Here is a 131,807-nt window from a genome sequence, read left to right as displayed (position 1 = left end):
TTACCGAAAGAGACCAAAATCTCATACACACAGGTCTCTTTCGGGTGTTACTTCAAGCTGGAAAAACTGGGAGGGCAAGCATACTGAATTGAAGCAGGGTTGATAGCAAACACTTCAAAGAAAGTTGCCCCTGCCCAGGGTGTGGAGGAAACAGGGCGCAGAAAGGAGGAGAGAAGCCCCAAGGCGAAGAATGTAAATGTTTGTTCTCTGCACCTCCTGCCAGGTGTGTATCACAAACCTCCTCCACTGCTAAGAAAGAAAACAATTATGACTTGGTCATAAGAACCAAGTTATGAATGAAGAAGCTTTGGTTTCTGTGTGTGTCCTGCCAATTTACAAAAACAAGGAAGACACGATTGCCAAGATCTGTCCCAAGTCCTTGCTGAAAACAAACACATATTTAGCATAAAACCTCAAAGATTATATTGACTCATTTCACACGTATACTTCAGGCAAAATTCTTACTCTCCTTATATTTCCTCAAAGGAAGGTGACTAAGGAATGCTGAATGATTGTACCAAAATTTACTCAACAAACACCCTGTGCCCGCAACTCAGCATTAGGATGGTTTCTTCTACCCAGCCAGACACAGGTGCTGGGGGCCCACAATCCCTGGTCATTTCTGTTGCTCACGGCCAAACTCCATGAACTGGTTTTGGTTTGTTTTTGGGTTTTTCACTATTGTGGAAGAATTATTGTCTCACAACAGAATGGTAGAATGGTAATAACATTAATTTGTGGTCTTAGGTTGACTGCAGCACAGACAACTCTAAGTTTGAGCTTTTAGTCCTTCTGTACTTAAGCTTTCTCATCAGTAAAATGGACTCATTTTCGGGTCAGATGTGATTGTGAGTTTGAAACTATCTTGTTTAACAACAAAGCTCTCTGCAGAGATCAGAAGGCAAGTTGGTGCAAGTGCAAAAGCTCTCTATCTTTTTCTTGCCTAAAACACAGAAGAGCCAAGATAAGCCCACTTTTGCAAGTGATGAGGGAGAGGGAGAGGGAGGGGAGAGAGGGTGGGTGGTCCCAATGTTCCCTGCACTCACCTCACCTCCCCCCGTGTCCTGCAGCCCTTAAGGCTCTTTCAATTACGCCTAAGTAGGACCCTCCTTCCTTTCATGCACTTAGAACTCCCTGCACTTAACTCTATTAGCTTCCTAGGGCTACCTTGTAACAAATGACCACAGACTTAATGACTTAAAACAACAAAACTTTATTTTCTCAGTTCTGGAGATGAGAAGTCTGAAGTCGAGAAGTCGAGGTGCCTGCAGGGCCAAGCTCCTTCCAAAGGCTTGGGGGGTGGGGGAGAAATGACACACAATCTTCCCTTGCTTCCTCTTGCTTCTGGCGGCTCCCAGCATTCGCTGGCTTGTGGCAGCACCACTCCACTCATTGTCTCAGTCTTCCTAAGTCTCCTCTTCCCTTCTCTTCTCTGATAAAGACACGGTCATCCTGGATTTAGGACCCACCCTCATCCAGGGTGATCTCATCTTGAGATCCCTCACTTAATTATACTTAATCTTCAAAGAACTTTTTTTCCAAATAAGGTTACATTCACAGGTTAAGACTTGAGCATGTCTTTTGGAAGGCTACAGTTCAATCCTGTACACTTATCATCTCTGTAAACTGAGATAACAACACCCACTTGGAGCGGTTGCTATTGGGATTTGAGATTATATTTTAAAAATTAGCTGATAGGGGCGCCTGGGTGGCTCAGATGGTTAAGCGTCTGCCTTCGGCTCAGGTCATGATCCCAGGGTCCTGGGATCGAGCCCTTCATCGGGCTCCCTGCTCAGTGGGAAGCCTGCTTCTCCCTCTGCTTCTCTCTCTCTCTCCTCTTCTCTCTCATGAATAAATAAATAAATAAAAATCTTTAAAAAAAAAAGAACAACCTTATAAAAAAAAAATTAGCTGATAGTAAAATGCTCAATCATGAGGTTGTTTAGAACAATTCTGGTTTCCACCTTTTGTCCTGGCACATATTTTAATACTGCTTCCTTTCATTCTTGAAAATACCCTGGTTTGAGTGGTAAATCACATGGTTCCCTTCTGTTTACATAGTTCCTAAGATCCTTCCCAGTCCTAAAATACTAGATTCTTTGACAAAAATCAGTGTCAAGTCAAGGTGTGACCCCTTGTCAACACCTGAGGCCAAATGAAGATGTATTAGGGAATGAAGGAAAGGGAATAGCATCTAATTCACATCTTCTCAAGCTTCGATGTGGGTGAAACCCCTGGGGCTCTTGTTAAAATGCAGGTTCTTAGCAGGGCTGGGATGGGGCCTGAGATTCTGCATTTCAGCGAGATCCCAGGTGATGCTAATGTTGTTGGTCTAGGACACACTTGAGTAGCAAGCCCTTAGAGTATGGACAAACAGAGGAGTTTCACATTTAACTGATAACAAAAGAATGCGATGGTCCAGCTAAGTCTCTGGGAGCCAACGCAAAAAGAAGTGATTCCCAAGAGCTGGCAGCCCTTATCTGAGGACTCATTTTGCAATTTTGCATCCTCTTCGTACCCTTGCTTTGACAGCAGTCATGGGTAATGTGAACAGAGGGGTTTAGTTTAACAAACTTTGAGCAAATGTCAATACTCTCATGAATAGATGCCTATGGCAAATAAGATGCCATAGTTGAAGCCAAATGATGAATATTGATTTAACATAAGAAGTAGGGTAGAACTGAGAAATCTGGGGTGAAGCAGATTGCTGAAGCATCTGACTAAACAGACAAGTTTTGCAATTCTTGTCTCTAGTTTTGGTATGAGACCTCCCTTTTCTCTGATTTCGCACCTTTCTTGGGTCTTCATCATCTCCTGCCTTGATTCCTGTGTTTGCTTTACCATTCCACTGTAAACTGCTTACTATCAGGAATCTTTTCATTCATCTGTAACTCCCTGCCCATTATCCACTCCTCCACCAGCACAGAATTTTACTTCCTGCCACCCTGTTGTTCAAAGCCGGCAGTGTGACCCTAATGGTCACTAAATGAAGTCCAAATGTCTTGGGCTAGTTCTTGAAGCACTCCAATTTTAACTCCCATCACCTTCCAGCAAAACCTTTCTCACCTCCTTCTGGTTTCTGTAGGGTTTCTTTTTCTCTGGGTCTTTGATCACATCACAGTTCCCCCTCCCCATGCCCCCCAACATCCCCTCCAACACCCACACCATGGACCTGCGCTAAAACTCCATCATTCACCTGACCTCCATAAGCTTCTATTTTCACTGATAAACCAGAGTGACATTTTGGGTCTCTAGGAGTTAGTGTCAGTTCAGAAACAGCCACCAGTATTCCCGGAAAGTCTGATTATTTCCCTTTCTTCAATGCGCAGTCACCCTGATAAATGGCCTTAGGTCTTTTGGTGGAAGACCAGGAGATAGATTAACAGTATAACACTTTGGGCAGTTTTCAAGGGGACCCAGCCTCCCCTTCTTTCAAATGGCTCTGGGTCTGTAAACTGGCTCAAGTTTGGGAATCAATTGAGGAACCAAGACTATCTGTTTTGTGATTCAAAGTAAACTTCTGTTGACTAAACCTAGAAGTCTTCCACTTATACAAAATACAAGTGAGAATTTAATACACAGCCTATTTCTTTTGATCAACTGGTCAACACCAGAGGTTTCTTGGAGTCAACCTATTCTGGTTACTACTCTGATTCTGCTGTGCATTAGTCATCATACTCACCTTGTCTGTGGCAGTTAATTGCAGCCACTTGGCCCCTGTCTTCCTAGAGTCCCATTATCCCCATTACATTTAAAGGCCCCATTTCGATGGCAGTAGTTCCCACCATAAACTCTGACCTCCAGAAAAAAGCAACCAAAGAGCTCTTCAAGGATGCTGGGCTCCCTTTCACAAATTTATTTCTCACCATTGAAGGAAGAGATATGTCTTTGGATCTTCCTAAGATGAGTGGACAGGGGGCGCCTGGGTGACTCAGTCATTAAGCGTCTGCCTTCGGCTCAGGTCATGATCCCAGGGTTCTGGGATCGAGCCCCGCATCGGGATCCCTGCTCAGCGGGAAGCCTGCTTCTCCCTCTCCCACTCCCCCTGCTTGTGTTCCTTTTCTCACTGTCTCTCGGTCAAAAAAAAAAAAAAAATTTTTTTAAAAAGATGAGTGGTCAGGCCTTACATGAAAAATCCACTCTAACATTCCAATCTCCCTAAGCCTTTGGATACTTTCCTCTACAGTATTACCAAGGTAGTTCTGCCTTTTCAATTTCTTTCATGTACACCACCTTTGGATACATGTTTCAGACCACAAATCATACCATTTGAGTCCTTTTTGACTCCTGGAGCTGAAATACCAAATCTGGAATTTCTTCTTTAGTGGGCCCATCTCAATAGATTTCACCTGATTCAACTTTATATTCCTTCCACCATGTTCTCACACCCTTAATATCCATTTCCACATGTATCCTGCAGATTTGTGCCTGTACAAATTTTTAAAATCATGCTGTTCTTCTGGAGCATCGCAAACCTCCCCATGGGTTATACTTTGTATTTCACCTTTCAGGGCTTGCTAGGACTTGAGTTTAGTTACAGGTCTAGAAGCCAAGAGTGGTAGAGGAAGTCCTGAAGAGAGTCATCTTTGTCTTTCAAGGCAAGTGCCTCAGGGGAGGCCATTACAGGTTCTTCAGGCAAAGGAGGGCTAAGTTCTTCAGGCAGAGGTAGGAAGAGGCTTCCACAGGCAAAGATGACTCAGCAGAATGTAAGGGTTCTATGTCCCCTAGCTCTGTCAAGATTTGCCCTGATATCCTCTTGTCAGTTTCTTCCCAATCTATGCCATCATTTTGTGTTATAATTCAGTCACTCACAGGATGAGACTCTAGGCATGCTTTTCAGAAATATTGGCCCATGGCTATAGAAGATTAGGGTTTCTTTCAGGGCACATACAGAAGATTTCAGGTCATTTATTTGGAGTGTGACCCAAGAATTTGAAATCCTGAGCTCATCCTTTTCCTCCCCTACTATTAGAGTGCAGTTAGGAACAAAGAGTCAATCTCATTATATTCCTTAGTTTAACTATACTGATCTAAAATAACAAATATATGGTTACCCAGAATCTTGCCTTCTGTTAATATTGGTTAGGAATATCCAAATGGCCATATTTTACATGTCCCTTACTGTATCATGCTGTGGACTATCAGTGCTCTCCTTATATCACTGAAAATAGAACCATTGGTGCATTTAAATCTAATCAGATTAAAAAGACAACTCCAGAAAACTCATCCTTTAGATTCTGAATGAGTATGTATGAGAATAAAAGGCACAGTGTAGGAATATATTCAGATATTGCAATAGCCTTGTATGGTGACAGATGATAGTTATACTTGTGGTGAATATTGCATAATGTATAAACTTGTCAAATCACTATGGAACTGAAATCACATCTGAAACTAATATAACATTGTGTGTCAACTCTACTCAAATTTAAAAAATTTAAATACCATCAATCACACATGTGTGAGAATGAGGGGGAAAAAGGAAAAATAACATCTAACTATAAAAATAGTAAAAATAAAGTATTACTGTAAGAATAGTTGTGACTTCATGCACCCCTGAGAGGGTCTCAGGGACCTCCAGGAGTCCCTGGCTATATTTTGAATACCACTGACCTAAATAAAAGTATTTCTCCAACAAAAAAATAATAGTGCATGGAGACACATTATTTATGATGAAGTTGTCTAATACCTCATGCATCATATCTCATTTTAACTTATAGGAATTAAATTATATGACTAAAAAATGAAAAGAGCAAAAATGAAATAGTGGCCATTCCACTCAGGTAGCATTTTGAGATGGGGAACATAAATCTTCTTTTCCTTCTCAAGGTGTCAGTTCCTGGGGGGAGGGGGAGTCTCTCAAAGTGTGAACATTTCCCTTGCCAAGTATGATTCTAGTATTAAAAACTAGAGTGCATATTTTTAAACGGCTTAGCCCTAAAAGCCAAGCATTTGCTTCATCTGTGCTCAGTCCAAAAACGAATCTATTCCAATATTGGAAGGAAAAATGACATGGTAAGAGGTAGTCTATCGGTTTCCATGATGGAGCATTCCTAGGGAACTCTTCAAGGATGATTTTGACCACTCAACTACTTATTTATGGATAGACTAAGAAACTAATTCTTGGATCTAGAATGTGACCCCACAGGGGTGCCTGCGTGGTACAGTTGGTTGAGAGTCAGACTCTTGGTTTCTGTTCAGGTCATTATCTTGGGGGTCATGAGATTGAGGGAGGCTCCACACTCAGCCTGGAGTCTGCTTGGGCTTCTCTCCCCCTCTTCCCTCCTGCTTGTATGCTCTCTCTCTCTCTCAAAATAAATAAATAAATCTTTAAAAATAATAATAATGATGTGACCCCACAGATTCTAATCTACAGTCTGATTGGGAACCACTATCATAGGACCTAATAGCTGAACCTACTCTATCTAGTCTTCAAACGTAGGAATGAGAACTAGTAGTTAAAATTTTTCATACTGTATGATATAGCGATATACTCAACGCACATTTGCTGAATTGAACAGAATGTCCCAAAAGAGCAAGAATGCAGCTTCAAGGAGTATATACACAGGGAGAAGGGAAGCCTCTGACCAGAAAGTCCAAGCTCCCCTTTCCCCAGTCCATTTATTCACTGATTTTATGTAAATAAATCATAGGGCCCATCCAGTGTTTTTTAAGAAATTGGAATTGATTGCCCACATATTAAAATCTTCACACTAAAATTAGAATTTCCAGACTCTCTTATAATCAGGCAACACTGAGCTTGCTTCCTATAGGACAGAACCTCTCCATCTTCATCCCTCTCATGGTCTTTTGTCATCATTACAACACTGATGTATTTCTTATAGTAGAATAGAAATAAGAGGAAAATGACTTGTACTTTGTACCTGGGTACTTATCAACGTTTTTCTTAACCCCAGCTGACTTCATTTCATTACTTGCCCAGCCTCTTCCAGTAGGTATTTGAATTTCAATGTAGATAGATCTCAGCTAACCCAGTTAGCCAGAATTTCTTCCATAGAGAATTTTATTATCCATTACTACCAAAGCTTTAGAGTTTCAGTATTCCCAAGAGCTGGATATTATGAAGAAATGAGTTTCTTTTTTTCTTTCTTCCTCTCCTCCTTCTTTTTATTTATTTTTTATCTTTTTATTTTTAAATATTTTATGTATTTATTTGAGAGAGAGAGAGTGAGAGAGAGAGCCCAAGAGGGGGTAGGGTCAGAGGGAGAAGCAGACTCCTTGCTGAACAGGAAGCCCAATGCGGGCTCAATCCCAGGACGAGGGAGTTGCTTAACCAATTGAGCCACGCAGGTGCCCTCCTCCTTCTTTTTAATTTTTTTTGTTCGAAGACTAGAGATCTCCGTTCAAGATTAGAGAAGGAGTTTGATGGCCAAGTGCCCTGTGTCCCTAGGACAATACTAAAACAGAAGACCCCACTATAGAGTTTGGTATCTCTGGGGAAGGGGAGGGAGATGATGACAAAGGAGAATAAAATTGGGGAAACAATAAAAATGTTGACAAAAGTTTCCATTAAGAAACTGCTCACTTAGGGAAGGTCGTCTTCCTCAGGCAGCTGTAATCACTTTATCCCCAGTAATATCCACTTTTATATAATTTACCAATATTCCCAAAATCTTTCTCCAATTTTGGAAGAATCATTACATTATTATAATAACTAGTAAAACCTTTAACAGATTTTAAAAGTTGACTTCATATTCAAAATTTCTGGATAATAGCAACATTTTGCTCAGACGCTAATATTCTATCTAGCCTTCTGAACTTACCCGAGAGTGGATAAAATCCTCATCCCTCTGATGCAAGTGTTGTACCATATCTGCACACACACATGCACACACATAGTTGCTTGTATATAGGTCTTGGTGGTTTGATGATTCCAGGCATGATTTCATGATTTATCATTCTCTGATGATATAATCAATCATGCACTAAAATTCATTCATGATTGGAAAACTTGTCATAGAGATTGATTTTCTGTCTTTTGTCCTTAAAATAATCACATTTCAGGGAAAATAAAAAACTTTTAAAGATAAAAATTTTAAAAGACCAAATGCAACTCTGCATTATATATTTGGACAACTGGTAATAAATGGAAACTGGTATTTTAAATGTTTAGATGCATACCTTCCTTTTACTCAGTCAGAATAAAAATAAGTAGATTAATAGTTAAGGAGAACAGTCAAATTTATCCCAGGATTAGTCTTGGAGCCTTTCATTCTGCAAGTTCATGAGTTAAAAACGTTTTCAAATCATGAGAGTTGCCTTTAATTAATGGATTGCTGTCACCACCCTATAATACATAGTGCTAAAGTTCACTTCTGCATTTTGAGCAGAGAGCAACTGGCTGACAACAACAATTAAGAAAAAACTTGCTGACTAATTAGTAGCTTCAATGTACTCTGGCCTCTGTTAAAAATAAAATCTCTTCAACTATCACGATGACAGTTATAATGCACCACTGTTATTTATAATGCTTCACCCATTACTCTTTATTTGTCTCCCCGCTGAAGTTGGAGGAAAAACACTCCCCTCATCAAGCCAGAGTTTAAAATAGGTAGTGATACCAAGCACACTGCAGCGTGACTTCTATGCTTCAGTTGTTTCCACCATTCTTCTTGTTATTCTAACAAACGAAAACTTTATTATTTTACTTACTTTAAATCCATAAGGTATTATTTTCACTAGAAAATGACTAACAATGTTTTGGGCGGAACCTCAACATAAATGCAAGGAAAACTGGTTAACCCAACCTTGTCCATGAGTAAACAGGTGAAGGCAATTACCTCCTCAATGCTTCTCAAGATGGAGTTCCTGAAACCACAAGAAACACAGACATAATCGTGGGAGGTCCATAAGTCTTCTGTGAGTAAGTAGTGGCCATCTACTCTTTTTTTTAACTCAGTATTCCTTAAATTAGAGCGTACAAACATCTTAGAGATGTGAGAATTCTCTGGTTTGAGCCTCCCAGGAAGATGGTGATATGGTTCTGAATCTGGTGAACTTAAATCTGAAGGAAATGTTCTTTGGAACCAGGAAAATCCCAGCCTGTGAGTCTGTCATTAAAGACCTTAAAAATTAGATGGTTCAGGACACCTTGGGGGCTCAGTAGGTTAAGCGTCTGCCTTCGGCTCAGGTCATGATCCAAGGGTCCTGGGATTGAGTCCCACATTGGGCTCCTTGCTCAGCGGGGACCCTGCTTCTCCCTCTCCCTCTCTTGCTCTCTCTTTGTCTCTCATGAATAAATAAATAAAATCTTAAAAAAAAAAAAAGATGGTTCACTACACTGTATGTGTTAAATGAATTAAGGAAACATCACCTTGCTCACTGTTGACTAAAGTCTCAGCCTCAAACTTTCCTATTGACCTGCCCTTACAAAAAATTATATCAGGGGCATATTCTTTGCAACTCCTGTCTGGAAAATACCATGACCCAGTCTCCCTAGCGCTCCTAAAGCCAAATGCAAATGACTCCATAGCAGAGATTCTGCAAGATTGCCTGGAATGAGCTACCCTGATGAGGCAAGTTCTTATAAAATTCCTATTTCATAGGAATTTTAATAGGTAAATAGGGTTAGAGAGAGTGAGAGAGAACATCAAAAATGCAGACCCACCACTACCTCAGTGTGATCATCTCCATTTGAGATAGCTAAAATGGCCCTTGGTTTTAAAATCCAAAACTTGGTTGAGTCAAGCTTTTGTGGCCAGTTCATAACATCAAATTCACAAGAGACTGAGCTATGAATTAGAAAGCCTAGTGCGTATATATAGTGCTCTGTATATGTTTCTGGTGGCCAGAACATCTTCAAAATATAGTACCTCTTCCTTCACTGTATCAAAGGGTTGAAAGGCCAAATTTACAATCAAAAGAAATGAGAGTTACACCAAAACAAATTATGTAATATATGGTGACTAACATAACAATAAAAAATTTAAAAAAAAAAAAAGAAATGAGAGCAAGACAGCTATATAGTGTTAAGAGTTCTTTCATCCATGGCCAAGAGAAACCTGGAGCAGGATTGCTGCTGGGTGGCTAAAAGAGGAGTTGCCCCCTTCCAGTGCCTCTCCTGGCCATGTTATGTGATAATCACTCAAATCAGCCTCTCTGGTTGCTCTCCTTTTCCTGATTCTACTTGGACTCTCATCTTCCTTCCTTAAATAGGTTTCTCGATAGTTGGTGAAGTCATGGTTCCTTTCGTGTTCGTCATATTCTGGTCACTGTTCTGGGAAATTCACTCTGGTCACCTTCATGGATGTTCCTCACATCTCTTCTGCTACACATTTACCAGGTTTTCCTGATTTTTTTTTTTTTGCCACAAATAACTCATTATGCATAGTTTCATTCATCCTCTTAAATCATTTTTTGAAAAAAGTGAGAAGAGGGGCATCTGGATGGCTCAGCCGGTTAAGCATCCAACTCTTGAATTCGGCTCAGGTCATGATCTCAGGGTTGTGAGATCAAACCCCGTGTTGGGCTCTGTTTTGGGCTCTGCACTGAGTGTGAAGCCAGATTAAGATTCTCTCTCTCCCTCGCCCTCTGCCCCTTCTTTCTCTCTCTCCATCTCTCTCTATCTCCCTCCCTCTCAAGAAAAGAGAGAGAGAAAATTTAGAATAAGTAATTACTTCAGAAATAAAAAGTGATGAGCAATAAATGTATGTTATGTACATTTATATAAATGTATACATTATTTTCATTCTCAAAGGATGTTCTTATTTCCAAATTCTGGTGATCCAGGGATATCTTGTTCCATTCTCTCTATATTGACTTTTTTAGTAACTCCTAATGAAAAAGTCCATTCATTCAATAAGCAAATATGGAGGTCATACTATTTATAAGCCAGATATTATGATAAATCTTGGAGGTTTAAAGAAGAATAAAATGGTCCAGTGCATGTGAAGAAATTGACTAAGAAGGTCCATAAATACAGTATAACCTAGAATGGATCCACTTTTGCCCCTTCTAATCCATTTTTCACTATGCTATTGGAGCAGTCATTTTGAAAGAAAACATCAGCATATTTTAGCTTATTTGGTCTTATAGCCATGTGTAAGATATCAACAATCCAGCATAGACAGGGTTGCACCAAACCCAGTCCTATATACCTCATTATTGTCTCTTCTAGTAGAAGATTAAGACTCAGGGTCCTTGGCACTGATGCCAAAGCTCTAGATCTCCTGCAAGCAATTCTTGAATAAACTCACATCTGCCTCCCCAAGGGTAAGACTCCTTTGCTGTACCATGAGCTGTAAGTATAAATAAAGTCAAGAAACATTTCCTACCACAGAAGCAACTGAGTCCCAGTGTAGTAAATCAAGGGAAAATTAATAAAGGAAACCTCACTAAAATGGAGTCAGGAGGCCAGAAGGGGGAGCTCTCACCCCGTGACACTCAACATCGATTACAGCAAGAATTGTCAATTAATTATAGACCCCGACAGAAGAACGGTCAACAGGAAAAAAATCAATAGTCATAGGTCCCAACAGGAAAAGATGTACACTGCATCGCCTACATAAGAAATTAACTACCACAGCCACTCAGCCAGATGAGAAACCATCATCCTGAACTCTTGCTTTTCTCCAATGGACTTTCATTCAAAACAACTCCTCCCAACATCCTCCTTCTCCATGAAATAACATTCCTCTCATTTGTTTGCTGGATTTGCCTATGGTTTTTGCTGTAGCTTGTTTGTCCCAAATTGCAATCCTCTACTATTCTCAAATAAACCCACTTTTTGCTGGTAAAATAACTGTTTTATTTTTAAGTCAACAAGCTACATATGACTATTTATAGTCCAAACATTTTAAGACTCATGTCTAAAACAGCTACATTCCTGTTTTTCTTTCAGGTTTCACTAGAAACAAAGAGTTAAGTCTTTCCTTTACATTTGTGTAATTAGAGTCTGTTTACAGTTGACTCAAAATGAGATTCCAAAATATATTTTAGTTCTCTCTCTCTCAGCTCAGGTAACCCTCCCCCAAGTTTTAGTCAGAACTTCTACACCTGATGTTCCTTTTGGCTTGGCACTGGCTCTCTCGCCACCTCTTTTCCTCCCTATTTAGGTCCTTAAGAAGACGTTCCCTGACCTAACGCTGGGTGGGTGAGTGGGTGGGTGTGTTGGGGGGGTCGGTACCTTAATCATTCTTGCTTCTAGCTTTCTATCTCTTTCCTACAAAGTGTTTATCAGAATTGTGTAATTATATTATCATATAAGCGATTATGTCTTTAATGGTTTTGTCTCAAATTAGATTATAAATTCCATTAGGGCAGACACTAACCTGACTTAAAATAGATATTCAATAGTTGTGAATTCATGAATATGAGGAGAATATAAAGCAGGATTCGTACTCTCCAAGAATTTAGAATCTTATTAAGGAAAGAAAAAAATCCAAGAAATATTTACTATGCCCGGCCATCAAAAATTAAGAATCAGGGGTGCCTGGGTGGCTCAGTCAGTTAAGCATCCGCCTTCGGCGCAGGTCATGATCTCAGGGTCCTGGGATCAAGTCCTGCATCAGGGTCCCTGCTCAACGGGGAGTCTGCTTCTCCCTCTCCCTCTGCTTTGTCCTCCCTGCTCAAGTTCTGTCTGTCTTTCTCAAATAAATAAAATCTTTTTTAAAAAATTAAGAACCAAAATTTATTCATTCCACAAATATTTATTGAGTGCCAACTTTGATTTCGACACTATTCCAGGGATTAAAAATAAAGTAGGGGTGGGAACAGATAAATAATCTCTACTTGTATGAAGCTCACATTCTAGCAAAATAATTGATTTTGATTAGGAAAATTCTATGGGAATAAAAATACCTTTCTACAATGGAGAAGGATTGAAAAAGAAACTGGAACTCAAACAGGTGGGATGAGGATTTGTACAGAAGAGAGAAAGGGATTGTTATGGTCTCAATGTTTGTGTCTCCCCACTCACCCCCCAGAATTCATATTTTTAAACCCTAACCCCCAGGTAATGGTTTAAAGAAGTGAGGCCTTTGGACACTGATTAAGTCATGAGAGCAAAGCTCTCGAGATTGGACTTTGCATCCTTACAAAAAAGACCCCAGAAAGCCAACTGTCGTACGGTTACCATGAGAAGAAGCCTTCATCAAACACTCAATCTGCCAGCACCAAGGTCTTGGACTTCCTAGCCTCCAGAACTGGGAGAAATAAATGTTTATTGTGAATAAGCCATCTAGTTTATGGCATTTTTGTTAGAACAACCCAAAGAGACTAAGACAGGAATATAAGAATGTAAAGTTCGGGGGAGATGAACCATGAGAGCCTATGGACTCTGAGAAACAAACTGAGGGTTCTAGAGGGGAGGGGGGTGGGGGGATGGGTTAGCCTGGTGATGGGTATTAAGGAGGGCACATACTGCGTGGAGCACTGGGTGTTATACACAAACAATGAATCGTGGAACACTACATCAAAAACTAACGATGTAATGTATGGTGACTAACATAATAAAATAAAATTTTTTAAAAAAAGAATGCAAAGTTCGGTAGAGAAAGCATGATCTTGGTGGGGAGTGGAGAAAAGACAGTGGAAGATCAGGTGGATTAGACGGAGATTTAGCAGCAAAGCAATCAGCTATTTTAGGAAATACGTTCATTTGCTCGGGCTGCCTTAACAGAGTACCCCAAACTGGGGGGGTTAAACAACAGAAATTCATTGTCTCACAGTTCTGGAGGCTAAAGTCCAAACTCAGCAGAGTAGGAAGACTTCCTTCTGAGAGCTGGGAGGGAGAATCTGTTCCTCTCCTCTCTCCTAGCTTCTGGTGGTTTTCCTGCAATCTGGCATTCCTTGGCTTGTAGACACATCACAACATCTCTGCCTTCATGTTCACGTGGCACTGTCCCTGTGTGCATATCTGCATATCTGTCTCTTTACATGGCATTCTTCTTACAAGAACACCAGTCATACTGGAATAGGGGCCCACCCTATGAGGTAAGCTGGATAATAAAAGGTGGATAATAAAAGTACTTGTAATCTCCTGTAAAGCAGTGGTTTACAACTCTAATGGCTATCAGAACTACATTTTTTAGAAATGACAATACCTGGGCCCTTCCTAGCATTTCAGAGGATTTCCCAAAGCCTAAGGGCCTTATGTATGAGGCTACTTCTCTTTCAATCACCTGTTTATTCCTTTTAGTCTAGTAAACACTGGGAGACAGGACCGCAGAGTTCTGGTTCTGACTTTGCTTCAAATTAGTATTTACAGTTTATCACAGCATGATTCACGATAGTCAAGTTATGGAAATAATCGAACTGTCCATCAAAGGGTGGCTGCATAAAGAAAATGTGAAATGTATAAGAATATTATTCACCTTTTTAGAAAGGAGGAAATCCTGTCATTTCTGACAACATGGATGAAACTGGTGGACATGATGGCAAGTGAAATAAACTAGGCATAGAAAGACAAATACTGGATTATCTAAATACTTGTAATCATAGAAGCACAGAGTAGAATGGTGATTGACAGGGCCTGGGGAGTGGAGAAAATGGGGAGATGTTGGTCAAAGCTTATAGTTATGCAAGGTAAGTACCACAGATCTAATATATAGCATGGTGACTATAGTTAACAATACCGTATTGTATACTTCAAAATTGGCCAAGAAGGTAAATCTTAAGTATTCTCACCACACACACAGAAGGTAACTATGTAAGGTGATAGACATGTTAACCAGCTTGATTGTGGTGATCATTTCACAATGCACACGTGTATCAAAACCTCAAGTTTTACTTCAATAAATACATTTATTTGTCAATTGCCCTGGTAAAGCTAAAGAAGAAGAAAAAAAAAAGGATGAAGCTAAATAAATATTAACTGTATTAAATACTTTGTAGAAAATAACTATTTATAAATTTGGATGGCTTAATTGCTCTGAGCTTTTAGTTTTTGCATCAGTAAGATGAGAAGGGCCTAAATAATCTCTAAAGTTCCCTTCAATTCTTGTATTATTTGATGCCTGCAACCAAGGAGAATGTTTAGTAAATCTGCTCTTGGCATAAAAAAATTAAGGTGAACTGCTTTAGAACATGCCACCCGAAAATATACTGCTTTGGCATATTGATTACGTTGAGCTGAAGACATTTGAAAAACAACAAAGGCAGAAAAGAGCACTCCGGCCTACTCTTTCTTTCTTTCTTTTTTTTTTTTTTAAAGATTTTATTTATTTATTTGTCAGAGAGAGAGAGAGAGCGCACGCGCAAGCAGGCAAAGGGAGAAGCAGGATCCCTGCTGAGCAAGGAGCCCCATGCAGAACTTGATCCGAGGACCCTGATATCATGACCTGAGCCGAAGGCAGACGCTTAACCAACTGAGCCACCCAGGCGCCCCTGACCTACTCTTTCTACCAAAAAGCAGGTCATAAAATTTCTCATGAGAAAGATGGCCTGCCTGACCAGGAAGAGAACCAAGTTTTAGTTTCACTGATTTTTCTCCATTGTTTTTCTATTTTCTATTTCATTTGTCTCTCCTTTAGTCTTTATTATTTCATTCTTTCTACTAGTTTTGGGTTTGGTGTGTTCTTCTTTCTCTAGTTCCTTAAGTTGTAAGTTAGGTTGTTGATTTCAGATCTTTCTCATTTTTTAATGTAAGTATTTATAGCTATGAATTTCCCCCTTAGCACTATTTTATAGTTATGTTATCATTTTCATTCCTCTCTAAGTATTTTCTAATTTCTCTTGTGATTTCTTCTTTGACTCACTGATTGTTTAAAAGTGTGTAGTTTAATTTCCACAATGTTGTGAATTTTCTAGTTTTCCTTCTGTTATTGATTTCCCTAACTGCATCCCATTGTGGTAGGAGAAGATACTGTATATGATAAAGTACCTCTTTTTAAATCTGCTGAGACTTCAGTGTGGCCTAACACATGGTCTTTCCTGGAAAATGTCCCGTGTGCACTTGAGAAGAATGTGCACACTATTATTGCTGGGCGAAGTATTCTGTACCTGTCTGTTAGAACTACTTGGTTTATTGTGTTAAGTCCTCTCTTCCCTCAGTTATCTTTTGTCCGGTTGTTTCATCCATAATTGTGAGAGGGGTATTGAAGTCTCCAACTCTCATTGTAGAGCTGTCTATTTCTCCCTTCAACTCTTGCCAGTTTTTGCTTCATGTGTTTTGCTGGTCTGTCATTAGGTATGTAAATGTTTCTAATTGTTATATCTTCTTGCTGTGGTGAATTTCGATTAATATACAGGATCCTTCCTTGACTCTTGGAAACTTTTTTGATTTAAAGTCTATTTTGTCTGGACATGGGTTGGAAAATGGCGTCTCCCACAGACGGGACAGATCTGGAAGCATCTTTGCTAAGTTTTGAGAAACTTGACTGTGCCTCACCAGACCTTTGGCCAGAACAATTACCAGGTGTCGCTGAATTTGCAGCCTATTACTAGTTCTCCACCCAAACGTATGGCTGAAATAGAACATGATGACATTGACATGTTGAAAGAACTGGGGAGCCTCCACAGCTAATTTGATGGAGAAGGTATAAGGCCTACAGAACTTGGCCTATCAGCTGGGACTGGATGAGTATTATTCATCTACTCTAGGGGTTGACATTTACTTGACACCCTAATCTGGTTTCGATGTCTCAATCCTCTTTCCTGCATCAATTGAGAGATGACATGGATGAAAAATAAGCAATAGGAACCGATGAATCCCCAAGGACCAGTGATCTTGTTTTCATGCAAATATCTGCACTGATAAAGATGATGGAAAGAAAAGAAATGCCAAAAATATTTGTCCTCAAAACTTGATTGTCTGTCACTTCCCTAGAGCATTGTTCTATGTTAGTACAGAAATAATCCTTCTAGAGCTGATAGTAACTAGACTGTGTCTTTTGGAAGATGAACCATGCCCTTTGATTTGGTACGTGATTATGTCTCAGATAACCCTTTTGGGTTTTTGGAGTGCAGTAATTTTTTGTATAGGCGTTTAAAGCTTGTCATGATTGGGGACCCTTGGTTTGATTTAAGCAGTTAATCAATATGAAATTCTCATGAAATACATGGAAATATGAAAAATTGTAAACTGCCTTACCATATAAAGAATTTCATTTTTATAACTTCAATAAATAAATAAATAAATAAATAAGTCTATTTTGTCTGATATTTGTATAGCCATCCTGTCTCTTTTGGTAACCATTTGCATGGGTATCTTTTTCCATCCTAGCTCCTGCAAGCTGTGTGCAAGCTGCTCTAGAACATGTGTATCTGGCTGCTACGGGGCTGGAAACGGGGCCGGGAGCGGGGCCGGGAGCGGGGCCGGGAGCGGGGCCGGGTAGCTGCTACTGTGCTAGGAGCTGAAATTGACCAATTACTCCAGGTAGATGGTATCCGAACTGAATTGAATTGTAGGAAACCGACTGGTATCAGAGAATTGACTGATGTACGGAAAAACCCACACATCTGGTGACAATTGTGTAGCAAAAAAAAAAACAAACAAAAAACAAAACACAGAGAGGATGAGTGTGTTTTGTCCATACATGTGAGTGTTATGGATTGAATGATGTCCCCCAAATTCATCTGTTGAAGTCCTAACCTCCAGCACCTCAGAATGTGACTGTATTTTGAAGTAAGGAATTTAAAGAGGTAATTAAGGTTAAATGGGGTCATTAGGATAGACCCCAATCCAATATGATAAGGAAATTTGAATGTAGACACAGAGGAAGGACCATGTGAAGACACAGGGAGGAAATGGCCATCTACAAGCCAAGGAGAGAGGCCTCAGATGAAACCATCTTACTAACACCTCACTCTTAGACTTCTAGCCTCCAGAATTGTGAGGAAATATATTTCTGTTGTTTAAGCCACCCAGTCTGTAGTATTTTGTTCTGCCAGCCCTAACAAACTAGTACTGTAAGCACAAACCATTTTGAAAATTTGGGAAATAGTCATAGAGAAATAGCATAAATTATGGCAGAATTCTTTGAGTCTATCAATAAAACCCAACAATGTTTTGTAAGCTAATAACATTCTACACTTATAGATGAAATAAAAACGTTTTCTGATTTTATCTTTTAGAATCTTTATAACTATTTCCATATTGTACTATATTTTATGTAGTGACCTTCAGACTGACTTTGTTTAAAGAAAATGTAGTGTATATACACAATGGAATATTATTCAGCCATAAAAACGAAAGAAACTGCCATTTGCAACAATATGGATTAACCTTGAGGGCATTATGCTAGGTGAAATAAGTCAGACAGAAAAAGACAAATACCATACGATCTCACTTATATGTAAGATCTAGAAAAGTTGAACTCATAGAAACAGAGAGTAGAAAGGTGGTTGCTGGGGCTGGATAGTGGGGGAAATGGGGAGAGGTTGGTCAAATGGTACAAACCTTCACAATTATAAGATGAGTAAGTTCTGGGAATCTGATGTACAACATGGTGACTATAGTAAACAATACTGTATTGTGTACCTGAAATTTGTGAAGAGAGACCTTAAATGTCCTTAACTCGCACGCGCGCGCGCGCACACACACACACACACACACACACACAGAGTCAAATATATGAGGTTATGGATGTGTTAACTTGATTGTAGTAATCATTTTACAATATACATGTACATGAAATTACCACATTATATGCCTTAAATTGTACAATTTTCTTTTCTTTTTTTAAAAAGATTCTATTCATTTGAGAGAGAGACAGAGAGGATGAACGGGGTGGGGGGACAGAGGGAGAGGGAGAAGCAGACTCCCTGCTGAGCAGGGAGCCCAACTAGGGGCTCAATCCCAGGACCCTAAGATCATGACCTGAGTTGAAGTCAGACACTTAACTGACTGAGCCACCCAGGCGCTGCCACAATTTTATTTTCAACTATACTTCAATAAAGCTGGGGGAAAAAAGAATGACTTTGTTTTGACCTGCATGATGGTCAACATGAATATTTATGTTGGATCACTGATTGGAGACTTAAAATAAAAAACATCGGTACAAATTTGAAAATGGAATCTTTGTGGCTCAGAGAGAATTTCATGGGTGATATGAAAAAGCAAGCAGTCTGTCCATTTGGATCCTGAGAAGCAGACACAAAGACAGGATCAGATGTGAGAGAGCCATATTGGGGGAAATACTTATGAAAGATAAGGGGGATACAGGTGAGTGAGCAGGGAGAGGCTTCACAGTGTCATGCATGTATGACACCCGGGAAAGGAGTGAGGGAAGGAAGGAGGGTTGTGGAGGAGGAGTCTCAGATGCAGAGCAAGCTAAGAAAATCTCTGCCAGGCTGATGGGGAGTCCTTGAGCCAAAGTCCCCTGCTAAAAGAATCTGGTTTCTTATAAGGATGGGCCTTCATTAATATGTCCATCATGCACACCGGTTGGCTGGGAGCTGTCGGGATAGGGGAACGTGGCAACAGCATTCACAGGAGCTGTAGGTGGAGGTTTTCAGTCAACTCTGTCCCCTCATAGGTTCCCTTGAAGACCTGAGTGGAGCACATCCGTGGCCACATACACTGAATTCCCTTTGAAGAAACTGTATAATTAATGATAGGCTGTTAAGACAACTTATAGCTTCCTTTGTGATACTCATTTATTTTTATGCCTATTTGTCCATGTCATAAGTGCAATCATTGCTTTCTATATTCCTATAATGATCCTTATTATGGGGAAAAAAGTTATCTAAAAATGCAAACTGAAAGGTAAAAAAAAAACATGTTTTTTCCTTGAAATGATTTGATTTTGTGTTAACCCACCCATTTAAAATGCCACAACTACTTATAATAGAGATGGATATTACTGGGTCTCAATTTTTTTAAAAAGATGTATTTATTTATTTGAGAGGGAGAGACAGATTGGGGTTGAGGGGCTGAGGGTGAGGGAATCCCAAGCAGACTCCATATGGAGCACGGAACCCGACGCCAGGCTCAACCTCACAACCCTGAGATCACAACCTGAGCCGAAACTAAGGGTCAGAGGCTTAACCCAGGTGCCCCTATCGGATCCCAATTTAAGTGAGCAAGCATATCCCTCTGAAGCATCGAATCTCTAGCATGATTCTAATAGAGCAGATAAGTGCTTTCCTTATTTTGATTGCTATCTTCTTTATTCTGATATTTAACTATTAGGTCAATATGCAATATTATTCACAAAATTGTTATAATGCAGGGAGCATAAATCCTTTTCTCTTATTCAGGTAAGAGACCTACTGGTTTTCACAGGAATTCCGAACATAGAATGAAACTAGACCTCATTACTTGTTCATTTCCCTGAAGAAAAACTATAATGTTACTGTTGATTACTATGTAGACCAATGTGTAGATATGAGTTTTCCCCATTTCAAAAACATACATCAATATTATTAATGTATTATATTAATCCATTACTTTTGTCCTTTTCTGTACTCTAATATTTATTTATTTGTTTACTCATTTTTCCTGACATCATTATACAAAGTCTACAATAAAAGAAAAGTTTCAGTGTTTGCATTGCTTTTCTGGCCTTTATTTTATTATTCATTTTATTTCATGATCATCACTGAAAATAACTGTATTGTGTGGAGGAAAAAATGTCCAAAAAACAACATGCTTGTTCCAGGCGTCAAATATGCTAGACTCCCCACTGGAAGGCTGCATGCTGGTCCAGGTTATGTCCTCAGTCTGGCAATCCCAGCCTCAAATATTAGCTCTCCCAGGCTCAAGATAGTAATTTCAGAAAAATTAATTTAGAAACTGGCTTTGCTTGGGTCATGTCACAGAACAATTCAGAGACCTTTTATGTGAGTAGCATGTTCAGAACAATTCAGAGAACTTTTATGTGAGTAGCATGTTAGGAGTTTACTTTTGTTTACAATCAAAGGTAAAAATAAAATATTAAGGGAGGTGACAAGGCGGGAAGAAAAAAGTCTAGGAATAGTGGGCACTGTTTTCTTTCACTTGAGTCATTTGATTGCCTGGAAGTTACCCCCTAGCGCCCATCCCAGAGTTTGCCCTGGAGCATGCTACTGGGTCCTGAGAGAAAACAATTTCAGTTACTTGCATATGCTCTTTAGCAGTGATTCTCCAGTGTTAGCAGGCACTAGAAGAGGGTGTTAAAACACTGAGTGCTGTGCTGAATTGTTCATTCCGTAGGTTTAGGGCGAGGCTAGAGAATTTGCATATCTAACAGCTTCTCAGATGTTCTTCCTCCAGGAACCACACTTTGAGACCATTGCTCTGGAAAGCCATGAGAATCTTAGTGATAGTGTGTCATGTCTGCCTTTGTTTTTCTGTTGACACCTCTATCTTAGTTAAACCAGGATAGCATCATTTTCCTTAGAAACCCTCGGTTTCCCCCTTTTGGTTAATGTCAGCTCCCAAAGGAACTGAGTTGTCCATTAAGGCTGTTTTTGACACAGCATTTTTAGTTGGACTTAGCCTTGAGTGAATGGCTGCAGAGCAGCGTTTAAACACCTGTATATCAGACAATGGGGAAAGACAAAAAGGTCGATGATGATCACAAATACCGTAAGAAATATTTTGAACCGATTTTTATATTCAATTATTTAGTCAGCCTAGGACTATCCAATTTGGGTCAGAGTCAGGGTTCAATTTCATATCACAGGTTTTTGTTCAAGAGCTTGCTGTCAGGTCAAACAAAAAGCCTTGTATAAACCAGTGACATGCAGGGTCTCAGACTGATCCTGGTAATTTATCTTCCTAATAAAATACAAGCACCTGGTGGGCTTGTTTTGAATATTTGGAAAGTCCAACTGACCACTGGTGCACGTTGGGTTCTCTGAAAGTCAATACTGGGATGGAATTTTGCCTGTAGGGCATTTATTAGGGACGAACCCTTGGGAGGTGGGCGGGAGGAGGATTCGGCAGAAGGTGAAAACAAACTGTCATACAGACCTGGCAAAGCCTCAGCCAAACCCACAGGGAGCTCTGGGGCATGCAGGACCCCTCAGTCTTGTCCCTCTTTGGGCCAAAATGGCCAGGGCTTTATACCCCTGCATGATCAGTTAGATGTTGGACACTAGGTGGCTTTCTGGGGCTAAGGCAAACCTTGACAGATGAGACAGGAAATCCTGTTCACCAGAATCATGTCCAAATTACACGCAGCACTTTGATGAGGTAAGCACGGGAAGAAATGTCCCAGCAATTCTCATTGAGGAGACATAAATGTGCAGTTTAAGGTAACTTGAAGATATCAGTTGCTGTCTTCATTTAGTTGGTTTGATTGTGGAGGACATATGCCCTGAATGGAGTTAAACAAATCAGGTAATGGTTTCTATATGACTTTCTGAGAAAATAATTAGATAACAGCTTCCATTATTGGTCTGTCTCTTTTCTTTTTTCTTTTCTTTCTTTCTTTTTTTTTTTTTTTTGTTAGTTGGCTCCACACCCAACCACAGAGCCCAATGCAGGGCTTGAACTCACAACCCTGAGATCAAGACCTGAGCTGAGATCAAGAGTCAGGTGCTTAACCAACTGAGCTACCCAGGCATCCCACTGCCATGTCTCTTTTCTATTCTTGCTGTCTCTTGGGTTTCTTTAAGGCTCTGAAAAATAACAGTAATAGCAAGTAATTTTTAGAGGCCTAGGGTCTAATTAAATCATGTAGATGTTCAGGCGCTGATAATATTCTAGAGTGTTCCAGGGTCAATTAATCCAATAGTTGGAAAGTCAAATGGTTGGAAAGTCCAGTGCTTGGAAAGAATTGCAGTCACTTTAATTGTTTCAGAATGATATTAAGGGATTTTAAAGTTCATTGTCAGATCATGGATCTTGATCCAAAGATCATGAGAGAAAGATGTTGATACCAAGAACCATAAAAACTCTTGGCATTGGAGCTCCTGGGTAGCTCTGTCGGTTGGGTGGCCAATTCTTGGTTTCATCTCAGGTCATGAACTCAGGGTTGTGAAATTGAGCCCCATGTCAGCTCCACTCAGTGCAGAGTCCGCTTGTCCCTCTCCCTCCACTCTGCCCCTCCTCCCCTCTCCCACTCACACGCACGTGCCCTCTCTCTCTCAAATAAATAAATAAAATCTTAAAATAAACAAACAATAAACTCTTGGTACAAATGGCTCCAATCCAAACCCATGCACTAAGAGGCTTGACCAAACTCTAGCATGGTTCCTAGCAGACTAAGGCCATGTCCCTGGGATGACTACTGCTCCCCCCTCACCACACCCCCTGGAAAAGCTCAAGACTGCCAAAAGAACTTGCTGTTTGTTTCAGCCAATACCTAATAATAGGCCCTTGGTCTTCCTTTCTTAGAACATTTACTAAAAAGGACTTACAATTATAAATCCTTCCTCTATCCCTTTGAGATGTATTTGTATTTCCTATAACCAGGAGTGTCTTTCTCAAGGACCCAAAAACCATACCTTTGAAATGTAATCATCAGGAAGGATAGGGTATTTGCCTCCCAGTCTTTTGGGGGAGGGAGGGAGCCTAATTTTGATAAATGGTACTTAGCAGAAACAGATGGTCTAATCACATTTAGGTTGACCAACACTTTTACATTTTTTAATGTAATTTTTCACTTCCCTAACTCTGCTCAAGCCTGTACTTGCTCCCCCTCCCTATTCCCTCATTCTCCCTTAAAAAAAAAAAAAAAAGATTTATTTATTTATTTGAGAGAGAGTGAGAGAGAGAGAGAGAAACTGAGGAGCAGAGGAGAGCAGAGGGAGAGCAACTCCAAGCAGAATCCCTGCTGAGTGCGGAGTCCAGTGCAGGGCTCAATCTCATGACCCATGCAACCATGACCAGAGCTGAAACCAAGAGTCAGATGCCCAACCAACTGAGCCACCCAGGTGCCCCCCCCCATTCTCCCTTTAAAATGCCCTATCACCTCTGCACAAATTAGAATGGAGCTCACTTCTTTCCCCTATGGCACTAGCTCCTTTTACCACTTTAACCAACGTCCAGCTTTGTTTATCTTCGGCAATACCCAATGGTATCTTATTGATATATAAATTGTTTGGAGATAGATTTCTACTTTTGGAAGTCTTCTGCTTATGGAAACCACTTAATGAATCTCAGGATTAGATCTCCAGTGGAGCTAGATATCTGGGATCGCAAACACATCAGGCTGATGGCATGGACTGAATTTCATCCACCCAAAATGCTTTTGTTGAAGTCCTAACCAACAGTGCCTTAGACTGTGACTATATTTGCAGGTAGGGTCTTTAAAGAGGTAATTAAGTTAAAATGAGGTCATTAGGGTAGGCCCTAATCTAAGTGACTGATGTCCTCATAAGAAGAGGACATTTGGATATACAAGAAGATACCAAGGATGCTTGTGGACAGAGGAAAGACCATGTGAAGACACAGTGAGAAGGAAGCCATCTGCAAGTTCAAGGAGAAAGGCCTCGGAAAAAACAATCCTGCCAGCACCTTGATCTTGGACTTCTAGCCTCCAGAACTGTGAGAAATAAATTTCTATTATTTAAGCCACCAGGTCTGTGGTATTTTGATACGGTAGCCCTAGAAAACTGGTACAGCTGGGAATCACATTCCCACAAGAGTATGCATTGGAGTTTAGGAAACCTATATAAGGTCCAAAATGTTCCTCTGTAGTATGTTCTAAGGCTGACTTCTACTGGTGTCTCTTCTTATATCTTATGGTAGTACATGAAGAAGGAGTATGCCTAGTAATGCTCATTTTGGAAATGTGTCTCATACATGTTGGACATATACTATGAAAATGGTATTTTGAAAATACTTGACAATATTAGAAATGTACCGGGGCAGAATCTGTCATAGTAGGAGTCAAGCCAATCTTCATGAGAACGTCTATAAAAATTTCATGTGGTGAAAGTTTATGGGGATTTTGAGGTAGAAATTGTATTATTATTATTACTATGGAGTACAACTTTAAATAAAGGAAGATGATTGGCCCCCTGTGTATCTTATTCAGAGAAATGTCCATTCAAGTTCTTTGCTCCTTTTTTAATTGTGTTGTTTTGCTGTCATTGAGTTGTAGGTCTTTATATATATTCAGGAAATTAATTTCTTATCAGATACATGGTTTACAAATATTTCTCCCATTCTGTAGGTTGCCTTTTCACTCTCTTGATAATGTCCTTTGACAGACAAAGGTTTTAATCTGATGAAGTACAATTTGCATATTTTTTCCTTTGGTGTCATCCAAGACATCATTGCTAAATCCAATGTCATGAAGCTTTCCCCCTGTGTTTTCTTCTAAGAATTTCATAGTTTCAGGTCTAATGTTGACATCTTTGATCCATTTTGAGCTAATTGTTGTCTGTGGTATAGGGTAAGAGTCTAACTTTATTCTTTTGCATTTGTTGAAAAGACTGTCCTTTCCCTAATGAATGGTCTTGGCAAACATGTTGAAAATTATTTGACTTTATATTGAGGGTTTAATTCTGGTCTCTTGGAATAGTGTTACATTTTATTTTTTTAATCCTTCAGATCATTACTATTATTAAACAGAAATTATGTGAAAACTCTTTTCATATCAATAGTGATTTTGCTCAAATGAAGGCAAGAAACTTAATCTTAGGTAATAAACACATAATTCTACACATCTGTCTTCAAGGTGTTACTCAGCCAAACATGGCTACCATACAACAAAACCCAGAAATGTGCAATACTAACTCAGTTCAGGAGTCTGATATTTTGCTTTTAATCATTTAAGAAACATAGCTTTATCACAGACCTGTACCCCTGAAACAAATAATACATTATATGTTAATTAAAAAATTAATAAAAAAAGAAAGATAGCTTTCCATATTTGTGTGTGGAATATTGTCAAGCCCTGGTCTTCGCACTCCCCTTACTATTTATATCAAATGACCCAACACAGCATTGCTTACAGATCATTAAATTGTCAGAACAATGTTCACAATCAGTGTGTCCATTAAATTACCCTGAGTCCTTAATTTTCCTAAAAGTTAGCAAACCTTCAAAGAAACCCAAGCCATCCCACCCCCACGGGACGGACCATCACTGGAATGTTCTAGAAAAGAGTCTCTGAAAGGGGTACTAGTACTCTAGAAGTTTCAATGAGTTAAAGGCTTTGAAACCATAAACACGGCATTTCCATTGTGCTATTACAATGACATAAGCAGTGCTTCTATTCTGTCAGCACTGTTCATTTTTTATAGTTTGCATATATGCCACGGATCGCTCAGCAGCAGCTGGCCACCCAAACACGCTTTATGGTGCTCTGCAACGGTGTCCCAACACCCACCAGCCTTGAGGGTGAAGTCTGAAGCCGAGGTCACGGTGCGACCCCGACGGCACCGCCAGGGAAGAACCCAAGGGCCCTGGCCCCGCCCGCCACAGCCACACTGCCGCACCCTCCCAGCCGGAAGACGCCCGCGCCTCCCGGGGCCCCCTCCCTCCGGGAGCGCGCGGCGTTTGGTGCGCCGGCGCAGGCCCCGCCTACTCGCTCGGCCCCGCCTTGCCGCCGTGACGCATAAGGACCCGGGCCCGGGGCGCCCCGCCTCCGCACCCTGTCGCGGCGCTTCGCTTGCGGAAGCATGGAGGGCGAGAGCACGTCCGCGGTGCTCTCTGGCTTTGTGCTCGGCGCACTCGCTTTCCAGCACCTCAACACGGACTCGGACACGGTGAGCCGAGGGGCGAGGAGGGGGCTCCGCCGTCGCCTCGGAAGAGGCCCCGCGCGCCGGCGCCCCCCGCTGCCGTTTCCCCGGTCCCTGCCCACGAGCTCCCCGACGGCGCCCCACCGGCTCTCTGCCCTGGCGCTTTGCCTTCTCCCGCTCCTGGGCCGTCCTAGGTGTACCTACCGCCCGCCAAGTCTTTTCCAAGACTAGCCTTCCCTCTTCTAACCAGTATTTATTTCTTCGCCCGGACCGGAGTGTCCCATACGCCCCCGTTTCTCTTTTCCAGCAGTCTCCCTTTTTTTGTGGGTAAACTTGGTTAGGAAAGGATGGGAAGTTCACATAGCGTTCTCCCACTACGCTGGGAAGGTGGCGGGTTAACTTTCCGCTTCTCCTCACTACCGCCGGTAGTTTTCAAAGACAGCAGAATTTTTTCGTGCACAGCACCCACCGCGCGTGTTTGTTGAAATGGTAGGCTAGTGAGGGAATTGTAGAGGATGCATCCAGTGGCTGTTTTCGGGGAAGGCTTAGTGGATGATAAAGGCTAATTTGGTATATCAGGTATCTGACTTTTGTTTGCCTTGGTATTAAATTTATGAAATTGTTTGGCCTCAGTTCCTTTTCTGATGCAGTCAATTATAATGGAAACATTTGTTTATCCTCAAATATTAATTATTATTTTATACTTCTGCCAGGTTCAAAATCTCTGGATGAAGTCGTTTTTTAAATACGGTACACGTTTTAAAAAACTTCTATGAAATCAGAAAACTTTGAGCCTGATAAGCAGTGTCTTAGATTTAAGTGCTTAGTATGCTAGTACAGTTTAGAGAATACCATACTGAACAAAATCTACTGATTTCTGCTAAATATTGTGCCCTTCATTTTATAATGTCTGTTGTCTCTAAAATTGTTTTTTGGCACAATCCTAATAAGGTTGGAATTGATATCTTTCATGTATCCAATTTTAAATAACCTTGTGGATTAACACCCAGCTAAGAGCAAATATATGGCGATTTAAAATGTGTGCGATGGTGGAAATCATTTTGGAATGCCTTAGTGTGAATATAAACAGAATGGGTCCTTACTGTGTAGCTTAAAATATTAGCCCTTGGGAAGTACCATAGTTGTTAGGCCCTTATTTCTTACATCTTTTTCCTAACATCTTTAAAAGGTGGCTTTCTGGATAGCTGTACTTGCATTGACCCTGCTTCCTTTCCCAGTGTTTGTGTAGAACACTGGACTATAGAGTTCTGGATTGTTACCCCTGACACTCCAGTAAAGACATCCAGTTATTGAAACATTCTATTTGTGGTCTTTTTTTTTAATGAGGTGGGGAGGCATTCTTAACTAATTATGAAGAAGATAAAATCTTTATTGTCTATTAAGCATATTGGGTCTTTAAATGTGCCATGTGAAATAATTGAAAAATCTGAAATTCAAAGACATTATTACCGTTGTGGCAAATGCTTGCATTTTATTTTATTTCATTTTTTTAAAAGATTTTATTTATTTATTTGAGAGAGAATGGAGAGAGAGCACATGAGAGGGGGGAGGGTCAGAGGGAGAAGCAGACTCCCTGCCGAGCAGGGAGCCCGATGTGGGACTCGATCCCGGGACTCCAGGATCATGACCTGAGCCGAAGGCAGTCGCCTAACCAACTGAGCCACCCAGGCGCTCAAATGCTTGCATTTTAAAAACAAACAGGGCTCGTAGCTTCCCTTTTAGAAATCAGACCGAATTCCCAGATCTTTAATATTTTGTACAATTTTTAATCTAAAAACACTGATCATTGTGTCATTTCATAGCTCAGAAGCATCCACTGGCTTCCAGAAGCACAAAAAAAAGTGCCATTAATCCAGAGTCCTTGACTAATTATTTGGGATGTTCCATTATTGGCGCTATTCCTATCTATGATTTCATTACTCAGAAATGGGAGCCTTCTCTGTTCCAAGGCAAACTGCTCTGCTCCTCCTCCTTCAAACATTGTGTGCTCATTTCTGGCTTTAAGCCTTTTATGTTCCAGGTGTGGTAAAATCACAGTGGTATTTACAATCTCTTCTACGCATTTTATTATTTTATTTACAGTCGCTCTTCTCTTCATGTTTCCCAACTACACTGGAAGTGCACCTGGTCTTTCTTTTGGGTACCTGGGGCTGTAGCACACACTCTGTATACATTGTGAAACACTTAGGAAATACTGGTTAGTTAAATGACTGAGTAGTTAATTCAGTCACGGTATTCCATATACTGCTTATTTTTATCCTTATAGGAAGGTTTTCTTCTTGGGGAAGTGAAAGGTGAAGCCAAGAATAGTATTACTGATTCCCAAATGGATGATGTTGAAGTTATTTATACAATTGGTGAGTCACTTATTTCTGTGTCTCTTATATTTGGTGCTTTATGCTTAACCGACTGAGCCACCCAGGCGCCCCTATTTGGTGCTTTATGCTGAACAGGATCAGCATAAATTAGTTTTTAAATTGTTTTAAGAAACAGATAAAACATTTTAAAGCCGATTTTATTGCATTCATTTCTCAATTAAAATTATGGCCATGGCCTGCTAAAGCAAGATAGAGTGTGGGACATAGAACGCAGATAAGACTACTGTGGGGAAAAGGGTGGAATAGCGCCTGCTTATGTTTAAGTGGCACAGAGATGGCCCAGCAAAAGGAGAAGGAACCAGCAAGTGAAGGCCAAAAAAAGATAAAACAGTTCGGACAAAAACATGAAATGCTGCAGAAAAGTTGGAAGAGGAGAACTGAAAACACTGATTCGGTCACTGAAAACCGTAAGTAACGTGTGGAGTATAAGGCCAGCCTGCAGAGAGGTTGAGGAGTGGGTGGTGAAGCACCTGCAGGAGATGGCAGCTGTTCTTTCAGGAAGAAGGGAAAAGGGAGCTTTAAAATATATAGGGGGTTTTCTAATTACCTAATACATGATTTTTTCTAAGCATATTTTGAAAAACAAAATTGGTGGTGTGCTGTATAAAAAATGTGGCATGATGACATCAGATTGTGTCATGACCACTTGCCCGTATTAAACAAGCCTCTAAGTATCACTGTTTTAACTGCATTGTATTCTCTGTGTGATTTCAGCAGTCTTTTAAGTTTTTCATTTTCATAAATTATACCACAGTAAACGTCCTTACACATTTTTCTACATTTATTATGCATAGATTTCTGGGGGTGGTATTATGGTGTCAGAGGGTTTGAGCATTTTTAAGATTCTTGATCTGTATTAGCAAATTGCTTTGCAGAAAGATTGTACCGGTTTATAGTCCTGTGTGTCACTTTTCGTTTGCCACTTTAAAAGGTTAAAAGTGGAAGTATATGTGTAAATTTACATCTGTATATAAATGTAGTATATATGTGTAGAGTAAATATATAAAGTCAATTCAGTCTCATTAGAGTCTCTTCTGTGGCAACCCCTGTTTTATGAGTATTTTTTTTACTCATTAACAATACACACAATATAAATGTGTATATATTTTTATTTACACAAATGGGATTATACTATATGTAGATAAATATTTCCAAGATAATTATCTCCACTGATACTGTTCTATTAGTGCAGCATAGTATCAATGTGTATAGTTTGCCCTTCTTTCTAATGGATCTGTTATTGCTGTATCTGTATACTACAAATGAACGACTTCCTTTTTTTTTTGTTAATACAAAACAGTATAATGATAAACACTTTATAGTGCATATATCTCTGTGCCTTGAGTCTATTGGAAAGTCAAATTCCTTGTAGATCATTGCCTTTGGAAAAGTCATGCTATTTTAAGACTCCTCCACAATATGTAAAAGTGCCTGGGTCCCCATACTGTTGCCACTACTAGGTATTATCCAATTTTTTAATCTTTGTCAATTTGATAAATGAAAATAATTTTAATTTGTATTTCTTAATTACAAATGAAGTTGTTTATTTCTTTGGGGGCAGCTTTTTTTTTTTGAAAAGGACAGGCCTGTTGCATGCTTCGACTATATTTCTGCTGAACTATTTTGCTTTTTCTTACTGATTTGTCATACCATGTTACAATTTAAGGTAACTGGTCTTTTGTCCTGTGTTACACATGTTTATACAGTCTGTAATTTTACTTTGTTAATGATGTTTTTTTCTGCTCAAACACAAGCTTTATTTTTTTTTAAGATTTATTTATTTGAGGGGGGAGGGGCAGAGGGAGAGAAAATCTTAAGCAGACTCCATGCTGACACTCAGCATGGAACCCACCCAGGGCTTAAATTTCAGGACCCTGAGATCATGACCTGAGCCAAAACCAAGACTCAGATGCTTACCAACCGAGCCATCCAGGCACCCCCAGATACAAGCTTTTAAAAGCAAACCCTTGGGGGCATTTTCCCCCCTAATTGTAATTGGCATGCTGCTCAAAGTAATCAAACATATTTTAAGGACTTCAATTAAGCAATCATTTGTTGAGCAACTCCATTGTGCTGGGAACAATGCTAAGCATCAGGGTATTAGGCAAATGCTGTAGGATTCCACTTAAGTATTTGCTCAGATTATTTTAAAATGTTGGATCACTAGATGACTAACAAGTAAAATCCAGAATCACCAAATTACTACACTGCTTTGGTTAATGAGATTTTCATCATACACAGGCAAAGCTGCAGGCAAAGGGAGAGGGAGAAGCAGGCTTCCCGCTGAGCAGAGCCCAATGTGGGGCTCGATCCCAGGACCCTGGGATCACGACCTGAGCTGAAGGCAGACGCTTAACGACTGAGCCACCCAGGCGCCCCTCAGCAGCAGTTTGATAATGGGTTTCCTCATCTAGCCGAAGAGTCACAAATTCTCTGTAATCAAACTGATGTCTTTGATTTAAGTGACTAAAAAAATTTCTAGTAATCTGGGTAGGATCTGCGCAAAGGAGACACACAAATAGGACAAGTCACAGGACTATCTGAAATAGATGATTGCTGTTACAGTGATCCAGTAAATGCTGTCTGGTAAAATTTGATTTTTGACACAGGGGACACTTAAAAGTGGGAAGCCCAGAAGAACTTGTTCTCTCTTTGTTTTTCTTAAAATAATCTCTGCACCCAATGTGGGGCTCAGATTCACAACCTTGAGGTCAAGAGTCGCATGCTCTGCCTACTGAGCCAGCCAGGCACCCCAGAACTTGTATTCTCTGGACAAGTTTCTGTGTTAACAGGTGTGGATGTTTCACTCCTGCTGTTCCTTCAATAACTTTGAAAGATCTGAAAATTTGGAATGATAGAGGGAACACCATATTCATCTTGATGTTTCTTACAAGATTTATAATGGTGTCTTATGCAACAGAATTTCATCTCTTTCGCACAGAATTTAGATGTATTTTTGTTGACAAGAATAAAAGTCACTTCCTAAAAGACACTGGGTTTTTTTTTTCCTTAGTCTGTAGTTAACATTGAAAAATCCTTTATGAAGCAACTACTTGGAATAACAAAAGATAATCCATTTAGCAGCTGTTGTTGTCAACTGGGTAAAATTAGAGCATAACCTTTTTAGAACTCAATGAAAATATAGCAACTTTAAATTTATCTCTTGTGTTGCCATTCATTATTAAATCTGTTTAGAGGGAATGTAGTGTTCTAGTTAAGACTGAGGCACTGGGTTTGAATTTTGGCCCCACCATTCTCTCTGTTACCTCACCTTTAAATGGAAGGAATGATAAAACATCTGTGTCATAGGTTTGTTGTGAGAATTAAATGAGACAATGTTAAAGTACTTCTTTGCTCAATATATGCTATTTATGCTATGAAGTCCTCAATATATGCTATTCAAATGATAATTAATGTAATCATAGCAAAAAATTCCTTTTTTCCAGACATCCAGAAATATATTCCATGCTATCAGCTTTTCAGGTAAGTAGTAAGAGCAAGTAAGTGATCCATTATGAAAATTACTCTCTGCAAATGAAGTAATTTTTTAAAACAAAACATCTATCAGTTTATACATGGTGGTACTGATGAAAATGAAAAGACTTCTGAAAAAATACCTGAAAATTCACTTGTTCATTTCAACCCTAATAGTTCTTTCTCTGTATTTATATGCTTGCTTTAGCTGGTCTCCACTGACTCTCCCAGGTACCACTTTACCTAGAGGATTGCTTTTCTCACACTCAGAGTCACCTCATTGCATATTATAAGCTCAGTGACACGTTCTCATACATCAACAGCAGCCCTTTTTTCTACTCTTTTATTCAGCTTATTTCATCATTTGTTTTCTCACTTACTACATATTTAATGTAATCTTTTGTCTGTTAACTGGTTAGGTTCTTTATCCAGCCTGCTTCCTATTGCCTTCCTATGGTGAAAATTTGTGTTATTAGTCCTACAGATAGTAATAGTACTGCAGCCCTAATAGGCTACGATATTTTTAAAAAACTTTTCATTGAGGTATATAATATATATAAAAAAGTACACACATAAATTAATTTTCATAAACACCTGTAACCACAATATGGTGTAGTTTTAACTTTATGATTTATATAAACTGTACTTGAAAAATCAGCATTACTATCTTAGGTCTACTGTATGTACACTAAGGTTGTGTAAGAATCGCAGTGGAGCAAACAGTAAAGGTGAAAAAGATCTGTGGTTGGGGATGACAGAAATCAAGGCTTCGTGTGGTCTTAAACTGCTGTACCAAAAAGAGAGAGATCTTGAACAGTGTTTTACATACAATGGACATACAAAAATACTTGTGGAATGAGGGATTCATGGTGGAGAGTCTTAAAAAGTACTTCCTTAAGGGACTCTGGACCAGTAAAAGATTAGGAAGGAAGAGTGAAAAGAAAAAGTGATTCAAAATCTACTGGCAACTGTCTTAAATAATTATACCAACTTAATAGTCTTAGAATGGAGGAAGCCCATCTGATCCAATGATGATCAGCCTTTTAGCCTCAGCCTTTTAGCTTTACAAGATAAAGGGGAGGGAAGCATAAGGAGAACCACCTGAAAAGGCTGTCATTCAGTAAAGTTTTCTACACACTTCATTTTCCCTTAGTAAAACAATTAGGCCTAAAAAGTTCATGTTATAACCAATGCTGCAGAACTGGTTAATGGTAGGGCACAAACTAGAAGAATGAGGATTTCGTCAGTTCTAATCCAACAGCATACCATGGTGTATCTTCCTTGTTTTAAATAATACAGGTAAACATGTTAAAGCCTTTTGGTACCATATTTCTTGGAGTCCCAGTTGGATAAGCTTTAATGCTCAGTTTTACGTGCTAATACAGAGGGTGCCAAAGTATGGCCCATTTTTATAGGGCCATCTGTGAATAGGTTAATATATTTTTTAAGGGTTGTTAAAAAAAAAAAAAAAGGGAAGCCTGGGTGGCTCAGATGGTTAAGCATCTGCCTTTGGCTCGGGTCATGATCCCAACATCCTGGGATCGAGCCCTGCATCAGGCTCCCTGCTCAGTAGGGAGCCTGCTTCTCCCTCTGCCTCCCTTTCCCCCTGCTTGTGCTCTCTCACTCTCTGTCAAATAAATAAATGAAATCTTTAAATAAATAAATAAAAAATTAAAAAACAAAACAACAGAGGAACATGCAGCAGAGACTGTCCAGCAAAGCCTAAAATACTCTCTGGCCCTTTACAGAAAAGTTTGCCAACCCTTTTCTAATAACATTGTTTCTCAAAGTTTTCCATTGAATAACACCAAAATCACTTACCAAGAATCTGGAGGAAACATCTGGAAAACAATCCACTGAAGCCTAAAACTCACTTAAAAAATTACGGAGTTTAACATGAATTCTGCACAATATCTTTCTATATAAAAATGGCCCCACTTCCCAGAACTTCACATAAAATCAGTGTTTGCTCGGAGTGTACACTGTTATCCTGTTGTTTCTTATATACCCAGTGTATTGCCTGATGCCCCAGTTTGAGAAGTGGGAAGTGGACCATGCTAGAGAAATACAGGAATAAACTCTTGTATTTAGAGTATTCATGTTAGAATAATAAACAGGTAAAGTGTAGGGATCTGTTTGATCATTTGAAACCCCCTTTTGATAAGTGGAACACTCCATTTTGTCTATTTTCCCATTAAAATTTTTTGATGGAAAATTTTTCATGTAAGTTTGTAAGTTAAAAAAAAATTGCTTATTAGGATATATTTTTTTCAGTTTGACATAACTAAATTTTTTCAGTACAGAATAGAACTACCAGTAAAAGCCTATTACAGTGAGTATTATTTATAAAGGATTTTGCGTAACAGGTATTTCACTATCACAGGAAAGAATATTGTTGATCTCAGTGAATGTTAAAAGGAGGAAAATATCTGCAATCCCTGTTATTGAAGAAGGAAGAAAGCTGGAAGTAAACACTTTAGAATCTTTTAGAATTATCTTTCAATTCTCCCTACATCTTTGACATTCCAACAGAACAAAGACCACTAAACTAAACTAACATCTAAACCCCTTGTTCCCCCGCAAAAAAAAAAAAAAAACCCAAAACCAACCAGCTCCTAAAGTGCTTCTCAACTTGATAGAAGTATATAGCTTTTGGAATTAGCAATGAATAAACTGTCTTTTTGTGTTGTGTTTCATTAGTCATACATTCTTTTGTATGTATCAGTATTTTTAAAAATGTTTTAATAAGTGAATTGTGAACTGGCTATGTAGACTTTAAAACTTCTTATATTTAATGGATAGTTTGTTTTGTTTTAGGCTTAAAAAAATGTGATGCCCAAACTTATTTCTTGAAATTTCTCCACTCCTCCTTTCTCGTTGCTTATGGGCCTCATATTTCAACCACTTTAAGTCTGTTAATTTGAGAAATTTCTCTGTCATTATTTTTAGAATTTCATCTGACCAGCAAGTGGGTATATGGATTTTGGTTGATTAAAAGTAGTAGTAAAATCCTATTTTTAGCCTATTTGTAATGCCTTTAATTTTGGCTTTTACAGCTTTTATAATTCTTCTGGTGAACTAAATGAGCAAGCACTGAAGAAAATATTATCAAGTGTCAAAAAGGTATTCCCTGACTTGCCTTTTGTTTTTTGTTTGTGTGGTATTACATGTATTATTTTCAGCTCTGAAAAAAATGTGTAATACTTTAACAGAACTTTCAAGCAGCACTTATTTGTCTTCATAATATCCTATAAGCAGGTGAGGAAAGGCTTGTTCTTTCTGGAAATTCAAAGTTTTGCTCTGAGAACAAAACTAGTTATTAAAAGTATTAATCTTGGTCTCATCCTCAAATATTTTAATTAGCATTGATCTCTTCCTCTTCTACATTCCTACCATACCCCTTTCCAGTGCCATTTATTCTAGGACCTAATTCATTACTGTTCTTTTACATAGCTGCAGTTACTAGCACTTCGCTATATAGAACCTCATTGGAACCCTCCACACATCGTGGTGTTTAGTTAAGACTTGTTGAGTGATCAAAATAGGGTTTTCTTCCCCAAATACAAAATGGGGCGGGGGTGGATACTTTCTTCTTAAAACATTTTGATCTTTGAGTTGAGAATAAAAGTAGATTCAGTAAAAGGAGTTTCTTTTAAAAACCATCCTTTGATGAAAATGCTTTGGGCTTCCCCCCCAATTATATTTGGATATTTAAAATGTACCTGTAAAAACGTATTAGTTTTAAAGAGAAGAGAACTCATTTTAATTTCTTCTAGTGCAGATATAATACTTAGTTGCTAAAGTTGTCACACAGAGATCTCTAAGCAAAGTGGTTGTTTTTCTCTTATAATTATTAAGTTCTGTGTGCATGAGATCTATTTTTCCAGTTTAAAAAAATTTAGTAATAACTAACAAATTTGTTCAGCAGATGTTACAGTTTATAAAACCATTTCATATGATCTTACTCAATTTTGAAACCCAACTCTATGGGGTAGGCGATATCATTCCCATATAAATTTCAGTTAAAAGTTGTTGGGTTCAGTTTACTTATTTAGCAAACCAAGTACCCAAACAGAAGTTAACTTGTTTTCCTTGACATTTTCTTCATTTAAATTTTGACTAAAGACTAAGAATCTAAAATAGCAAAAACCATAAAAAAACTAGAGGAAGTTAGGAATTTTTTTCTCTATATTGACTAAAATAGTAGCCATAACTGGATGGAAAGTAATTTGACTGTAAGTCAGTTTGCATACTTTAAAAGTAAAGTGTAGGGGCACCTGGCTGGCTCAGTGGGTTGGGTGAGCCTTTGGCTGGGGTCATGATCCTAGGGTCCTGGGATTGAGCTCCACCCCATCGGGCTCCCTGATTGGTGGGGAGTCTGCCTCTCCCTCTGCCCCTCCCTCCCCCAGCTCGTGCTTGCTCGCTTTCTCGCTCTCTCTCAAATAAAATCTTTAAAAAAATAAATAGAAAAAAAGTAAAGTGTATACTTAAGTTTGTGCTTTGTTTATAAATTTAAGAGCCATTTTTAAGGCTGTCAACTTTATTGCTTAATTATAATAGTAAGACACATAGTAATTCTAACGATTAAGGTATATACCTGATTTTTTTTTTTTTTTTTTTTTTTTTTGTATTTTCTCTCAGGCTGTGGTTGGTTGGTACAAATTCCGACGTCATTCAGACCAGATCATGACATTTAGAGAGAGACTGCTTCACAAAAACTTACAAAATCATCTTTCAAGCCGGGAACTTGTTTTTCTACTGTTAACACCAAGTATAATAACAGAAAGCTGCTCTACTCATCGGCTGGAGCATGCCTTATATAAACCTCAGAAGGGGTAAATGTTGGCCAGTCACTGGCAATTTAAGTTAATAGAAAAATATACCCAATGTTTTCATTGTACTTTTTGCCTCTTACCAAATATTTTCAAATATTGTTGCATTAGATTGTCACAGTAACACTCTGAAGTTGGTCTACCATGTTTCTTTATAGATGGGAAAATGAAGGTTAGATAAGGAAATTAGAAGCCTAGTATGGAACGATGACGAGTGTTTTTGACACCAAGGATTGTTATTATTTACCATAAGGTGGAAAACTGGTTGCTAAAGGACATAATATGGAACTAAGCCTCAGTACTTGAGCAGCTTTTCTCTAACCTCTGCAAGGAAGAAAGGTCATTCTTGATGGCCCACCAAAATGAGTTAACGCCCCCCCAAGTTATAGAACATTCTCATGGAATATGAGGATTAAGTAAAAGAGTACCAACTAAGACTAATTTTATCATTCATGGAAGATGGCTAAAATCTCAACAATACTGCCTATTTTTACATGTTAAGATAGCTATTAAAGTATTATTTTCACACAACTATCTTACACTGTGCACATTTAACCACTTAAAAGCCATTTGCCTCAAGTCAGTAAATTCTGTCTCAGGTAAGTAGTATGGAATGGTTTTTTTGTTTGTTTGTTTTTTAATCTTGTAGGGGAAAGGTACTCTGTACATAAAATATATAAGTATATATAGGTATATAATAGGTGGATGCTAATATTTCACTTTAAGTTTATACTTTAAAATTTCATTTCTTCAGACTTTTTCACAGGATACCATTAGTGGTGGCCAATCTGGGCATGTCCGAACAACTGGGTTATAAAACCATGTCAGGTTCCTGTGAGTCCACTGGTTTTAGCCGAGCAGTAAAAACACACAGGTGAGATTCTTCAACTGCTTTCCACTGAACTTACTCCTATTCATTTTTTAAAATTAATTTTTTATTACATAGAATAAAAATGAAAGGAAACTAATGACCACCTTACTCAAGTAAAACAGACTTTTTAGTTTCTCCATATTTCCTTCTAGCACTTGTTCATTTATAACATACAAAAAAGGGGGGTATTTTATATTCTGTATGTGTCCTCATATGTATTCTAAGAATAAGTAGCTAGTCTCAAAATAATTTTCTAAGGCAGCAATTTAGATTATAAAGGCATGAGGGCGCCTGGGTGGCTCAGTTGTTAAGCCTCTGCCTTCTGCTCAGGTCATGATCCCAGGGTCCTGGGATCGAGCTCCACATTGGGCTCCCTGCTCCACGGGAAGCCTGCTTCTCCCACTCCCCCAATTGTGTTCCCTCTCTCACTGTGTTTCTGTCTGTCAAATAAATGAATAAAATCTTAAAAAAAATAGATTATAAAGGCATGAAATTAGACTGGATATTAAGTAATGACAAAAATAGGAGGCTTTAGCCAAGACTCACTCATCCTGTAGGGTGCTGAGCTGTAACTTTTTTGTGTTCATTAAGGGAATAGTTAATGTCAGAAATAACACTGGTACTATAGAGTGCTTACTCGAGTGGAAACTGAGAATAAGGGACTAGATTTTTATTTATTTTTGTGTCCCCACAAGCGTTAACCATTTTATAGAAACTGAATACCATATTTCACTGATTCTGAGACACAGTTTTACATCTCAAATTGGGGTATTTTACAAACTATGCCTTAGCCTTTTTTTTTTCCTTTTTGGTATGTAAAATAATGTTGCCTCTTTCAGTGATGACTTAAAGTCAATAAAATATTTTTAAAATTGACTGGTCCCCATTGCCAAGAAAGAAACCTTTTTCTCCCCCTCTCTCCTTCAGTCTTTATTTTTACTTAACCTCTTTTGAGTCCTGGCAATAGTCCTTAAGAGGCTTCAAAGTCTGCTAATGTGAAGATATATAAACTAAGTTTTCTGATTGGTTTTGCTGTGAAACAGGTTGAGAAAATATGGTCCCTACAAAACCAGTAAAAAGAATCTTCTGTTGTTCCTCAACTATAAATAAGTATTTCATTATAGCATTAAAATGACTTCTATACATTTGCCTGACAAAATGGTAATTTTTCCAGCTCTGAATTTTTTACAGAAGATGGATCTTTAAAGGAGGTACATAAAATAAATGAAATGTATGCTTCTTTACAAGAGGAATTAAAGGTAAGTTAACATATCAAACACTTAAAAGGAGTTCATATCAAATTGATAACTGAAATCTTTTAGGGATAACTTGACATTTGATTAGGTTTATATTTTTGTAGTAGTTTAGGTTCGGTAAGACCTCAATCTCAGTGGCCTACAAAAGCAAAAGTTCAGTTTCATTCACATTATATCTTGGCTGCAGCTCTGCTCTTGTTCTAAGTGCCATCTTCATTCTAGGACCCAGACTGAAGGAGTAGCCCTTATGTGGGACATGCTCTTCTCATGACAAGGGAAAAGAGCAAGAAAGCTGGTAGACATTCACAACAGCTCTTAAAATCTTCTCAGAGCCGGCATGTCACTTCCACTCACATTTCATTGGTAGATTATATGTCCCTATTTCATGGCGGTAGACAGGGATATATAATCCTTTTACAGGATAAAAAGGGAAGCAGTATTTGAGAACAGAATAATCTACCACGGTACTGAATTCGGTCTCATTGAATCAGTTGAGTAGTAGACGTCAAGATGGGAGGGACTAGCCATGTAAGAGATTGATTAGGCCTGAGAAGGATAAAAGAGGGGAGGAGCAAGAGCGGGCAGAGAGACTTGTAATGCTGAGTCTGACACCTGAGAAAGGGGACAGGAGGGACGACAGCTGGGTAGAGACAACTTTAGACTGTAGGGCCGGAGTGGTTTCAGCCAGGCTGATGGGAGTCTCAGTGCAAGTTTTCCTACTGGAATGGATCTGTACTAATACCTCACTGTGCTCAGTCAGTTAAGAGCAGCCTCTGGCTTCAGTAGACCCAAAAGGATGGTAGCTGGGGCTGTTAGTCAACTATGCTTCCTCCAAATGGAGATCTGGGTAGTATATTCCATGGCCACCATTCTCATCAACATGGCAAATTAAGAGAAGTAGGGTTAATACATTTTACACTACTAATATTGCTATATTTTAATGTGAATGATAATACGGGAATTTTAGAAACTAGAGAAACGTCCAGAATCCCATCATTGTAACATAACCATTTACACTTTGCCATATTTTATAATTTTTTGTATATATGTATAAAGTATATACATACTTTTACATAGTTGACAGTGATGGGGACTTATAAATTTGTGTCATTTTTATTTGCTGTCATAATCATTTTTCATTTCAAAAGCATTAAGCATTTTTGCTACATATTCTTTAGTTCTTTTTAATGGCAGTGTATTTCATATAGCAATGTCAGAGTACTAACTCAGGCTAAAATAGGGGATGTAGAGGTATATTACAGGAACTGTAGGCAGAAAGCTGAACTCCAGGAAGGAATTAGAACCAGGAGCCAGAATGTCATCAAACTTACTTTTTCCCTTTGTGTCTACACACTGCCTTCCTTCATAGTACCTACAGATCTGTTTGTTCATTCACTGGCTAACCAGAGAACAGCATTTAGATCTGTTCAGAAGACTGGGATTTGCCATCTGGCTATGTGGTATCTCTGCTTGGGTCAGTTAGGATGGAAGTTGGTAAAGGGGTTACTGGTGAACTTTTATGGCACGTTGGACAAGATCATGAGAAACAGGCTGGGCAAATATCCTAAAATGTATCCATTTTAAAACTAAGCATGAAGAAGTAAAAAACTAACATTCTAAAACAAGATGTAACATCTGTTACCCTATAATTGGAAATAAGTTACTTTTGATTTGATACTATACTAAGAAACATCATCTTATACAAATTTTTATTATTTACTTAAAATATATTCCCAAAATGAAATCACGGAGTCAAAGGGTATTTTAACTAGTACTTAAAACTGATGACAAGTAAGGCCAGCCTGCTTTTCAAAAGTTGTTTCTTTTACACTAATTAAAAATCTGTAATAGTTTTTTCATAACAATAGAAGTTACTTTTCCTTATTGTCAGTTTCTTAATGTTAAATGTTTGCAGTAAGTAAGCATTTCTCAAAATACTACAGTATTTTTTGTTCCAAAGTGACTGAAATACCTTTTTTATTTCTGTGTATTATCAAGCAGGTATCACTGGTGTGATAAAGCTGTGTATAAATGGAAAGTTAATACATCTGGAAAGCATTTTATAACCTATAAAGCACCATATAAGTGCTTGTTGAGTTCCTTCAGAAAATAGCAAAATAAAGTATTTATAAAGGCTAATAATACTTGATACTGTGTACCACAAAGGACTGTCTATCATTTGTGAACCTAGCTGTAGTATACAACTTGGATTTTGTCTGTGCCCTTATTTTATTTTGCAGAGTATATGCAAGAAAGTAGAACACAGTGAGCGAGCGGTAGAGAAACTACTAAAGGACGTAACCAGATTGAAATGGGAAATTAAAAAAAGAAAACAGGCACAAATTCAAGCAGCACGTAAGTAAAAAGTTCACACATCACTACCTTCTGTGCTTTTAAAAAAAAAACTATGTGAATTCTGCTTTAAAAAAAATTCTCACTGATGTGAATTATGGATGAGCTGGCTCTACTAACTGATCATCTGCCTTAGGGTTAAAAATAATTGTTTTATTAATACTCTTAAATCCTACTATGTAAAGAACTTGGTATTACTATAGCTATACTATATTGTTGATATTAAAAAATACAACTTAAACTTTTAGAATACAGTGGCATACAGTATTCTATGTATTAGTATTTGGGATTATGCACACCATTTTTCTCAATTTAGAGGATCTGATAGAACTGTTCAGTTAAAAGTCTTTTTGACTTTACTAACAAATAGATTACAAAAGCTTTGTAGGACAAATATGGTATGTTGAACTATTGTTTTATTTTGTTTAGGAGAGAACATCGAAAAAGACCCTCAGGAGAACATTTTTCTTTGTCAAGCTTTACGGACCTTTTTTCCAGATCATGAATTTCTTCATTCATGTGTTATCTCCTTGAAAAATAGGCATATTTCTAAAAGTAGCTGTACTGCCAACCACCAGCTCAATGTGATAGACAACCTGACCTTAATGGTAGAATACACTGACATTCCTGAAGCTAGTCCAGCTAGTGGTGCGCCTCAAATGATTAAACGTAAAGCTTTAGATACCGATGATGGATGGCAATTCAAGAAGTCACGGCCGTTAGAGATACAAAACAAACCATCTAAAACAGATACTGATAGTAGTAATCAAGAAAAAGCATCCACAATGAGCAGCCCTGAAACAGATGAAGACATTGAAAAAATGAAGGGTTGTGGTGAATATCCACAGTCTCCTACATTTTGATCATTTTAGGCCAAAAGGACATTTTTAATTGGCTGAAGGGTAAAGCCATTTGTATTGTTTTTACTATGTTCAGGTATTTTGCAGTAATACATAAGTTCTAGTGCATTTATTTTTTAAAGCACTTTATTTTAAAACCATACTTTTGTCCCCCTCCTTTGTTAAAGATTTTAAGTAATTCCTATACCCAACATGGAGCCTGAACCCACAACCGCAAGATCAAGAGTCGTATGTTCCACCAACTGAACTAGCCAGGCACCCCCCCTTTTTTTGTTGAGGGAAAAGCTTAAATGATACTCTTTTAAACTTCTGTAGCATTCTTTAGAATTGGAAAAGAAAGACTAACCTTATTTTCACAATAGAAAAAAAAGATGTCTAAAGTTAATAGGAAATGTATTTCGTTTTTATCTAAGGCACAGTAATTCCTGCTCCTTAAGTTACAATAAATGGCTAGGGTTGCCAGATAAAATCCTGGACAACATGCAGTATTAGACATTGAAAACTTATTGTTTAAATGAATAATTTGAATTGGAGTTCAGATTTAATCACATGTCCTGTATTTCTATTTGCTAAATCTGGCAGTTCTAATTATGGCAAAACTATAATGTGGCACAAATATCTCTCCCTAGTCTAGAGTCTTCTACACAGAATTGAGTGAATCCAGAATTTGAGAACAGAACAAGCCTGATAATGCAGCGTGTCTGAGATCAGCAGCTGGTCAAGTAGCTGAAAAGGCCAATTAAAGTGGGACTCAAAAATGGTACATATGTGTATAGGTATACGTATGTCTATCACCGAGATTTCATTTTAACATAAAGCAGAATTGTACATTCATTTGTCAACCTTCTGTTGTAGGATTAGGAACTTAGATTCTGAGTATGCTGGTGTTCCAGTATTAATCACATCCATTATTTAACCTTTACAATTCCCAGTTTTAGTTTCTTTAAAGTGAAGAATTTAAAGAAACTTGAAAAGCAACCTGAGTACAGAATGCTTTTTTTTTTCCATTTCACAGCACCCTCCTACTTCCAACCTTCTTCAGCTGTCCTAACCACACCTAACTTGACAACTATTTTCTTAAAGCTATTTTTTTATCTTTCAAAAGCATTTACTTCATTTTCATTGCAACAATAACTTTAATGCTCATACTTCATCAATACAAAGACAAAACTAACACAGGTCTGGGAACAAAATAACTGCCTCTTGGCAATGCAAAACTCAGCAGGTTTGAAGAGTATGGGCTTCAGTATGATTTTGAGGATGTAAAGCTCCATTTTAATCCAGTGAATTGGTTAAGTGGAAGTTGGCTAAGAGAGCTTTCACTGTGTTTTCTGTATTTGTCTTTTCCATAATTTTGAGAATTTTCCACAAAGCCTATACATCATATGAAGCCTTCGTGTTTTACTCCCTGGATGAAATGCTGAACACACACTTTGACCATTGCTTTTCCATTTGCTACTTCCTAAGTGACAGAACAAATTCATAGCTACTATGAAAACTATCTTTTATCTATTTTAACATGCATTAGTTACCATGGGGTGCTAATGAAGCCCGTATAACAGCAGGGATGTTTTGTACAAATAATGAGTTTCTGTTGGGATCGTTTAACTGGTTACCTAAGAAGCACTGCTGTGTAACACCACCAGGCAGAGGGAGGGGTAATAGGTTGGCAGTCTGAAGCCTAACTTAAAAATAACCACAAACGGGCGCCTGGGTGGCTCAGTCAGTTAAGTGTCTGCCTTTGGCCCAGATCATGATCCCAGGGTCCTGGGATGAAGCCCTGTGTCCGGCTCCGTGCTCTGCAGGGAGTCTGCTTCTCCCGCCCTCCACCCCTACCCCGCGCCACCTTGTGCTCTCTCGCATGCTCTCCCTCAAATAAAATCTTAAAATAACCACAAACATCACTAAAGCATATAGAACATCACATAGAACATAGATAAGGACTAAATGCAACCAACAAATGAACTGCTGGAGGAGGTTATTGAGAACACAAGACTGCTGGTTGACCTGCCAGCTGGACTGAAACAAAGGTTCCTGACCTACTTCCATCCTTGGAGTGTACATTTTGCCTAACTTCCCACAGTGGGAGCTGTTCCAAAGACATAGCCTTGAGAAAGTAAGGTGTTGACACCATATGGATTGTATGTGTGACTGAACCCAGTTAAGGCCTCAGTAAAAACTTTTAAGACTAGCAGGCAGGTGCAGAGATGTACTTGCCTTGTGGCCACCCAAGACAAACTTCCTAAGTAAGTTCCCTTATTACTAAGCCTGCCACCTACAAATAGGGAGTTGCCTGCCTCTTCAGTCTCTCCCTGCCCTCCACGTACCAGTTTATGAACCAACAGATAAAACATGCTAGACAAGGAACTGCAGAAGCAATAAGTAACCAACATACACGAATGTCTTCTGAAGACAATAGCTTAAGATTTTCCAAAGACTGCTTACAAGAAACAGGCTTTCATCCAAAGTTAAATTTGCTAAAACACTATAGAGAGGTAATATATTTCACTTATACTTGTGCACAATGATCCATCTTCTTTGAAAAAAGAAACGCTAAATTTTCCATCAGAGAAGCTTGCTGAGGTCTGTACTGGCTTAACTTCCATAAATAAGTTTGATGGCCCAAGTTTCAGGGTATTAAGTAAAGGAAAAGGGTCCTCATAGATCATTTTTCCCCAATTATTCTCATCTTTTGGCAATTAGTTTGTATCACTGGAGTAAGATAGTTCTAGACCATTTGCCTATGGATCATTTTAAAATATGCTACCAGTTTTAAGATAGACTAGCCCAGGAGTAAATCTGAGGTCCTACAACTGCACCACTATCCATCCCCATGTAACATCTCTACAAAGGGAAGACCCACTGTCCTAGCCAGGCATGCTTCTATTTACTAGTTAGAAAATCTGAGCAATTTTAAATCCACACCCTGCCACATGGAATTTGTACATAATACAAGCATTCCACCTTCATGCACCCATATCCCTAAAATCCCATTTACAAGACAGAATCTGGGCCTAAAGTAAAATTCCAATAGAAATCATCCTTTCCATATTTTTTTTTAAAGATTTTATTTATTTGACACAGAGATCACAAGCGGGGAGTGGGGGGTCTGGGTTACAGAGGGAGAGGGAAAAGCAGGCTCCCGGACAAGCAGGGAGCCTGATGTGGGGCTCCATCCCAGGGCCCTGGGATCATGACCTGAGCCGAAGGCAGATGCTTAACTGACTAAGCCACCCAGGCGCCCCCATTCTTTCTATATTTTAAATCCCCATGAGTTTTATGAGCTAACTGGGGACCATCCTACAGTACCAGTTTTTTAAAATTTGTATGTATATAAAATAACAAGTATTAACATTTTAAATAACTCATGTTCTTTAAAAGTGAAGAGGAAGCTTTACTCACTTTTTCCTTGTAAGATTTCAATTATTAAGAATTTAAAAAACTTTAGTTTGAAAAGATTTAGCCGGTTTTCTACCCAAAGTTATTAAATCTTGTAATTTGAGTCAGTATTAGAATCATACAACCATTTATTGTAAAATATGTTTATTTATGGATGTTAAGACTCCTATGATTTATTCCCGATACTTGATGTTACAAACTTTAGGGTCTTTGAGATATGCAGGATCCTTGTATGTAACTGGCATAAACCCTGTAAAAGACAATGAAATTGCTTCACAAAAGATAATGAGCAAACTTTTGACTGGCCCAATTCAGTTTTTCAGGTGCTCTTACCCATTATTTGCGCTCTCTTAATTGCTTTTGTGATTTCTTTCTGTTTCTTCCCACAAAGACCTATAAAAAAATGCTTTCATATTCATAAAAAATGTCAACACTCAAAATGCACAGCAACTATCTTAAGGAAAGGTTGGAAAACCTATAAATAGCCAGGCAGTAAATATCTTAGGCTTTGCGGGCCATACAGTCACTGCTGTAGCTCACAAAGCAGCCACAGGCATTATGTAAATAAGCTACTTAAAAAACAGGTGGCAGATCTAACTTGGTCTATAGGCAATAGGCCCCGGTTTAAATAAGTAGTCTAGGAACGATTACAGTATACTCTAAAACATTAACACAATTTTCTAAAGCCCTAATTTTTTACAGATTGTCTGCCTATAGTTAACTCTGAGCATAAGAAGACATGTAAAATAATAATCCTTTTGGGCTACAAAGACACTTTCTCAAAAGTACCTCTAGTATCTGGTCTACTAGCGATTTACAGCACAACTTGAAAATTTGACATTTCTCTTAAATAACAAATAGATTTGTATAATTTTTTATAAGTTGCGATAATAGAAAACAAAATACCTGTTATGTGCCTTCCATAAATGCATCCAGTAAATGGAGAAATAAACTGGGACAAAAGCTGTTTTGAGTTATATTTGGAGAAGAAAAAAAATTTGTATCAATACATTTGTTCAACCTTGATTATGTAAATTTAAAAAATTATATATCACTGTCCAGTTATGTAAAGGTTTATAAATAAATTTCAAACTTCATAAAATATAAATACTGAACTATGCTCATTCTATTAATAGGTCATTCTGTTAAGTGAAAAAAGTGATTACTAAGTTAACATCTCTTATCCAGTATATTGAAACAGATTAATGTACACATTTTTTTCAGTGCTAAAGCTGTTTTCTTGAACTTTTCCACAGATGCTTCCTAAAATGCTTGTAATAAGGCACTAAGCATTTCATCTGTCACGATAGGCTATCACACTGTATCAGACTACAGTGTGGTCTTCCAAGAGGTACAGGTCCATCAGGCCACTTGCCATAATTTACATTCTATTAAATTCTTTAGTATTTTTCAGGTACCAGGCATTGTTCCTGGCACTACACATAATCCTTCTAAGATGCATCTTTAAACTTCTTGGTTTTCACCTAAGGCAGCTACTATCACTTTTTGCTGCTGTCAATATCCTTCACTACAGCACCATTCTCTCCCCCAGATTTTCCACTTTTAATCTGCTGAGCCCTACAACAGATAAAATTACATTTAAAGCAGAGATATCGGTAGTGTTATTAGTACAGAGACCAAATTCACCAGAGGCGATTTTTCCAAACTATTCAACTCTACCAACTAGGAATCACTGCATAGTGAGCTACTGGTGACCTCCAGGGCAGACAAGAAAACACAGACCTGAAATAATAGCAGATGAGGGAGAGCTAAAGGGCTCTCATTAGAATAAAGCAGAGATGACTTATACATAGAAAACCAGATTTGAAATTACGAAGTCCCTAAAAGAGGTGCCTCTACACAAAGCCTGTTAGCTATGACTAACAAAGGAGCAAATCCTAAAATCAAATATCACAGTGAAGTAAAACTGTATCTCACCTGTACATTCTTATAATCCACACGTTTTCCACACAAGATACATTTTTTAAGAGGCTCCTTATAAGGATTTTCCATTGGAACGGGCTAAAATAAAAAAGATGAAACAGTTTGATGTGTTAAATTAAAAAAAATTAAATCTTAAGGTTACCACATTTAAATCTATCTAAAGGATTAGTTGTGCCTTTCTTACTATGAAAAAGAAAAAATACAACAGCTTGGCTTATAAAGAAAAATCAGTGATTCTGAAAAGGAGTCACCATTTTAAAGATTTCAGTGTGTTCATACATATTTTGTACAAATACTCTGGTTTGGCTAAGGAGGAATTAAATCATGGAGAAGGATTCTGGGATAAAATACAATCCTTGGAGAAAACAAAGGTCTATGGGAGGATAACTTTTATGGTCCCAGATTGCTTTATACATTTATGTCAGCCTTTTTGTTTTCTCTGTCTTCATTACTGCCTCTAATGCTTCTGCCACATGCCTCCCTTCTATTATCAGTATACTCACGTCTCCAATCAAGAGAGTCTTAATCTAGAAATGGCTTTGAAGTCCATAATGCACTGTAGTTGTATGCAAAATTTCAAATGAAAGAGACTGTGAGCTTTTTTCTGAGAGCCCGTATTTCATTAGAGCCTCAGGGGAATTTTATGACCTAGAAAAGAGCTCTAGTAATTTCCTTTACTCCCTTGAACTATGGTGTGCATTAGATGACAAGAAGGATGCTCAAGAGACTAGAAGACTTCTGTGTTTTCCAACTCCTCAAACTTTAATCCAATTTACATGCAGTTCACTTATAATGACTATGTTCCTTCTTTACACTGCGCTAAGTGCTTTGTATGGTTTGATTAGTGTCAAATCATCTTTGCAGGTAGCAAGAAAACTTACACTGGCTAAGCCCAATGCTAGTACTTGAAACCCATAAAAATACACCTACAGGCTAAAACAAACTATTTAATGTCCTGCTTATAGCAGGACTTCAATTTTGATCCTTCATTTACTAAAACACCCACTCCCCACCCCCAGTAATGAATAGGACAAAGAATTGAATCTGAAATGGGGAAGAGAACCAAGGTACAGGTAGACTTTGTAATCCCTCTGTTGGATATTCTGTAATTACTGCACCCACCAAAACTATCTTTTTTAGTTTCCAAAGCACATATCCTTAAATTTAAGATCTAAGAAGAAAAGTACAGTGTTACGCGAGCGATGCTTCTTGTTAGGACTCTAGGAATTCTCTTACTTCAAAGCTCACTTAAGTGACAATTCACCAATGAATTATAATTTTCAAACTCAAACTGATTATTATCTTATTCGTTCTGTCGTATTCAAATAGCTAAAATATAATAATTTGGTCATATTTGCAAATGCCTTAAAAAGAAGAAAAAAAAGTCTTACCAGGTCCTCATTGCCGGCTACATGCTTATATTGTGAACAACTCCTCCACAGCACTGCAATTAAATAAACAGCAACAAACCAATTCTTTTTGTCAGCTCAGCAACTAAAGATTTCTGTTTTTATGGAAGCAAGATGAATCAAGGGATAGAACATAAAGGTTTTTATATTCACATACAACGACTGGATAAAAACCTTTAGATGTGAGGCAGAGTAAGATTTAAGATGAATGTGCTTTCCAAGGCTTTGGGGAAAGGACATGTATTTCTCCACCCCTTACAAACCTCTCACCTGCTGTCTTCATGAAATTTATTTTCCCCTCACTCCTTGGTTAGAGACAGATTTTAAGGCAAACACTTAAGGGGAAAGCAATAGAAAGGCACTGTTATACCAAAGGGAAAATGTAAAAGACCCCCTAACGAGTAGTTATGGACAGAGAAGATAAAATGCAGAAATGATAGACTCGAGAGCCCATGTCACAATTTTGCCCTGATCTGGGACCTTAGACAACTCCTGTAATGTACTACCGGGTGACTCTGGAAATGTCCCTTCCTTACCAACTCTACCTGGAGTTCTCAGGCAAGTTAAGTCCCTGCCTCTTTTTGAGAATCACGCGATCACTCTCTCTGTGTGTTTAAAAGGAAAATAAAAAGTGTACTACATGACATTCACGCCCCCTTCTCCTTAATTCCGCCCCCCCCCCCCCGGCTTTAAAATACTAGTCATGAGGGCGCCTGGGTGGCTCAGTCGGTTAATCGTCTGCTTTCGGCTCAGTTCATGATCTCAGGGTCCTGGGATCGAGCTCCGCATCGGGCTCCCTGCTCAGTGGGGAGTCTGCTTCTCCCTCTCCCTCTGCCCCCCCCCCAGCTCGTACTCTATCGCAAATAAATAAATAAAATCTTTTAAAAAATGAAATACTAGTCATTGGTCATTACAGATTCCCATCTCTCTTGGAGAAGCTCTTAATCGCCTAAAAACCGGCGTCGTTGAGCTAATAATGACAACTCCACCAACCTAGTTAGCGCTACGGCAATGGCTGCAATGCCACAAAAGAGTATAGGATATGGAAATTGTACCCGCGTGAGTCCCAGGATCTGTGAGGCAGAGAGCAGCCTTTACGAAATGCGTTAACTTTTTCCTCCCTAGAACACCACAAACAGCAACCAAAGCCGCCATGGATCCTCGCTCCTCCTCTTCCTTTCCTCTTTCCAAATCGTCCTGACAAGTCCCCGCCGATGCTCTTCCCCTGTTGGCCCGAGTACTCGGTTCAAAGGTTCCGCGGGCTAACAAGAGAAGAGCCGGTAAGGTTTTCAACGCGCCTGCGCAGCTTCTTTGCGTTCTAACCCTCACAGTCGCAAGCCGGGGACACCTATGATTGGACAAGGAAAAGGCGGGTCCCTACGCTTCTGCCTCCGCTTCCGGTCTGAGAGCCCGGGGGCAATTGATTTGTGGTCTTATCCTAAGGTGGATGGAGAAGCGAGCGCAGTCTCCCCCAGTTGCTACCCGCGCCCTGCCCTCCTCTCCCTCCTCCACAGGGGTTTGGCGGCTCGGTCACACGGGACGAAGTTCGGGCAGGGTCCTCGGCCCCTGCCATGGATGAAGGTGTTTCCCGCATCCGCCGGCGGGTGTCTGTCCGCAAAAGGGACCGTCCTAGCCTAGGGAGCGGTTTTGCCGCCCCCACCGCGGCCGAGCTCAAGCCGGGCGATGAGGAGGGGGAAGAGGAGATGGTGGCTGGAAGCCGGCGGAGGAAAACCGTGGAGGTGCAACCGGTCGAGGTATCAAATTCCGAGTTCCTTGTCTCATTGCCCACTTTGGGGGAGATGATACAAACCCAGGTCTCCTACCGCGCATGCCCACTGAAAGAACACAAAGACCAGCTCTAGAAGCCAGGGAACTAGACGCTCCAAAATTTTGGTTGTTCCCTTCCTACATGCAAACAGTGGACCAGTTGTCTACTAGCCTTCATTTGCTTATCTCCACTTTGTTATCGCTGTTAATTCTCACTTGTGAGGTATTGCTTTGCTATCCTCATTTTTATATAGATCTCAAAGATAGACCGCTGAGACATAGAAGTCGTACATGCAGCAAATAAGAGGCATGATTGCCACGCAAATCTAGATTTCCAAGTTACTGCTGCTCCTGCGGTACTAATAAAACCTATCATTTATCGCACACCCATTATGTGCTGGGTACTTTGTTAAGCTATTTACATTATCTAGATTTGACAACAGAAATCAGGCCCTGAGAGGTCAAGAAACTGCACTTCTGACTCCAAATCCTGTTTTCTTAATCACTTCACTATATTGCTACCTCTAAATTTACATCTCTTCTGTTGAGTAGACCATCCCAAGTCAGTGTGCAGACCCTACCTTCCAATTCCTAATTCCTAAGAACAGAATCTCTTTAAGAGTGTCCAGTTGTACAAGCATGGTTTTGTTACAAGCCAGTTTCTGTAGATTGGAGTCTGAGAGGGGGAATGGTGCTGCAGTTATCCGAAACTTCTAGTGAGATGACATTCCAGTAGATGTCTATTGGTCTTGCTACCTTTTTAAGGATTTAAAAGCTTAAGAATTAGGATCCCAGTATCACCATACCCTAGGAGTACAGCTTGTGAAAATTACTTAAACACTCTGGCTTTCCTTTTCTTCATCTGTAAAATGGAGATGATAATATCCATTTCATAGGGTGATTTACATTTAAGTCTGTGATCCATGTAATTATATACCTGGTATATATTTAGAGGTAGCAATATAGCAGAAACTTTTGTTCTTAGTGAAGCTAGAATTGACCATAAAGCTTTTCGTTTTCTTTCCAGAATGACAGTGAAGAGGACATGTTTGGTGACTATGACAGCTTTGCTGAAAATTCTTTTTTAGCTCAAGTTGATGACCTGGAACAACAATATATGCAAGTTCCTGAACATAGGAAACATGCCTCAGACCTTAGCACTGAAGATCTTTGTTCAGAAAGCATCAAACACAACAAACTCAGCATTACTACTGTAGGCAACTTTACTGAATTAAAAACAGATGAGCACATAAAGAACCAGAGTAGGCATGAAAATGTCTCCATTGAACCTGATATTTTGTATGATGTACCTTCTTCACAGGTTTTATACTTTGAAAATTTGCAGAACTCTTCAGATGATTTGGGCAATCAGTCTACTAAAGAGAGGGATTGGAACGCATCCTCTCACAAGACTGTGAATGAGGAATTACCCCAGAATAGAATAGAACAACACCAGCAAATTGATGATTCCTCTTCCAAAGTCAGAACTAGTTCAGAGGAAAATAGGAGAAAAAGTCTTAAAGAACATCTAAAAAGTGCCATGACTGGAAATGCCAAGGCCCAAACACCGATATTTTCTAGAACTAAACAGCTCAAAGAGACTCTCCTATCTGAAGAAATTAATGTTGCTAAGAAAACAATTGAGTCATCATCGGACGACCTTGGTCCTTTTTATTCATTACCCAGCAAAGTGAGAGACCTTTATGTTCAGTTCAAGGGAATTGAAAAATTATATGGTAAATGCTTTTTGCTGAAATGAAAAAAATTTACCATTATTATCATATTACTAGTGCAAGTCAATAGAAAGCAGATGCTTCTGTGGTCCTATATCTCAAGACAAATAAAAATATCAGTCCTCCCCACCTTCCATCCCTAACCTGCTGCTACTGAACCTCTTTCCTTCCCTTCATGGTCACACTTGTCAAATCTATTATCCTTCCTGTCTCCCTTTCCTCACCTCAAGTAATTCCCAGCCCACTCTGGGTTCTATGCTCTCATGTAAGGTCTAATGACGAGGGTGTCTAAATCCAATGATACTTTTAGTTCTCACTTGCCTGACTTCTCAGTAGCTTACATGACACAATTGACCAGACCCTTGAAACACTCACTTCTTGACTACTAGACATTCCACGCTGGTTTTTTCATGACTGTCTAGCTGCTTCTCAGTTTTACTAGCTGGTGTGTTTTTGGCTGGCTCTGTCTTCTGTACAAAAACTTGAAGTTCCTTTGACTATTCATGGCCTGAGTGAAAGTGTCAATATTCGTAACACCATTGATTAAGACTAAACATCTTTAGGGACGCCTGGGTGGCTCAGTCGTTAAGTGTCTGCCTTCGGCTCAGGTCATGATCTCAGGGTCCTGAGATCGAGCCCCGCATCGGGCTCTCTGCTCAGCAGAGAGCCTGCTTCTCCCTCTCCCACTCCCCCTGCCTGTGTTCCCTCTCGCTGTGTCTCTCTCTGTCAAATAAATAAAATCTTAAAAAAAAAAAAAGACCAAACATCTTTAAAGATAGCTGAAGTTAAGAGTTAAGCGCAAAGAGATAGTATTAATAACAATATATATTGTAATGTTTTTCAAAAATCCTGGGTCCTTGCCTATATTTCAGATATGTGTCATTTTAGACAAAGAAGGGACAGTTGCTGGCATCCTGAAAGATGAGCCTATCAACCAGTCACTTCATAAGTATTTCTGAGACTCCTATGTTAGTGCCGTATGAACCATGTGAAACCATGGTTCTCATCTCAGGGAGAAGACACTCAGGTGAAGAAGTAGAACTACGGGAAACAAAGTAACGTAAGACTACAAGAGTCTAATAAATTTTAAATTGTGAGGTTTGCAGTTAAAGAGCTAAAGGTGTGTATTGCCCTTGAAGTTGGTGTTAACTTTCTTCCCTCTGCTTTTCTCCTAGTACCTTGTTCTTTATTTAATCTGCATCTCCTGCCAGACAGTACCTTGAGGACAGGGCTCTATCTAACTCATCTTTTTCTGATGTAACTAGCACTGTGCCTAGTACATTCTGGTAGGTTCTCAATTGCTGGGGGTTATCGGCCTAGTTAGGAATTCCGGCCCTGTCACTGAAACACAAGTTTTGCACTCTGAGCCTTAGTTCCTGATCTCTTAAAAAGGAATACTAATAACAATAATGGTTGTTTTGTAAGTTATGTTCTGCGCCAAGGACATGCCAAGTTAGACTGTGGTAATGACTGTCCATAACTATATTAGTAGCTTCTAAGTAAGAACGTCAGTAAATAACAGGTTTTTAAATCTCTTTTTACTTATAGATCTGGCTTGATAACATGACCAATTTAAATCATAAATGTGTATGCCACTTTTCATTGCACTAAAGCAGTGGTTCTCAAAGTGTAGTTCCTGGACCCCAAAGTCAGCATCACCTGGAAACTTGTTGAAATAGGCATTCTCAGGCTCCACTCTAGGCCTACTGAATCCACCTCTGAGGTTGTGACCTGGCAATTGGTTTTAACAAGCCCTCCGGGGGATTCTGATGTGCCAAAAGTCTGAGAACCACTGAGCTTGAGAACCTCAACCTTATACTGTTATTTTTGCCTTTTTATTGTATAATTGCTTGCTTGATGTGTTTTATATAAATGGTTAGAACCAAGTTAATTTCATCTTTTTTTAATGTGTGAAAATAAGTGATATTACTAAATATTTGCTATTTCGGTCATTTTATACTTTAAAAATTTGAGTCGGATAAAATGCAGAAATGGTCAAGTTATATTTTCATACAAACATCTGCAGCTTCATACATAATGGGTGATACCAGTCTGAAATATTTTTAATATGTATTAAATATTAAGCTTACGTATTTAAGTGTTTTTGAAATATTTTTAAAGTTGAAAAAAGTCATTTGCAAATATTTGGGAATCACCAAAATACAAGAAATTAAAGTCCCTTGGCTGTCATTCAGACGTAATTATTTTTAATACCTTTGTTACATATTCTCTTAGTCATTTTTTAATTTAATTTTTTTGGAAAACATAATACATTCAAGTCGAACTTTTATATATTTTCTAATATGTACATAATTGGGTTTATGCAATCCAATACACATTCATGATCTTTTACTTAACTGTATATTGAGCATGTATAAATCAATCTACCACCTGTTTTCAAGCTGCAAAGAATGGTATCATATAATTGTACAATAATTCATTCAACTTTTACCCCTTGATGGCTCTTTGTTATATATAAACACTGCTATGATGAACATCTTGCACATAATCTTTATATGTCCTTTTATTTCTATAGGTGTAGAGACCTAGAAGTAATACTGCTAGATGAAAGACAGTGTGCAGTTTTGTTTTCAATACTGTTAGTTTGCTTTCCAAAAGGATTATAGTATTTTATGCTCTCATCAACCACCACAAGAATACCTGTTTGTCCCCAGTCAAGTCAGCTCTGGATTTTCCATGTGTGAGGCTTTTTTTTTTTTGGTAGTAGTAGTTACTTGTATTTTATTTGTGTATTTATTTTGTCAACCCATTAAGTAACAGTTGAGCATCTTTTCATGTATTTCTCCCTGCTGTGAAATGTCTTATCAAATCTTTTGCCTGTTTTTCTAGTGATAAAATACTAGTGCACGTTTTGAAGACTTTTGATGATCCACATTGTCAGATTAGCCTACAGAGTAGTTACACTAATTTTCACACTATGTTTTGGATCTGATGTGATCCTTTTCATGAATTCCACCTTTCTAAATTGTGGAACTTCTAGATGTGCCAGTTAATAATCTTAGTCTTTTATATTTTAAAGACTTTATTTTTGAGGTGCCTGGGTAGCTCAGGTGGTTCAGCGTCTGCCTTGGGCTCAGGTAATGATCTCAGGGTCCTGGGATCAAGCCCCACATTGGGCTTCCCACTCAGCAGGGAGTCTGCTTCTCCCTGCCCCTCACCCCTGGTTGTGCTCTCTCTCTCTCTCTCTCTCAAATAAATAAATAAATAAAATCTTTTTTAAAAAATTAAGATTTTATTTTTAAGTCATCTCTACACCCAACGTGTAGAGATCTTACAACGCTGAGATCAATAGTCACATGCTCTATCGACTGAGCCAGCCAGGCACCCTAATCCTAGCCTTTTGTGGTTTAAATATTCTTACAGTTCAAAATGGTATTCAGACCAGAGTTCAGCTCCCCATGAGAGCCTGTTGAATAGTCTTCCTTAGTGTGTATAAAACCTCATAGATTTTTTTTTTCCCCTCCCATTTCTGTCTAGGATGTTGCTTGTGTGGATGAGGAAGGGAAGCTTACGCAATCTCCTTGCAGAACAAAAGGAAAAGCTAAGAATTCACACAGATCCTTGTACTGTGCTTTACTTCCTCTGATGTCTCAGATAATGTCCCAGGCACTGTTGGAATCTTAGACCTAAGTGTGCAGCTAGCAAATAGGTGGCCCAGTTGCCCACTCTGCTGCCCAGGCCTGAAGAATTAAGACTCTCATTGGCTGTGTCCACTGTGCCTAGGGGATGTTTGACACTTAACACTGATGTATAATTACACTTGTCCATGTATGAGAAGATGGATATACAGAGTGGGATTTGATTTTTCCTTCTTAGGAAACTTTCTTGAGACTGAATTGCAGAAGGGGAAAAATAATGCGTTTTTTTTTAATTCCGCAGAATGGCAACATACTTGCTTAACGTTGAATTCTGTGCAAGAAAGAAAAAACTTAATATATTCCTTGCCAACAAGTGGTGGAAAAACCCTCGTGGCTGAGATTTTAATGCTGCAAGAACTGCTTTGCCGGCGAAGAGATGTTCTAATGATCCTACCATATGTGGCAATTGTCCAAGAAAAGGTGTGATTCTTTTTTTAACAAACAGTATTTGCTAACATTTTCACATTAAAATATAAAAACTAGCATAAATATAACAACTTTTCATTGAGAAGAGGTAGAGAATATTTTTAGGATGTGCAAAAACAAGTGTAGGACCTACCAAAAATCTCTTCTAATACTAATTACCTGTTGCAACAAGAATTTTATTTTTTTTTCTAAACTGGTGGATTAAATTCCATTTTAATATTGATATTTAATATGTTGATATTCAGCCTGCCTTTTCAAGCAGAAAGTAACCAATTATTTTATCAAAGTAAATGAATTATTCTGGGTTGTTTTTGTTTTTGTTTTGCATCAGAGGAGACAGTTGAAATTTATTTCCACATCAATTATGTAGTTTAAAAGTTACATTCATTTGCAAAGAGCCGCACACAATAATTATGACATTTCTTAGATATATATCTTACCTTATTTCCACATCGATTATGTAGTTTACAAGATACATCCATTTTGCAAAGAGCCACACATTAATTATGACATTTCTTAGATATATATGTCTTATCTGTGACCTTGTTCTCATTCATTGGTATTATATACTACTTTAGATTTTTTAAAAATTAACATGAACACTTGGTAATTGAGTTCTTATTTATCTGATTTTTTTGTTTGTTTATTTTAACTAATATTCTAGATTTCAGGTTTGTCAAGTTTTGGTATAGAGCTGGGTTTCTTTGTTGAAGAATATGCTGGAAGCAAAGGAAAATTTCCTCCAATTAAAAGAAGGGAAAAAAAATCTCTGTATATTGCCACTATTGAAAAAGGACACAGTCTGGTGAACTCCTTGATTGAAACTGGAAGGATTGGCAGTCTGGGTCTGGTTGTTGTAGATGAGGTTGGTAACTACTTTTATAATTTATCAACATTTTTATTATACTAACATTATTATGTGTATCTGCTTAGTACCTCTATGAAAATAAGTATTTTATTTTAATATATAGGGAATACAGATGAATACATTTCATACTTGGTAATCTTAAATTCAATTTTGTGTCAAATGTTTTTTGAAGAGTGAATATATGTGTGTATATATTCAATTTTATAATGGTATTTGTGAATTCTAGATATGTCAGGATGTTGCCCCAATCCTCATTAACCAAAATACCAGTGGTATAATGCATATGAACTCTAGTTGCTATATCCAGAACGCTTAAGAGTTATAAAGCAAAGATTACTTCATTTCATATAAATACATGCATGTTCTATATAGGCATTATATGCAAATTTACTTTTCTCCCTCTCTTCTTTTTTTAAATCTCAAAGTTGCACATGATTGGTGAAGGGAGCCGTGGGGCTATACTGGAAATGACCCTAGCAAAAATCCTCTACACTAGCAGTAAGTACTTTTTCAAATGTGGTCACTAACTGATTTATCCTCAGGAGGCCTATGAAAGACTTAATTCTCTCACTAGCTAGACTCTGCAGCCTCGAGCAGGATACTTAAGCTTCCTGCCTTGGTTTTTTATTTCCAAAGTAAACATAAATTTTGGTTGGAAAAATGGTTACGTGAGCAGAGTTGTGAATATGAAGGAAATTAACATTTGGACATCCCATATTATTATCCTCCACTTACTAGCTGTGAGTGCATAGGCATGTGACTCAACCTCTCTATTTCTTCAACTGTAAAATGGGGATAATAATGGTACCACCCTGAGGGGAATGCTTGGGAGGATTATATGAGTTAATGTAAAGCAGTCAGCAGTTGCCCAGCAAGTAACACTCAGTAAGCATTTGTAGCTGCTGCCACCATCAATATCATCCTCATCATACCAGTAAAGCAGTAAATGTAAGTAGTCACCTTAAGGAGCTATTTGCAACATCAGATAGTCTTTCAGCATATGTGAAATATTTGTTCTAAATGTCTTCTTTCCTATTTGTAGATACACTATTGCAATACTTATTAAGTTATATATTGCAGGGCGCCTGGGTGGCTCAGTTGGTTAAGCGACTGCCTTCGGCTCAGGTCATGATCCTGGAGTCCCGGGATCGAGTCCCACATTGGGCTCCCTCCTCAGCGGGGAGTCTGCTTCTCCCACTGACCCTCTTCCCTCTCGTGCTCTCTATCTCTCATTCTGTCTCTCTCTCAAATAAATAAATAAAATCTTTAAAAAAATTATATATTGCAATAGCTTATATATGGAAAATTATTATAAAGGTCAAATATTAAGAATTATTTTTAAAATTTTGATAGCAATGGTATTAGGCAGATTGTAGCACTTTATAATCATACATTTAAAAAGGTCTTGAGTACCTACTTTGTGCCAGGCACTATTTTAAGTGCTAAGGATATAGCAGTGAATAACACACAAAAAAATAACTGCCTTCATCAAACCTGTATTTTAGTGAAAGTGAGTAGACATAAGCAGATAAACAAGAAAACATACAGTGTGTCAGATGGTGACAAATTCAGTGGAAAAATATAAAGCAGAGGAAAAGAGAATCGTCACCTACTTGTCAAATCCAGTGCACGCTGACTGTCCTTGTCTTATTTTTCTTCAGCATTTGGTTGTTTATCATTTTTTTTCCCTTTGAGTGCTAAAACACTCTCTCGGCTTCCATACTGTCTCTCTGTGGGGGATCGTGTGTTACCACTGAGAGATAGCACAGCGTAATGGTTGAGGGCAAACTCTGGAGCTTGATTAAAATCCTGACTCACTTTTAACTACATATGTGACCTTGAGCAAATTATATTAACTGCACCTCTGTTTCCTCATGCATCAAAAATAGATGATAGTGAAATGGGCAAAATTGGTGAGGGGGATTAAGAGGTACAAACTTAGAGTTATAAAATAAATAAGTCACAAGGCTGAAAAGTACAGCATAGGGAATATAGTCAATAACATTGTAATAATGTTGTATGATGACAGATGGTAGCTATACTTACTGTGGTGAATAGTGTATAACGTATAGAATTGTCAAATCACTGTGTTACACACTGAAACTAATATAACACTTCATGTCAGCCCTCCTTCAATAATAAAACATTTTTTAAAAAATGGATGATAGTAATAGATCCTGCCTGACTGAACTGCTTTCCTGTGGAAGGCAGCTATTTCATACTGCCTAGGAAGACATCAGCTTCATGAGTTTCACTCCACCTTTGCTTAAAAAGAAAAAAAAGTTGACAGCCTGATAGCAAGATCCCATAAAGGGCTTTATTTGGCAAGAGTTCAGGGCCTATTCAGCCCTGCATCCTACACCATACATCTGCCTATAGGCATACCTGTGGGATGTCATAACTCTTCGTAACAGTGGTCCAGAGAGTCAGCAACAAGCGTATTTATACTCATTATTGTTGCTTAGAAGTCTTGATTAAGACTTTTTGCCCAGTGAGAAATTCTGTAAAATTCCAAATAGTAACTTTCAGGACACCTGAAAATTTTCAGTCTTTGATTCGCAGAATAATACTCTACTACTATCTTTGTATTTTTCTTACCTCCTCTCCACTCTCTCCTTTCCCAGATCACTGAGGAAGAATCCAGAACACAAAAAGGTTGCTAAATTACTATTATGTTACACTAAATAACATATTTTCCTCAATCCTTTGGATTTGTTTTTTAGAAACAACTCAAATTATTGGCATGAGTGCAACACTGAACAATGTTGAAGACCTACAAGAGTTCCTTCAAGCAGAATATTACACCAGTCAATTTAGACCAGTATGTACCTAAGGTTTACACTGTATGGATTTATATCTATCATCTTACTTAGAAAGAAAAGTAGCAAACATACTGTTCTAAAAAAGTCTATAGAGTAGTGAAGGGGCATAATTCCCCTGACCATGGCTATATGCTAATACGAGTTTGTGTATAGAGAATATAAACTTTGGGGTTAGGGATCTTGGCTTGGGTCACGACTGTATCTGTAGTACCTGGAACAGTGCTTGGCCCATGGGCCTTCAATGAATATTTATTGAATGAAATTTTCCAGACTCATTCTATTTTTCCACTTCTTATTCTGTAAGATAATTTTTTTTTTTACTTGGTCAAAATTTAGTCATATTTTGCATTATTAGCACATAAAAACATTTATCTTTTTTTTTCTTTAAGAAGCTTTTATTGGCACAGCCCAGGAAAAGGTATGGTAGCCATTTCTGAGCAAAAACCTGTATCCCAGCAAGGTCTTCAGTGTTAGGTTTAACACCGCACTGAACCAGAAAGTTTAAGTTTCTGAAACTTAAGTTCCAGACTCCTCAGGTCACTAAGAGGTTAAGAGGTTCCCCCACCAAAAAAAATTTTAAGTAAACTCTATGCCCAAACTGGGGTTCAAACTCATGACCCTGAGATCAAGAGTCACATGCTCTACCAACTGAGCCAGCCAGGTGCCCCAAGAGACTCCAAAACTTATAGGTCAAGCACTGCTGCTTCTGTTAAGATCAGAAAGGCAAGAGACAGTCTTGAATATGCATCCTCGTAATGGGATGACTAAAAGGGCTGGAAACAGTATTAAGTTTTTTCAGATTGACTCCAGGTCACTCCCCATTACAAGGACGATATTTTCAGCAGTCACACTGAAGTCCCTCTCCATTCTGTATTTGGCTAAGCAAAACATTTATCTTGAAAGTTAAAAGGTTTTCAAATATTTATGCTTTGGTAGTTATAGTGCTTTTTTAATAAGTTAAGACTTTACGTGGATTTAAATTTAAACTCCCTAATAATGGTATTCCATTATTAAAGACTTAAAGTAAATAAAGATAATTCATATTTATTTGAAAGTAGCTTATAATGAACATATACTCTGTCTGCAGTACTAGTATGCATGGTCAGTGTCCAAATAGCTTTTCAGAAAATAATTATTGAGAACCACCAAATTTTAATTTGAAATTTGATGTTTTTACATTTTCACCAAAGAGAATTTTCGAGAGATACTTGCTGACTTTAATAGTCGAATTAGACACTATTCTTTTAAAAATGCAATGAACTGGGTGGCTCAGATGGTTGAGCGACTGCCTTTGGCTCAGGTCATGATCCTGGAGTCCCGGGATCCAGGCCCGCATCGGGCTCCCTGCTCAGCGGGGAGTCTGCTTCTCCCTCTGACCCTCCCACCTCTCATGCTCTCTCTCTCTCATTCTCTCTCTCTCAAATAAATAAATAAAATCTTAAAAAAAAATAAAAAATAAAAAAATAAAAATGCAATGAACTCTATTTATAAACATTTTTTTGTCAGGCACCTGGGTGATTCAGTTGAGCATCTGCCTTTAGCTCCGCCACTTTGGGCTCCCTGCTCAGTGGGGAGTCTGCTTCTCCCTCTCCAGCTCTGCCCCTGCCCCCCTGCTCATGCACTCTCTTTATCTCAAATGATAAAATCTTAAAAAAAATTTTTTTGTCTATAAATACTTAAATTAAAAATAATGTGGTATTTATAATTAAAAATGACAAAATTTTAGATCTTGAGGAATAACAGAAATAAGACAGAATGTGAACATTGACTTATACTTCTTGTGACAAATACAGAAGTGTCTGGTTTCCTTTTAGATAGTGGCTGTTCAAAAGTATTTCTTCAAGGATATTAATCTCTACTTTGAAAGGGAAAAAGAGACTTAAAGAAATGGTAAAGAAAAAACTTTTACATTGAAGCATGTTTTATATACCTTAGAAAAACTACAGTTTTTGTATAGCTGTCTGTTTTTACACCATTTTACAAAATTTAAAACTTTGGAAAGAGGAATTTGTATATGGTATTAATTGCTAATGTCTTTCTAATTCAAGGTTGAATTAAAAGAATATTTGAAAATAAACAATGCAATATATGAGGTTGACTGCAAAGCTGAGAACGGCATAACTTTTTCACGTCTCCTTAATTGTCAGGTAACATTGATAACCCTTGAGTATGAAGTTCCCAGACTTGGTGCCCTGGGGCACCACAAAAGATTCACAGGGTACCATGGGATAGTTTAGATAATTTAAGAGAAACAGCTAGTGCTTGACATCTGTTGCATACCATACAAACTACTGGTTCAATGTAGTTTCCAGTTTGGACATCAGATCACACTGTATTCCTTTCTATGACATCGTATCTTAGTGAAGTTTTTGTTTGTTTTTTGCAGTTGCTGTAAACAAATACCATGTGAAAATCAATGTGGGATGGAAAAAAAGAGTAGCCATGTCCAATTTGATTCTAAGATTTGAGACTATTGCAGTGCCCAGTTGTGCGCACATCCTGTTAGTGGGCTGTTATGTTTAAGAATGAGATAGTATTTTCTTCATTCAACTGATGTGTATTATTTATTCAGATGGCTACTAAATTGTGAGGAAAAACATTTAAGTTGTCTGTACGTAAATACCTGATACACAAAGCTGTTAGGTATTTCTTTTGGCCCTGGAGCTCCATGAACCAAGAAAATGTGCAGACCTCTCCCTTAAAAGTTTTTTCATTCAGCAGTAAGCACAAAACAAGAAGAAACTTTTGTGGGCTATGTAGTTCGGATACTGGGTATGAAGATGTTAATGTCTGCTGTGTTAATGTCTATAGCTTATATAAAGGATATTAAAAGGGGGAGAAAGGGATTTTACAATATTTTTAGAATTCTATAAAGGTGTATTACTCTAAATCTGTATCTTAGTTTTCAGTAAAGTTGAAGGAAGGGAGATTTTTAAATAATTTTATATTTTTTTTATGTTCGGTTCCTTGTGTCTGCTTGATGAATACATTTTTTATTTCTGAAAATTTATCCTGTAGTATGATTGAATCTGTTTTTGAAAACTATTAGTAATAGTAAAAGTATATCTAGTTTATGTAGTCCTTTATTATTAGGACCAATCTGTGTTTGTCTCTGTGGACTTCTTTGCTTTGCTCTGGTAGAGATGCACATGCAGTGGGGTTATTAATAACATTTAATGTTTTCACTTCTTTAATTTAAAACCAAATATACCTAACAAAACCCTTATAACCTAAAAGTGGGACTAAACATTTTGATGTTTCATCTGGGTTTCATCTTTTCTTTTAAATGATCAGATTTATTAAATGAGAAGTTCAGAATTATGGATGGTTTACTTAACCTTTCAAAGCACTGTGGTAAAATGACAGGTTTTCATGTTTACTAACTACCTTGTTCCTACATCTTGTTGTACAGTATTCTGATACTCTGAAAAAGATGGATCCTGATCACTTGGTGGCATTGGTGACAGAAGTTATTCCCAATTATTCCTGCTTAGTTTTTTGTCCCACTAAGAAGAACTGTGAAAACGTAGCAGAAATGATATGCAAATTTTTAAGCAAGTATGTTAATCTTTAAAAAATATTCTGTTTTATTTTATCATGGTTTACATGCTGTGTATTCTGTTTATTTAACAAGCTCTTATTATTTCTTGTAGAACATTATATTAAGTTGCTATACTAGATTATAAGGGCCCTAACCTTGAAGAAGTTTTAACTGTGAAATTCATATATGTGAAATAGCCAAAGAAAAATTCTAAGACTACATGTAAGTAACAGAATGCTGACTAATATAATGGCTTAGATCAATGATTCTCAACCTTGACTGCAAATCCTCTCAAGGCCTTTTAAAAAATCCCAGTGCCCAGGTTACATTGCAGACAAATCAGAATCTCTGGGGGTGGACCCAGGCATCGTTATTTTGTAGAACTTTCCAGGCAGGTTCAACATGCAGCCGAGGTCAGCCACTGGCTAGGAGTCAGAGGACCAGTCACTAATCACTGTGGATATGAATCATATCTTTATTTTTTGTTTAAGATTTTATTTATTTGAGAGGGACAGAGGCAGAGAGAGAGAGAGAGAGAGAGAGAGCACTCGAGCGGGGGTGGGGGGCCAAAGGAGAAGGAAAAGCAGACTCCCTACTGAGCAGGGAGTCTGACTCAGGACTCGATCCCAGTACCTTGAGGCCATGATCTGAGGCAGACACTTAACCGACTGAGCCACCCAGGTGCCACATGAATCATATTTTTAGTTTAACCTTCTCTTTAATTAAATACTGTTGCCTTTGTTTTCTTAATAAACTTCACACTTAAGTTGTGTGGACATTTGAGTTAAATTTCTTAACTAATTAAGAAATTTATGAGTTTGTAATTTGATAGTATTTTAATATTGGCTCTGTTATACTCATAGAGATAAGTATAAAGTGATCTTGAATATGAACAGTTCAGTTTTTTTCTGTACCTTTGTCCTGTATGTAGTTTTATCGGATTTTTCAGACTTCTTTTTGGCTCCTTAACCAGTGCTGTATCACCATAAACCATTATTACCCTGGATTCTAATCTAGTCAGCTCCCACCTCCCCTTCCAATCCTAGTGTCATGGATTGGTTTAATAGAATTAAATTTATTGACCAGCACAAAGATCTAGATGTTTAGGATAGAGTCAAGGAGTTTTCCATTTCGGTAACTAATAGTCTGCCTTTACACTGATGATGTTGATTATAAAAATCCAAGGAAATTAAATTATCACTGAGGTTGTCTCAGTAAATCATTTGTTTTCATAGAATAATTTAAGGGAATTTTAGCACTGGCTAAGTAATGTGGAAATTTAGGAACTAACATTTGACTGGAAGACATGCAATTTATTAGTTATACCCTTGACTTATTTTGCTTGTTGATGATAATAGTTTATTTGGATCATAAATGTTGATGTTTAACATTGAGGCACTTAAAAATTTGGTTTCCAGAACTCTTAGTTAATGAATTGTAATGGATATTTACTCTTTTTTTTTAAGATTTATTTATTTATCAGAGAGTGCCCCCAAGCGGGGGGAGGGGCAGAGGCAAAGAATCTCAAGTCAACACCCCACTGACTGCAGAGCCCTACACAGGGCTCAGTCTCATGACCCTGAGATCATGACCTGAGCCTAAGTCAGGAGTCAGATGCACAACAGACTGAGCCACCCAGGCACCCCAATACTTGATACTTTCTCAAAGAAATAGGACTTAACACTTTCTGAAGGAAAATTTCCTCTAAAATATACTTTGCATATTACTTGCTGCTTTCATAAGCTGAATATTTCAAGTATAGTTTAGCATCCTTTTTTTGCACCTATTGATTAAGAAATGGTGAACATTCTCCAGAATAGATCACATCCTAGGTCACAAATCAGGTCTCAACTGGTACCAAAAGGTTGGGATCATTCCCTGCATATTTTCAGACCACAAGGCTTTGAAACTAGAACAATCACAAGAGGAAAGTCAGAAAGAACTCAAATACATGGAGGCTAAAGAGCATCCTACTAAAGAATGAATGGGTCAACCAGGAAATCAAAGAAGAATTAAAAGAATTCATGGAAACCAATGAAAATGAAAGCACAACTGTTCAAAATCTTTGAGATGCAGTAAAGGCGGTCCTAAGAGGAAAGTATATAGCAATACAAGCCTTTCTCAAGAAACAAGCAATACAAGCCTTTCTCAAGGTCTCAAATACACAACCTAACCCTACACCTAAAGGAGCTGGAGAAAGAACAGCAAATAAAGCCTAAACCCAGCAGGAGAAGAGAAATAATAAAGATCAGAGCAGAAATCAATGAAATAGAAACCAAAAGAACAGTAGAACAGATCAACGAAATTAGGAGCTGATTCTTTGAAAGAATTAATAAGATTGATAAACCCCTGGCCAGACTTATAAAAAGAAAAGAGAAGCGACCCAAATAAATAAAATCATGAATGAAAGAGGAGAGATCACAGTCAACACCAAAGAAATACAAACAATTATAAGAACATATTATGAGCAACTATATGCCAGCAAATTAGGTAATCTGGAAGAAATGGGTGCATACCTAGAGATGTATCAACTACCAAAACTGAACCAGGAAGAAATAGAAAACCTGAACAGACCCATAACCACTAAGGAAATTGAAGCAGTCATCAAAAAACTCCCAACAAACAATAGCCCAGGGCCAGATGGCTTCCCAGGGGAATTCTACCAAATTTAAAGAAGAATTAATACCTATTCTTCTGAAACTGTTCCAAAAAATAGAAATGGAAGGAAAACTTCCAAACTCGTTTTATGAGGCCACCATTGCCTTGATCCCCAAACCAGACAAAGACCCCATCAAAAAGGAGAATTACCAATATCCTTGATGAACATGGATGCAAAAATTCTCACCAAAATACTAGCCAATAGGATCCAACAGTATATTAAAAGGATTATTCACCACAACCAAGTGGGATTTATCCCTGGGCTGCAAGGTTGGTTCAAAATCGGCAAATCAATCAATGTGATACAATACATTAACAAAAGAACAAGAACCATATGATCCTCTCAATAGATGCAGAAAAAGTATTTGACAAAGTACAGCATCCTTTCTTGATTAAAACTCTTCAGAGTGTAGGGATAGAGGGTACATACCTCAATATCATAAAAGCCATCTCTGAAAAACCCACAGTGAATATCATTCTCAATCGAGAAATACTGAGAGCTTTCCCCGTAAGGTCAGGAACACGGCAGGGATGTCCACTATCACCACTGCTATTCAACACAGTAGTAGAAGTCCTAGCCACAGCAATCAGACAACAAAAAGAAATAAAAGGCATCCGAATCAGCAAAGAAGAAGTCAAACTCTCACTCTTTGCCGGTGATATACTTTATGTGGAAAACCCAGAAGACTCCCAAAAGAAAACCCAAAACTGCTAGAACTCATACAGAAATTCAGTGAAGTGGCAGGATATAAAATCAATGCACAGAAATCAGTGGCATTCCTATACACCAACAACAAGACAGAAGAAAGAGAAATAAGGAGTCAATCCCATTTACAATTGCACCCAAAACCATAAGATACCTAGGAATAAATCTAACCAAAGAGGCAAAGGATCTGTACTCAGAAAACTATGAAATACTCATGAAAGAAATTGAGGAAGACACAAAGAAATGGGAAAACATTCCATGCTCATGGATTGGAAGAACAAATATTGTGAAGATGTCAATGCTACCCAGAGCAATCTACACATTTAATGCAATCCCTATCAAAATACCATCAACTCTTTTCAAAGAAATGGAACAAATAATCCTAAAATTTGTATGGAACCAGAAAAGACCCCGAATAGCCAGAGGAATGTTGAAAAAGAAAAGCAAAGCTGATGGCATCACAATTCCAGACTTCCAGCTCTATTACAGAGCTGTAATCATCAAGACAGTATGGTACTGGCACTAAAACAGACACATAGATTAATGGAACAGAATAGAGAGCCCAGAAATGGACCCTCAACTCCATGGTCAACTAATCTTTGACGAAGCAGGAAAGAATGTCCAATGGAAAAAAGACAGTCTCTTCAACAAATGGTGTTGGGAAAATTGGACAGCCGCATGCAGAAGAATGAAACTGGACCATTTCCTTACACCACACACAAAAATAGACTCAAAATGGTTGAAAGACCTAAATGAGACAGGAGTCCATCAAAATCCTAGAGGAGAACACAGGCAGCAACCTCTTCGACCTCAGCTGCAGCAACTTCTTCTTGGAAACATCACCAAAAGCAAGGGAAGCAAGGGCAAAAATGAACTGTTGGGACTTAATCAAGTTATGCTTTTGGACAGCAAAGGAAACAGTCAACAAAACCAAAAGACAACCGAGAGAATGGGAGAAAATATTTGCAAATGACATATCAGATAAAGGGCTAGTATCCAAAATCTATAAAGAACTTACCAAACTCAACACCCAGAGAACAAATAATCCAATCAAGAAATGGGCAGAAGACATGAACAGACATTTTTCCAAAGAAGACATCCAAATGGCCAACAGACACATGAAAAAGTGCTCAGCATCACTTGGCATCAGAGAAATCCAAATCAAAACCTCAATGAGATACCACCTCAGACCAGTCAGAATGGTTAAAATTAAGTCAGGAAACGACAGATGTTGACGAGAATGCGGAGAAAGGGGAACCCTCCTACACTGTTGGTGGGAATGCAAGCTGGTGCAACCACTCTGGAAAACAGTATGGAGGTTCCTTAAAAAGTTGAAAATGGAGCTACCTTACGGCCCAGCAATTGCACTACTGGGTATTTACCCCAAAAATACAAATGTAGTGATCCGAAGGGGTATGTGCACCCCGATGTTTATAGCAGCAATGTCCACAATAGCCAAACTTTGGACAGAGCCAAGATGTCCATCAACAGATGAATGGATAAAGAAGCTGTGGTATATATACACAATGGAATAATATGCAGCCATCAAAAACATGAAATCTTGCCATTTGCAATGACATGGATTGAACTAGAGGGTATTATGCTAAGCAAAATAAGTCAATCAGAGAAAGACATGTATCATATGATCTCTCTGGTATGAGGAATTCTTAATCTCAGGAAACAAACTGAGGGTTGCTTGAGTGGTGGTGGGTGGGAGGGATAGGGTGGCTGGATGATAGACACTGGGGAGGGTATGTGCCATGGTGAGCACTGTGAATTAATTGTGTAAGACTGTTGAATCACAGATCTGTACCTCTGAAACAAATAATACATTATATGTTAAAAAAAGAAGAAGAAGATAGTAGGAAGAGAAAAATGAAGGGGAGGAAATCGGAGGGGGAGACGAACCATGAGAGACTATGGACTCTGAGAAACAAACTGAGGATTCTAGAGGGGAGGGGGGGTGAGGGGATGGGTTAGCCTTATGATGGGTATTAAAGAGGACACGTATTGAATGGAGCACTGGGTGTTATACCCAAAACAATGAATCATGGAACACTACATCAAAAACTAATGATGTAGGGGCGCCTGGGTGGCTCAGTCGTTAAGTGTCTGCCTTCAGCTCAGGTCATGGTCCCAGGGTCCTGGGATCGAGCCCCACATCGGGCTCCCTGCTCAATGGGAAGCCTGCTTCTCCTTCTCCCACTCCCCCTGCTTATGTTCCCTCTCTTGCTGTGTCTCTCTCTGTCAAATAAATAAATAAAATCTTTAAAAAAAAAAAAGCTAATGATGTAATGTGTGGTGATTAACATAATAAAATAAAATTTTAAAAAATGGTGAATCATGTTTTATGCATACTATTTGATAATATTCTATAATTAAATGTAGCTGAAGTCAGATCTAGAGCTAAATGGCTTCTGATCCAAGCAATATCTTTAAAACATGATTTCTTGAGAGTCCTGGGATATCCACTGTATCACTATTATTTGCCTCCTTATCATAAATGTCATGGGAAGCTGGTGCAGTAAAACCACCTTGGCAGTAGAATACATCTCTATGTCTATTCAAGTGCAAAGACTGAAACAGGTTTTTCCCAAGTGATTGTTTCAATCTCAAGGAAAGTTATCTTTTTAAAAAGCTGTCACTACCTTTGACTTCTAAGTCAAGAACGACTTTTTAAACACCATTTGCCAACAACTGCCTAAGCTCTAGTCATATCACTTTCCCTGACAGTCTCCCCAAAAATGATACCACAGTGCTTTCTTTTTTTAAAAAAAAAATTTTATTTATTTATTTGAGAGAGAGAGAATGAGAGAGAGAGAGCACATGAGAGGGGGGAGGGTCAGAGGGAGAAGCAGACTCCCTGCCGAGCAGGGAGACTGATATGGGACTCGATCCAGGGACTCCAGGATCATGACCTGAGCCAAAGGCAGTCGCTTAACCAACTGAGCCACCCAGGCGCCCGATACCACAGTGCTTTCTTGGTCTAGAATTCAGGCTGGGATCCAACTTACTTCTCCATCCTTCTTTCTTTTTTTTTTTTTTTTTTTTTAAGTCTTGGTAGTTTTATTTATTTATTTTTAAAGATTTTATTTATTTATTCATGAGAGACAGAGAGAGAGAGAGAGGCAGAGGGAGAAGCAGGCTCCCAAGGAACAGGGAGCCCGATGCGGGACTCGATCCCAGAACCCTGGGATCATGACCTGAGCCGAAGGCAGACGCTTAACCATCTGAGCCACCCAGGCGCCCTCCATCCTTATTTATTCTTCATTCACCTTGCAGCTCATCCAAACTACTTCTCTTTGTTTATGCTTTGAATTTCTCATTTCCGTGCCTTTGATCATGCTTCACCCTCTGCCTGGAAAGAGCTCTTCCCTGCCCCCATTGTCACTTCTCTGACACTCGTTCTTCAAGAGCCAACTCAGATCTCAGTTTCTGCCATGAAACCCTTCCCCGTGTAACCATGTCTTACCCGGTGGTCAGTTATAAGTAGTGTCTCCTTTCTCTAAAATTATATGGTGATTATCCATATTTTCAAATGACATAGGATGTTATTTCTTTTTTTTTTTTTTAAAGATTTTTATTTATTTGAGAGCGAGAGAATGAGAGAGAGCACATGAGAGGGGGGAGGGTCAGAGGGAGAAGCAGACTCCCTGCCGAGCAGGGAGCCTGATGTGGGACTCGATCCAGGGACTCCAGGATCATGACCTGAGCCGAAGGCAGTCGCCTAATCAACTGAGCCACCCAGGCGCCCAGGATGTTATTTCTTGAGAAGAGTTCATCCTGGACACCACTTTCATGGCCCCACACGCTGACTGGAAAGTGATAACAGAGTCTGCTGCTCCTTCCTCACCTGTCATTTCTAATTTTTGTGCCCATGACTCCTGACCACTCTTCCTTGTTCTTCTTTTATCTCCTTGCACCGTTTCCAGCTTTTTATTTTTATTTTTATTTTTATTTATTTATTTGACAGAGACACAGTGAGAGAGGGAACACAAGCAGGGGGAGTGGGAGAGGGAGAAGCAGGCTTCCTGCTGAGCAGGGAGCCTGACGCTGGGCTCGATCCCAGGACCCTGGGACCATGACCTGAGCCGAAGTAAGATGCCCAATGACTGAGCCACCCAGGCGCCCCTGTTTCCAGCTTCTTATGCAGTTACTGGCCTTCTACCGTAAACATCAGAGTAATAGAGCCAGAACTCTTCTTTCCATGAAACTCACTGAAACAACACAGGCTGTGGCTATGACATGTACATCGTAGACTATATTTCTTTGCTACTGGTATTCAGAAGTCAGTTATTAGTTGCACTTAGTCTTTCAGTCCTTTCTCTCTTTTCTAAAAGGAATTTAAAATAATAGGTACTTTTAAATGCAGAGACATTGTGGGATATCACTGAAGCTTCTAAAATGCTAGTGTTTGGATAGTGTTACATAAGTACAGATGATTTGATAAGTATATTTCCATCTTCAGAAGAAAATTTATGACTTAAAATTTTTTTAAAAATCATCAATAAAAATGTATGTTTTAATGAAAAAAAATAATTGTAACATCTACAGCAGGTGTCTAAACCTAGCATCCATGGATTCACAGGCAGTATAGGAATGTACTTCAGGAAGTACATGAACTTATAAGCAAAGTGTTATGTTTATGTTATTTTTTTTTTCTCAGCTTTAATCAGATTTCGCAGGGCTCTGTGATCCACAAAAAGGTTGAGAGAGTGCCTAATAGTTAATGAAATCAGAATCAAAATTCTAAGAACATTTTATATGCTTATTCATGAAAGTGATATATTTTTTAATAAAGAATGTTTACATGCATCTACCAAAATTAAAACAGTAGGCACTTTGTCACTGTAAGGTCGAAGGTTCATATTTCTAACAGATCTTTTTCCTAGGGAATATCTGAAACAGAGGGAGAAAGAAAAACATGAAGTGATTAAGAACTTGAAGAATATCAGCAGTGGCAACTTGTGTCCTGTTTTAAAGCGCACCATCCCTTTTGGTGTTGCTTATCACCATAGTGGTTTAACGAGTGATGAAAGGAAGCTCTTGGAGGAAGCCTATTCCACAGGGGTTCTGTGCCTTTTTACCTGCACATCCACCCTAGCAGCAGGTGTTAATCTACCAGCTCGAAGGTAAGACAGAAGTAGCTTTTGGCCAGGCTCAAAACTTTTTAATTTTTAGCTTGCCAGGAGTTTTATTGTTTTATTCTTTCTCAGTAGTGGATGAGAATTTATCAGATGTTTTTTCATCGTTTGCTGAATTGATTGGTTTGTTTCCTTCATTCTATTTATTTATTTTTTTAAGATTTATTTATTTATTTGATAGTGAGGGGGAGAGCAGAGGGAGAGGGAGGGCGAGTCTCAAGCATACTCCTCACACAACACTGAGCTCAATGCGGGACTCCGTCTCATGACCCTGAGATCACGACCTGAGCCAAAACCAAGAGTCGGCTGCCTAACCAGCTGTGCCACCCAGGTGTCCCTCATTTGTTTCCTTTAATATTTTAATGAAAAATAACGTTAGGGTGCCTGGGTGGCTCAGTCGTTAAGCGTCTGCCTTGGGTTCAGTTCATGATCTCAGGGTCCTGGGATCAAGGCCCGCATCAGGCTCCCTGCTCAGCGGGAAGCCTGCTTCTCTCCCTCTCCCACTCCCCCTTCTGTTCCCTCTCTCGCTGTCTCTCTTTCTGTCAAATAAATAAATAAAATCTTAAAAAAGAAAAGAAAAGAAAAGAAAAACAACTTGAGTAGATTTCCTGGTATTAAAATTCTTTCTTTGGTACTATTTCTCTCTCTGGTTTTGATGTTAGGGTTTATTTTTCTAGTTGTAAACAGTTGGCAAGCTTTCTACCAATTTTTATGATCTGAAAGAGTTTATTTAACATAGGTATTTCCTTGAAAACTTGGAGAACTCATCCATAAAGACTTCTGAGTCTAGTATCTTTTTTCAGAGTAGATCTTTATTTTTTCAGTTATTACCAAAGCTATGGACCTATATAATTTATGTCTGCTCTTTATAATTTTTATTTAAAAATTTGACTTTAAAATTTATGACTTTTTTTTTAAATATATGGGTGATTTTTAAAAAGCGTCCTCCACATTAAAAAACATATGTATTTTCTGTTGGGTATGTATTTTTCTACATCTCCATGAGATCACAGTTAATCGTGTTATCGGCTCCCTTGATTTTCTTAATTGTGATTCTTCGATTTGTCAATTTCAGAGAGTTGTGTTAGTCTCCCACTGTTATTATGAATTGTCTTTCTCCTTTTGCATTTCTAGAAGTTCTTGCTTTGTATTTCAAAACTCTTTAGGTATACAAAGGTTCATTTCAAATATCTTACTACTGAATCATACCTTTTATCAGTATAATAGGTCTTTGTTTTTCTCACTGAGTGATTTCACTTTGAACACTAGGATTACATTTTCTTTGCCAAGTGTACCTTTTTCCATTCTTTTATTTTCAACCTCTGTCATGGATTAAATTTTCCATTTTTCAGACAAAGTTATGTATCATATTTCCCTTATCCCAGTTGTTACTCTTAATTGTAACAGTTATAATCAAACATGCTTTTCTGCCATTTTAGAATTAATCAATGACTGTTTCCCCTCATGAACATAACAAGAGTCTTAGCACTTGTGTATTCTCCTATACTGCCTCATGTATGTTGCAGCTACCTACAATTTTAATGCCAAATTTTTAATTTTCTTTCATCTTATATTCCATAATTATTTAAACCTTCCTGTAAATTATACTTGTTTTCTTTGTTTACCACTGCCTCTTGTATCCCACGTCTTCCTTCTATGATTTACTTTTTTATTTTGCTACTCTTGAGTAATTATTTTTATTTTTTTTTAAGATTTTATTTATTTGTTTGATAGAGTGAGCATGAACGAGGGCAGGGGCAGAGGGAGAGGAACAAGCAGACTCCACGCTGAGTGCAGAGCCCAACACGGGGCTCAATCCCAGGACCCTGAGATCATGACCTGAACCAAAGTCAGACACTTAACTGATTGAGCCACCCAGGTGCCCCCCAATTAGAATTTTTGAAAGTTCTTACTGTTCCCTGTTTCTGTCAGACATTTATTCTGTATAGTCTTGCTTTTCTTTTATGCCCTTAGTTTTCTTCAAGTGTAATTTTGGCTGTCTATTGAGGTAAAGAGTAGGTTGATTGGCAGATAAATGACAGAGGTTTCCTCTCACTTTTGAACAGGAAAGCTGGCTACAGCTTTCTATCTACATGAGCAGGATTGAAATTACCATAATTTGAAATTACCAAAAACAGTTGAAACCTGCAATGTTATATAGTTGACAGTAATATAAATTAATAAATAAATATGCATATGTTGGCGATGCGTGGTCAGATTTTTCATTTATGGGGTGTAGAATCAGTCTTGGATACTGTTGCTCTAGTAACAATCAAGCTCTGTAGGTAGGCCAACACGTTCAAAGCATGGTCCTGGTAATTACTAGTTTTGTGTGTTGAGGTGAGCCACTTAGTTTATGCTTCAGTTAGCCCTTTTGTAAAAAATAGGTAAAATAATAAAGAACATTATCACCAAGAATTTTGTAAGAATTACTGATAATGTACGCAAAGAATCTAGGACATCACCGGTTCTTATTAAATAGCAGTTACTTATTATTTTGAGTTAACATGTCATTAAATTTAGTATCACATATATAATGGAATTAAGAATTTAAAAAATAGATATTATTATAGATGTAGTATTACTTTTAATTAATATTATCAATTCCATAGAGTTATTTTAAGAGCTCCCTATGTTGCTAAGGAATTTTTAAAGAGGAATCAGTATAAACAGATGATTGGCAGAGCTGGCCGTGCTGGAATAGATTCTGTTGGGGAGAGTATCCTTATACTGCAAGAAAAAGACAAGCAACAGGTAATCATCTGGTTGTTGGTTTGTTGTTTTATCTTTTTTTGGTCTTTCGTTTAGCCCTTTTATGATATCATCTTTTAAAAATTAATTGTTAATATTTCTTTCAATAATGTTTTTTTCTCCTCTACGATTAGGAATTAGAAAGGATAGTTTGAATATTTCTGTAGTTCAGACAAGCAATGAAAAGTATTTTCCTTATTTATCTTTCTTCCATTTTCATGAGAACACCTGCTAAATTCTTATTTGTCTTTATGTCCTTAACACCCCCTGCTTCCACAAGGTCTATACAGAATGTAAAATTTTATATGGAACACTTAATTTTTTTATAACAACACAAAACATAATATTGCTTTAACTTTTGTAGGTATTGGAGTTAATAAGCAGACCACTGGAAAATTGTTATAGCCATCTTGTTCAAGAATTCACCAAGGGAATCCAAACTTTGTTTCTCTCTTTGATTGGTTTGAAGGTATTTTTCATTATTTTTAAGTCTTGTTACCATTACCTGAGATAATAGAGATTTAAAAGTTATGAGAACTGTAAGTATAAAAAAAATGCTAACTTCTAATCTAATGTGGAAAAGAATAATCTGACACGATAAATCTGAATATAGATTTCTATGTCCATTTTAATGCTTTGAGTTGTATGAAGTATGAAAAATCAACAAATCATAACTGGGCATTATTACAAGTGAGAGACTTTTTGGATACTCTGGAGGATATAAGAAGCTATAAGGGCATAGGTCCTGATGTGGGATAATCCATCTTCTCTGCCCTTGTTAAGAATAAGGTTCACCTGTAGTACTGTGATCATTCTAGGATATTATAAACATTTGTGAGATCAGTATAGCCTTTATCAGGCAGAAAATTAAAAAAGAAAAAAGCACAGCAGGAAAACACTCTTTTTCTTAGAAATTAGCTCTTTCTTTTAGGATTACTCTTGAGTTAAACTTCTTTTTATGGTTATTCTTTTTTTTTTTAAGATTTATTTATTTTAAAGAGAGAGAGAGAGTGCAAGCTGGGGGAGGGGCAGAGGGAGAGAGACTCTCAAGCAGACTCCCCACTGAGCCCAGAGCCCAAGGTAGGGCTCGGCTCAGGGCTTGGCTCGGGGCTCGATCCCATGACCTTGAGATCATGATCTGAGCTAAAATCAAGAGTCAGACAATTACCAACTGAGCCACCCAGGCACCTCTATGGTTATTCTTAAGTAAATTTTAATTTTGTGTCCAAGGTCACTAGGCCATAATGTGGCAAAGCCAGGGTTTGAATTTGTTGTTCCACTACAAAACCAGTGCTCTTAACCTATCATGCACTACCTTCATTAACCCAACCAGTTTACGTGAAAATACAAAAGGTAATTAATAAATAAAAAATACCATAAAATAAGTTGTAGATAAGCAGAGGGAAAGAATAAGTCATTTCAGGTACTTAACATAGAATTAATGATGAGAAAGCTGAAAAAAGTCAACAGACTAGATTCTATAGCTCTAGAGGAGGGCTGCAGATCATGAAGATTTGAAAGTTGGGTGGGAAAAGTTAGGCCAGACTGTGTGCTGTAAATTGGGGGAAATGGGAGAGCATGCCTAAGTAGTAGACTACAGAGTTGCGACACTGTCACTTATCAGTGGAGAATTAGTGACGTGTGGTGGTTGAGAGTAAAGGCTCTGATATCACGCATACCTATTGTCAGTCCTAACTCTGTCTCTTAACACTCTGCATAAGTTATTAGCTCTCTTAAATCTCACTCAGTTGCCTTATCTGTAAAATGGAGATAATAGTAAGCAGAAGTATTGCAAGACTTTTTAGAAGCAATTGTAGTAATCCATGTATAATGTAATAAAGACCTGCAATAGGAGGGTTGCCAAGGAATTAGTAAAGGAGGGAGAGCTCATGAAGATCATCGAGTCCTCTATTACATTTATATATTAGATAAGGTAACAGACTCAGAGAATTGGTGAGTAGTCTAAGATCATTCAGTGAGTTATGTTTAGATGGGACTATAATTTAGGTTCCTGCCTTGCTGGCCCATACTCTTTCCAGTGTACCATTGTATGTGTGGACTATTCCTCAACTGCACATGAAATATTTCACCAACATAGACCATAGACAACATAGACCATATTCTGAGACCATAGACAAGTCTCAATACATTTAAAAGGATTGAACTCAAATATGGTATGGTGTCTAATGGAAACGATTACAGTATACCAGCAGTAATAGAAGGATATCAGGGAATTACCCAAATATTTGGAAATTAAATAGCATACTTTGACCAAAGGACAAAGTAGAAATCACAAGGGATATTAGAAATATTTTGAATGGAATGAAAATGAAAACAGAGATATCAGAATTACTGGCATGAAGCCAAAGAAGTGCTTAAAAGGACATTTATAGCTTTAAATACTTATTAGAATACAAGAAAGATCCAGATCCACTAGTTTAACTTTTACTTTAGGAACCAGGATGAGGGGTACTCAAAGTAGAAAGAAGGAAATAATACAAATAAAAACAGAAATGTAAAAAACATAGACGAGAAAAATATAATGAAACTGCAAGCTAGTTCTTTGAAAAGATCAGTAAGATTATTGACTGATTTGATCAGAGGGAAAAGAGAAAATACATCAATTACCATACCCTCAGGAATGAAAGGAGGGTCATCACTAAAGATCCTAGAGATATTAAAGGGATAGTAAGGAATAATCCTTGAAAAACTGTATCCTTGAATGCTGAAAAATTCAACTCTTAGATGAAATGGGGAAAATTCTTGAAAGACATAATTTCCAAAATTGACTGAAGAAGAAGTAGAAAGTCTAGTCCTAGATCTATTAAAGAAATTGAATTTATGGGGCACCTGGGTGGCTCAGTCGGTTGAGTGTCTGCCTTTGGCTCGGGTCATGATCCCAGGGTCCTGGGATGGAGCTGCATTGGGCTCTTTGCTCAGTGCTCTCTTTCTCTCTCTCAAATAAATAACTAAATAAATCTTTTAAAAAAAGAAAGAAAGAAGAAGGAAGGAAGGAAGGAAGGAAGGAAGGAAGGAAGGAAGGAAGGAAGGAAGGAAAGGAAGGGAGGGAGGGAGGGAGGAAGGGAGGAAGGAAGGAAGGAAGGAAGGAAGGAAGGAAGGAAGGAAGGAAGGAAGGAAAGAAAGAAAGAAAGAAAGAAAGAAAGAAAGAAAGAAAGAAAGAAAGAAAGAAAGAAAGAAAGAAAGAAATAAATAAAGAAAGACAGATAAAGAGAGAGAGAGAAAGAAAGAAAGAAAGAAAGAAAGAAAGAAAGAAGAAAGAAAGGAAAGAAAGAAAGAAAGAAAGAAAGAAAGAAAGAAAGAAAGAAAGAAAGAAAGAAAGAAAGAGGGAAGGAAGGAAGGGAGGGAGGGAGGGAGGGAGGGAGGGAGGGAGGGAGGGAGGGAGGGAGGAAGGAAGGAAGGAAGGAAGGAAGGAAGGAAGGAAGGAAGGAAGGAAGAAATTGAATTTATAACTTAAAACTTCCCACAAAGAAAACTCCAGGCCCACTGACTTCACTGGTGAACTCTGTCAAACATTTAAGGAAGAAATAATACCAATCATACACATATTCTTCCAGAAAGTAGAGGAAGAGGGAATACTGCTCATCTCATGAGACCAGCATTATTCTGATACCAAAATCAGACAAAGGTATTACAAGAAGAGAAAACTACAGGCCAGTATCTGTGGTAAAAATAGATATAAAAGTCCTTATCAAAGTATTAGTCAACATAATCAGAGTTTATGCCAGTAATGCAAAGTTAATTTAACATTCAAAATTCAGTGTTACTATTTATTTGACAGAATTCAACAGCCATTCATGATAAAAACTCAGCAAACTAGGAGTAGAAGAGAATGTCTTCAACCTGATAAAGGGTGTTTATTTAAAAAAAAAAAACACACTACAGGTAGCATCACACTTAATGGTGAAAGACTACATGTTTTTCCATCTAAGATCAGGAAAAGAAAGGAGGTCTGCTCTCACCCTACTTTTCAGCATATATCGGAAATCATAGCCAGTACAAGACAGGAAGAAAAATGAGGGCATATAGATTAGAAAGGAAGAAGTAAACCATCTTATTTGCTATTAGGTTCAAGAAAAATCCAAAGGAATGTAGAAAAAAACTAGAGTGTAATCATCAATGTCATAGGATACAGGGTCAATGTACAAAACTCAGTTGTATCTGTATACTCATTACAAATAATATACTGACTACAAATAGGTGGAAAAACAACTCTGCAATAGCATCAAAAAATATGCAATACTTAGGGATAAATTTAACTAATATGTGTCAGATCTATACACTGAAAACTGTAAAACTGTTGAGAAAAATTAAAGGAGACCTAAATAGATGGAGAGAGGTACCATGTTCAAGAATTAGAACACTCAGTTTTGGCCAGATGTTACTTACCAAATTGGTCTATGAATTTAATGCAATCTCAGTCAAAAACTCAACAGACTTGTTTGTGGAAATTGAAGGCTGATAGAATTTATTTGGAAATGCAAAGGAGTAGAATAGCCAAAATTAATTTTGTGAAAATATAACAAAGAGTGTTCATCCTACTTCAAGACTTACTGTAAAGCTTCAGTAATCAAGACAGTGTAGGGATATTGGCTCAAGGATCATATAGACCAATAGATCAGTAAGTCCAGAATTAGGCCCACACATATATGATCAATTAAAAAAATAATAATCTCTACACTCAACATGGGGCTCGAACTCAGGACCCCGAAATCATGCTCCACCAACTGAGCCAGCCAGGTATCCCTGTATATGATCAATTTTTAACAGAAGGTGTCAAGATATGTAAATGGACAAAAGATAGTTTTTTTCAATAAATGGTGCTGGAACAACTAGAGAGCTATATAGAACAACAACAAAAAATTAACCTGTGCTCTTACCTCACTCGATTTTGTCCAAAATAATTAATTCAAAATGGACCATAGACCTAAACCTAAAAGCTAAAATATAACTTCTAGAAGAACATATGGGGAAAATTTTTTGTTACCTTGGATAAGATTTCTTATGTGGCAAACAAAAAACATAAACCATGAAGAGAAAAATCAATCATAATTTTAAAAATTATCTTCAAAAGACACTGCTAAAAAAGTGAGAAGGCATGAAGGAAATATTCCTAATACATATATCTGACAAATATGTAGATGAGTTAGGACTCAACAAAAGGTAATGGAATTGGGAGGGAGTTGGGACTTCATTTAAGACGGGAGCACTCAGGTAACAGGGAGACTGGGAGAACTGACTTGGCCACAGGGGTGTGGTTTTATGGGCCTCGCAGTGCAAGATCTACGGAGCACAACAGTTGTGTTTAGATTCTGTTTTAACCGTTGAAGTACAGCAACGAGAAGTCCAGGCAGCAGCTGGTGCAGGAGATTAGCAGGTAGGCAGCTGTTGTTCCAAGCTGCCCATAGGAGGCAGAACTCAGGAAACTGGACCCAGCCATGAGAAGGCCAGGCCATCAGGGTTCCTCTCTCACCTTGGGGTAGGGGCTTACAACGGGGCTCTAGCTGTGGAAGAAGGCTGGAACTCTAGACACAGTGGAGAGCAGGAAGACCTTTAGAGTTGGAATTGAAGCAGCAGTCAAGTCCTCTGGACAGGAACAAGCAGGTAGAAGAGAGGGGAGAAGCAAGAAGGGCAGAGTCTGTGACTTGGGCAGTGAGGTCCGGGGCAGGAGGATAGAGATGAGCACCCCTGGAGAGACTAAGTCCCTGCTTTGGTGGAAGAGAAGGAAACTCCAGGAATTAATGAGAGGACATAGCAGTGCTTGGGCCATAAGATTCAGGGAGCCTCCAGTTATCATGTATTTATCACAACCATATTTCCGACACCCTGTTAGACACTTTATGTGTTTTATCTCTGATCCTTGCATACCTTCGAATTAAGGAATGTAACTCCCCTTTTACAGAAAAAGAATCTGAGGCAAAGAGAGGCAGGTGTTCTGTAGGCTGCTTGCAATCTTATCCCCATACCTGCACACTGGGGTCCATGCTCCTGCATTCTCCTGTCCGGGTCAGTGTGATTGTCCCCTAACTGGTCTGATGCCTTGCAGCCAATCTGCTGTGCCTTCCCACATCCCCTCCAAATACTTGTTCACATAGATTGATCTTGTCAAAATGTAAACTCAGAATGTGCTACCTGCTTAAAATTTGTCAGTGGTGTTTCCCATTGCTTTTAGGATTTAGGAAGCCCAAATTCCTTGTCATGGTCTATCATGGTAGATTTGGCCTCTGCCTGTCTCCATCCTCCTCTCTCACCAGCCTCCTTGCACTCTGCACTCCAGGAGAGCCGAGAGCCTTCTCGGTTCTCAAATATGTGATGCTCCCTCCCATCCCAGTGCTCACTAAGCCTGGGACTCACCCATCTTCCCCACCCCATCTCTCTACTCACCCTCACCCACTCGACCTTGAGGCTTCACTTAAACATCGTTCCTCAGGGAAGCCTCCCTTTGCCTCTGAGTCAAGTCAGTTTATTGTATGCTTTATAGAACCACATTACTTTAGTAGAACCTATCAGTTTGTAATTATATTCTGGTTAGTGCAGTGATTCCCCACAGGAATGTAAGCCCTGTGCAAGCAAAGTCCACATTTATTTTTATTTGTCCCTGAATCCCAGTGCCTAACACAATGCCTGGCATGTGGTTGGTGCTCTGTAAATACTTGAATGAACAAATGAATTGATTTTGGAGTCGGGCATGGGTGAACCTGCAGGTTGGGGCAACTGGGGAGAATCCAGCTTTGAGAAGTTGTGGAGGCCAGAGGCAGAGCCCGGACCAGTGGGTCTAAATCACTATGTCTTTAAGTTTTTCACAGAGGGATAGAAAGATAACATGATGGTAGCTAGAAGGATCAAGTAAAGGATTTTTTTTTATAACCCCAATGTTAACTGTAATCAACCAAGTAGAAAACAATACAGCAACTAAGTTCATTGATAATCTACAAACTGAGTATCCGTCTTGAATATCTTAAAACTACAATTTTGGCCTAACTGAGTATTACATTAAGAATGAGTTTTGGGGCCTCTGGGTGCCTCCGTCAGTTAAGCATCCAACTCTGGATCTCGGCTCAGGTCATGATCTCAGTCGTGAGATCAAGCCCAGCATTGGACTCCACACTGAGTGTGGAGCCTGCTTAAGAATCTCTCCCTCTCCCTCTGCTCCACCCTCCACTCTTGTGCGCTCTCTCAAAAATAATAATAATAAATAAATAAATATTAGAACATTTCCAAAAAAGTGAGTTTTATTAAAAGGAGGAATAACAATAGGAAATGTCTATGCCTCATTATATTTTTTTGTTAACCCTTATATCGGTTTAGTATCAAATAACCACTTAACTTTTCCAGTTGAAAATATCAGAGGGGCGCCTGGGTGGCTCAGTCGTTAAGCGTCTGCGTTCGGCTCAGCTCACGATCCCAGGGTCCTGGGATCAAGCCCCACAATGGGCTCCCTGCTCGGCAAGAAGCCTGCTTCTCCCTCTCCCACTCCTCCTGCTTGTGTTCCCTCTCTCTCTCTGTGTCTCTCTCTGTCAAATAAATAAATAAAATCTTTTAAAAAAAAAGAAAAGAAAATATCAGAATTGTAAGAGAGAGAAATATGCTTATTGATTGACTATATTTTAGTATAACATGCTGATTTCATTGAAATTGACTAATACAAATTTAATTCTAATTTAGCATCAACTCTACATCTGAACACCAAATGGAGGGTTAAGTATTACTTATGATTGCCATTATAGGTTTTTTTTTTAAGATTTTATTTATTTGACAGAGAGATAGTGAGAGCAGGGGGAGTGGGAGAGGGAGAAGCAGGCTTCCCGCTGAGCAGGGAGCCCCACAGGGGGGCTCAATGCCCAGGCTCGAATCCAGGACCCTGGGATCATGACCTGAGCCGGATCTTTAACAACTGAACCACCCAGGTGCCCCGCCATGATAGGTTTTAAATAGTGACTAAGAGGGGGGAGAGAGAAGGCAGCAAAAGAACAGGAATGAGAGAGACAAAAAGAGAAGAAGACTGCTATTTATTTTTAGGTGATATGCGGGAAATATTGCCTGATCCTATTTCAGTGGAGACTTTTAGTTGTGTTTTGCGTGTGTGTGTGTTTTATTACCATTTTTATTGCTAAGGAATGCTTTCACAGGTGGATGGAAAGGGGTGGAGGGAGGATTTCTGAAGGAGGCTGAGTGGGAATTATTGATAATTGGAGAGTAAACAGAGAGCACAGCTTTGGAGATACTGTGAAAATTATTCAAAAATCTGAGGAGTTTTTGAGTGAAAAATATGTAGATGTTTTCATAAAAAGTATGAATATGATAATTTCTTTAAATGGTTTCTTGTTAATTTTTAAATGTCCCTATAAAATTATCTTTATATATATGAGTTTGTCAATTTTATACTAATTTATTTCAATAGCTTTGAGGTATAGAGATAAACGTGCATTCAAAATGATGCCTTAATTAAGGAAAATGCTCCAATGATGTCCTGAATTGTTTCAGATTGCAACAAATCTTGATGACATATATCACTTTATGTGTGGTACATTTTTTGGTGTTCAGCAAAAGATTTTGTTGAAAGAAAAAAGTCTGTGGGAAATAACTGTGGAATCACTTAGATACCTGACAGAAAAAGGACTTCTACAAAAAGACGCTATTAATAAGTCTGAAGAAGAGATCCAGTATAGTTTTCATATTACAAAACTGGGACGAGCTTCTTTTAAGGGTAAGAGTTTACCTAAGTTACTGAGGAAATGTGCTGGGAAAAAAATGGAAATTAAATCATTCTCTTTCTTTAAACTGGAACTGTAGTTTCATATTAATAACATTAATCTTAAAAGCTATTAGACTACTTTAGCTTTTAAAAGTTGAAAAATGGGGATGCCTGGCTGGCTCAGGCAATAGAGCATGAGACTCTTCATCTTGGGGTCATGGGTTCAAGTCCCATTTTGCGTGTAGAGTCTACTTGAAAAAAAATTCTTTTTTAGTAAATAAAAAGTTGAAAAAATGTTGGGTTTTTGGTTTGGTTTTTTGTTTTTGTTTTTTTAGAGAGGGAGAGGGAGGGGCAGAAAGAGAGGGAATCTTAAGCAGGCTCTACCCCCACCATAAGTCCAACTTGTGGCTTGATCTCACAACCCTGAGATCATGACCTGAGCTGAAATCAAGAGCTGAACACTTAACCAACCGAGCCAGCCAGGCACCCTGAAAAATATTTTGAATTACAAGTAATTTAGGATATTGCAGAAGTATTTGGGAAAAAAGATGGTCATCCCACTTCACACACCCCTCCCCTAGCAATCATACAAATCTTAATATCCTACCAAGAATAACAATTTGGTGTATGTGTTTTCAAACATTTTATGTACATTTCATTTCAATGCATAATACATACTTGTATACAAGTTTAAGATTTTTTAAGCTTTTGTTTTTAAATAAACAATCATTTGTATTGTTCCAGAACTTGCTTTTTTTGCTTAATATCTTAAAAATTGTTCCATGACAGTGAAGTTTTTTCTTAATGGCTAATCATAATTTACTTAATGAAAAATAATACATGTGTGTTGTTTAAAAAACAAAAACCTTAGATCTCAGAATGACGTAAAGGAAAATCCCATTCTCCTGTCCCATTTCCACTCTCCCAGGGCAACCACTGTTAACAATTTGATGTGTATCCTTCCATATATATTATTATGTATTTAGATAAATATGTATATGTATATTATATATGTATATGTGTATATGCATATTTGTATGTATGTGTATAGGTTTATACACATGCATTCATACACATTTATATATGTTATTTTATAGTTTATTTTTTAAGATGAAATCACAGTTGTAAGTATTTTTTGGCAGCTTGCTTTTCTCACTTAAAATATTAGGAGCATCTTAACTTGTCAGTCCCTTTAATTCTACCTCATTTTTCTTTTACTACTATAATCACCCATAGTCTGGATACTGTAATTTAATTAACCATTCCCCTATTGATGGACATTTGCACCGTTTTTTTTTTAATTTTTCTCAATTATAAACAAAGCTTGTGTTTTGTTTGTGTTGTTTCCACACAAATAAACATGTGTGGAAATGTTTCTCTTAGATTTCCAAAAACAGAGTATTTGGGTCAGAAGGTACATACTTATTAAATGTTGATGTATACCATCAAAATGACCTCCAAAATAGTTGTGCTAAAATACATAAGAAGAGATTTTGGTGGGAGCATGGGTGAAATAGGTAAAGGGGATTAAGAGTACACTCATCATAATGAACACTCAGTAATGTATAGAATCATTGAATCACTCTATTGTACACCTGAAACTAATATAACAATGTATGTTAACTATAATGGAGTTAAAAAAAATTTAAGAGATTTTGAAGACTTTTTGCTATGTTTAGGTATAAACAAGACCTTTTTAAGATACCTTTTTCCCCCTTTGGTAATTATGAAAGATGAAATATTTGATCTTTCTTTTAGGAACTATAGATTTGGCTTATTGTGACATTCTCTACAGAGACTTGAAGAAAGGTCTCGAAGGACTTGTGCTCGAAAGCCTTCTTCACCTAATTTACCTAACAACTCCCTATGATATGGCTTCTCAGTGTGTCCCTGACTGGATGATATACTTCAGGCAGGTGAGAATATAAGGTTCTTCAATATAGGCTATTTTATTTATTAATGATGATGTAATTTTTGTCAAATGATTATTCACTTTTTTTCTCTACTAAAATATATTTGAAATTGGGCCTTTCATGTTTCGGTTTTTAAAATAGTTATATGGCAATGGCATTTTCAGTTTGTTTAACTTAAATATTACCTTCCTATTAAATATAAACATGTTCATTATCGAAAAAATAAAGAAAGGTGCAGAAAAGAAAAGAGGATCATCCCTGGTCCCATTCCCCAAAGATAGTTACTGTTACAGTTTGGTGACCACTCCATTTTGTGTTGCCTAGAATGTGAAGAAAACCATGGAAGCTAGTTTTTTTTTTTGAGATTTTTAATTACATGAAAGCTCTATCAGAGCCAAGCATGATGACTAAACCCAGTGATGTTAATACCTGAGAAGGAATGTCAGTTTTATCACCAACAGGAAGGTGCAGCTGGTCCTACTTGTTACAAAACCAGGTGGTAGAGTATAGTCTATTATGATTTTACTATGAGCAGGGCAGATACATGAACACATGTTAGGCAGAAGCAGTATGCAGCTCTTAATTGCAGGAAATTAACTTTCTTTTTAATGTCATATTTTAAAATTGTAACTTAAGTTTTTAAGTGGTACTGTATAATGCAGCTACTGTCAAAAGCTTTCCTTCTTCTTCCTACCCACCAGACGTATCAATATTAAACATGACCACAAAGTCCATGGAAACCATAGTCCATAGTCACAGTGCTTGTGACCATGCCTTTAAGTATTCTACTAAAATATGTTATATTTTAATAATACATTTTTAAGCCATGAAAATGTGATATCACAGGAAATACTGGATTTGGTTCAAATGGCAAATTTTTAAAAGTTACAATTTGAGGGGCACCTGGATGGCTCAGTCAGTTAAGCGTCCTACTCTTGATTTCAGCTTAGGTCATGATCTCAGGGTCGTGAGATTGAGCCCTGTGTTGGGCTCCACACTCAGCAGGGAGTCTACTTGAGATTTTCTCTCCCTCTCCCTCTGCTCCCCCACAAACTCACTCTCTCTCAAATAAATAATTATTTTTTTAAAAATTACAGTTTGATTTTTCTCCATGTTTACTCTTTTTAAATGTAGTTTAGCCAGCTCAGTCCAGCAGAACAAAACGTAGCTGCTCTTCTTGGAGTCTCTGAAAACTTTATTGGGAAGAAAGCATCAGGTCAAGCTATAAAAAAGGTACCATAGTCTTTTTCTCTTCCTAAATAAATTGATTTAGCAAAATTCATGCTGTAGTATCATCTCTTTTGTTGATTTGATCTTTTTGTTTCATATTTTTTTCTTTAAGTTAATATAATTCCCATTTTACCATATAAAACATGTGAGGACCAGAAATTTGGGCTTTTTTTTTAAAACAGTATTTTTGGATGGTGTGATGGCCTTTTTTTGTCTGTGTACTTTTGCATTTCTGAAACACTCTGTCATGCACATATAAGCTTCTTATCATAGGAGAAGGTAAGCCTTATTAATCAATTTTTCTTAGGCTACTTATGGCTTACATTATAAAAATTGTAAAATTTTGGATGCCTGGATGGCTCAGATGGTTAAGCGTCTGCCTTCAGCTCAGGTCATGATCCCAGGGTCCTGGGATCGAGTCCTGCATCAGGCTCCCTACTCCTTGGGAGCCTGCTTCTCCCTCTGCCTCTCTCTCTCTCTCTCTGTCTCTCATGAATAAATAAATAAAATCTTTAAAAATAAATAAATAAAATAAAATAAAAATTGTAAAATTTTATAAAATGTTTTTATGATAGTATATAATCCTGAAATAAGTTTAGTTCAAGGGAGAAAAATGTATTTTCTAGAACCTTTTTTTTTGAAGATTTTTATTTATTTATTTGACAGAGAAAGAATGAGAGACAGAGAGCATGAGAGGTAGGAGGGTCAGAGAGAGAAGCAGACTCCCTGTTGAGCAGGGAACCCGATGCGGGTCTCGATCCTGGGACTCCAGGATCATGACCTGAGCCGAAGGCAGTCGCTTAACCAACTGAGCCACTCAGGCGCCCGAGAACTTTTTTTTTTTTTTTTAAGTAATCTCTACACCTCATGTGGGGCTCGAACTCATGACCCCAAGGTCAAGAGTCACATGCTCCTCTGACTGAGCCAGCCAGGTGTGCCACCCCCCACACCTAGAAACTTTTTATTAGGCATTCTACTTGGTGTTAGAGATTCTAAGATAGGGTGGGTTTGAGGTTTTCATTGCTGTTTGGTGTTCTTAAAGAACCCCCAGTCTAGTTAGGACTTGAACTACATAAAACTGTAGAAGGTTGAGGTTGATAAATTAATACTCTTTTGTGTAATATTCTTATATATGGTGTTTTGAAGTTTAGTCAACAAATATGAAGCAAGTGTCTAATACACTAACTTTAAGAGGAATGGAAATAGGGGAGCCTGAGTGGCTCAGTTGGTTAAGTGCCTGCCTTCGGCTCAGGTCATGATCCCCGGGTCCTGAGACTGAGCTCCATGTCAGCGGGGAGCCTGCTTCTCCCTCACCTTCTGCCCCCCCCACTTGTGCTCTCTCTCTCTCTCAAATAAATAAATAAAACCTTTAAGAAAAAGAAAAATGGAAATAATTTTTGGCAAATTTGCCTTCAAATTCCTTAAGTTAATATTTTCTACCTTATAATACACTTTTTTTCATTTTTCATTTTGTTGGTAATCCAATCTTTACTGAAACCTAATTGTCTTACTTGCCATTTCCCCAATATCTTTAAATTTACATAAATATTACTAATTTCATTTTTGAAAAGTGAAAGATGGTGTTTACTCACATTTGAATTGAATGATGCCCTGTCCCATGTACTGCTATATCATAAAATTATAAATGTCTATTTAGTAGTGCAGTGTTCATGTTATCACAATATTTTGATTGGGTCTTTTACCTCAGAAATGCCTATGTTGTTTAGACATTCAAAATGTTAAATAAAAATATTTCTTAAAACAAACCTTTTATATACAACTTTAAAATAGAAAATAAAAACAAGGGTGTCTGGGTGGCTCAGATGGTTAAGCATCTGCCTTTGGCTCAGGTCATGATCTCAGGGTCCTGGGATCGAGTCCCGTATCGGGCTCCTTGCTTAGCAGGGAGCCTGCTTCTCCCTCTGCCTGCCACTCCCCCTGCTTGTACTCTCTCTCTCTGGCAAATAAATAAATAAATAAAATCTTGAAAAAAAGAAAAAAAACAAAATCATCTTAATTTGGAACTCATTACCAAATAATAAAACATTTACAAAATCTTTTTAGAATAATGCATCTTTTTAAACTTGAATTAGAATTTATTTTTGTTAATGAAATATAGTCAATAAATGTTCAGTTGATTTAGAGAACATGATATTTACTTAAAATCAAATTTATTTCTCTACATTGAAAAAGACACTCCCATTTTTCTTTAAATATTTCTTATAAAAGATCTTGAAATTGGCATAAAGCATCTTATCCTGCCATGTAATATAATTATATCATTTTTCATGGCTTAGAAAATACATTCTAAGCAAAATCTACATTGACTCAAATTATAGTTAATAATGAAGGTGCACTAAAATTGGGAAATTAAAAAGCAATCTCTCCCTACTGGCAATTCAACTATCATGATTTTTCAGCTTAATGCTTTTTAAAAGTATCAACATGTAGAATCCATAATTCATACAGTCTTCGATATGCCACTGTAAGTTCTCATCCCATTCTTTTACTGTCATAGGGGATATAATTTTATATTTTATACCCCCTTTTTCTCCTTCCAGTTCATCTTTTCTTTCCTCTGATTTTAAGCATGAGTTACTCAGTTTCTAAGTTAGCTTGATATTGGCTATGAAATACTTTACACAAGAACTGATCACTAGATACCGCAGGCAAAAACAGGTACACAGAAATTGTCAACTACAGGTAGCATTTTTCTCTTCCAGTGTTTTAACTTTGGAAACATTAATTATTTATCATGACCATGTAGAAATCATAGAATCTAATATTTACTCTTAGTTTACAATATGGACAAGCTTATTAACATACCTATCTACATAAATGCATTTGTCTAATTACATTCACAAATAAATCCAATCTATAAATACCACAGTAAATGTAGTCTTCCCAACTCCTTCCCTTCCTATATTCTTTTCCTAGGGCGACCACAACAAATTAGCTCACAAACTGAGTGTCTTAAAACAACAAAAATTTATTCTCTTGCAGTTCAGGAGGCCAAAAGTCTGAAATCAAGACGGCTCCTTCTGGAGGCTCTGAAGAAGAAAACATCTTGCCTCTCTCTTAGCTTTTGGTGCTTGCTGGCAGTCTTTGGTGTTCCTTGGCTTATAAATGCATCCCTACAGTGTCTCCATTGGACATTGCCATCTCCACATTGCTTCTTATGTGTGTCACTCTGTGTCCTCTCCTCTTACAAAGACACCAGTCACTGAATAAAGAGGCCTAAAGGGTCTACTCTACACGCAAGATGATTTCATCTCAAGATCTTTAACTAATTACATCTGCAAAGATCCTATTTCCAAATAATGTCACATTCACAGGTACCACCGGTTAGGAGTGAAACATCTTTTTCTGGAGGCAGACATGATTCAACCCACTACAGCTTCCCCTGTAGAAGGAAGTTTAAATTGGAAATAATTTGGCATATTTTCTTTTTTTTTATACTTGGAAAAATGATAATCTGAATTAATCTAAAGTACATACGGTAGAACTTAGTTTTATTTCTGTGGAATCATTCTATTCTTGCTTTCCTATAGTATAACTTCATTCATATTACCTTTTGTCCAATTTCAATATAATGTACATTTTTAGCAGGTCCAGTACATAAATTCATTTGCTTGTGTCTTTCTAGAAGGTGGACAAGGACATTGTCAACAGACTATACCTGTCTTTTGTTCTTTATACCCTGCTCAAAGAGACCAACATTTGGAGTGTGTCTGAAAAATTTAATATGCCTCGAGGCTATATACAAAGCCTTCTCACTGGAGCTGCCTCATTCTCCTCTTGTGTGCTACATTTCTGTGAGGTAATTCCATTAACTACACATGCCTTGTGCATCTTTTTGTTTTAACTGCTACTAAAGTTGTAAACCAGTTAGTCATTATTTCCTCATTGTTGACTTGTTCTATTAATGCAAAGCACTCAAACCTTATTTAAAATATATTTGTTTTTATCTGCTTATAAAAGTCCTATGTACTAACTTATGGTAAAGATACAAAAATGACAGACTCACCTAAAATATATAGCAAGGAGGTAGAAAGCACCTACTTATCCCTACTCTTAGAACCACCATTAATAGTTACAAGTATTTGGAATCGACTCTTAAAACAACAATTCTCCATCGATGTAGATTGTGTGAGAGTATCTTTCTCATGGTGATAACCATAGAAAGTGTTTGATTAGTGCATCACCAATACCCAGCAGCTACCTTGTCACTCACTACTTGGGACCATGCTCTCATGATCACCACAGTGTTTTGCCATTTTTGAATCCAGTGTCTGGCAACTGCTTTAGGTTTCTATGTCAGATGTTTAGCTTATAAAATAACTCAAGAAGAAAACTTAATTTTGGCCATATGCATTTGGAATGGATTTGTGTAAGACTTTACTAATGTCTTTACTAAAAGAAGCTTTCAGAGTTTCCTTAAATAACATAATAAAGCTTACCAGACTTTTCTACTCAGACAGTTTTGGGGATGAATTTATAATATAAGCCTTTTTTGGCTGCATTTAAATTTCTTCTAATTGAGTAGTGGAATAATCCTTTCCATATTTGTTTCTATACTCAATTTTTTAAAAAACGTTTTTCTCGCATGAATTGTTTTTAAATTTGAATCTTCATTCTCCCTATCTTAAATTTCCATATTCTATATATGTATATGGCACTTAATTCTATCATATGTACTAATGAGTAAATAATCCAAAATACTTGACTTTGGGTTGAATGATAATTATTTTAGCAAATTCATATTTCTTCATATCTCCTACTTATGCTAAGTTTTAAATATTAGCTTACATTCCCTAATCATGTGCTGCTAGCTAAGCAGAAGACAAAATTTATAGGTAATAAGAAGCTAGCCTTTAAAATGTATTTTCTTAAGTTTTCTGTGTTTGTTTTTCTTCATATTTAAAGATACTTCCCCTAAAATTCTATCCCTTTGTTTTACTTAGGACTATAAGGATTTCAGCCTTTTAGACTTGTTCAAGTAAAAGAAACTATATTGAATTTGAAAAACAACTATAATTTGATGGTTGTTCCTAGAAACAAGCTACCTGACAACTTGTGCTCTCATGAGTGTATTTTCAGTATTTTAAAGTGTTTTTTTCTTCTTAAAAAGCTACATAAGTCATATGAAATAGTACATCGTGTTAGCTAAGATGGCTTTAACTACAAGTAATAGAAAAACCCCACAGAAGCTTAAACAATAAGGAACAAAGATGATCATGTGGAACAGGAAAGCTAGAGCTAAGGCTGTTCAGGGTTGATGGATTCATCGTTCTGGTCAAGGTTTTCTTCCCTTTACTCTTTACTCTTTTCTTCTCTTTACTCTTCATCTTTAGTGCATTGGCTGCTTTCCTAGTGGTCACAAAATAGCTGGCTAACGCTCTTCCATATATCACGTATGCTCACAGTGACACCCAAAGGTTAGAAAGCGACTTAAAAAAAAAAAAAAGACTACTACAGAAAATTTCAAACATAAAATAAGACAAAATAATATAATAAATGCCCATTTACGCACCCACCTTTAACAGTTATTGACCCATGGCTTCCAAAATTGTTATTGTCTTAAATATTGCTTCTAATATTTTTGTTGTTTTAAATATTGCATTTTGTACTGGAATCCTTCCACATGTAATATTTTGTCTTCAGGATAAATTCCCAGAGGTGGGAACTGTTTTCAATTATTTGGGAAAGAAAAACTATGCATTCACTTGCTGGTGTTTTGATAAAAAAAATGAATAGAACTCTTCTCACTGGCTTATTTTTCAATTTTCAGTCTTCTTCCTCATCCCAAAACCAGTTTGTCAAATTCCTCAGTCTCTGCCCTTGTTTCCTTGTAATAATTTTGTGTGGAATTATTGTTCATCTCTGGCTTAACCAAGTTTCAGAACTTACATCGGGGAACACCCTCTCTGAGCCCCCTACCAAGCCAACCAAACTTTGAAATAACTTACCAGATTTAACTTCTGTACATTTCTTTGTGTTCTGCAGGAACTTGAGGAGTTTTGGGTTTATAGAGCCCTTTTGGGAGAACTCACCAAGAAGTTGACTTACTGTGTAAAGGCAGAGCTAATTCCTCTCATGGAAGTGACTGGAGTTTTAGAGGTTAGTAGCTTCCCAGTTTCCCAACTGAGGTGATTTCAACTAACAGAAAAATCAGGTTTTACTATTTTCTGATGTCTTATCACAAGGTCAGTAACAACAGCCTTATTCCTCATTGGTCATGAGACAGTGTTTTTTTGTTGTTGTTTTCCTCTTTAAATAAATTGTTATCATGGCCTCCCAGAAGTCCCCTCTAAATCTGGATAAGTCTTGATGAAAAAAAAAATCACGCTTGTGAAAAAACATAACAGTAGGGATAAAAGTGAGACTCCCCAAGTATATGTGTTCTACCATTCATCCTTAGCGTCTCTTCCTTCCTCCACTCCAATGAAGAATTACCTTCTGAAAGGTTAAACTCAGTGGTTGTTTCAGGAAGTGGTGATTTGGGGGCAACAAGGCTTATTTCCACTTCCTAAGAGAGTGAGAAGAAAGTATCCTCACCTGGTTTCTCAGCTTTCTTTTTTTAGCCAACTGTTGATTTCAGCTTTTTCTGTTATTCAGTCCCTCAATCAGAAGCATTCTTCTGCCTGAGAACACACACACACCCCAGCAGTTCCCTGAGTAGATGGTGAAAACATTAAGGTAATTGGACTGGAACATCTTGATTGGGCATCTAAAATAATACCCGTCACCTGAGTGCCTTAATGGATTTCTCACTCCTGATTGCAACACACATCGGTTAACTTGAGCTGCACAGAAAGCCGTCTTGCAGTCAGATTGGAACCACCCAAATTCGTCTTTTAAAATTTCTCAGGATTCGGATGTGTTATCTCTTCGTGTTTATTATTACCTTAGTCTGTTTCTGTCTCTTGCATGTGAAAGTTTTCCCTTTAGTGAGACACTTGATTAATTATTTTTTCCTAATCCCAAATTCTGACCCTGCTGATTTGTGTACTACCTTTCAGGGTCGAGCAAAACAGTTATATAACGCAGGCTACAAAAGTCTGATGCACTTAGCTAATGCAAATCCTGAAGTGTTAGTAAGGACCCTTGATCATTTATCCAGACGCCAGGCCAAGCAAATTGTTTCATCAGCAAAGGTAAGCCAACAAACCATTTTTTACCCTTCATGATATTTTGTAGTGTTGTCTCCTTATACTTTGGACATAAAAGCAAAAACATCTAACTATAGACACAAAAGTGTATACTCACAATGCGTGGATAAAATAGGGCATCTGTTACAGTACAAGGCTGGCTAGAAAGAGAAAAGGCACCTCCTAAAAATTAGGCCGTCTTAAGAGTCCCCTGAAGTGCAGGGAACTCTGGAACTCAAGGAATCCCGCCTCCTCACGGTCTTCACAGAGGGCCTTTCCTCAGCACCCCCGACCTCTGGGCTGCCCACCTTTGTGTGCCTTCACTCACGTGGAGCTCACAGCCTCGAACATTAGGTAGTTCTAGTTTTGGACACCCTCAGTGTTCCAAAAAGCACCCCAGTAAACTGTTGCCTTCTTACAGCGTCCACCGTTAGATTGTAAGTACTACCGTCTAGAGCTAGCCTGTTTTCCTTGTTCCTATGGTAGTTTTTCACATACTTGGAAACGGCTCGCTGTGTCTCCGAGCGCTTCTCTTTTCTGTTTCTTTGACCCGTAGTAAGTAATCTCGTTTTAGGCGATTCACTGTCCTAGTTGCCCTTTTCTAGATGTGGGCCCATTTGTCTTCTTGACCCATGCCCGTCATTATTGGATTGTCTTCCTTTTGGGGTATATCTGTCAGGTTCTAACTCTTAGGAACAGAAAGCACACAACAATGTGAAGAGGAAAGTTTAATATAAAGAATTAGTAACTAGGAACAAAGGTTATTAGTCGGCTTCTAAGGGGTAAACAGAACTTCAGCAACCGCAGGAAGGAATAATGCGAAGAGCGTCCGCCCTCCCCCCACACCACCCCCTGTGGGTGGGCTTCGTACTTCACCCGAGAGCGGGCGGCTGTGGCTCAACAGACAGCGGATAAGTTCCTTGTGTCGCAGCCGAGGCTTGAAGCAGGAAGCTGCCCACCAGGATGCTGACAGAACTTCCAGGAAGCTCCCTGGAGTGTGCTATGGAACTTGCTTGGAAGCCACTAGCTTGAGCACCCATGGAACTTGCTGGAAAGCTGTCTGCAGGGATGCTGTTGAAACTCACTGTAATGCGGGCCACCGCATCAGCGTACCAGACTAGCGCTGCAGGAGCCCTAAGAAAAAGACACACCAAAACCGGGAGAAGCCCCTTCTCCTGCGGTGCCTCCAGGGCCCTCTACTGACCAAGCTGGGTATTGTACCCGCGGGCGAAGGAGAAGTGTTTCCAGGATCCAGCTCTGGTATCTGTCTCCAGCAGGACGACGAGGGATGGATGGATTTGGAGCTGAGAAACAATAAAATTAATAACTAGTTCTCTCTTTGTTTGAATAACTAGCACTCTTGCACAAAATATTCCGTGTTCAGCTTGCCTTAGTCATGGAATCAGCCGTTTTTCCAAAGAGCCCTAATTCTTTCTGGTGAGGAAACCCAAGTTTGAGGGGTTAAGTATGCTCACAACGAGAGAGATATCATTGTTTCTAGGTTCTCTAAGCAGAGAGAGCCTGTATAAGCCTGTATATTTTTCTGTACTTACATATAAATTATTAAAGGCCATGAACTCATACTGATAACTCCAATTCTAATTTTTCCAGGTACATACTGCTGCATAACAAAGTTTTACATCAAAATTTAGTGGTTTAAAACAGCTCTTTTATTTTGCTTATGTTTTGGTGGATTAGGAATTCTGGAAAGGTTTAGCTGTGTGATTCTTACTTGGAGTCTCATGCAATTACAGTCAGATTTTGACTGGGGCTATAGTCATCTCAAGGCTTGACTGAATTGGATATCCAAGATGGTTCACTCACATGAAAATTGGCTGCTACTTAGGGCTTTCAACTAGAGCAACTACATATGGCCTTTCCATGGGGCTTGGGTTTCTTATGGCATGGCAGCTCAGTTTCAAGAGGAAATGTCCAGCAAGTGGACATTTTGAGAGATCGAGGCAGAAAAGGCAGGAAATATTCTGAACTAACCTCAGAAGTTAAGTAGTGTCACTAGAAGGCCATTAAGATCAGCCCAGATCTAAAGGAAGAGGAATTAGACCCCACCTCTACATGAGGGGAGTGCCAAATAATTTGCAGTCATCTGTAATGTCTGCCCTCTGGTCACAGATTATTTACATTCCTCCCACATGCAAAATTACTCATCTCTAAAAGATTTATCCCTTTATGGCTTCACACTCAGGCTCAAGGTCCAGTATTTCTTCTAAGTCAAGCCTAGGTGCAGGTGATGCTCCTTGAGTACAATTTCACAGATATATTCCTCTCACTCTGAAGATCTGTGAAGTAAAGAGATACAGATAACAATGGTGAACAGAGACAGGATAACCACAGTAAACTCCCATTCAAGAAGAGGGAATATGTGTGGTACACAGAAGCAATTCTGATATCCAGCCAGGCATATGTGGCCAGTTCCTTGATTAGGACTTAATTCTCCCTGGGAATGATTCTTCCTGGCTTTGAATTCCCTCATCTGAATCCTTCTTTCTTTCCCATAAGTAATGGCCCTTGTTTGCAGCTGGGTAGCTTTCTCAGTCTTTTCCCTGTCCAGAGAAGTTCAAGCATTCAAAGGTTCTTTTTATTTTGTATCATCTCTGTCCCCTTTTATTCAATCTGGTATAATTTCTTTTAAAATATTATGTGTTTCTTATTTATCTATAGCTTAGGTTTCTTTCTTTCTTTTTTTTTTTTAAGTAAGCTCTGTGCTCAGTGTATGGCTCGAACTCATGACCCCAAGATCAAGAGTTGCAGGCCCTACCAGCTGAGCCAGCCAGCCAGCCATCCCTAGCTTGGGTTTCTTACAGCATGGTGCTGGGATATGCAAGGGAGCATTCAAGAGATCTTGGAATGGTCTCATTCCAAGAAACCAACGCAGAAACTGTAGTTTCTTTTGACAGACCCCTGAAAATCAGGCACTATCATTTCCACTACATTCTGTTAGTTACAAGTGAATCACAGTTTCAAGAGAAGACTTAGATCCCATCCATCAATGTAAACATCAAAGAATTTTCAGTCACCTTTAATGCACACTGATCCCACACTATAGGGCTCACTGTAGTCTTTACCTCTTCTCATATTTTTAAGTCCTTTCTCCAATAGTGAGAAACCCAGCTCATGTCTTCATCAACATAGTCATCTATTTTGCTCAATCCTAGAATGCACTGAAAATAATTTCTGAATTGTTAAAGCATACTATTGCAAAAAAAAACTAAGGAGTTCAGTATTATTTACAGCTCTTTTTGTCTTTAGTCTGAGAATATATAATTGAAATAATGTGTTCAAATGTTACTTTTCTAAAAAATCTGCTTCAGTGTGGTTATGTAATTCATTTGAAGAGCAGTTAGAGTCTGTGTTCCATTTTAGTTCCCCCCATCCTTATGAATTTTTTTTTTAGTATGTAAAACATGAACATATTTTCTTTATTTTAAATTGAAATAGTTTACTAGGATATCTTTATTTTCTTTTATTTCTGGAAGTTTCCTTGGATTATAGTTTTATTTTTTTTAATTTGTGTATTTGAGAGAGAGAGAAAGCACACACATATGCACATGTGAGTTGGGAGATGCAGAGGGAGAGAATCTCAAGCAGACTCCCCACTGAGCATGGAACCCAACCCCAGGCTCGATCCCATGACCCATGAGATCACGATCTGAGCTGAAGCCAAGAGTCAGATGCTCAACTGACCAAGCCACCCAGGCACCCTAGATTGTAGGTTTACATATTCAATATGATCCGCTGTTTGATTTTTTTTTCTTTCTTAGCAACTCAATTATATGTATGTTGAATCTTCTTTGCCCATCTTCCATTTCAATCTCTCTGGCCCTTTTTACTTCTCTCTTTTTTATTTATTTATTTATTTATTTATTTATTTATTTATTTATTTGAGAGCGTACAGGTAGGGGGGCAGAGGGAGAGGGAGCGAAACTCTAAGCAGACTCTGCACTCAGCGCAGAGCCCAATGCAGGGCTTGATCTCAGGTTCCTGAGATCACAACCTGAGCCAGATGCTTAACCAACTCTGCCATCCAGCCGCCCTTTTACTTCTTTATTTATTTCATTTTCTTTATCTTGTTTTCTTGCCCCACCCCTGTTCCTGCTCCCATTACCCTAATTAAGTTTTATTGTAATCTATTCTTCTTTGATCACTTTGTTGGTTTTTATTTCTAATATGATTTTGCCTGTTTCTTCTAATTCTTGCCTGAGCTTACTCAACTTTTATTTCATTTCTTCCTGTTCTGGGTCCATTTCTGTTCTTAGTTTGGGACTTATTGAGGATGTGTTTTTCCCCCATATCTCCAGATGTTTATTTGAGAATATTTAATTCGGTTTGGAATGTTGCGTCACAATTTTTCTGCTTCATAGTTTGCTTTCAGAAGAATAAATTTTTATGAGCTGGAGAGCTTTGATTCTCATTTTCTGTTTCCTTTTATATAGTAATGTAGTATAATAAGAACTGCTTATGCCCCTGCATTTCTCAGACAGAGATGGCCATCTGGAGTGGCTGATGAGAATTCTAGTTCAAGAGTCTCTCTTACGTCAGTGTAGCAAAGGATAGTTTGGGGTGGGAGAGGAGTGCAAAGAAAAGTGTGTTCTTTGATTTTTTTTTTAATTTCCTTTTGTCCTATAGGATCTGAAATTTTACCCTTTTATTTCTTTTTCCACTCCCTGCTCAGCCTGAGGGGCTCCTCTCCCTTTTTACTTGTCTTCTCCCCCAGAGGCATTACCTTTCCAAGACTGCCTTCTAGAGTTTCATGCACTTTAAATCCCTTCTTATAGACAGTGCTTCCATCTACCAAGAGTCTTTTCTCAGTATTTTTATACTTGGGGTAGCCTTTCTCTCTCTGGAGGTGATTGTATTTAATCTAAGACCTGTTTCCCTCTTCTCTTCCCATGTATTTTTTTCTCAATCTCACATTGATCTCTGCAACCCCTTGGAGTGGGAGCTTGAGAAATGGTTCTGCTGGAAATTGGCAGGTATTTGTACTATGATATGAAGGTGATGGTGTTCTCTGTATTCTAGTAATGCTGGCCCCATGGGTTTTGTGCAGTGTACTTGCTGTTCTCATTGATCTGTATAGTTTTTGGAGGATGCATTGGGAGATTAGTTTTACTTGGTCACCATTACCTCAGCTACTGGAAAGCTTGCCTCATTGCATTTTAATCTCTTCTATTTATAATGCTATGTAATGCTATGTTTTATGTCAAATGGATAGAGTGAGTTTTTCACTTTCATTTTGTATCCTATGATTTTTTTTCTCTATGTGATTTTGCTGAACTTTTTGTTATAAAACTTATGTAACAGAAGTAATGTACCATACTGCACCCCAATATACACAACACCCATTTGCAGCAAACACCAAAACTGTGCTTCTGGTTTTTTGTTTTTTGATTTTAAAGTTTATTTTTTTAGTGATCCCTACACCCACTGTGGAGATTGAACTCACAACCCTGAGCCCAAGAGACTCTACCAATTCAGCCAGCCAGGCACCCCTATTTCCAGTTTTTACAAGCAAGAGGGAAAATCATTACTCGGCAAATATTCCTTGGCATCTACTATGAGCCATATTCAGAAATACTTTCTTGACTCATTATGTTTCTTTGGAAATTAGCCATGTTAATTTTAGGAGCTTGAATAAAACTTTTCTTTGAAACACTGATAGGTTTTTAAAAGATAGCATACTAAACTTTGAGGAATAATAAAAAGCGCATATAAAGGATAACATTTTCAAGAGCTAATTAAATTTTTGCAAAATTGCCTTAAATTTTATAGATCAAAAGTTAATTTTTAAGTGGCTGAGTCTTCAATAAAACACATCTTTGAGAGTGATAAAGCTCCTTTATTTTTGGGATTCCAAATGCAGTGATCAGCTAAAATGGCTTTAGCTAAATGCTGCAGTTTCATTGACTATAATCACTTGTACTTAAGTGGCTATTTTTCAGTCTCATTATTAGTTTTAATGCTTACATCGCTGGTGTGTAAGGGTTCAAGGATCTAGTAGGCGGTGGTAAAAATGGTAGCAGTTCCTGGCAATGCATATTTTGGCCTCATGTCTTGATGTCTTTATTGTAGATGCTGTTGCATGAAAAAGCAGAGGCTTTACAAGAGGAAGTGGAAGAGTTGCTGAGGTTGCCTCCTGATTTCCCCAGTATTGAGGTCTCTGCCACTGAAAAGGCATGAAGCTGTCTGACAAGCATTTTCAAACAGGAATGATTTATTGCACCTATTTTTCAATTAAATATTCCCTATAATTTATAAATAAAAAAATACATTTTAATTATACATGAAGAACTGTGGATGATGTCTTAAATATACCTCTCACCCTTCCCACTAATAACCCATCGTCTTCAGTACTTGCACATTATTTCTCTGCTCAAAAATCTAGTGTCCACCACAAAATGTGATCCAACTCCCTCAACATATCTCCAGCCTACCTTTGCAGCCAGACCTTTTATTATTCTCTTATACATTTTTTTCATCAAACTAGACTATTTGAAATCCCAGAATTTTCCCTGGGATTTCCAAACCCTTCATTTCCTAATTGTTTTATGCTATCCCCAGTGCAGGAAAAATTATCTTTAAAATGTACTATATGGGTGCACTCGGGTGGCCTAGTTGCTTGATCGTCCAACTCTTGATTTTGGCTCAGGTCATAATCTTAGGGTCGTGAGATCAAGCCCTGCGTCGGGCTCCATGTTCAGCATAGAGTCGGCTTGAGATAATCTCTCTCCTCTCTCCCTCTGTCCTTTTCCCCACTCACTCATGCATGCACACACACACACACACACACACACTCTCTCTCTCTCTCTCTCTCTCTCTCTCAAGTAAATAAATAAAAAATCTTTTTAAAAAATGTACTATATGCTTCAAATTCTCAAATACTGTCTCCCCTATGACATTGTCCACGTACATCCTCATCCCCACCCCACACATGGGTTCTTCCCCTCCTGTAACTATTCGGAGCCCTTTTCATTATGCCCATGTCTTTTCTCATACCGGTAATTTGAAATCTCCTGGAGGGCCGAGACCTTTTTTATCATCTTCGTATGCCACATGGCCCTTAGCCCAGTCCATCACACAAAGTAGGGACCTGTGCAAAGAATGAATATGACCCAAATTAACAATTCAAAGATTCTCTTTAAACACAACTTAAATATTGCCTCTCCCCCATCCTTTTTAGATTTATAGCTCAAATATACACGGCTAGTTATCCATAGGTAAAAAGGTAATAACTAGCAATGTTTTTGAATGCTGGACTGACTGAAAGTTTTACTCACCTGTCTGAGATATCCACTGGAAACATTGCAAAAAGATCCACAGTCTAAGTTCTTCGTGCCTTAACATTTTAGACTACACTATTATAACTGTCATTTACCTGGTAATTTCTATGTGCCAAGTACTGTTGTAAGTCTTTCATGTGACTAATTTAATCCTTACGACAACACTGTAGGGCCCATACTATTATTATTTCCATTTTACAGATGAGTAAACTGAGACACAGAGAAATTAAAATAACTTTCCTAAAGTCATGTACAAGTTAGTTGCAGAGCAGGAATTCAGACCCAGGCTCTCCCATCTAAAGTGTGTGCACTTAACATTCATACAGTATTGTCTTAGTAGAATCCGCCCATTTTTTCCCCCTCCTAAGTGTCCCTTTCCCCTGGCCTTGATCTTATCCCTAGCATCACATCTCATTCATTGACACTCTGCCCTTCATGTGAGCCAAAGTATGGCATCCAATGTCTTAGTAAAACCTTGGGTTTCACTGCACGTATTGCACTTGTTGCAGCTAAAAAGGTTGTGAAAGAGCAGCTGTCTAGCCAGCTGGCCGCTCCGGCCCAGCCACTGAGGTGTGCTCACAGTGGTTCATAGTCCAGCCTTTGTGTTTTTTTAAATCTAGAAACCCCAGTTTCATTAGTCTGTCCAAGCAAGCAAGCCTGAAGGTAAGCCCTGATTCTTGCTAACTAATTTGTAAGAAACTGAGTAGTAACCTCAATTTAATTTATTCTTATTTATTTTTAATTGAAGTATAGTTGACCAATTTAAGATTAGAGATGGCAAGATTGGAGAGGGGGCTACCTTTACAGAAACCAAAATAGCTATATCAGCAGTCCAGGACAATTTCCCCCTGCCCTCAATCAAGGTTTCTCTAGGTCAATTCAACTAAAAGGCAATATGAAGTGTAATGATGGGGGGTTAGCCCTAAAAGATTTGAAAATATAAAGAAATGGAAACACTCCAGCTCTAGAGAAGAAGGGAAAAGTAGATCAGTGGGGACCGGGTGAAAATAAAAATAGACTCAAATACATTTAAGAATTTAATATATAAGAAACGTTTTTCCAGTTCAGGTGACAGAAATCCCTCTATATCTAGTTTACACAAAAAGGAGTATTTAGTGACTGCATTCTCAAGCCACAACGGGGATAGAACTGGCCTGAGGACGACCAGAACCAGAGACTCAGTACCACGGGGACTTGCCACCTCTTCTTCTTCAGGTGACTCTCGACTTCCTTATAGCTTCAAGATCCAAGCAAAAAGAGCTCTCTGCTGCCAACTCCGGGTGGAAAAGTCCCTGGGAGGGATTCTAATTGGTCCTTTGCCCACCCCTGTGGCCAGGGTATAGTGTTTTGGTTTTGTTTCCATTTTCTCAGAAGTCTCAGGGAGAAGGGATGGGAGGCAGAGAAATCAAGAGCTAGTATAGGCTACCCTCAGGTCCCAGTGGGTAAGAGCAGTAACTTGGTGAATCGAACTGGAACAAATGGCCACCTTATGATTGATTTAGAAAAACAGTAAGCTGAATTTCTACCCATGTCCTTAAACTAGATTAAATTTTAAGTAAATGAAAAGATTTGAATGTGGAGTCTTTGATGGTGTCATCTGACTAGGCTGAAGGTGCAAGACTGTACCTGCAGGGCCTTTACATCAGGCTGGAAAATGTTAAAATTTCAGCAATTCCAATGTGTTGTCCAGTTTTCCTTTTAATTTTTATGTTTTGGGGTCGGCGGCCAGGGGAAGCTATGAACCAGCTCAACCATTTCTAGGATGCTTAACTTCCCCAAGGTCTTTCGAATGTCCTTTTGATGTGTGCTGTCAGCTTCAACCATCACCACCACCAAAAAAAAAGACTTTTCTATTAGGTAGGTCAAAGTTTTGGTCAAGTTTAAATCTTTTCAAACCCAGCTGCCCTCTCAACAAATATCTAAACTGATATTTTTTTCAGGAAGGACTAATACAAGGCTCTCTTTGGCTTTATGCTTCCATGTGTAAGAACCTTCCCACAAAAGAATCGCTGAAGCTTTTGAACTACATCCCGTTATGACAAAGGAAACACCAAGAATATGTAAGCATTGTTATACTTGGTTTTCTTTGACAATTTCCAGTCATTTATAATTACGTTGATAAATGTATATTTTCTTTTGTAACTCTTAATGGAAATAAGGATGACAAGAACCTATCATTTATTGAGGGTTTTGTCACGTGCTGGCACTACTAAACATTGTCCATGTGTTATCTAGATAATTCCTTTCCACCATCTGAGGTATACGTTATTTTTTACTCTAAATGTTACAAACAAAGAAAGTGTGGCTTGCCCTGGATCACCCCATTAAGTAACAGAGCTTCACACCTGGATCATGCTGATAATTCTTTTTTTTATTATTGTTGTTGTGTTTATTTACATTATGAGCTACCCTACAAGTGTTTGGGAAGAAGTTGATCAAGATTGCACACTGAGCATGTAATATATTTATATGCCTAAAATCCTGTCAAATGATAAAAAATAAAAATTTGATGTGATAAATTAGACACTTCATTTCCTTCATTTTGCATTTTAAAAATAGTCTTTTGAGTAAATCATTACTCAAGTGATATGTGGCCATGTGGAGTACTTGAAGATGTGGTCATTGTCTTTCAGGAGAATGAAAGTATGTAATGTGTAAAAACTTTGCTATGTAGAATTATAATTGTCACTCTAGAAGGAATGAGTGGCTTTGCTGTAGCTGAACCAAGCATGTTAGATGAGATACATGCACAAAGACTGCAGGAGAAGCTTCTAAGGGCCACACTAAAACAAATGAAATTGTCAGCCCAAGTTAGTACACTGGTATATCTGGTGTTTAAAATTTGGTACATTCCACCTTCAAGTGTATGCTTTGTTTCTTCTGAGTATTTTTTTCTAAGTTTTTTTTAAGGATTTTATTGATTTGAGAGAGAGAGAGTGTGCACCAGGAGGAGGGAGGGGCAGAGGGAGAGGGAGAAGCAGGGAGCCCCGGTGGGGCTCGATCCCAGGACCCTGGGATCATGACCTGAGTGGAAGGCAGATGCTTAACCAACTAAGCCACCCAGGCACCCCGTTTCTCCTGAGTATTTTAAATAATTAACCTGTTTTTGTTGTTTTAAGAATTTTGACTCAGGGTGCCTGGGGGGCTCAGTCGGTTAAGCGGCTGCCTTCGGCTCAGGTCATGATCCCAGGGTCCTGGGATCCAGCCCCGCATCGGGCTCCCTGCTCGGCGGGAAGTCTGCTTCTCCCTCTTCCTCTGCTTCTCCCCCTGCTTGTGAACTCTTTCTCTCTTTCTCTGTCAAATAAATAAATAAAATCTTTAAAAAAAAAAAAGAATTTTGACTCAAATACTGTATGTTTTCACATACATGTGGAATCTAAATAAGCCAAACTCATAGAAACAGAGTAGATTGGTGTTTTGCCAGAGGCTGGAATGGGAGAGTAGGGGGGTGGGGAGATTTTGGTCAAAGGGCACAAACTTCCAGTTATAAGACTAATAAGTTCTGGGGATCTGTGTACAGTACGGTGCCTATAGTTAACAGTATGGTATTATATACTCGAAAGTTGATAACAGAGTGCATCTTAAATGCTGTCACTACACACAAAAATAATTATGTGAGAGGTTGGAGATACTAACTTTATTGTGGTAATCATTTTGCAATATATATATATATATATATAATTTCAAGTCTTCAGGTTGTACACCTTACATTTACATATGTTATATATCAATAATACCTCATTACAGCTGGGAAAAAATTTTTAAGTCAAATGTGTATGATATTTTGTATGGTGGACAGAATTAACACCCCACTACCCTACCCCAAAGATCCCTACCTCCTAATCTTTGGAAAGTATAAATGTCATGCTACATGGCAAGGGGGAATTAGCATTGTAGATGGAGTCAAGGTTGCCAGTCAGCCGACCTGGGGAAGGAGAGATTATCCTGAATTATCTAGGTGGCTCCATTGTAATCACAAAGGTCCATATAAAGGAAAGAGGGAGTCAGGAGAATCAGAGTCAGTTAGACAGTATGATGTAAGAGACTCAACCAGCCATTGCTGGCTTTGAGGGTGGAAGGGGGCCTCAAGCCAAGGAATGCAGGCAGCCTCTGGAAGCTGGAAAAAGCAAAGGAACAGATTTTTCTCCTACAGCCTCAGGAAAGAACTCAGCTCTGCTGACACCTGTTTGCCTACTGAGACCCTCTTGAGACTTCTGACCTTCAGAACTGTAAAATAATAGAATTGTGTTGTTTTAAGCCTGTGGTTTGTTGGTGATTTGTTCAGCAATAGGAAACTGATAAATCTGAAAATAGCATGGAACACAATTGGAAAACCGCCATCCTAGAGGACTCCTTGTGGATCACAGCATATGAACACTCTAAGTTAAATGTGTTATGCCCGTTGAAAGGATGATTTTATATTCCTGAAAACTGTAGAAATTAACTGTGACAAATGCCTACCATTTCTTTAAAGATTTATTTATTTATTTGAGAGAGAGAGAGTGGTGGGGAGGGCCAGAGGGAGAGGGAGAGAGATTCCCAAGCAAACTCCATGCTGAGGGCAGACTGTGGCAAGGGGCTCTATCCCACAACCACGAGACCATGACCAGAACTGAAACCAAGAGTTGGATGCTCAACCAACTAACCCATGCGCCCTGCCTACCATTTTTATTAATTGCACTTTTCTCCAGTGAAAAGATTTTTTTTTTTACTTATTCTGTTAACAACAGCTTAAGTAAAATGTAAAAGTCCTACCCCTGGTTGATTAAAAATAAAACAACAAAAACCATACAATTACCATGGACACTGGAAGCTTCAATCCCTCACTCTGAGGAGTTTTACAAGCCATCTAGTCTATGAAATTTCCCCATACCTTTTTTTTTCCTCTCTTAAATGAGCATAAAGTGTGTTATAATAATAAAGATATCTGTGTAAAACTATGAAAATGTGGGCCAACAGCAAGGGAAGTATAAAGAACTCGTTGTTATAATGCTGTACACTAAACGATTTGTTCCTTGTGGTAAAATATAATATTGTCTGATCACACACAAAATTGGAGGAAATCCACAGGCAGTAGCCTGACTCCTCACTCTGTATAAAGTGCAGTAACACCACTTGGATTCTGAATAAATTTGTAAGCCCTCTGAGCATTAGGATAACAGCCTATTGCCCATCCTAGAAATGATGAAGGAATTCAACATCATTTTGTTGAAATTTGCCAAAGCTGTTTGAAAGCTCCATGAAAATATCTAAATGCATTTTACTGAAGGTTTTGGATATACTTAGCCTGATGCTTGATACTGATGGAAAACAAGAGGTGGGATATTTGGTTCTTGTTTCCTGCATGGTTACATGAACGATGAGCCACTGATGTAACAGATGAAAGAGGGTATGAAAGACCAGTGCTCATAGACACTACAGGGAGAGAAGTGGGAGGTGGAGTTTTTGAGAAAGACCTGGTGGAAGAGGTCAGCCGTGAACTAAATGCTAACAGGGCAGGGTAACTGGGAATGTCTGAGGTAGAAAGGGAGGAGGACATCTGGGGGAGGGCAGACATGAAGGTAGTCTTCTAGCTAAGGTAAACAAATTGAAGGCTATACCCCACACCATCTGGATATTTGAGCTCTTAAAACAGTAATGAGAAGCCAAAACAATAAAAACAAACAAACAAACAAAGCTGCAGCAAATGGTTAGTACTCTCTACTTTCTAATCTGGTGTCCCTCGTGATCAATGAGAGGCACTGATGACACCTGACCGAGGTGTGCACATGTGGCCATCATGTGGACAGAGCCGTGTGGAGATCAAGTTCATAACCTCAGCCTTGTTAACACTGTTATCTGTGTAAACTAACCTTTGCTCCCTAGGGTAGATACAAAATGTGGATTTGGCCTTTGTCAAAGATAAGCTGGACACCAGTTAGAGTGGCAAGGATAGACTTCATTCAGTAATAACTACTGCAGTGGGGAAGAGGGTCCAGTGTGACCAGAGCTCAACTTCTATCCATGAAGAGGGGGTGGGTGTTTTAAAGCCAGAATGAAGGAGTAAGGAGGGGAACAAGTGGGAGTCCCAGCAGACTGGGTTTATTCATCAGTGCTTATCTGGAGGAGAAGTAGACTTCTAGTATCTTTGTGACAGGAGGTAGTGGTACAGGTTAGAGCAAGCTGCCCATTGCCTGGGTGGGAGATCCGGAGGTGCCCTGCCCATCTGCATTTCAACAGGCAGCTCCGGGTTCTTGAGATGGCAGTGCTGGGTGGTGGAAGGTCTGCATCTCAAAGGTGGGGAGATGATCTTTAACCTCCATGTATTTGTGGTCCTTCCAAATTTTTTCTTGTGGTTGACTTCCAGTTTAATAGCATTGTGGTCTGAAAATATGCACAGTATGATCTCAGTATTTATACTGGTTGAGACCTGATTTGTGACCCAGGATGTGATCTATCCTGGAGAATGTTCCATGTGCACTTGAGAAGAATGTGTCATCTGTTGCTTTAGATGGAATGCTTTGTACATATCTGTGAAGTCCATCTGGTTCAGTGTGTCATTCAAAGCCCTTGTTTCCTTGTTGATCTTCTGTTTAGATGATCTGTCCATTGCTGTGAGTGGAGTGTTAAAGTTCCCTATTATTATTGTATTATTATCAATAAGTTTCTTTAATTTTATTATTAATTGGTTTGTATACTTGACTGCTCCCAAGTTGGGGGCATAAATATTTACAATTGTTAGATATTCTTGTTGGATAGACTGTTTTATTATGATATAGTGTCCTTCTTCATCTCTTATTACAGTCTTTGGTTTAAAATCTAGTTTTTCTGATATAAGGGTGGCTACTCCAGCTTTCTTTTGATGTTTATTAACATGATAAATGGTGTTCCATCCCCTCACTTTCAATCTGGAGGTGTCTTTGGGTAAAAATGAGTCTCTTATAAGCATCATATCAATGGGTCTTATTTTTTTATCCATTCTGATACCCTATGTCTTTTGACTGGAGCATTTAGTCCGTTTACATTCAGAGTAATTTTTGAAAGATCTGAATTTAGTGCCATTTTATTACCTGTAAAGTCACTGTTCCTGTAGATTGCCTCTGTTCCTTTCTGGTCTTTGTTACTTTTGGTCTCTCTTTCTGCTCAAAGGATCCTCTTTAATATTTCTTGCAGGGCTGGTTTAGTCCTCACAAATTCCTTTAGTTTTTGTTTGTCCTGGAAGCTCTTTATCTCTCCTTCTATTCTGAATGACAGCCTTGCTGGATAAAGTATTCTTGGCTGCATATTTTTCCCATTAACATGTTGAATATATCATGCCATTCCTTTCTGGCCTGCCAGGTCTCTGTGGACAGGTCTGCTGCCAGCCTTATGTGTCTACCCTTGTAGGTTAAGGACCACCTGGAACCCCCGAGTTGGTATGAAGATTATCTTAACTTGAAGATATTTGGTTCAACAGATACAACAAGAAGCCCTCCCTTACCTGACTCAAAGGAGAAACTTCTGAGAAATTTAATTTCCATAAATTCCTTCTGGGGGTGGGTCTGTTCCCAGGAGAGAGACCAAGAGTAAACCTACCATATTTTCCCTCTCTAGGGAAATATCATGGTGGAAAGACCACCTACATCTGTATAAACAGACATCACCACACATTTTCTTATCTCCTATTTGTTCTCCTAAAAACCATTTGTCTTTCTTAGAGAAACCTATTTGTTCTTCCAGTAGAAGCCTTTTCTCCAGCCTCTCTTTCCCTTACTAACTTAGGCATATAAACTCCCAAATTCTAACCTTCCCTTTGAGTTACTCATCACAGCATTCTGGTGTGTGAACTGATGGAACACACAAATTAACTCTGCCTTGTTAATCTGCCTTTTGTCCGTTAAATTCTCAGGCCCCCAGTTATTAAACCTGAGAAGGTAGAGGAAAAGTTTTTCTTCTCCAGTTTCTCCCAAGAGAGGCACTGGTAGGAGATTGGGCAGCATCTCTTGCCACGGCTTCCCTGAGGTTCCAGCTTCTGTGAGGCAGCCCCTCTTTGGTCTCAGCTCCTCTGGGACCTTCCAGTGTGGGTTGTTCAGTCAGAGAGCAAGAACTTCTATCCCGTTCATGGTCCTTCTAGCCAAACTAAGAATCAAATTGACATGAAACAGATTAACAGGAGAAAAATCAAATTTAATAGCGTATTTCTGGAGAATCCACATAGGCATGGAAATTCCAAAGACAGTCAGGCAACAGGAAGTATATATGTCATTCTGAACTAAGCAGAAGGGGGTAGGAGTCTGGGTCTTCAAAGGGAAGGAATGCAATCTTCAGGAAGAATGAAAAAAAGTCAATGTTTGGTAAACAATTGTTTGCTGGGCCACTCAGAAACAACCGGACCTAGGACTTCCATCAAACAGGCCTTGCTAGGTTCCTCCCTGTCTACTATGTGTAGTTCAGAGTATATGTAGTTGTCTATGGGAATAGCTCTCTACCTGGACCAGGGCCTCTATCTAAATTCTCTTTAGGCAGTTGTGGGGGGAGGTAAAGAGCTTTTCTTGAATCAGCTGGGTCTTGATTGCTTTTAACTAAAAATAATCTTTATGCTAAAGTGGCCCACCTTGGGGTGGCCTGCCCTAAGCCCCTACAGTTCCCACGGGTGCTGGTAGCTCTGGCTCTTGGCCTCCTGATACCACCTTCTCCCTCATAGCAGCTTTCTGCTCTTCCTAATATATGGCTTGCTTCTCCCTTCTTCCTCCCCGCATCCTTTCCTTGACTTTTCAACTCTTTCAACACTTTGTAAGCAGTTGCCTACATCATATTCCCTCAACTGAATTATCTAGGATGGGCTCTGTTTTCAAACTGCACCCTCTCTAATAAACAGATAGTCATGGTTTGGTCCTCCTCAGCTCCATCAGGGCCCCTCGATTGCCCGCCATCCTTAAACTCTCTACAGGAACAGGGAATCTGTTGGTGTTTTGAAGACAGCAGGAACTCAGGAAACACTGGCTGGCAAAGAAAGGGACAATCGAGCTGTTTAGCCATGGCATGTGTCCCTAGCTATGAGCAAGGAATAATACAGAGAAAGGAAAGATGGAGTCCAAATAGTTAAGGGGAAACAAACGGTCCCAGCTCCCAGAATCTTAACACTGCTAAAAATCTCCCTCTAATCTTACTGCGGCAACCAGGACATCAATTTAAGACGCAAGTAGATCACTGAGTTTGGTACCTGTTCAAGTTGCTTCATGTAACCCATATTTTTGAGGATCTGGTGTGTGCTGCAAAGGATATAAAGATGAATCTGGGGGCGCCTGGGTGGCTCAGTTGGTTAAGCGACTGCCTTTGGCTCAGATCATGATCCCAGAGTCCTGAGACCGAGTCCCACCTCGGGCTCCCCCTGCTTGTGCTCTTTCTCTGTCAAATAAACAAATAAAATCTTAAAAAAAAAAAAAAAGAGGATGTTAATAATCAGGGTAAAAATCAGGGTGCTTTATGAAAATTAATAAATTCATACTGATACAATACTATTAATGAAACTAAAAACTTTATTAAATGTCACCAAATGTTCCAATAATGTATTTCTAATAATTTTTTTTTTGTTCCAGGAACTAAATGAGAGTCCATATTACATTTAGTCATCATGCCTGCTTAGTTAACTTTGGTTTCTAACAGTTTATTGGTCTTACCTTGTTTTCATGACCTTGACCTAAAGAAGACTGGTCAGTTATTTTGTAAAATGCCCCCACATGTTAGTTTGTCTCATATTTTCTCATGATTACACTGGAGTAGTCCATTTTTGGAAGAAATATCGCATGGTAGAATAGCTTCTCGTTGCATCATATCAGGGAGTACAACACCACCATCATTGGTTATTGTTGGAGATGTTTCCTTTGACCACCTTAGTTCACGTGGTGTCTGCAGATCTTGACGTTGTGGTTAGTACTTTTCCATGTCCATCCTCTACTTGCTAGAAGTGAATCACCAAGTCTACTTAGTACATAATTAAGGGGAGACAAATTTAGCTCCACTTGCTTAAAAGCAAAGTATCAAAGTATTTGTGGAAATATGTTGAAACCACGACAGAAATTAATAAGTATTTTGAGGCAAAATTTTTGCAACTAAAAAAAAAAGAGAGCTAGAGGATCAAGATCTCGACTTTCATCCTTCTCCCCCTCCCCGTCCGTTTGGGAAGAAAGGAGAGAGCTGAGAGTCTGCGAGTGAGTGCTGAGCGCCAATTGCCCCCCAAGGTCTCCCCTTGGATGACTCAGTAACAAACGATTCTGAAGCAGTGGTTTCAGACTCAGCGAGAGCCAGGGCTCAAGGTTTGTCCCCAGGATACTGTCTCCTGTTATCCTAATTCTGCTTCCCCCTGAATTGCTTCCATTCTCAGTCAGGGTCCCCCATGATGGTGGCCAGATGGCTGCCTACAGGATCATCTCCTCACAGCCAGGCAAAACCATCCAAAAAAGAATTCCTCTTTCCTCTTTTTCAGGATAGCCAAAAGGAGAGATTGTAGTGATTGCCAAGGCCCTGGACACAAGACAAACCCTGGAGCTACACTGATTCGGGTCATAACCCCCCTTCCTGCATCACAAGGACTGAGAAAGATGACTAAAGATACTGTTGGGGTGGAGCGTGGGGAGGGGAAGGAGACTGGCTGCTGGCAGTACAAACAGGGATGTCCTCCACTAAGAGGACTGGCGGTCAGTTCCTCTGGAATAGCAGTGCTCAGGCCGTGCACCACCAAACACTATGCAGAGTGCCTCAGACAGGTGTGGCTCAGGTAATGAGAGCAGAAGACCTGTGGGAAGCCCAGCCCAGGCTAGACTCAACTACCTGTTGGGGCTGTGGGGCGGGGGGGGGGGGGGGGGGGGGGGGGGGCGCCGAGAGAAAGGGAGAGAGAGAACTTTAAGCAGACTCCTCGCTGAGTGCTGAGCCCACACAGAGCTCGATCTCACAACCCTGAGATCATGACCTGAGCTGAAACCAAGAGCGGGACTCAACGGCCTGAGCCACCCAGGCGTCCCAGGGGCTGTGTGTTTAGATCATTTGTCGAAGCCAGTGCTTTTCAACTGAAGGCAATTCTGACCCTCACTCCGCTGGGGACATCTGATTATGACTGAAGACATTTTTAGTTGCCATAATGTTACAGGGTTACTGCATTCTTGTCTTATGGAGTCAAAGAATGTTAAACAGTCAAAGAATGACTCTCACAGACACAAAAGGCTGAAGTGAAGGTTTACTAAGTGATGGTGAGAACAGAAAGGAAAGAAAAAAGCTCTCTGGAGGGAGACGGGTCCCGAATGGATTGCCACTGAGGGCTGTTAGTGGCAGTCTTTTATTGAGAACTGACCAGGGGACTTAAATCTTCTTGACACCTCTACCACTGATAGCACCATGTTTAGTTTTTCTTTGACGTTTGATAACTTTCAGTGGTCCAGCTTAAGTGTCATAGAGATACTCATCCCTGACGTTCAAGACAAATGAGGTAGTCTTCTTAGTCTCATTATGTTCCCTTATCTCTGGTTTTGTGCACCTCAGCATTTCTCCACATCTGGGATTTCTGTGAGCCTGGTCACATAGCCCCTGCAGGAGCCTCACCTAGCCTCCAGTCTCTCCCTGCCTATACCTTAACCCTTTCCTCACTCACCAGGTTGGGAGAGGGAGTTATCCTACTGGCATCTAGTGGGTAGAGAGGCCAGGAATGCTGCTAAACATCCTACAATGCACAGGACTGTCCCAACCACACAGAATCATCTGGCCCCAAGATGTTAATAGTGCCATGGCTAAAAAATCATTGGTCTAGGCAATCAGAAAAAAAGAGAAAAACAGTGATGTTTCCTTAAAATACATGCGCGAATTTATGCCTACCCCTACCTAAGATGACAAAACTCCCCTTTCTGAAGATTTATCCTAACTCTAAAGAAAAGAAACCCACCCACCCCTCCTCCCAGAGTTACGGCTTTGGAAATTATTCCTTGTGATCTCCTTATTTGCTGTGAATAAAATTTCCTTTTTTGCCAAAAAGGAAAAACTGCATACTTGACATTCGCTGAATTGCTTTTCCCCCTGGTTCTCTGACACACACACAGTAAGTGAATTGAGAAGTCACCCCACAGTGTAAGGGCAGATAAGGGGCTTCATTCTGCCTTTTGGAAACAAGGGAAGAGACCTTCCTTTCCCTTTTCTTTCAGAATTTCTTTCTCTGTTTTTTCAAACAAAAGATGTAAATCTTTTTAATGGCTAAATAAGCCTGTTGCCAGTCTCACAACTCAGAAATGTTTCCCTGGGGGCCCTAGGACCAGGAGCCATCTCTCTGAAATGTGATCATCAGGGAAGATCGTGCCCTACCTCCCAGTTGGCTAGGAGAGGGCGGGCCTAACTTCAACTATCATCTGACTTCAAATTGCAAAACCCACCGAATGTCACAGGGGCATCCACTCAGCTGCAAGAGAGCAAGATTTCCTTCTGTCTTTGCCAGATGGCCCGAGATGCATATCACATTCTGGCTTAATGCTTATTCAATAAAAAGATGATTTTCCTTCTCTTCTTTGTTGAGAGGTTTTCTGAGTTATGAACACATTTCATTTTTAATTTATAGTTCCCCAACAAATGCCAGTTTATTAGAATAGTTAAAAAGCAAAATCTGTCAGAGATGTGGACACGCATTTCTTGCCTTTTCCTAATAAGGCCATTTGACACCAATTAATTCTTATTTTCTTTTTATTTCGATTCAGTTCAAGATTAAGTTCTCAAATAAGTGGTATGTGATCTTAAAATCACCTTTGTTTCAAAGCACGTTTCACTATTTCATATTCCTTTCCAAGAAATCATTCTATCCATTTCTTTTTTAAATTTTTCCTTTCCTTTGTTAATAGGAGCTTTGCTTGACAAAAATAGCTCCCAGAGGGCCCCTGGGTGGCTCAGTCGGTTAAGCGTCTGCCTTCGGCTCAGGTCATGATCCTAGGCTCCTGGGATCAAGCCCCACATCGGGCTCCTTGCTCAGCGGGGTGCCTGCTTCTCCCTCTCCCTGTGCTGTTCCCCCTGCTTGTGCTCTCTCTTTCTCTCTCTCTGTCAAATAAGTAAATAAAATCTTAAAAAAAAAAAAAATAGCTCCCAGAGCTGGGCTCTAGTAAGAAGTAGTGACCAGCCTGGGTATTTTTGGCAAATAAAATAAAAGGAGCTCTGGTTTCGGGTTTGGGAGGCAAATGTTGAATCTCTGGATGATGGACTCTGAAAAACAAACTGAGAGTTCTAGCGGGGAGGGGGGTGGGGGGATGGGTTCGCCTGGTGATGGGTATTAAAGAGGGCACGTTCTGCGTGGAGCACTGGGTGTTATGCACAAACAATGAACCCTGGAACACTACATTAAAAACTAATGATGTAAAGTATGGTATTAACATAACAATAAAAATTTTTTTAAAAAGTTGAATCTGAGTTAAAATAAACAAAATTCAATTGAGTAAATTTTAAAGGTCCTGTTGCCTTTATTCAACGATTCATGGATCAGAATCCCATCTAGCAGAGAGAAAGGAGCTCCAAAGGGCTGTACAAAATGAAAGAACTTTATAGGCAGAAGGCGGCAGGACAAGGAAGTTACTAGCAAAGAGTGGAGTTTTTGTGGCAAGGTCACCTCCCTTTTGGGGGACAGCAAGGGTCTGTCAGGCAGATTACCTCTCTAGTGCTAATCAGCTGATTCCAGACTGACTGATTCCAGACTCCATTCCAGGGAGAGGTTGAGACATTATGTAAGCAGAAAGAGTGAGGGGTCCCTAGATGATGGGTAACGTCATCAAAAAGACATGACCTCCAACAGACGCATGAGCTGGACTGGGGCACTTGGAGACTCCTTACCCCCACCCCGTCCTTGGAATGTGGGTCCCACTTGCTTTTCCTGCTCCTAGAGCCTGCTCCAAGGACATAACCTTGAGATGGTGATGTGATGTTGAAAACACCTGCACAGTATGCTTGACTGAGCCCAGTTAGGGCCTCTGTATAAGTGCTAAGATTTGGAGGATGGGTGCGGGGACCCATTCATCTTGCTGCCTCTGAGGACAAGCTTCCTATTGTAAGTTCCTTTTGCTATTATTAAAATTGCCACCTGCCAACCTGGAGTGGCCAGCCTCTTCCTTTGGTCTCTTCCTGCCCGGTGAGTACTGGGGCCGGTTTCAAATTTCAGTGGGAAAGCTCCCAAGAGCGTTGTGAGCCAGGAAAAAAAAGAGAAGTCAGAGCTTTTGTGAAACAAGGGAAGTCATTTTAGGCCCCAAGCTATTTTGTGCCTTGCTCGCCAAGCACTCTGTTTGCAGAACTTCCCAGGAGGTGTGGAATTACAAAGAAATGCAAAAACCTCAGTCGTTAAGGGTGTCAAGGGAATGCAAAAACTAACACTCCACCAGGCCTGGAAATTGCCACACCAGATTAGAGACAAATACATCAGTGCTGTTTCCCAAAAGTAAGCAGGACCCTGCATGCCTTACCCAAGATGAGGAGCCCAAGACCCCATCCAGTTCATTCCTGCTCTTGGAGCTTACCCGTAGCCCCTCCCCCTTGTCCGAGCATTTCCTCTGCCTCCTTATATTGTTAAAAGCTCCGCCCAAGGAGGAGCACAAACCTCCCTAACATCACGTATCACAATGTACGTACAGTGACATTTCCTTAAGATGCATGCGCAAACTTATGCTGACCCCTACCTAAGATGACAAAATTCCCCTTTCTGAAGATATAGCCTAACTCTAAAGAAACCCACTCAACTCTGTTCCCGGGGTTACAGCTTTGGAAGTTATTCCTTGTGATCTCCTTATTTGCTGCAAATAAAATTTCCTTTCTGTGACAGCCCCACCTGGTGTAGCCTCCACCTGTAACTCGCCCAGGAACGAACTCACATGAGTTCAGTTACAATCATGGTTACATTAAGTTAGGTATTAAATTTTGGTTTGGTGATGTGGGCTTGCACAAGTGACTCCATTCGGGGCCTGTTGTCTCTTTTTTTAACACTTGAATCGACTGGAAGTCTGGGAAAATCCCAGAAGAAATGACTCTCTACCTTCTATGTAACCAGTGAGCAAGGAATGCTGAATATGCAGTCAAAGTTTAAAAAGCCATGTCAAATCTGGATTGAAGGTAAAAACAACAACAACAACAATAAAAAACCCAGCAAACAAGAGTGATCTAGGAGATATTGCCTATCTTGTATTTCTAATTACTTACTTTTGTTTTTTAAATAATATTTATTGAGGAGGAAAGAGCTTTTTTGTTACAAAACTAATATTGGCTGCTGAAAATTTAGAAAATAAAGACACCCCCCCCCGCCAAAAAAAGGACATTTTAAAATGTCTTCATCCAGAAATAACTCATGCTGACACTTTGGTATGTATTCTTTCCTTCTTCCCTTGCAAACGTACACATTTTAACAATGTAATTAAACGTACTGCCTGTTCCTTCTGTGTAAGGAAGAGAAGGGTCACTGTGGACATCTGTGGTTCAGACATGGTTCAGCAGTTGCTAGAAGCTGGTGAGAGCAATAATGATCACACCGTCTTTTGGCAGAATCGTCCGTCCTTGTTAAGATAATGTTCCAGAATGTATGTATTTGTACATGGTGGAGCCACACAGCCACAAATGAAAAAGATGTATCTTTTCCAAAGCCTTTGTAGGACAGGAAAGACGTTTTCCCCTATTCTCTTAGGTTTAGTGCCCAGGGCCTGTGAATTAAACTGACAAAAGACAGATTAACAGGAGAAGGTTCCTCACTATGCACACAGGAGTCAGTAAAAGAAGTAGCTGGTTTAAATGGTTAAAGTTAAAGGTTTGGATATCTAACAGTTTCTATTAATAGGAAGAAGAAATAGATTCCTTTAGCAAAAACAGATGGATTTTTAGGAGAACAAATGGGAGAAAGGAAAAAATTATGAGAATATTTGTTTATACAGGTGCCGGTGGTCTTTCTATCTTCTTCATGGCTTTGAAACACCCCTGGAGAGGGGATATATGGTAGGTTTATTCTTGGTCCCTCTCCTGGGAGTAGAAACCACCCCAAAGAGAATTTAGGGCAGCCTCATTTCTTAGGAGTTTCTGCTTTTAGATAAGGAAAGCTCTAAGAAGGCTTTTCTCTACATCAGTTGAATCTCAAATATCTTCAGCTTAAAATAATCTTCATACCAACTCTGGGAGTTCCAAGTGAGTCCCCACACCTTCAAAGATGGAAAAGCAACAAAAGGGTTGGAAGCTAACACTTTCTGAACCATGGCACTGGGCTGGGTCCTTTATTTACACAGTTCCACAGTTAGTTTTGACTAATTCTATTTTACAAATAGCACACTAGAGGCTCAAAGGAGCTAAGTAATGGACCCGATAATCTGAGCCAAATTGTATTTGAGAGTCTAGAACCATTCTACTTTCATTCAACAAGCATTCGGCGAGTGAATCCTGTGTGGCAGGTTTGATAGCAGGCACTGAGGATGCCAAATAACAAATTGCTCCTGCCCTCAAGGCATTGCAGTCTAAGGGGAAATCAAAGCAGAGTGGTGATTACTGTAGAACGTAACAGGTGCTGTGATAGAGACGGGTCCTCTGCACACAGGTCGAAGCAGGAGCTATAGAAACACAGAGGAGGAACACCAGAATCAGCCAGCTGACAGCCCTCTGGCTGAATCAGGCCCTCCCAGGAGTCCTAGTTGACCTATATAGTCATTATGGGTTGAATTGTGCCCTCCAGAAAGATATGTCGAAGTCCTAACCCCAGGACCTCAGAAGGTAATCTTATTTGGAAATAGGTCAGTGTAGAAAGAGTAAGACAAGGTCATCGTGGAGTGGGTGGGCCCGAAGTCCAAAATGACCAATGTCCTTATGAGAAGATGATGTGAAGACACAGGAAAGAATGCCCTGACAGAGGCAGAGATAGGAGCAATGTGTCTACACGCCTTCTCTCAGTTTCCTCTTAGGAATGATCCTGCCCTAACAGAGCCTCTATTCTGTCCAGAGCTTCCATGTTATGAATGTTATTGGAGCAGGCCTCCCTTTGAAGGTGGGTCTTTGGGTGGTTTCCCCACAAGCAGAACCTGAGATGCGAATTCACGTTCAAGTGCTCTATGGGGAAAGCGTGGCAGGAGGAGCAGAAGGGGGGAAGCAGGACAGAAGAGGGGAATAAAGTGAGGCAAGCATGTGGTCTCCACGGAAGCCTAACTCAGTCTTATAACCTGGAGATGCTCTGGAGCACAAACTGCAATACCGAGTCAGTCGCCTTGGAGCCTGCTTGTACCCCTTCTTCATCAGTCAGTCATTGGACAACTCAGGGATGGACGAGTGGCAAGCTGAGTCCCCTGGGCAGGCCAAGGCAGCACCTATGTGGCTGAGGGCAGTTCTCTAGCTAGGGCAGCAACAGGCCCCCCTCGGAGCAACAGTAGGGGAGTGGGTGCACCTGCTGGCAAAGGGGATCTGGGCCCCCTCACACCAACTACCTCCAGCACGGGGGAGCCTGCCGTGGCCCTGTGCTCTTCTGCCTGGGTGGGCAAGTGTGTCTAATCTGGAGAAAATTAAGAACCAGACCAGAAGGAGAAGCTCTTTCCTCCTGCAGTGTCCTTCTAGCACCTTCTATTGACAAAGTCTAACAAAATGCTCGCTGCGAACAAGAAGTGCTTAAAGGGTCTAGCCCATTACAGCAGAGCAGATAATAAAAGATAGGTTCTGAGCCAAGTAGCAATAAATTGATAACTGGTACAGCCACTGAGATCACATCTCCCTTTGCTTTTCTTCTTTCTCTCCATTCTTTTTGTGTGTTTATAACATTCACTCCAAAAAATGAACAAAAGAGCCTGTGCAGCCTCACTCTTTCGCTCAAGCCTGCAGTGCTGGCAGGCTAGGCCAGTGTTCAGTCTCTGCACTGCCAGGAAGCTCTGAGCCGCTGATAGGACCAGCATGGCATGATAAACGGTAAGAGAAAACCCATTTGGGCACAGCCCTGAAGGCCAGCTCCTTTGCGGGGTGCTGGAGAAAGTAGGGGTCAAAGACAAACGTTCAGATTCTGCCACACATTGTCCAAGCAGTATGGCTGCTCAAACTTTATGGAGAAACATGATAAAGTTCTGGTGGTTGAATTTCGTCTCAAAGGTCACACTGTTGGGGACATGACTGGAGTCTGCCTTCAGGTCATCAAAGTAGCCAGAGCCCCTCTTTTGTCTTTATGAGTTTTCATAATGCAAACAGGGTAGTAATACATTTTCATAAAAACATTTAAAAATTATATTTTCTATTAAAATATATTTAAAAATAAATTTCTAAGAAATTAACAAAAGAAAATAGAGTAACAGTCTATTTTCCAAATAATATCCTTTTCATTGTCATAAGTAACACTTTGTCATTATTATCCCCAGAAGTTAGGGAGGACAGTGCGAAGCACCAGGTAAGGTCTTTTCCCATTCTGTTCTCTGTGGTGACTGACCTCCAAAGTCAGTTTCAAATCATGTGCTCAGCCTTAATTTAGGATGTTAGAGCTCAGTGAACCTGTCAGGCACAGAACTCATTTATACTCAACCTTGCAAAAACAAAAACAAAACTGCTCACCGGTATTACATACTTCCTTATTTCCTTTTCTTTTTTAAAGATATCATCATTATTATTATTATTTTAAAGATTTTATTTAGGGGCGCCTGGGTGGCTCAGTCGTTGAGCATCTGCCTTCGGCTCAGGTCATGGTCCCAGGGTCCTGGGATCGAGCCCCGCATTGGGCTCCCTGCTCGGCGGGAAGCTTGCTTCTCCCTCTCTCACTCCCCCTGCTTTTGTTCCCTCTCTGGCTGTGTCTCTCTCTGTCAAATAAATAAAATATTAAAAAAAAAAAGATTGTATTTATTTATTTGAGAGAGAGAGAGAGCATGCAAGAGCACGAGCTGGGTGAAGGGCAGAGGGAGAAGCAGACTCTCCACTGAGCAGGAAGCCCTTTTCAGAGCTTGATCTCAGGACCCCGGGATCTCGACCTGAGCCGAAGGCAGACACCCAACCGACTAAGCCACCCAGGCGCCCCTAAAGATATTATTTTTAAGTAATCTCTGTGCCCAATGTGGGACTCGAACCCACAACCTGAGGATTAAGAGTCACACACTCTACCAACTGAGTAAGCCAGGCGCCCCACGCACTTCCTACATTAGGAAATAGCTTTACATTACTTGTGTTGCTGGATTTTTTTTTTTTTAGCTTTTAATTGTGCACTTACATGTATCAGAAAAGCTATTCATTTTTTTCCTAGTGATCAATAAAAAATGTACTAAAAATAAGAAAAGGCCTTCATCTTTATGAGGTGATTTTAGAAATTATTATTATGCTCTTACATTTTCGGGAACATTGCCATTTAGAGGATTAGTGGTAATTAGTGAAAACCATAATACAGTATATTTAATGAAAATGTCATTGATGTTCTATTTAGTTACATCTACTTTTGTGAGTGAAACAAATGCTTTAAAATATTTGTCAATTTAGGTACGCCTGGGTGGCTCAGTCGTTAAGCATCTGCCTTTGGCTCAGGTCATGATCTCAGGGTCCTGGGATCGAGTCCCTCATAGGCTCTTTGCTCAGCGGGGAACCTGCTTTTCCCTCTCCCTCTGCCGTTCCCCCTGCTTGTGCTCTCTCTCTCTCTTTGTCAGGTAAGTAAATAAATCTTTAGAAAAAAATAAAATATTTGTCAATTTGATGATACAGGTAGGCCTGATGAACAGATTGGAGCAGAACACTGTGGAGCTCTGGGTACTAAGGACTTTTCTGTAGCCGCATCCAATGGCTTGTTCTCAGATTTCGTTCTGTTTTACCTCTTTGAAATGCCTGATTCTGTCACCCATGCCCTGCTCTTATTATTCTCAGGTGCCGTTAAAACACTGATTGGGATTATGCTAAGTGAAATAAGTCAAGCAGAGAAAGACAGTTATCATATGGTTTCACTCATATGTGGAACATAGGAATAGCACAGAGGACCACAGGGGAAGGGAGGGAAAACTGGAGGGGAAGAAATCAGAAAGGGAGACAAACCTGAGAGACTCCGGACTCCGGGAAACAAACTGAGGGTTACAGAAGGGAGGTAGGTGGGGGGATGGGGTAACGGGGTGAAGGGTATTAAGGAGGGCACGTGTTCTGATGAGCACTGGCTGTTATATGCAACTAATGAATCGTTGAACACTACATCAACAACTAATGATGTACTATATGCTAACTGAACATAATAATAAAAAATTAAAAAAACAAAACAAACCACTGATTCTCTTCTCTGTGCACCAGGACATTCTCCCATTTGTACCTCTTTCTCCTCTGAGATGGTGTACACCAGACTGTGCTCACTCTCTTCTTCACTATCATCACAGGATTAAAATGCATCTTGCTGGTCATAAGCTCCAAATGCCCTCCCCTAAATTACCTTTCGCCAGAGGGCTGCATGAAACTCTCCTATCCATCTACAAGCTCACCACCAGGGCTCTGGAAAAGCTGGACCACAAATCAGAAAACCTAGAGTGAACCCCGGATTTATTCCCTGTGTGAGCTCGAGGGTGTCACCTGGCCTCTCTGAACCTCAGTGTCCAAACCTGTAAAATGGGGATCTCTGTCTTGCTTTGTGTGAACCTCATACAAGATCATGCATGTGAAAACACTGAGTAAAAGAGCAACTCTTCTTTCTCAAGATCTTACAAAAATGCTGGTATTATTGCAGATATTTTACACTTATTATTTCATTTGGTTCTAACAACCCTGTAAGACATATATTCCTTTTCTTCTTTATTAAAGATTTTACTCGGGGCGCCTGCATGGCTCAGTCGTTAAGCGTCTGCCTTCGGCTCAGGTCGTGATCCCAGGGTCCTTGGGTTCGAGCCCCACATCGGGCTCCCTGCTCAGCGGGAAGCCTGCTTCTCCCTCTGCCACTCCCCCTGCTTGTGTTCCCTCTCTCGCTGTCTCTCTCTCTCTGTCAAATAAATAAATAAAATCTTTAAAAAAAAGATTTTATTTATTTGAGAGAGAGCATGAACAGCGGGGAGAAGGATAAGCAGGGTCCCCACTGAGCAGGGAGCCTGACGTGGGGCTCGATCCCAGGACCCTGAGATCATGACCTGAGCGGAAGGCAGACGCCTGACTGAGCCACCCAGGCGCCCTAAGCCATATATTCTTATTCTTATTTCACAAAATGAGAAAAATTAGGGCTTAGAACGCTTAAGCATTTTGTCCAAGGCCACAGAGCTAGTACCGGGGACAAGAGTAAAACCTGCGCTTAGTTCCAAAGCCCGTCCCTCCCCCCAAGCAACAGTCAGAATTCTTGGTTGCAGGTGACAGGAAGTGGATTCTAATAGAAGGACAGTGCAGGTTTACAATATTCGCCTGGGGCCTGAGGACCACACTGGGAAACCTCGCTGGAAGGAAGGATGCTCCAGGGAACAAAAAAGGAAGGATGTAAAGTCCTCCTTTAGCCACGACAGTTGGGAGGGACTCTGTGACACCAGACACTGCTGCCATCTCCATAGGACATCACTGCAGTTGCCACACACAACTGTTTGTCCCAGATTCAGAGTCCCAGGTGAGCATCTGATCAAGGGAGCCTGGCACGTAGCCCCCAGCCCAAAAAAAGGGAAGGCACTGTGACACTTCAGGTGGGGACTTGGTTTCTGCACACACCTCAGACAGAGGAGACCAGGGCAAGGAGGGAAGTAGGTTTGCAAGTGAACCCCTAAGCTGCCTCCTCACAGGCAGAGGGATGCCCCAACCGAAACATGAAAGAACACTTTCCCATTCTTTCTGGTACTGGTCTGAACCCATATGTAGGTCGTGGGTGCAAAGCAACAGAGTTACATACAAAGACATTTACAACATTATAAAAAAGACATCATCACATATCAAATGAAAAAAGGAAGGCATATTCAAAAGCTGTTGTTGGAGGGGCATCTGCGTGGCTCAGTCAGTTAAGCGCCCGACTATTGATTTGGGCTCAGGTCATGATCTCAGGGTTCTGGGACCCAGCCCGGCATCGGGCTCTGTGCTCAGCGGGGAGTCTGCTTGTCCCTCTCCCTCTGCTCACACTCTCACTCTCTCTCTCAAACGGATAAAAAAATAAATATCTTTTTTCAAGGTGATGTTGGAATAATTAGTTAAAAATTTAGAGACATAAAAACTATTTAGGTTCTCATTTGAATAATACCAAAATAAGCTTGAGAGACTTTAGTTATATAAATAAATAGAACAAAAAATTCAGGGGCATCTGTATGGCTCAGTCGGTTAAGGCATCAGACTCTTGATTTTGGTTCAGATTGTGATCTCAGGTCATGATCTCAGGGTCGTGGGAGGCAGCCCCTCATGGAGCTCTGCACTGGGCTCTGGGATCAGCAAGGAGTCCGTTTGTCCCCCTCCCTCTGCTCCTGCCTACTCCCTGTTCATGTTCCCTCTCAAATAAATAAGTCAATAAATAAATAATATTTTTTAAAAAAATAACAAAAAATTTAAAAACTACGATTGAAGAATTGAAGGAAAGATGCCATTGTTCGACTACATAAAACATTTTAACTCCTGTATCTAAAAATAAAGTTAGATTTGGAAAAATGTATTTGGTATGAAAAATGCTGAGAGTACAATAGTTTAAGATTTTTTTTTTTTTTATTAATGAGACACGGAGAGAGAGAGAGAGGCAGAGGGAGAAGCAGGCTCCCAAGGAGCAGGGAGCCCTATGTGGGACTCGATCCCAGGACTCCGGGATCACGACCTGAGCCGAAGGCAGACACTTAACCATCTGAGCCACCCAGGTGCCCGAGAGTACAATAGTTTAATTGGCAAAGGATTGTTATGGGCTGAACTGTGTCCCCCTAAATTCACAGTTGAAGCCCTAACCCCCAGTAGCTCAGAATATGAGTATATCAGGAGATAGGGAATTTCAAGAGGTAATTAAGTTAAAATGGGGTCATTAGGGTGGGCCCTAATCCAATATGGCTGGTTCTAGAAGAGGAGATCAGGACAGAGAATCACAGAGGGAAGGCCACCTGAAGACACAACTGTCTACAAGCCACAAAGAGAGGCCTCAATAGAAACCAACACTGTCAACACCTTGATTGATCTCAGACTTCCAGCCTCCAGAATAGTCAGAAAACAGATTTCTGTTTTTAACGCAGTCTATAGTAGTTGTTACATGCATCCTAGCAAACTCATGCAGGCATGTACAGATCTTTCATAGAAGAGAGAAGAATTAATACACAAAAGTACTCAATGCCAGAGGGAAATCCTCACAAAAGAGATGACTTTTAAGTTTGGTTCTGAGAAATGAAGGGGAATCGTTGACAGCCAATGAGCTTGTGATATTTTTTTAGAGTCGGTTTGCTTGTTTTTAAAGAAAAACACCTTGTATTTTGCCAAAAATGAGTGAATTTGAAACACTAAATTTTAGTTAGTAATTCTGTAAGAATGAAATAAACACAGGCAACAAACTAAATGAAGCTTTGTTCAAACAGGAGCTGTGTCAGATACCATCTAGAAGCTGTCCGGATCACTTTGATAGGGTTTTGTGGTGAGCTAATCTTTGGGGACCAGATGACAGATTCAGTGCATTGAATCTATTTGTGCTGAATCACTGTTGCTGTGGCATTTTTGTGGCTGTAAGCCGGGGGTCTGGCTGCGCTGTTGGGGTGGATGTGGTAGACAGCCCTGTTGCTGCCTTCCTGGCTCCCTTCTAGTGTGCCGGCAAAAGTTGCAGGGGTCGGAGAAGCAGAAGTCATGCTTTACTTCCCAGACTTCCTTGCAGCTAGGGTCTGAACCAGAAATCAATTACACCAATGAGATGCATGCACATCTCTACTGCAGCTCACTACCTCTGTGACCTGAATAGGCCTACTCTCTCCTTTCCTCGGGCTCCTTGTCTGGAAAGTGGGGTAATAACAGCCTTTACCTCATAGCTGTCATGAGGACTAAGCGAGTTTACTCATATGAATTGCTTAGACTGGTACCTAATACTAAGTGTTAGCTTTACTAACATTGAATAATCATCGTTGTTATTTGAAGGCAGAAGTGAGGTAGAGGCCATCTCCCTGATGTGTAGCTATCTTCCTTCGGCAAGTACTGTCTTGGGGTTTTCTGTAGCAGGGTTCTGATGGCCATCACTAGCTTCGTGGGTGTCCAGAGGCAGCTGGTCCTGGACCCAGGCTATGGAGGTGTGTCTTTGAAATCAACAAGTGCCGCTTCAGCCTCTGATTCCCTCGTAAGCCAATTCTACAATATGTTCTTGAGAATCATCCCAGACGCCCAGCCTAGAGCCCTCTCTTACAGCCCCAGCAGCAATTCTGTAGGCGCTTCTTACCTTTTTAAAAAAATCCCCTTCCACAAAATATACATGGAGTGGCATCTGTTTCTGACAACTGAATCCTGAGTGATCTACCTACGTGAGCCCTTCTCAGTTTCCCTTTGCCCCAGTTACAGCTGTGAAAATAAACAAGGAAACTGGCTTAGGAAAAGGCTTCACAGATCTGTGTTAGTACTGGCAAAGCCCAGCTTTTTAAGCAGGTTTTTAATTCAGTGCTTAAAAAAAAAAAGATATTTATTTATTTGTCAGAGAGAGAGAGAGCACAAGCAGGGGGAGCGGCAAGCAGAGGGAGAAGCAGACTCCCCGCGGAGCAAGGAGCCCGATGCGGGACTCGATCCCAGGACCCTGGGATCATGGCCTGAGCCGAAGGCAGATGCTTAACCAACTGAGCCACCCAGGTGCCCCAATTCAGTGCTTTTCTGCTAGCTCAGACTCCAAGGAAGGTGGCTCATTCAGACCAGCTAGCTGACTCTGGTGGCCACACCCGATCTTCCCATAGAACCCCAACAGCAGAGAAAGGGGAGGAAGGGAATTTACATGTATTGACATTCCCTCTTTATGCGTTTGGCACTCCTCTAGAGGCACGAACCAATCTTATTCATCTTGTATTCCCAATATTGGCATAATCTATTATATGCCTTTTAAATGTTTGCTAAAAGAGCTGAACTGAGCTGTTGAATGGGGTCCATTACAGAATTCACAAATCTCCACTAGAAAGGAAAAGTTACTGAGGAAATCAAAGGAAAATTGTGCTTATTTTTATGCAATGTTCCCTCTGGTATTTTAGGTTGAACTTTTTGTGCAGTTTATTTACCCTAAGATAGGAAGTAAAATCTTAACAACAGTAGAACCTAATAAAACAGTTTGGATCATGATCTTTACTTAATATTAAATTACTCTTAAACAGACTCTTAACCACAGAGAACGAACGGATGGTGGCCAGGTGGGGGTGGGGGATGGGTGAAGTAGGTGCTGGGGATTAAGGAGGGCCCTTGTCACGATGAGCACTGGGTATGTATAGAATTGTTGAACCACTACATTGTACACCTGAAACTAATATAACTCTGTATTTTAACTATACTGGAATTAAAATAAAAAACAAAACAAAAATGAGAAAAAGATTGCAATACTCTTCTCCTAAATAAGTTAATTTTTTAAAAAAAGATTCAGATTCTGTACCTACTATTTAGTAAGTGGCCTTTATTTCGTAGTCAAAGTTCTTCGGGTTACAAGTAAGAGAAACCCAAGCAAAGTAACCTACAATGAACGGGAGGATTTATTATAAAATGCAGGGTCACTTCACAGATTCCAAGGAGAGGCTGTGCCCTCAGGTTCGCAAGGGATTGGAACCAGGAACCACAAAGCCATCAGAAATTAGCTGCTCCATCTCTCTCCCTTGCTACCTTGGCCTTATCTACCTTTACTTTGCTCTGCACATCTGGTTCTCTCTCTGTAGATGGGCTCCTTGGGCTCTACAGATGGGGGGCAGCCCGGCTACCCCAGAGCAGCAGATTCTGAACCCTGTTCACGGGACCTTCCACGTGCATATCAGCAGACACTCTCCTGGATTTCTAGCTAAATTTCCCAAGAAGGAATGACCAACTTGAGACTGCATTTCTGTCCTTGGTCAATCAACGATGGCAGGAAACAGTGGCCATCACGTAGTACAAATTTTCTGCCCAGAATCAACTCTGTGGACAAGTGGGAGGAACAGTTCTCAGAGTTGTGAAGAGTAGTGTGTGCATGACAATATCCCAGGGAACAAATATTTTAATGTGAAATTAATATAACTTAAACTGGGGCGCCTGGGTGGCTCAGTTGTTTGGGCGACTGCCTTCGGCTCAGGTCATGATCCTGAAGTCCCGGGTTCGAGTCCTACATTGGGCTCCCTGCTCAGCAGGGAGTCTGCTTCTCCCTCTGACCTTCCCCCCTCTCATGTACTCTCTCTCTCAAATAAATAACAAAATGTATATATATATATATATAACTTAAACTGCCTGTATATCAGAATATCATCACCTTCACATTTAAAAAATGATACTTTTTGCATATGAATCTGTACATATTATATGTATACATTTTACCTCAGATAGCAACTTAAAATAACCCACATTAGCTCAGTGGCTTTAGTATTCCCCTTATCCAAGCAAGATGATATGGCTACTCTGAGAATAGTTCTCAGAGTTAACTAGAAAGTTAACTAATGAGATAAATAAAAATAGAATTCTCGATGTTGCCGGGTGGCTAAATCATACTCGGGATGCAAATTAGGCAATTTAAAAGGGGGCATCTATTTATTCAGGCCACCAGGGCAGCATTTAAGGAATTATTATTCTGTTAAATGAGGGTAAATAGGACCCTAGTGACTGAAAAATTTGAGGCTGCTTCCAAAAGCTCTCATTTGCACCTAGGGAGTAAAAAGAAGAATCTGGGTGGAATAAATAGCCAGATAAATAATGCAAAAGCAGAGAGTCTGGGCCAAGGAGGAAGCCATATTCCAGAGACCAGGTACTGATGGGAAGATTTAAAGTGTATTTTGTAGGAAGGTGATTGTAGCAAATTGATCAAGGGCTTTGACATTGGGGTGTCAGCATCTAGGACGTATGCCACATGACTTCATAGACACATGTTTGAGCTTGGGACCAAGGTCCAAACATGGCGAATATGAGGCTTGGGTAAGAGGAGCAGGCTCCTCTTCTCACTTGGCTCCCGGGATCCCTGCTTTATACAGCCTGTCCTCGTCACTTATCCAAAGCAAGTTTCCTTCATTGTCGCAATATACAATGACCACACCAATTTTTTAATGTCCTCATGGATGGTTTTTTTGTGCACAGAGAGAGTTCTTTTCATTTTAAAAATTAATATTCAAATAATTCAAAATCTATTTCTTAAGCTTTTAAGAAGTCACGGTTTTAAAAAATTTATAACTCTCATGATAAATCTAGACAACTTTAGCACTCACCTTAAAGAAGGATTTTTAAAGTGAGTAGATTCCCTTACATATTTCCAACTATATTTATACATTGAACGTATTTGATTTTCTTTCAAGTACTGCTTACACAAACAAACCTTTCTATGTTCTTAGGTAAGTTAGAATCTAACAGATTAAACTTATAACACCTGAACTTAAAACCATGGGCTGAATCAGTTGCTCAATTGTACATTTAGTTGGGACTCTCAAAGCTGAAATATTATTCTAACAGGCCCAAATCTCTTAAACCCTTAAATATCAAATATGTACAGTTTCTTTCCCCCCAAAATATTCATTCATAGGTGTGATTTTCCTAAACATTCCTATAGCGCTAGGTATAGATGCTTCTCCACCAGGGAAAAGATTACATTGTCCCACACATTGGGGAATTACCTTCTCAGATGCATGGAAGTTTGCAGAACAACCAGAAAATTCAGCCTGGACATTGAACCTGGATTACAGACCTCAAGGCCTGCTTTTCTCACAACCCAGACCTAGGGTGAGTTCCCTTTTATAATCATTATAGTTTTATATGCCATAGTTTAAGGAGGAGGTGGTCAGTAACAGGAATGACCTTCATTTTTGAGAGTGGCACACTGTCTAGGACCTATGATACTTTTAGGTGCCCACAAATTTACTTCAATTTTAATTTCTTTTATTTATTTATTCTTTTTATTATTTTTTTTTAATTTCGAGTAGGTTCCACGCCCAACGTGGGGTTGGAACTCACAACCCCAACATCAAGAGCTGTATGCTCTACTGACTGAGCCCACCAGGTGTCCCTGAATTTCTTTTAAAATAACAAGAAAAATATTAATGTAACAAAAGTGAATATATAATGCCAAATCAAGGTTGAATTATATTCATCTTTATACCAATGCAGTAGTAGAATACAATTTCTAATATTTTTTGTCACAAAGGCAAAAGGGCCCCAGGGCCTCTGAAAGTCATAATGTGACCCCGGTCACAGTACACATCCTTGGGTGTGAGTTTTATCAGCCCCTAATTCTTAAATGAATTTACAGAACTCTGACACCCCACCTAGCCTGGCCCATCATGCCAATGTATTTTGCATTTCTTTGGCTCTTTATTTAATTTAAATATTTAAATATCTGAATTCACAGCACTATGTATTCTTTTTTTTTTTTTTTTTTTGCTATCTGGAAAGGCATACAACTCTTACATATGTTAAAAAGCTGTACAATTAACTAAATTTTGGACAGTCATTTCATAGAGGAAGCTATTCAAGTGGCAAATAAGCACATAAAAAACATCATTAGTCATCAGAGAAATGAAAATTAAAACCACAATGAGACAGGATTATATGCCCTGTCCTATCTGGGTATATAAAGCTACACTTTTTAAAACTGACAATGTTTATTGTTGGTGGGGATGTAGAATGACCAGAACTCTCATACATTGTCCATGGGAGTATGAAATGGTACAATCACTTGGGAAGAACTTTTGGCAATTTCATAACGACCCTATGACCCAAATTTCACTCCTAACCATTTACCCTTGAGAAATGAAAATATATGTCCACAAAAAAACTGAGATAAGGCTGTTCTTAGCAGCTTTATTCATATTAGCCCCAAATTGGCAACAACCCCAAATGCCCATCCATACGAAAATGGATAAACAAGCTGTGCTATATTCATACAATGGAAACTGCTTAGGACAAGAAGAAATGAACCTTGAGACGTGCGATAGCCTGACTAATTTCAAAAACAGTATTCTGAGTGAAAGGAGCTTTACACAAGTCTATGTAATATGTGATTCTAGATCAGTTTAAACTAATACACAATGAATAAAATCAGAAGAGTGATCACCTCTGGGGATGGGAGCAGGGGTTTGCCAGGAAAGACCTTGAAGAAACTTTCTGAAGTGATAGAGGTTCGGGTTCATACATTTGTCAAAACTCATCCAATGTTACACTTAAGTTTTATGCATATTTTAGAAAACAAAATTCAACTGAGTCTATTTTAAAGATCTTATTGGCTTTATTCAATGATTCATGAATCAGGCGACATCCAATCTAACAAATTGAAAGGAGCCCTGAGGAGCTACACAAAATGAAAGACTGTTATAGACAGAAGGGAGCAGGAACAAGGAAGTTACACTAGGTACAAAGAGAAAAAGTGGGTTAGTTACTGCAAGGTCTTTCTGTAGGGGCATGGAAGGGGTCTCTCGGGCAGATTACCTAACTAGTGCTGATCATGTGATTCCTAACTAACTGGTTTAAGATTCCAACTCTGGGAGAGCTGAAACTGTAATTAAGTCTAGGTTTGGTGACGGGGGACTTAGCATAAGCGACTCCATTTGGGGCCTACTTTCTTGTTTTTAACACACCATGTGTAAATTTTACCTAAAAACAAAGAGAACCAGAAACAAATATTGAACTCTCAGTAATAATGATGCATGTTGGGGCGCCTGGGTGGCTCAGTTGGTTAAACATCTGCCTTTGGCTCAGGTCATGATCCCAGGGTCCTGGGAATGAACCCTACATCAGGCTCCCTGCGGAGGAGGCTGCTTCTCCCTCTGCCTGCCACTCTCCCAGCTTGTGCTCTCTCTCTTTCTCTCTCTCTCTGTGTCAAATAAATAAATAAATATTTAAAAAAATAATGATGCATGTTGAAGTCTTTAAGAGTAAAGCATACAGTCTGCAATTTACATTGCACTATCAAAAAAAAAAAATTATGGGCAGGGGCCCCTCAGTGGCAAGGTGGGTTAAGTGGCTGACTCTTGGTTTGAGCTCAGGTTGTGATCTCAGGGTCCTGAGATCAAGCCCCGAGTCAGGCTTTGCACTCAGCACTCTGTTCCTCTCCCTCTGTCCCCTCCCCCTGTGTTCTCTCTTTCTTTCTCTCTCTCTCAAATAAATAAATATATCTTTTTT

General features: G+C 39.1%; 3 protein-coding genes, 1 long non-coding RNA gene and 1 pseudogene across 20 annotated transcripts; 4 read left to right on the top strand and 1 right to left on the bottom strand.

The window, feature by feature from the left end:
* The first annotated feature begins 16,263 nt into the window (after window positions 1-16,263).
* Window positions 16,264-16,882, top strand: LOC113925974 (annotated as a pseudogene).
* Window positions 16,883-26,411: 9,529 nt separating this feature from the next.
* Window positions 26,412-43,398, top strand: ABRAXAS1 (abraxas 1, BRCA1 A complex subunit). Of its 3 annotated transcripts, XM_027597841.1 has the most exons (9): window positions 26,412-26,547; window positions 28,808-28,898; window positions 32,366-32,402; window positions 35,450-35,516; window positions 37,035-37,228; window positions 37,980-38,099; window positions 39,271-39,355; window positions 41,593-41,707; window positions 42,134-43,398. In XM_027597841.1, exons 1-9 carry the CDS (start codon window positions 26,461-26,463, stop codon window positions 42,565-42,567), a joined length of 1,230 nt encoding a protein of 409 aa, XP_027453642.1. In that variant the 5' UTR covers window positions 26,412-26,460; the 3' UTR covers window positions 42,568-43,398. The 3 variants fall into 3 exon arrangements, with proteins under 3 accessions (XP_027453642.1, XP_027453644.1, XP_027453643.1); XM_027597843.1 differs by lacking the exon at window positions 28,808-28,898 and having other exon boundaries at window positions 26,420-26,547; XM_027597842.2 differs by lacking the exons at window positions 26,412-26,547; window positions 28,808-28,898 and adding an exon at window positions 28,937-29,326.
* Window positions 43,399-46,090: 2,692 nt separating this feature from the next.
* On the bottom strand, window positions 46,091-50,543 carry MRPS18C (mitochondrial ribosomal protein S18C). 2 transcript variants are annotated; one of them, XM_027597844.1, is made up of 6 exons: window positions 50,372-50,528; window positions 49,299-49,351; window positions 47,902-47,985; window positions 46,870-46,927; window positions 46,297-46,356; window positions 46,091-46,213 (listed from the first exon to the last, which is right to left on the bottom strand). In XM_027597844.1, exons 1-6 carry the CDS (start codon window positions 50,469-50,471, stop codon window positions 46,137-46,139), a joined length of 432 nt encoding a protein of 143 aa, XP_027453645.1. In that variant the 5' UTR covers window positions 50,472-50,528; the 3' UTR covers window positions 46,091-46,136. The 2 variants fall into 2 exon arrangements, with proteins under 2 accessions (XP_027453645.1, XP_027453646.1); XM_027597845.1 differs by lacking the exons at window positions 46,091-46,213; window positions 46,870-46,927 and having other exon boundaries at window positions 46,300-46,356; window positions 50,372-50,543.
* A 115-nt stretch (window positions 50,544-50,658) lies between these two features.
* Window positions 50,659-100,684, top strand: HELQ (helicase, POLQ like). 12 transcript variants are annotated; one of them, XM_027597829.1, is made up of 18 exons: window positions 50,659-51,070; window positions 52,111-52,819; window positions 56,717-56,895; window positions 57,566-57,766; window positions 58,195-58,267; window positions 60,493-60,590; window positions 62,640-62,738; window positions 64,004-64,149; window positions 72,389-72,628; window positions 75,253-75,394; window positions 75,756-75,860; window positions 83,894-84,116; window positions 85,863-86,020; window positions 87,152-87,250; window positions 90,897-91,067; window positions 93,254-93,367; window positions 94,270-94,404; window positions 100,486-100,684. In XM_027597829.1, exons 1-18 carry the CDS (start codon window positions 50,888-50,890, stop codon window positions 100,591-100,593), a joined length of 3,183 nt encoding a protein of 1,060 aa, XP_027453630.1. In that variant the 5' UTR covers window positions 50,659-50,887; the 3' UTR covers window positions 100,594-100,684. The 12 variants fall into 12 exon arrangements, 11 of the variants coding, with proteins under 11 accessions (XP_027453630.1, XP_027453629.1, XP_027453631.1 ...); XM_027597828.1 differs by having other exon boundaries at window positions 90,894-91,067; XM_027597830.1 differs by lacking the exon at window positions 87,152-87,250 and having other exon boundaries at window positions 90,894-91,067.
* A 1,613-nt stretch (window positions 100,685-102,297) lies between these two features.
* Window positions 102,298-114,568, top strand: LOC113924941. 3 transcript variants are annotated; one of them, XR_003520858.2, is made up of 6 exons: window positions 102,335-102,356; window positions 102,757-102,908; window positions 103,423-103,550; window positions 103,634-103,753; window positions 112,138-112,428; window positions 113,945-114,568. It is a non-coding gene; the product is annotated as an uncharacterized LOC113924941 (long non-coding RNA). The 3 variants fall into 3 exon arrangements; XR_003520859.2 differs by lacking the exon at window positions 113,945-114,568 and having other exon boundaries at window positions 102,298-102,356; window positions 102,787-102,908; window positions 112,138-112,481; XR_003520857.2 differs by lacking the exon at window positions 113,945-114,568 and having other exon boundaries at window positions 112,138-112,481.
* The last annotated feature ends 17,239 nt before the right edge of the window (window positions 114,569-131,807 follow it).

Source organism: Zalophus californianus, chromosome 2, assembly GCF_009762305.2.
Source record: "Zalophus californianus isolate mZalCal1 chromosome 2, mZalCal1.pri.v2, whole genome shotgun sequence".
NCBI classification, from domain to species: domain Eukaryota; kingdom Metazoa; phylum Chordata; class Mammalia; order Carnivora; family Otariidae; genus Zalophus; species Zalophus californianus.
The sequence above is the reverse complement of the archived record's forward strand: the minus strand, read 5'-3'. Positions and strand labels throughout refer to the sequence as shown.

Bases quoted from the DNA above. Each gene is read 5' to 3' on its own strand.
- ABRAXAS1 (XM_027597841.1), top strand. From the start codon at position 26,461: ATGGAGGGCGAGAGCACGTCCGCGGTGCTCTCTGGCTTTGTGCTCGGC. The intron at 26,548-28,807 runs GTGAGCCGAGGG...TTATCCTTATAG, and splicing joins TCAACACGGACTCGGACACG to GAAGGTTTTCTTCTTGGGGA. The intron at 37,229-37,979 runs GTAAATGTTGGC...TCATTTCTTCAG, and splicing joins TTATATAAACCTCAGAAGGG to ACTTTTTCACAGGATACCAT.
- MRPS18C (XM_027597844.1), bottom strand. From the start codon at position 50,471: ATGGCGGCTTTGGTTGCTGTTTGTGGTGTTCTAGGGAGGAAAAAGTTA. The intron at 46,928-47,901 runs GTGAGATACAGT...AACTCAAAACAG, and splicing joins TGGATTATAAGAATGTACAG to CTTTTGTCCCAGTTTATTTC. The intron at 46,357-46,869 runs GTATTTTGTTTT...ATTTTTTTATAG, and splicing joins TTATGGAAGGCACATAACAG to GTCTTTGTGGGAAGAAACAG.
- HELQ (XM_027597828.1), top strand. From the start codon at position 50,888: ATGGATGAAGGTGTTTCCCGCATCCGCCGGCGGGTGTCTGTCCGCAAA. The intron at 75,395-75,755 runs GTAATCATCTGG...TAACTTTTGTAG, and splicing joins AAGAAAAAGACAAGCAACAG to GTATTGGAGTTAATAAGCAG. The intron at 75,861-83,893 runs GTATTTTTCATT...GAATTGTTTCAG, and splicing joins TCTCTTTGATTGGTTTGAAG to ATTGCAACAAATCTTGATGA.